Here is a 144179-nt window from a genome sequence, read left to right on the forward strand (position 1 = left end):
TATACCGATTGAAGTATTAAACGGGGATCTTTTTCCATCTATCATAAACTAGCATTTATTTGGTAAATTGATGAAAAAGGAATGGAAATAGGACCATTAGCTTTAACGTATATGCACTAAAACGGACAAATTAGTTGCACTACATCGTTTGTGCATGAGAATGCATGCGGTTCGAAGGTTCCTCCAGTCCCAACGGCAATATAGTATTATGTTGAAAAATAATTGTTATAAAATTGACGATGGGTCATGGAAATGTATAATACACGAATGTTTAACTCTATTTAGTGTCCTGGTGGGTGTTTGAGTATACCTTTAGCTGATCCATGTTTAAAGCAGAAGCAACTATTTGTAACTTTTTTTTTTCATGTTAATAATTACATACATAAGGTGCTGCTCAATGCTAAGCCAAACACGCAATTACACAAACAAAATATTTTAGCAAAAAATGTTTTTCCATCAATAACTTTTTTTAAAATGTTGGCCTCCTCAATAATGGATTAAGTTCATGCATGAAGCAGATTAATGTTAATATGTTATCTAGTCCAGAGGTTTCACCCTAGGTCCAACTCCTTATCAAAAGGATTGCAGGATAACTCTAATTTCCATGCAACTTCTCCCTAGACTCTGGGTGAGGGCTGAGGTGGCAGACACTGATAAAAACATCATCCTTGTTTAACAGTCACGGGTTACAACCGTTTACTTTATAATTTCCATGTTGTATCTATCTTTTGGGCTTGAACATTTTTTTCTCTAATTTCTCGATCATAAACTAGGGTCAGAGCAGTTGGAGCTCGGAGCTATGCAAGAGCTTAAAATTGCCCGTGCTATAACTACTCATTCCCTTTTTGCGACCAGCGAATTTGAAGAGACTCTGATCCTTAAAAGAATCTGATATTATTGAAAACATAAGGCAACAAATTCAATATGAACAATATACATGAATAAACGCAATATATGTAAGTACACGCATGGTCAATTCATATCCGAAGGGTCCTAAACAACCATAAAACGGTCGTCTCAGTGATCTGAAGCAAAATGTGATAAACAACATTCATAAACTGTACCAGCAAAAGCCATAAAACAAACACAACATATCAATATGACCTATTGGGTTTGGAAGATGATGAGGTTTTGGATTTTGCAAAATCAACAAGATCCTTGAAAAGGGCATCTTCTGGCTTCTGTTGTTTGGTTGGGGAGGATGAATTCAGGGAGAGATTTTGAGTTTGTCCCACCAAGCTGTCAGACGAGGAATTGGATCCACTACTTGAATGAGATGCACCTTGTTGTTCAAAAAACTGTTGTCTCTGATTATACTTTGAAGGTGGGGGCGGAATGATGCCAGGAGATTGAGCGTCCCAGGGAGCTGCAGGCAGACCCTCTGAAGATTTGTCCACAGAAGATGGTTGTTCATCATACACAGGCTGGCTGCTCAAAATTGGAGATGAGGTACTCATGGCATGAGGACGAGAGGAAGACAGAGATGGAATAGTTGATGAGGTTGGATTAGGGCTAGAATGAAGGGGAGCTGCAATTGAAGTGGGTTCTGAGTTTTCAGGAGATCCTTCTGTCTTGTATGTATCACCACTGAGATAGTCAACCATGCCAGTGCCAGAGTAGACTGGCTTCTTTGATGCTGGTGGTGGGGGAATGAGTGGGTTTATCCTCCCAGGTTCTGCCTTGTCATAGGCTGGTTTCCGATTCGGCGCCTGAGTATCACGTGATGACCTGAAATCATGGTATTTAAATGTTTATGAAACTGAAAATAAAGAGAAAAGGACAACGGTATTAGAGGATCTCTTTTCACAGTTACTGGGAATAATGGATATATATCAACTATATAGGGTATCATATCAATTATCAAATGAAAATATGTCAAGCCTTTGACTCCCGCCCTCCCTCCCCTACCCCATTGCCCACTAAAAAAGATGAAGCAACTATAACCAGGATTTAATGTTCGCCAGAACTTTCGGGGTTCACCTATGGGCTAGTTGAGCAAAATCGTCCTCTGATTCATCATCTTCATGGTTTACATTTACAAGTGGCAGAACTGAAGTTTCTGCTTCTCTAGCACCAGAATCAGCAGTTCCTTTCACAATGTCATCATGTCGACTGAGTACTCGCTGAAGGCTGTCATTCAGTGCCAATCCCTGACCCAAAAGCTGCTCATCCCTGAAAGTGAACCATTACAGTCACTCTTTGTAATTGCACAAAGAGACTTGGTAACTAAAGGAGAGAAAAAGAAACTTACGTAGTATTGTTCACAAGAAGCATGACACGCTTTTGGTACGAACGGCATTGGTCAACAAGATCAACAATCACTTCCTCCTTCACACCCTGACATATTTTGTCCAGAATATTAAGAAACAAATGAATAATGACAACTTGTCATGACATTTTTGCACTGAGCTAAAAAGTTAATATCAAGACAAGCAAAAGCATCAAGTTTGAATTATATCTTTGTTCTGCACTTGCAAGGAATGTTTTCATGGACCCAATCATGTTCTGAACTCTAATGCCCCAAAAAATTTCATGGTTAGCTACTCTTGAACCTCAGCTAAATACAATGTGTATTCAGAACATCAAGGTAAGCAAGAGTTAACAAATTATGACTTAAATTTAGAAAAGGAGAAGGGTTTAACAATCACTGATCCATTCAAAGTTATGAATGTACCCTGACTGATTTTTCATTCTTCTAGATGATAAATTATGCTTGATTTTTGTACAATGACTAGATAATAAGTAACTTGATCTTGGGCCCACTAAGTTTTGTAAATCATGAATGATCTTGATATTGGAACTGGAAATTTGATATCTTGTGACCAAAGATTATAGCATGAAGGAAAAATAACTAGAAAACCTTGGAGTCACACAAAAACATATAGGAGTCTCACCCAAAGATGACACATTTCAGCAGTGCCAGGGTTGGGGCATACTTCTTAAAGTAATCAGAATATTACTAATTCTCACAACCTGCTTACTTCAATTTGCTATATGGGATGAATTCCATAGTACCACACAACAACTAGCAGAATATGAAAAGATGGATGTGGAAATACAGCAATTTCAAAGCTCAAACTAATACTTCATAAACAAGAATAAACAGAGGTTCCAGAATGAAGCCAGCAGAAAAAGAATGAGAAATAGTAATAATATACCTCACGGTCTTTAGGATTCAAGGCGCTAAGCATTTCCATCAATACATCAGCTAGTCCTTGAGCATTTTGAATCTCTAGCAAACTGCTTATAAGCAAATCAAGTTAGAGAAAGATAAAACAAACACCAACATTTTTTTTCCCATGAAAAATGACTTATTAAGATAAAGAAGAGGAGGGGAGGGGGGGCTCCTAGAACAACCAAAAATAGAACAAAGAGAGCAATAGTTCAGAAGAGCTTCAAAATTCTCCTAGTAAATATGTAAGAAAGGGTTTGCTAAAAAATAACACCACCAGCATATGCCAGAGAGGAACATATATACCATTATAGTTCAACCCATGAACCAAAAAAAATCACATGCCTTAAGAATTAGGATGGTAAACCTTTTTGTGGTTAGATCCTATTTTGCATTGATTGTATAAAGCTTTGTTCCAAAATATCATGTTACGAATATACATAAGTGTTCAAAGGGAGAATCTCATAACTATGGAGGAAATGACACATTGACACCATAATTAATCAAATATAAGACAAAAGTATGCTTGTAAAAAAATATGAGAAATTCCATTTTTTCATATTTTAAACCACAAGTATGCTCCATATTTAAATGGGTAGGAAAACTTAAAATTAGAAATAAGAAATTCAAGAATTGGCATATAATTGTAAACAGTGTTTGATAAAATCAAATAGACATGATTAACTTCTTTGTATTTACAGCAGACAATTTACAATAAACAACACATCATAATCATTAAAATAAAATTATACGCGGAAAAATTACAAGCAAATGTATAAGAGGCAGAGATGGTCCAATGTTGAGATGGAACAATTTCCGAAACGGATAACAAGCTAAATAAAATTTATAAATTTCACCATGGTATAGCAGTCATTGACAGCATAACTGCTGGCCACACAGCATCATTATTAACAGTGTGAGTGTGTGGGATAGGGTAGCTATGAACAAATTTTCAAATACCCTGTCAACTTGTTATTTTTTATCATTTTTTCCAAGCATGAATGAAGTTCATTGCAATTGGAATTGAGCAGATTTCTACCAATGGTGAACTACCTTAAAATATACATCCAAGTTATATAAAGCAGGGAACTTGTGCAAAAATGCATAAATTCAAAATTAAGAAACCAACAATTTACATTATTCCTTATTATGATAAATAAACTGTTAATTTCCTTACACAATTTAAAATATATAATAACACCATTTACTAACCCCACCCCACACAACAAAAATAAGGATCAGAATATTAAGAATGTGATAAAGTTCAAAGAGCACCTAAGGTCAGATGCATCTGACTGAAGAGAAGCCTGAATAGTAGCATCATCATATTCTGCAGCAGAATGAATAATTGGCTGAGTTTGAGCGGGAGTGAAGAATGGTACACTATTCTCATCCCGTGGTGGAAATTCAACTCCAGCAGACTGTTAATTATCAAAAACATTACATTAGCTCTAAGTCAAAAAGCATCAACTTAATGATATATTAGTTTAGAACAATGAGTTTGATATGCTATTGGTGTGCATAATGATATACTAGATTTGAACATTAATTTTTTATATACTACTAATTAGGCTTAATTGCACTTTTTGTCAACCATCTTTCACATTATCATGAATTTTGCCACCCAACTTTTGAAATGTCGCGCGTTTTGCCACTTAACTCTTTTTTTGCACATTTTGCCACCCAAGACAACTTTCAAATCCGCACATTTTGTCCCCTATGTTATAATTAGGCTTTTTTTTTTTGAAATTGGGTGGCAAAATGCACGGAATTTTGAAAGTCCGGTGGCAAAATGTGCAAAAAAAAGTTAGGTGACAAAATGTGTGGAATTTTAAAAGTTGGGTGGCTAAATGTGTGAAATCTTAAAAGTTGGTGGCAAAATTTGCAAAAACATGAAAGATGAGTGGAAAAAAGTGCAAATCAGCCAATTAATTATCAGTGTACAAGTGTTTGAGAGAGTGGGATTTCCAAGATTGGATACTGAAGAGTCAACAATGCAAGCACTGTTGGATGCAGCTCATGTAACAATATAGCACATTAACCCAGTTAATAAAAATACCACAAAAAACAATGATGACCTCAAGCTAATTTGACCCTGAAATAAAACAACTATAATAATCTGTTGCAGACAGGCAGGAAAAATTAGCATGACTCTAGTAGGAAAAGCATTTCACATTTGTCACAGTACAAATGTACAGAAACAGAACTGTTCACGCATAACGTTTAACAGACAATTATTGCTTGCAAAGCATAAATTAATCTCAGAAAGTAATATCTAGATGCACATGAGCTCACCTTCAATTCATTATATGCTGCATAGTATTGAGGATAAACTCCATAGCCCCCAAAAGCTTCTTGCCATGTATCAATTAAAATCAGTATTTTTTCCCTCACATTTAAATCCGGCTGTACAATCAGATCAAAAGAAGGCAGCAATGGATAAGAAAGTCTTCCACTTCCAAATACAGTTACAGAAGGAAGATTAAAAATGAAATATAAAGTGGCAAAACCAATAAATACCTTCTTCTTTACTATCTTAACCATTTCATGTAAGATATCTCGCTCAACGATCTGCTGAAATACACTTTCACCACAATTTTTACTAAGGGTCTCCAGTACCTAGATCAAATACAAAGCACCCATGTCAGGTAATCATTGCTTTTTGTAACCATCTGTACAAATATATGGATAAGATTTTTTTTTAAAAGTATTCTGCACCTAATCTCTTTTTATCATGGCAAAATAAAAACTTATAAGGTACGACCATGAGGATTTTTGCATAACATACCTTTAAAAATGTAATGATTTGTAATAAGTAATAACTGATAACACATATTTAATACATTATATCCAAGTACATGAAATATTCAACAATTATTGAAAATTAAAAGAAAAAAAAAATACTGACAAAAAGAGCCAGAAGCTGTATTTTTGGATTTTTACTGCCCAAACGCTTCTTGAGTATCTTCAAAGCATCCTTGGCTTGCCTGAAAATTTAATTAGTTATAACAGAAGATCAGGAACAACTTAATTAAGGAATATCCATGAGAAATCAACATAAGGATCAATTGAATCAATAACATACTTGAGATCCAAAACTAAAATGCAAGATCAAATTCAAAAGCAGCTTAATTTCACATCTGGTGCTCCTGTTTTCATCAAATTTTGGTTTTAGTTCCCCCTAGTTTTGAATGAAACAACATAATGTCCACAATTTCAAATTGATACAATTGAATTTATCGTCTATTGTTGACATGGATTTATCCATATTCAAGTGCACTTTTTTGCTGTGGCATATGACAGCAAAAGAGTGTCACATCAATAGCAAAATGATATAAGGTAACTAAATTGCATCAATTTGAAAACTAGGGGGGCAATATTATTCCAATGTAAAATAAACAGGCCAAAATCAACACTGGTGAAATTAAAGTTAGGTAGGTGTAATTAAGCCATCAAAATACAACTAAATTAACTGATTCTCAGAATTAAGACAGCCTACCGTTGTCTTCTATGTGATAAGAACTTAAAGTTTCCAACTTAACAATCCTTCAAAAATTAAAACCTACATTTTTATTGGTTCAGTTATATTTGTGATACACTAATAGTGGTCCCGCTGATCCCCTTTTCAAGAATTTCAATGAAACCGAACAATTGGCAGTCGCTTTATGAGAAAGAAAAGGGCTAGCAGCAGTTAAGATAGCCATTTTATTCAAAAATAGTTCAGTCCATAACATAAACACACGGCAAGTCAAAACTTGAGAAAACAATAAATGATGTAGTGATGTCCAGATGCACAATAAATGTTGACTCTGTCAAATACAATAGGCCAGGCAGTTTTCTTGTTCACACTATCTAGACAGCACAGAACACTGAAAGAGTGCAAGATAAAACTTACCCTCCCACCTTTTACCAACATATAAGAGGGTAAAAGAAGTACCAAAGACGTCTTTATTTTCTAAAACAAAAACAGGAAATTAACATCTTTGGGATGCAAGATCACCGATGAACATACTGAACTACAGTAGAAGCAGTTTTGGTATAAAACCAACCAAATAAGAATCCAGTTTAGTTCAGTTTGATTTGAAAAATAAATTTCCTATCATGTATGATTGTATTCATACAGCAGACCACTGACTCTCCAAGCAAAGCGCTAGAGATTTCCGCAGCGATTAGTGATTAAGAGAAACAAAGCGAGAGACGAGAACAATACCCAGGGTCCATATTAATGATATCACACAAGTCTATGTTGATTGCCCAGTCTGGACCAATGAGCATATCACTAGTTGCTCTCTCAGCACAAGCAGCTGCGTTGTTAGCCATCTTTCTCCACCTCCAGTGAATCAAGTCCCACTATTTTCAACCTTTCTGCAAACCCAATGTAACAATATCAATAAAGCCCTTTCGAAATCGTAGAGTGCATCGTACCAAATATCATTAACACTAATCTGATCAGTGATCTAGAATTCAAAAAGCCCAGTTCATTCCGTCAATTCAATAGGTGGTTAATAAAAACAAAAAAACAGACTCAAGAAAGAAAGAATGCAACATAATCAGCATCAAAATTGAGCAATTGACAGCAGAGAAACTCAATCTACAAGTTGATCGAAATCCAGAAGTGTCAAATAAACCCTATGGGGAAGTAAAAGGCTGAATCGTGCAGAAGGAGGGAAAAGGCAAAATCATAATCACGCCAAATCAAAGAACTAAGTTGGAAACATGACGCAAGAGAAGAGAAATCGAAAGAAATAGATTAAGGATTGTATTGCAGAGATCGAAGGAACCAAGTGAAGTGTTGACAAAGACAACAAAACCCAGTCATAGATTAAGTATAGAGAGGTTAGAGAAACGTTACCTGCGTGTGTGGCAAATCAGAATGAGAATAGAAGAAGAATTGAGAATGAGAAACAGAAATGAATTTGGGATTCCAACACAACGCAAGACCCACTCCACGCTTTTGCTTTGTCACTGCCCGCTACTCTTTTCGTCTATCAATTTATATTATTTGTTATTTTCAATGTCGACAGGTTATAGACGTCCTAACTATGAGCAAGACAATTTCTTTTTTTTTTTTTAATTTCAGATAGGAATATTCTAGACGATAAAAGTCTTATTAGCTACATATTTTCAAATGTGAAGTGTTGGCAACATATTTTCATACAACCATTTAAACAAGGGTAGGCAAAATAAAATTGTTTCTGCTTTATCCTTATTCATTAAAATATGAAGTGAAGCTAATTGTTTAATAGTATTTGGTGAGGTTTCCTAGTTTGACTTTGGTGGAGAATGAAAGAAACGCATCTAACCAAGTCATAAGCGCGTTTTTCTTTCGTTTATTTGTCTCTGTTCGTCGTGTTCGATTGGATTGGCTTGGAATCACGGGGTGGCATTTGAATTTGGAAGGGTCAATGAGAATTGTACTTGTTGGCTCGGAATTTTATCATGCAAGAAAAAACTCTGCTGTCAACGGTGGAGATTGACTAATCAACCTTGTAGTCAAATCTTTCTTTTAAAGGCACGTAAGAACATTCACATCGACATGGAAAAAAAAGAAGAAGAAGAAGAAGAAGCAAATATTAATGAATACTTCATATTATTGGATTAAAACATATAGTTATTTTTTTAATATACTTGTTATCATGTGTTTATTCAATATTCTTTTGCTGATAAAAAATCAATATTCTTTTATTTTTTAATTTTGTAACAATTTTTTATAATATACTGTACTTTTTTTTTGCCGACAATATACTGCACATTGAATCATTGATGAAGCTTGCACGCGCGGTTACTAATATAGTTAATATAAATTATATCAAATAATTATTCAATAAAATAGTAGATTATTCTTCACGAATGTTATTCCACGAATCCATTCACACTGGTCAAATCGAATGCACTGTTTTTTCTTTTTGTTTTTTTTTTTTTTAAGAAACAAGATATGCTTTGTTTAAGAAAAAGTAGAAACTAAGGTAATTTTGTAGGTTGTTTAGTAGTTAAATATTTAGAGTACACCTTAATTAGTTTCCATGCATTGAGAAATAGATCAGTACACAATAATATTAAATATTATATTTATTGAATCTAATATATAACTAATTTTATACTCACAAACATATGTATTTAATATATTAAATAATATTAATATATGTATTTAATTAATATTTAATGTTGGATTTATTTCCAGCCAAGAATTTCTTTCTATAAACAATAATTGACATCCAATAAATTGTAGAATTTCTTTATCTTTGAATAAAATAAAATAAAATCAGTGACGGGAACGTTTATTACATTTCTTTATTTTTATCGTTTGAAATAAAAATAACAATTTTAATGTAAAATCAATAAATATTTTTTTAGAAGTTCCTATTAGTTAAATAATTATTTATTAAAATTTAATTATTTAAATGCATTCTTTAACAGATTTTTCTATCCATCCCTAAGTCAAATGTATCTCTTACCTTTTGTTTTTATATGTAGGAATAAAAGAAAAATATTAAAAAATTAATAATATTTGTATATTTGATTCAACCACCTGAATTAGAGTATTAGTTCCATCTCTTACCTAATCCTCATAGCATGTAGGTTGATTTATTTATTTATTTCCACAGAAGAACGCTCATTATGTTCTTCAGGATGATTTTACGTCTACCACCCTCAAGCTAGCTAATAGGGAAGAAGAATACCACCCAATACAACGTCTCAACATGAACTGTTGGACAGTCCATAAGATTGACATAACAGCCACGTGCGTATGCTCATATTTAGATTTGTTATCAATTATAGTCACGTATGCGCCTGAATAATGTAAGAGATATATGAGGACATATTTCTCATTTTCTCACTCTAGCTAATTCATTTCTCTTTGAATATGAGTTTGAAATTTTATCCTCAAAAAATAATAAAATAAACAAAACAGTTTGTTTGGTCTACCTATACGTACTAGATATTACATGAATGAAGAAAAGTGGGACACGTGCATACCGTTCTAGAAAAACCATTTTAGCAAAATAGAATTCCTGATGGACAAATAACTACGTTTTATTTATGAGATGATGCATAAGTAAAACCACTTTGAAATTTTTATAGGTTGGTGATAGTGATTCAGGTTTTGTTGCAGGAACCAACCTCAATTTAGGGTGATAATACTAATGGAGCGGAATCAACATCAAAGGCCAACAATTACTTATGGACATTTGGGGATCATCTCCAACAAACACATGAAAATGAGAGCAAAAGAAGTAAGCGGATTTGGCAGACAAGGACATTTAAAGGCCGAAGGTGGCTAATATGTTGTTTGCACTATGAACATTTTACATGGACAGATTTAGATAGCCCAGGTCAATGTCATTTCATAATGGTAATTGCTATATCCACTTCCCCTATATTCTAATACACTCCCCTTTCTCAATTTTTTCCCCAACTACCCTTCCAAAATATTTACACCCCCTCCCCCTCCCGTGAAACTCATTCACCCCCTATTTGCAGCAAACAACAATGGGATTCTTGCTTCCTTCTATGATTGGTTAGTCTCTGACTTCTCATTAGCTTCCTAGCGAGAGGTTCACTTGTGACGATGTAAACGACGATGTACTAGTTTGTTGGAGACTCACTTGGGCGAGTTTAGGAAACATTTCCAATAGTTTTGTCTTTCTGGCGACTAGTGGTAGTGCCATGTGTGTTTTCAGCATTTTCGACGAGTTAAAATGTTGGGGCGACCTGTGTTCGTTTTTGAATCCTCCACTAGATTATGTTCAATTGGGGATAATCATTTATGTTGTGTGAAGATGGATGTTGGGGTGATTTGAATTCCTTAGTGATCCCAGAAAGGTAATGGCTTTATGGCTATTGCTTCTTCAAATTTCACCGCATGCGGGATTAGGGAAGATGATCTTCTTCTAGATTGTTTGGTTGGTCAATGCTTCTAAACCTGATTTTGATCCTCCTTTGCCTCGACTCTACAAAGCTAGTTTGTGTGCGGTTGATGAGTTTGCTTTCAATGTGAATGTGCTTAATAAGCTAGTTTTGACAAGCTTGTGTGTTAGAGAGGATTTGAGGATTTGTTTGCCTTATGGATCAAATGGTTCCAAAGGGTTCTTCTTGTCTAGTGAATGTACTAGGAATGCTGATGGAGTTTGCATTGCTTGTTCTTTTTATCATAACAGTTCTTGTTTTGGTGTTTGTGTACTTTTTTCACTACAAAAGGATTTATATTAATATTAAGTGAGGTGATAACTGCTAAATATGAGTTATTTTTTATAATAAAAATATAATGAAAATAATCTTAAAAATATTTATTTAGCAATTGTTTATGCTTAATTGTTAAGAAATGATGTTTTTCTCATTCATGGTTTGCAAATATGAAAATGAGGGATTAAAAACCAAAAAGATGTAGAAAATAACAAAAATATGAAAAAGGTCATGCCTAAGACGCGTTCAGCGCGTAGCACACGCCCAACACGAATACAGGCATTGGCGCTGAGCGAGAAGAGACGCGCTAAGCACGAAAACACGCACTGGCTCTAAGCGAGAAGAGTCGCGCTAAGCGTGAAAATAGGCACACGCAATAAGCGAGCATCATAGGCTTAGCGCGAGTACGCAGATCCATGTTCACTCCAGCAACTATAAAAAGGGAGTCAAGCTAAGGAAAGGGGACACACCAAGTCTCAGAACACTCTAATACACACCTAAAGCCTAAAAACTCTCCCTTAGAAAATTCTTTCTTCTCTTCCATTATTTTATATTTCCTTTTTCCATCCCTTCTCCTCCATCAGTTTCTATACCCCTTTTCAAGTGTAAGACCCCTTATGGTTATGAGAGGTTAAACCATTAGTTAGGGCTTGACATGCCTAAAAAACCAAAAAATGTATTGTATGCTTCATATCTATCAATGCAAACAGGTGTTTTCTTTCCTATTGTCCTTTCTTACTTTAATTTCATATATCATTTATCCTTGCATCATCTTTAGGGGTTAGGTGTTCGATAGAGGATAATCCTTAATAGAAATACAAGGAAGGTCTTATATGCATCAATCTTGGGGATTAGTCGCTCAAAAGAGGATAATTTCTAATAGAACTAAAAGGAAGATGTATCTTAATAAAATCATTGTTAGACATAGAGTGATTGTAGTATGCCCATGCATCAAAGCAAACATCTAGAATTAGAACTTCATGTATTTTATCTATTGAGTCTTTGCAAAGACATTTGGGAGATGAATATGTAAAATAGGATTGTCATTGTGAGATATCAGTGACAAGTATTCTAATAAATGTGGGTAGGAAAAATTCACCTAATTGGTAGAGAAAAATATAAAATAATACATCTTAGGCATATAACGTATGCTAGGTCCTAACATTCCCATTTCATTAAATTTCCTATTATTTCCTTTGTCTTCTATTAATAACTATTATTCTCTTGTTCTCACCTTTTATACCTCATCTCATCTTCCATTTTTTTATAAATTGGAGATTATTCAACACAAGTACAAAACAAAATTCATGAGAAAATCGACACTTAAACTTCCGAGTTTTTACTACTTGAATATTTTGATACACTTGTTAAACGGTCAACACGAGGATTGTGCTTGTTACAAGAAGTGCCAAAGCCAACCATGTAACTACTTCATGGAGTTGGTACCAAAATACTAGTACTCCTTTACATTTGTATTGATTCTACAACATTATAAGGAACAATGGTATCAACAATATTCCATAGTACTCGAGCATGCTTCCAAGTGTCCTTGTGGTCCTTATTTCTCACCTCTTTCCTAGTTGTAAACCCGATAGGGCTACCTAAATTGGACCAAACAATCAATTTTGCGGGTCAATACACCATACGTAAAGTGAGCAATCAAACCCTTTTATATTTCCACAACACCAGCACCATGACCTAAATATGAGTTCATCCATAACCATTCTTGAACTACAACTAGCACCATTGAATTTATGTCATTTTGGTGCTTCCAAATCGTCCAAATTTGATGTTGTTCTGGTGTTTGTGGACTTCATTCATCAACAGAGTTGCATTTGCATTGACATTGACATCATTTGCATAAATGAGCAGTGCTTGAGTGTGATTGCTTAAGAGGGGGGTGTACATTTTTTAATTATATCGGAGAAGAAAGAGGGGTGGTCATATAGTGGGAGTGAATGAATATAGCAACTGCCTTCATAATTTAGGCAATAGTAAAGGCAATTAGATGGCCCAAAATGATTCATACACTTAATAGTTGATTTTTTTTATTAGACATGATGATATATTTATAAACATTTTAAAAAAGTATCGTTTGAAAATAAGAATTATCTTAAGGCTTATTTAGTTTTAAATTATTCTTATTTTTATTTAACTAATAATTATATAATTATAATTTTTTATTTTATTTCTTTTAAATATTTTTACAGTGAATGGTGACATAACATGTAAGCTTTTTCTTATCTATTTAATGCGTTTTTTTCTTTTTTACATTTTGCTAATATAGTGCAAATTTTACAAAATTTCTAAATAGCGTAGGTGGTAATATGAAAATGCGTTTCATCAAATTGGGTTCCTACTAGTGAAATATAACCATTTTTTAGTAGTATTTAGATAAATCTTATACAATGAATACCATTTATTTTTCTTATGTTTATTTTACATAATAAGATCTACTTGGTTTATTTTACATAATAAGATCCACTTGATTCTTGACTTGTACATTTGTTTCCTGCAAAATTATGGAGCATAGAAGCCTATGTTACTAAAATCTAGAAGAGTCCCCTTCCAGCATCAATACATCATTCTGTGAATTATGTGAAATCGGCGTTAGTTGATCATAAATATTCCGCAGTCGTCATACGTGTTTTTTTTATTAATAAAGAAAGCTAGTCATGAATAATATTTTTGAAAAGTTATTTTTGGTCGAATTCAATCACATTATTCACATTAAAATAAAATTATTGCTGTCATTCTAACTATTTTCATTCAATAAAATAATTTGAGTGGATGGCTATACTTTTTTCTCGTTCATAAGTAATTTTATATATTCAACTAGTAAGTTTTCTTACACTATACGAGTATTTCTAAATTTAAATAAAATTTTATAAATAAAAATAAATTGAAGAGATAATATTTATAAAAAAAATTACATTTTTTTATTAAAATAAGACACATAATATTTATTGAAATAATATGTCAATTTAAAATTTAAAAATAAAAGATAAATTGAGATTGATTAAGATTACAATAATTTTAAAAATCTTTATTTTGTCCAAATACCATCACATAACATGTTAAATTCATGCTCTCCTAGATCACTCAGAAATCTATAACTTAAGGTAACAACTATTTCAACTGTGGGATCCTTCATCCAAGCCATCATAAAAAGTTTCCAAATGCAGGTTCATATTCATCTGAGGGTATAGATACAAAATCGAAACTTGGTACACCTTCTATTGGCATGCTTGTATTTGCCTTATCATGTCTGAAAATCAGAAAAACTTAATTACATGAAGCACTGTGACATTTATACAGATTTCATCATCCTCACAATACATGTTTTTCGAGATTCCTAGTTGAATGTGCATTCATCATTCATAAAAAGTTACATGGTACTAGGTTGTTATCAAATGACTCGCGGTAAAACTTGTGAGGAGTTTATGAAGATCATAAAGCTTCTAAGGATCATGAACATGTGTAGTTCTCAGAGCACTGTGTTGTTTCATCAGAAGCATCTCTTACTTTTTTTGTGTTCGACTTTTGGGTCTGCGGATGAAAGGCCAGCAACGCTTACCACTGTTCTCACGCCTGCATCACATCCAAAAATTAATTAGTATTTGGTAGGTACTTGGTAGGTCAAGTTTTACTATCTATGTTATTGTTTACAAACAATGTAGTCACTAGTATTACTCAATTTTCTACGCAATTTCCCTTATTCAAAGTATACACATAATTCCTTGCTTAATCAGATTAGTATTGGAGGAAAATAATCGCAACTAGTAGCTTAGAAACAAGGCCTAGTTGTTGCCCCCTTTACTTTCTTTGCCCAACAACCTGAACACTGAACAGTACAGCATCACCTCTTTTAACCGTGACACAGTCACAGATTGCCAGTTGCACAACGAGGATACGATGTTAAAGCAAGTTCAAATGACTCAACCTGACAACCAACCTGTGCTCGTTGCCACTTTTCTTTGAGCGTTGAACTTTTTTCCTTTTTTGACTTTTTAAGTTATCAACATATTGGACATAATGCAACAAATATCGAGACAGCATGATATTTTTTCAAGGTTCAAGCACATAAATTTCCTAAGAAATAGGTAAATTTGAAAGGATAAATCACTGAATGTTCTGGTCTGAGTTGTTACAAGAACCAAACAACCAGGGGGAAAATCTACATACAATGTTCAATTTGCAGCAAGAAACTATAGCTATGAATAGCTTTTATTTTATTCAATCAGCCACAAACTAAAATTTTCAATCTCCAGGAACATTTCTGTTTAGTTTTTGGACAAAAAGACACAATTTCTTAAATACTTTTAGTCTTGTTCTACAATTTGCATTACAGGTCAACATAGATTATGTTAAAATGGAATTTTGATTAGAGAATCACATCAAAAGCACCTCTATAAAGAACTCGGTTTAAATTTTGTCCTTAGATTTTTTAGTTCATGTACTTTGCAATTAATAGCTATCTGATCATAACTCAAACCAAAGTTCCCCCAAATAAATTCTCCATTTAGGAAGAGCACACCATTAATTACTTGATTTCTCTCCACCATTTCATTTCAACACATATAAAGAAAAGAAAATTGCATTTTTAATTTCAACTGGTTGGAATGAAGTTGGAACATACCTGCTGTTACTCCTGCTACTGCTGCTATTGCTACTACTGCTACCGGAGCTCTTCCCACTCTCACTATTGATACTTGATTCACCACTATCACTCTCTTTACACGCCAAAGGACTCTTCTTCCACCACTCCTTATCAACAACACCACCACCCTTTGCTGATCCATCAGAAGGTTTAGGGGTAACTCTCGAACTACTACTATTCCCCAAGGACTCATTTTTCTTTTTCATCTTCTTCTTCTTGTCCTTTGATCCAAAAGGAAAAGGAAGACCCATTTTGAGGTAGAACCCTCCACGATCAATGTTCCCGTTCCTCTTCACCTGTGCCATCTTATTATTATTATCAACCTTTCTACTTTTTTCTCTCTTCATGTACACGCTGCTCAAGTTTTTTCTCTCTTCCACCACATTTTTCTCTTGTCTAGTAGCATCAACAACCCTGTGGTGCTCCACGAGGTCCTTCAAAGAGAGCTCGTAGTTGGACTCTGGCATGTTCTTCACCATCTCCATGAGCTCCCTCTGCCCACTCACTATGGCTTGCGTCCTCGACGTCGGCGAGAGGCTACGGAGGTTGTTCTTGCGGCGTGCGGGGCTCGTTGTCCACATGGGAGGTGAACATATTCCGGAATCATCAACCTCTACCTCCTCGAAAGCTGGTTTCGAAGGCCACAAACCGGAACTGTTCGTAGCTTCCCATGTGTGAGGTTTGTGTGGTGCTGCGTCGTACAATTCAAAAGAATTGGTGGGGTGGTGTGTTCTTGGATCAAGCATGGCGATGGTTCTTTGTTCACTCTGTTTCTTGTTCTGTTTCAAAACAGAGGAGGGTGCTATGTTCTCTGTTTCTTGTTCTGTTTTTTATTTTTAGGAAAAGATGTATATATGTGTTTGAAAACAGAGGAGGGTGCAGAGTTATGTAATGTGTTGAAGGACGTCAGAGTTTGGCTCAAACGGTGGGGTGATGCTATTAATTTCTTGGTGACAAAGATTTTAAATGAGAGGCAGAGAGAGAAAGAAAGAATTAAGAGCGTTCCAAAAGTCAAGGGATTCTAGATGGGGAAGATATATGGTAGATTTGTAGGCAGTTCCTTTCACATTTCTCTGTTTTTTATTTTATTAAATCAAAATATTCTAATAACAAAGTTATGAGACTAATCTTTTAATCATAAAGATCGAAATTTTTTTATATGTACCATTAAAAGATTAAACTCTTATCAGCATACTTAAAAATTCGAATCATTTATTTATCAATTATATTAAACATAATTGGTTTTATGCTTTTTTTTTATTGTGCTTTGCATTGCCTCCTGTTTTTTTCTCTTTACTTTCGTGGAACCAAAAGTCTGTCATATCTCCATCCTAATCCTTTTCATTTCAACTCCCGGAATTGCTAACAACTTTCTATTTTAAATTTCATGTGCACCCTCTCATAATTTTAGGAAATTATTCTCATATCATGTTTTTAGGGTGTGATTATTTAAACTTTGAACAATGATTTTTAGGTGATAAGAAAAACTGATTTTCTTTTAAAGATTTTACGGTACGAAGAAGCTGTTGAACTCATTTGTTTCTCATAAAAAAAAAAATTTGAAATTTTTTGAATATGTTGTTTAAATTTATTTTTAAAAATGAAAGTTTAAAAAATTCTATAATATTAAAAAAACTATTTTGAATAACTTTCATTAAAGACTAAAATTATAACATACTTTAAAAAAAATATTTTAACCAAACAAAAATCAACTTTTAATATATTTCTACTCCTATTATAAATCTGAATCCACTCATTGAATAAGATGGTTTTTATGAGTCATTCCTCAACAAAAAGTATTTTTAGGATTTTTTTTTTTACCTTTTCATGTAAAAAAAATACCTTTTCAAAAATCTTAAATAAACGTCTCCCTAATAAATCTAAAGTTGTTCCATCGGGTGAGCTTACCTAACTTCATACCAGAATTCTACAATAAGATTCACCATTTAGCAAGTGGAAGTAGCAGATATTCCACAACACATCCCTATTTTGAAATGAACCTGACAATTGTCCCACCACATATGACTTAGTTATCATCACGTCCTCTATAAACCACATATAACTACTAGATTGGAAATATATACATTTATCAGTGGTAGTAACTTACAAGAAGACAGATTTCACTAATATTTCTATTTTCTAGATAGAGTACACCCAATGAAGTTCATTTTTTTTTACCTAGGAGAGGTCTAAGAGTATTAGAGTCAACCATCTAAGAATTTCCCAACTTAAAGTCTTAAACCATTGACAATGAAAGATATATAACACATAAATTGAATCAAACCAATCATTTAAAAAAGAAAGATTGAAAAGCCTATTAGATTTAAAGGCACTGCCCTCATTATGTAGGGACTTCATTTCAATACATTCGGCTCCTATGGGTGTGAGTGTGACCTTTTCATGTCTGCCCTCTTTTTTTTTCTTTTTTTTTATCACAAGCTTATGCCGATGCAATTATAGGAAAGGCCACTCATACTTAATGTTCGTTTTGTTTTATATAAGAACCGGGAACTTGGAATTATTTATTTCTTCATTACAAGTATTAAATGCCACGGCATATCTAAAACAGCTTCATAGACCCACATAGGAGCAGCACTAAAATGTGGAGTGAATTAATTAGCTATCATGAATCATCATAGTCATCTTAATTTATCTTTCTTTCCAATGCATCAACAGATAATCATAGCTACCTTCCCCATTACGAATTTCTGTTCAAGGATCATTATCTGCTTATCATTTTGATTGTTAACAAATTAATATTGAATGTTTCCCAAGCAACGTGGTAGTAGCTCATACAATCATGGATGTGTAGCTGCAGAGAGATGGGTAGTTGGTATATGTAAAAATCAGTTCTTATAGAGTGAGTGTTAATCAAACTCCCCAACACATATATCATTGCTTTGACAAAGGAAATATATATCCACAATTTAAGGTTCTTATAGCTTTTAAAACACCATTGGTTGGTTGGTTGGGTGAGGCTTATTTGATCCTTAGTCAAGTTTTAGATTTTAATTAAGACTTCCAATTTTTATTCGAATAATGGTCCTTAAAATGTCACCCACTAAGCCACTAACCCTACGAATAGATAATTGGATAAAATTTGTCAATGAATATTAAATAATAAAAATAGGAAAAAAAGATAAGCAATATTTTATTTGAAACTAAAACCACAAATAAACATAATATTAAAATATTAAATAATTTAAGAGTAAAAAAAAAAAGAGGGGGAAGCCACTGTGTAAGTCCGTCCTTAAAAACATGTCACATTAAATGGACTGTACCATACAACAAACATTACGTACTTCTATATACTACTGGAAACTGATTATATGTAGAAGCACATGCTGCTGTGTCAAAAATAGAGAAGCTTGAAGTAGCTACAAGGTCATCTCATTCGTCAATTATTGGAGTTTTTTGTCTTCGTTGTGTAGCGCTGCTTTTAACGTTGCTAAAATATTGTGGCCAGTAGCCGTTGTCTGTTTCTGCGTATCAGTGGCTCTACCTGAAAGCGAAAGATATGATATTTAACTCCTTTTGTTTAATGGCGTTGAGAGATTTTGTTGAAAACAAACATTGACAAATACATCATAATTATTAATATATGTTTCCTCTCTCTTTTTCATTAATTACATTATGTCATCTAACTCTCATTGCTCCAACGAGCAAATCCTATATATTGATCCTATGATCATTTTCGCCAAATCTTTGGACCCTACAGTACAGCTCCATTACAGATTATTGAACAATTAAGTCCTCCATCATCACTTAAACTTTACTTTCTTTCTCTTCTTCTTCTTCTTTCTCATTATTTTAATAAAAAGCAAACCTTGAATAACTGCTTAAATATTTTTTTTTTAAAAAAAACAGGTACTTACTAGAAACGTTTTGATAAAAACAAACGTTGTCAATGTAGAACGCCGTACGTTGGATATCTTCTAAAAAATAATAATAGAAAATAAAATAAATTATATTATTTTCATGAATCAAAATCAAGTTATGCACAGAAAAACTAAATGAGAGATTTAAAAAAATAGAAGCATATAAGTTATAATAAAAAAATATATTTCATTTTATTTTATTTCTTTATCAATACTTGTTGAGCATTTATTCAAACAGACACGGTCCCAGGTACTATTTATAACAAGTACTTGAGAAAATGAGTACTTATAATTATTACTATTAGCAGCAGCAGCAGCATTTGGCCCTCCCTTGCAATTTGCAATCACCATGCTGCTAGGGTTTACAAGCAACACTCATTTTATTTGAAAAGAGGTTAGAGAACCACCATGCACCAACTCCAAGCCGTAGTTGTGAACTTTTGTGATGATGGTTGCTGCGAGTACCTATTGGTTTCTGCTCATTAACGTGAACTCATATTTGTGCGACTTCAACCACAAGCCCAATTCACCAAATGCATTTTTTATTTATATTTCGAGTTTCTTTCGACAATTATAAACATTTTTTAAAAAACAATTATAAACATTTATTTGGCATCCTTTTGGTGCAAAAATTTAGTTTCTATGATGAGATCAAGGATGAGTTTTTTTTGTTCTAATTCTTTCTTTTTACTAAGAGTAATTTTTTTCGTTAACTTGTTTTGGGGGAAAAAGAGGAGAAAATCAAATCGATATTGTCTTGGATGTGAAAATATACTAAAAATCTTAATCAAATCAAAATAAACTAATTAAATAAAGAAAAAACATGTTAGCTTTAATATGAAATGATGATATTTTGATAATAATTGACGATAATGACGGAGTTCGAACATTTTTTTTTTGAAGAGATCAAATATAAAAGTTAAATTAAATTATATTTTGATTAATATATTAAATTTAACCAACAAAAAATTATAATAATTTATCACATATCATAAAACTAAAGTTATATAAATCAAACAGAGAAAAAGAAATAAGATTATAAAGTTGTAACTGAAGAAAAGATATTTACTTTTAAAATTTATGATAGCAAACCCATTAGGTTGATTAGTGGTGGGGTTGAAGAAGATGCATGAGAACTTAAGTTTGGTCTTAATTGTTATCATTATACACAACAAAATATTTATTGTAACAATTTTAATTATATAAAATATTTATTATATTTAGATATCATATTTAAAGTTTTAAAAGCAAAATTGACCCTTAACTTTTTAACAATGAAATAATATTATTTTAAATTTTTATTAAATGTTTAAGAAAAATAGAGACCTTAAAAATTATTGGAAATTATGATTGCATACATTTTTAGAATTCTATTTATATAGAGAGAAAGTAAGATGTAAGATGTAATAAAAAGGAAAGAGAAAAGAAAATAGATTAAAAAAATAAAAGAACTATAAGAAATAAAATTGTATAAAATCATTATAGAATTGTATATATATATTTTTTATAGAGGTGAATTTATATATATATATATATATATATATATATATATATTTGTGTGTATTTCTTTTAGAGATATACAAATTGAATAATAGACTATAGCATAAAAATAAATTGGATAAAAACATGATATATATTTTCAAAAAAATTTAAAATTATATTACTTATATAATACAGTATAGTAAAATATATCATTTTTAATTAATTACATATTTATTTTTTATGTAGTGTATATTTATATTTTTGAATATTTAGTTATAAAGGACTTTATTTACAGTTTCATCTTGACCCATAAAATCTAACGACTGGCCAATTTATATTACGTCAAATCAATTAGAAGAGTTTAGAATATATATATATATATATATATATATACAGAGACCCAAACAGCCATTTTTTATGAGCACCAGCAGCCCCCGCCTCCCCCCGCAGCCAAGAATTTATCAATGCTTTGCAAAGCTGCCGGCTAATAATATTTGACTTTGCTGATATTCTTTCCTTCTTTTTTTCTTGTTATTTTTCAATGATATTTTTAATTAGTATCAGCACTGACGACATTCTTTTTCTTGAGAAGACGCGTGCAGATGATATATACCTTACTTGTTGCATTAAGGATATTCACTTTTACTTTGAAATGACATGCATGCACGTGTGTATGACTGTTGAGTAAAACATATATATTTTGTGGTAGCGGCATCTTATAGCTGTTTCTTCTCCTAGCTACGTACTATATTATATAATTTATAGAGACCGGTTATTAGCATTGTGTATTATATATTCTTCCATTTTCCCGCTTTCTAGAAGTGACAACTGGTTCCTCATGACTTCACAGTTCACACATTCTGTGTTATAGCCTGTTGGAAAGAAAATTTAAAAAAAAAAACTTAAAATCTTCTTCGTTGACTTTATGAATGTGGATAGTTATCTTACGTGTGTCTCAGGATACATATATAGATCAATAAAAGAGAACGTGAGATAGACTACCACCGGGTTAATTAATTACTAGGGATCGAGAATAAATTCACAAAAAATAATGTTATGCATGCATCTCTTTCATTCATCAAATTGTATGTTTTTTGAGCTACAGCCAACAAACAGAACCAAACAATGATCAAGAAATCTAGCACCTATATATAATACTAAACAAATAAAACCTCTAGAGAAATATGATGCAACTCATCTAGAAGACTAGAAGTCTATTTATTCCAAGTCAAAACGTCCTTATTATTAATTTTTATAAATTGAAGGCAAAAAAAGTCATGAAACTCGTGGAAGTCATGAGAGACAAGAAAAACTCAATAGTTTGCAGAAGTGATAGAAAACTCAAAGAGAAAGAGATATAAAGAATAATGTTTCTCTATTGTGTTATTAATGATAATTGCAGTACAAGCTTATATACAATGATTAGTTGCTAACTGAATTGGGACACCTAACTAACTTTTAGTTGAAGCTAACCAACTACTCTCTAACACTAGCTAACCAACTAACTGTGTTTAGTTAACATAACTAGCTAGTGGTTAAGTACAATCTGTATATGCTAAGATCCCCCCTCAAGTTGAGGAATGAATGTCAATCATTCCCAGCTTGGAATGAAGAAAATGGAATGCACCTGGAGAAAAAGCTTTGGTGATGATGTCTGTTAATTGGTTGGCAGAAGAAATAGGAAGCAACTTGATAAGACCAGAGAGTAACTTTTCGCAGACAATATGACAATCAATCTCAATATATTTTATTCTTTCATGAAAAACAGGGTTGGCAACTATATGTAATGTTGATCTATTATCACAAAATAACAATGTTTGTTGCTAAAAAGGAATCCGAAGATCTTGAAGTAAAAAGGTTAACCACTGTAGTTCTCAAGTGACACTGGCAAAGGCTCTATATTCAACTTTAGAGGAGCTTCGAGAAACAATAGCTTACTTCTTGGATTTCCAAGAGATAAGAGAGGAACCAAGGTAAACTGAATATCCAGTGATGGATTTGTGAGTATCAATGCATCCAGCCCAATTAGAATCACCAACAGCTTTATTGTGTTATTAGCAAAAAAAAAGGCCTTAACCAGGAACAACCTTAAGGTACCTCAAAATTTTGAGTGCAACTTACTGATGAGCATCACTGGGGCTGGATACAAACTAGCTTAAATGTTGGATTGCAAAGGTTATGTCAGGTGGTCTAGTATTGGTAAGATAAATCAATCTTCCAATGAGTCTTCGAAAAGAAGATGCCTCTGATTCAGAAAGGGAAGTGCCAGATTGTTGATGTAGTATTTTACAGTAATCTATTGGAGTGGAGACAAGTTTTGAGCCAATTATATATGCATAATTAAGAATATCTAGTGTGTATTTTCTCTGACAAATACTAAAACCAGCAATACTGCGAGCAACTACAAATCCAAGGAAGAATTTAAGGTTGCCAAGATCCTTGATCTCAAAGGTAACATCTAGCTACATAGTGATGTGTTTGATTTCAGCAAGATCATTTCCAGAAAGGACTATGCCATCAACATAAACAACTAGAACAGTGATAGATGAACCTTGATGCATAGTAAAGAGAGAATAATCTGAAACAGATTGGTGATAGCCCTGTGAAATAAGAAAAGTAGACAATCTGGCATACCATTGTCTACTGGCCTGTTTAAGGTCATAGAGAGACCTTTGCAGCCGGCATACTTGGCCTGGTTTGGAAGCTTTCATTCTAGGGGGGAGCACCATATAGACTTCTTCATTGAGATCACCATGCAAAAATGCATTGTTAACATCTAGTTGCTTAAGGTGCCAATTTTGAGTTGCAGCTATGGCTAATAGTATTCTGACAATGGTGATCTTTGCAACTGGAGAAAGTGTCCAAGTAGTCTTGACCCTCAACTTGAGTATAGCCTTAAAATTTGATATGAGGGAGACAATTTATCATATGATAAAACAGAAGAGGGGGGATTTCTTATACCTGAAGAATGAGAGGTCATAGTTGATGCAAACTTGGTTTGGAAGTCAAAAAACCTTTTTGGTCTTGACTTTGGTCTATCAGATCTACGAAGTTGAGGTTGGTTCTCTACTGAAGATGATGTGTCATGAGTTGAAACATCAGATTCAACAGATGCAAAATGGGAAATAGATGATTCAGACTCACTATGAACTGACGTGGGAGGTTGTAATGGAGCAGGAGAATTATCATGGTAAATGAAAGGAGGATGTGATAAAAGATGAAGATCTGTAGTGACACTAGAATCATCAAAGTATGGAAAATAATCTTCATAAAAAACAACATTTCTAGAAATTTCAATGGCTCTAGTCTTAAGATTGAAGGTTATATAACCCTTTTTATGAGGTTTAAATCCAAGAAAGACACATGGTAAAGCTCTTGGGTCAAGTTTCTTTCTGTTTGATGTAATGGTACTGGTGCAACAAAGACAACCAAATACATGAAGTAAATTGATATCATAGGACTCATTATACAATCTTTGATATGGTGAATCATTAGCAAGAAAAGGTGTAGGTAAATAGTTAATAAGAATGACAACATGTAAAAGAGCATAAGACCAAAAAATAGATGATAAATTGGATTGAAAAAGAAGGGATCAGGTTATATTTAGCAAATACTGGTGCTTTCTTTCAACAATACCATTTTGTTGAGGAGTCTCAACATATGATGTTTAGTGCACAATACCAGTAGTAGCATAGAATTGATGCATGATAAATTCTGTTCCATTGTCCGACCTAATTATTTTCACTTTGGTTTCAAACTATCTCTCAACAAAAGCAACAAAAGTTTTCAACTGTTTTTGAGTTTCAGTTGTTGAGGTCATGGGAAAAACCCAAACAAATCTTGAAAAATCATCTACAATGGTTAAAAAATATTTGTGACCATGAATAGAAGTTACTAAGCAGGGCCCCCAAATATCAACATGTAGCAAAGAAAAAGGAGTGGAGGCATGAGAAGTACTCAAAGAGAGACAATTTTCTTTGTTTAGTCATATGACAAGTTTCACATACAAAATATTTAACAAAATTCAAGATAGAATAATGTTTCTGCATAATTTGCAACCTCTCATGAGAGGGGTGGCCTAATCTGAAATGTCATACATTTATGGACATTTTATTACAAGGGTGAGGTTTATTACAAGTGGAAATGGACTAAAAGACAATATTCACAAAACTGACACAAGTCATAGACCTTGATGGAATCTTCAATTTGTAAAGTCCATCCTTTGCATCAACTATACCACTCATCTTCTTGGTGATTATGTCTTGTATTAGACATTTGTCAACAGAAAAAATTAGTTGGCAACGAAGAAACGAAGCAAGCTTGGATATAGAGACCAAGTTGAAAGTAAAGTGTGGCAGATATAAGACATCATAGGGAAACAAGGAATTAGTAAGTTGTATTGTTCCTGAAAAAGTGGTTGTGGTTTGTTGGCCATTTGGAAGTTTAACTACAATGGGAATAATTTCTCTGTAGGATGCAAAATATTTCAAGGATGAAATGACATGATCAATGGCACCAGAATCAAAGATCCATGTCACTTGATCATGCTTGCTAACAACACAAAATAAGGGTAAAACATTACCTATAATGCAATGAGCTTTAGAAGAAAGTGTACCAAGTTGATTCATGTGATGAGAACCATTGTTTGAAGTTGAAGGCTACTATTGCAATAGATTTAGCAGAGTTTGATACTACTATGAAGTAAGCTTCAAGTCATTGGTTTGAGTTTCATGTGCTTGTTTATCAGTATTCTCAGAAGTGTTTACCTCTGTAACTATATTATTAATTGTAGCTCCTTGTGGTTTGTAGAATCAATGGCCAGGAGGGTAGCCATGTTTCCTATAACACTATTCAACAATGTGACCAGTGATATTGCAGTAGGTACATACTTTACCATTATTGAAATTGCCTCTGCCTGCAGAACTCCCTCTGCCAAAAGAGCCACAAGTGCTTGCTCTACCTCCTCTATTATTTGAAAAGTTTGTAGGATATCCATGTTTCTTAAAAAAATTCTCTACAATGTGATTATCCCTACTACAATAACTACAAGATACACTAGATCCTGAAGTTGAATTGGCTGCATTAATCATGCTCATATTTTCTAACAAGTTTGTTATACAAATTGTCTTTGTTGCTGAACTGCATAAGAAAATTCTTTAGCTATGGTAGGTAAAGGATCCATCATGAGAATGTTTGATCTAACATTGTTGTATTGGTCATTTAATCCTCTCAAAAATTGCATCACATGATCTTGCTTTTTTTCCTTTCCATTACACTAGTGAGAGCATCACAGGAACATTTTGGTGTGCATGTGCACATAGGATCAAGCCTGTAGCTTTCTAACTCGTCCCAAATCATGCACAATTTTGTAAAGTGATCAGTAATAGAATTGTCACCTTGCTTGATTGAGGCCATGTCTTGCTTCAATTATGAGATTCTCAACAAATCCCCTTGCAAATATCATGACTTCAAATCTTTCCATATATCATGAGCATTGTCCATCCACAATATACTCTGTAGTATTGAAGGTGAAACTGAGTGTACAAGCCATGACACAACCATATTGTTGCACCTTTTCCAAGTTGAATGAAGGTAATACGGGCTATGCACATAAGATGCTTGATCTTGAACCTGTGTTGCACTCATGATGAACACAATAGGATATGCGAAACAACACTAGTTGAAAATCATGAAAACGAAGAAGAAGGAAGATAGATCGAGTTGTACAACAAAGCTCTTCAGTTGAAGAGCTCTGATACCATCATGAAACTCGTGGAAGCCATAAGAGGCAAGAAAAGCTCAATATTTTGCAGAAGGAGTAACAAAAAACTCAAAGAGAAAGAGATGAAGAATATGATTCTCTCTATTGTGTTATTAATGATCATTGCAGTACAAGCTTATATACAATGATTAGTTGCTAACTGAATTAGGACAACTAACTAACTTTGAGTTGAAGCTAACCAACTACTCTCTAACACTAACTAACCAACTAACTATGTTTAGTTAACATAACTAGCTAGTGGTTAAGTACAATTTGTATATGCTAAGAAAGAGACAAATTGTATTCCCTACTGAGTGGCGTAAACTGCCAGCGGCCAAATTCTGCGGAATTATTTGTTGTGGTAATTTGGATTTGTTACTTCACAATCACAACTATGTATATGTCGTATGCTTTTCATTCTAACTCTGTTGTTTTTTTTGCTGAATTTTCCAACTGTGTTGTGTTCCACGTGAATGATGTGTTTTTTATTATTATTCATGGTTATGGTTCATTTATATATTATATTACTTTTATGGCACCCTTGCTCTATTTAAATATTTACTATTTAGGATTAGATGCTCGGTTCAGAGCGAAAAGAAGTAGAGGAAATTAGTTAATTATTTTAAGTAATTAGTTTTTTTAAAAAATTAATGATATGAATAAAATAGAAATGTTATATAATTTTTAAGTTATTTTTAGAAATTTTAATATCAAATTATTAAAGTAACCATTGATTTCCTTTTTTCTCTATTTCTTCTTTCCAAAGGTAGATTATATTAATAAACTCATCATTATTTGTTTTGTCCAAAATTCATCAAAGTAACGCTCAGCTTGATATATCATGATGTAGATTTGGGCCCAACCATTTGCCTGGCTCAAAAACTATCCCAATTAAGCCGATTGTTTATGAGGTCACTCGCTCTCTCGACCCACCCACACACATATCCTTAAAAAAGAATTTTTCTTATGAAAAACTATAAGAGGAAGGGATAATGAAAAACTAAACAATGAAAGAGATAATAATCCTCACTTTTTCTCTCCGGTGCTCTTCCTTCCTTCCTTCCTAATTTCATAAAAACAAACAGCCTAAAAGAGGAAGAGGTGAAGCAATTCATCAATGTAGATTATTTCATAATAAGAGGTTTGCTGTATTATGAGATTACTAAGCAATTTTTTGTATAAGTAAATAGTTTTCTTAACAAATGTACTTACCACACTTTGAAGTATTGATTCTCAATATTTTGTTTTTCATTTATATATATATATTCCTTAACATTGGATTCAAATGACAGAGCTTGAGCACCAATTCACCAAAGGAAAGAAAGCTTGTTCTGCAATTTGGGATTTGAACTCTGATGCTATAGCTGGTTTGGAAACTGCAAGTATAGACTGTGATGAAATAATGTGGTAGGAAATGCAAATGATAGTGTGTCTTGACAGTTGGCACGCCGAAGCATGATTGTTACCTCAACCAAAATTACTCAATTAGGGGAGGGCTACATCTAACTATACAGTTGGATTCTCAGCAAAATATTTATGTGGAAAGTTGGTTTAATAGGATACTTTTGCTTATTTTGGGGGTGTTTTCATTTGGTCAATTTTGTAGCACGTTCAATGGTTAATATATATGCCTTGAAAAATAAATATTGTACTCAACAAATTCCCTTCTCCTCTCTTCCTTTCCAAGCGGCCAAGGAGGCACCCCCTCCCCTAGGGACCATTTATTTTTTCTTTTCCTCAACCACTTGTAATATTTCTACTATTCAATTCATTATACTCCGTATTAACGATTTGCTAAAAAGAATATATGTGGAATTCTGAACACTTGGTTTTGTTTATATTTATTAGCCTCACGCAATGTCTTTTTAATAATGCAAAAAAATCCCCAAAAGATACAACATATTATTTTGCGATAAACTCAGGTGACAAGAATTGACAGAGAAAATAATTTGTTAACTAATATCACAGAGAAAAGAGAGAAGATGAAAACAGAACAGAAGAGAGCCAGAGAGCTAATATGTTTCACGAATCATGGTAAGAGCATGAGAGAGGGACATATATTGTTTTAGAAAAAGAAAATGGAAGTCTATTTTTTATTATTGGAAAAAATTTGCCCAACTAAAACCTTAAATAGATTAAGTTAAAACATCAGAAAATAAAGGTTAGACTAACTTAAAACTTATCCCAAAAAAACTGTATATAAAATAAAACTATTTTTAGTATTCCTTGTTTAATCAATGTGCGATATTTAGAAATTGCACAACACGTTCAACCCGTTAAGTTATAGGTAACCAAAGTGTATAGATAGAGAAATAAGGAGGTGAAAATGGTCACAGAATGTGTATGTGGTTCATTGGTATGGTATTGCATGGCCTGGCACGATTGCTTCAATCCTGGTCTTCCATTCGTGAAGGGAGGCAACTCCACGTGGCATTCCTTATAACCGGCATCCTAAACTCCTCCGTCGCCGTGGCAAATCGGCTTCTCCAGCTATACTCACGCTGCGGCCATCTCCACGATGCGTCCCACTTGTTCGACGAAATGCCCCAAACAAACTCTTTCTCTTGGAACTCCCTCGTCCAAGCCCACCTCAACTCAGGACACACCCACAATGCCCTCCACTTGTTCAATGCCATGCCTCGCAACACCCACTTCTCGTGGAACATGGTCGTTTCCGCGTTTGCCAAGTCCGGACACGTCCTACTAGCCCACTCTCTCTTCAATGACATGCCCTCAAAGAACAACCTTGTCTGGAATTCCATAATTCACAGTTATTCCTGACATGGGCATCCCAGGAAAGCGCTGTTCCTCTTCAAGAGCATGAACTCGGACCCTTCACAAGAAGTGCACCGTGATGCCTTTGTGCTGGCCACTTTTCTTGGCGCTTGTGCTGACTTGCTGGCTCTCGACTGTGGGAAGCAAGTCCATGCTCATGTTTTCGTTGATGGCATGGGGTTGGAGCTTGACAGGGTCTTGTGCAGCTCGCTGATTAACTTGTATGGGAAGTATGGTGATTTGGATAGTGCTGCTCGCGTTGAGAGTTTTGTGAGGGATGTGGACGAGTTCTCTTTGTCAGCTTTGATATCTGGTTATGCCAATGCCGGCAGAATGAGGGAGGCGAGAAGGGTTTTTGATAGTAAGGTTGATCCATGTTCTGTGCTATGGAATTCGATTATTTCAGGTTGTGTGTCCAATGGTGAGGAGATGGAAGCGGTGAATCTTTTCAGTGCAATGCTTAGGGATGGTGTTCGGGGAGATGCGTCTACTGTTGCTAATATTTTGAGTGTAGCCAGTGGTTTGCTTGTTGTTGAACTTGTTAAGCAAATCCATGTGTGCTTGTAAAGCTGGGGTGACTCATGATATAGTGGTTGCTAGTGCTCTGCTTGATGCCTACTCCAAATGTCAAAGCCCTTGTGAAGCTTGCAAGCTGTTTAGTGAGCTCAAAGATTATGATACCATTTTGCTTAATACTATGATCACTGTGTATTCTAATTGTGGAAGGATTGAAGATGCTAAGTTGATTTTTAGTAAAACCTTAATTTCATGGAATTCAATTCTAGTTGGCCTAACACAGAATGCATGTCTAAATGAAGCGTTGGATGTTTTTTGTTAGATGAATAAGCTGGACTTAAAAATGGACAAGTTTAGCTTTGCCAGTGTTATCAGTGCTTGTGGCAGCAAATCATCCCTTGAACTTGGTGAGCAGGTATTTGGTAATGCTATCACCATTGTGCCTGAATCTGACCCAGATAATTTCTATCTCCCTTGTCGATTTTTACCGTAAATATAGTTTTGTTGAGATAGGGCAAAAAGTTTTTGATGGAAAATACTGTAGTATCTAACTTTTTAGTAGACTTAAATGATCTACGCACTAGTTCAAAATGACTTTAAATCAAAAAAATAAGATGAATAATTTTTGCAGATAAAGCAAAAAATAAGTAAATAAGTTGGTTTATAAAATCCGTAAATCAAACCCATATAACTCGATTTTATTTTTTTTTTGCAAATTAACCCTATGTAGATCAAGAATTAAGAATTAAGTGGAGCAAAATTCAATTGTTCTAGGTTACGTGAATTAAGATTGTAGAAGATTCGTTTCCTCTTGTTCTTTTTTTTTTTAATTACTAGCGTGTGTTTTTATGAAAAGAAAATAAAAATTGTTGTAGAAAATATTTTAAATTTAAATTACTTAACAAATGGGCATAGGCTACGGTGGACTACTTTACTTTGTAAGTGGTCCATTATACACTTTTATTAACTCACCCTCAGAGATTAATCAATCAAGGTGCACAGTTTTAATATACATCATTTCTTACTGAAACTTCTCCCATTTTCTTCTTCTTTGTACTCTTCATCCCTCTCCCACAGCCTTCCATGGCCACTCTGCCGTTCTCCACCAGACATCACTCCCCCCCCCCCCCCCCCCGCCCCCCTCTTTTCTCAGTTTCTTCTTTGGAAGGAAAATAATATATATAGTAAGAAAGGGGATTACAAAAAGGTATAGTAAGACACTATACTCCATATGTGAAGCCTCCCAAGAATCATTATCCCAAAAAAAACCCTCTCTACAAAAAGCACCAAAGGCTACTCCCACTGTCCCTCCCTTCATGAACACAGTAAAGGATTAGTACACCATGTTGAGTAAAAAGTGCCCGACTTGGTGCCATTTTTGTACAGAAGCCATTGCCAAGATACATTTTTAATCCTAGCAATTATGTTTCGCATCACCACTGGCTCCCCTCTGAAGATCTTATTGTTTCTTGCTAACCATATATTCCAGCAAGTGGCATGCCAAAAAAGGTGTTTCATCCTGCGAGCCTTGAAGCTTCTAGCCATAGAAACAATTTGCGTATATAGCTGTTTGATATTCTGTGGACAAACAAAATCAATTCCCAGCCATTTGAAAATTTATTTCCAAATGCTTTCTGCAGTGGGGCAATGCAGGAATAGATGATTAAAATCCTCTATAGCACCTTGGCAGAAAGTGCATGATTGTTGTAGTTGCTGGAAAACAATACCACGTTTAGATAATTGCTCACAAGTTGGTAATCGGTTCAGCATCGAATTTGCCCATAATTATCAGATCAATCTCAAAATCCAAAATAACTCGACATGAATCAGCCAAGAAATTATACGCTGATGCCACCGAAAACAAGCCAGAAGGTTCGAGACTCCATATCCATTTATCTGTAGAATAAATCTGCGGTCTCACATTTTGAATAGTCTCCCAAAGTTCATAGATATCGCTTTTGTGGAAATTGACTCGCATGTCGGACATCATCTCGAAGCTCCTGAATATTGCCTTCAAAGCCCACAGATTAGCCATATCTGGATCTCCCACAATAATTGAATCATCTGCGTAGTGTAGCAGGGAGAACTGTACATTTTCTGCCACTTTAAAATCTTTAAAAAAACCCAATTCAGAGGCTCTGATAAACAAGCCTGCAAGGCCTTCTGCCACCACCAGGAATAGGAATGGAGCAAGGGAAGGCGCTGCCGGACGACGAAAGGTGGGAATGATGGCTACGGAGACGCCGTCGGAAGCGTCGGAAGAGGGGAGAGGAGGGAGATAAAGCGAGCGGAGAAAAGGGGTGGGACAGTGATGCCGCCGTCGGTTATCATCTCCGACGACAACGCACGGTGGGCAGCGGCGGAGGATGGGAGAGAGGGGGTGGAGAGCACGGAGAAGAGGAAAATGGGAGAAGTTTCAGTGGGGAGGGGTATACTAATACTGTACACCTTGATTAATCATAGGGTGAGTTAATAATGTTTACACGGAAGCAATGGCCTAACAAATGTATATAATACAAATATGTTTAAATACTTGTAATTTAATATGGTTTATTTTTTGTTTTTGTAAAAAAAAAATTTTTAAGTTCGTAAAATGTGCTTTTTTATTTTTGATCTTTTAACTTTAAATTACTTAACAAATCTATCTAATCTAATACAAATAATAACCGAAAATAAATAGACAAGAGGAATGATAGAAGTTTTCTTTTAAGGACTGTTAAAACAGTCTAATATATCTGAATTTTATCTCATTAATTATTGTGATTACATAAGAATTAGAACAGTTGGTAAATTACATTATTCTTGCATAGTATGTACTATTATTAATAATTATTAAGGATGAGTTTGATTCGCTGAAAAATAAAAGATTAGATATTATACAAATATTTATTTAATTTTTGATATTTTGATTTAAAAAATGATCGAAGGACAATATAAAATAAAGAATGATGAATTGAATAAAAAATTTTATCATCGATGAGGACGGTCTTAGGTGCTGGCATTGGACACCGAGGATCATATGAAATGTTGTTTTTTCTCTTCTTACTCATTAATATTTCTTTATTTCAATTGTTAATTTATTCAAATATTTTTATCGTCAATTTTTTTTCTTTTATTATACTTCTTCTTCTTTTTTTACCAACTCCAACAAAATTGTGTGTTTTTAATAAATCAAACGCACCATAACAATTACAAGAGTTACTACGGTCATTATGTTCATTAAATGTGTTAAAGGAGGATTATATAATAACTATGGTTGCTCTCCTCTATTCTATTCCGTGTAGCTTGTGACTTGTGTGCCAAATTAATAGAACCTCCTCTATTCTATTCTGTCTAATTTTCTAACAATAACACCTTGACCTAGAGCTTGTGGTATGATGGTATCAATATCAAGAAGGGTTGGAGCCGTACCCTTAAATTTGATGAAGCGTGTGATTCACTGTTTAATTTTGGAGTGCCTTCGATAGCTCTCAAATGTGCCTGTGGCTTGTAGTTGTGGGCGTGGCATTAGCATTTGCATGTACCCATTATTGAAGCAAGCGCAAGGTCCTTACCCTTCTCTTTCATGTTGCTCTCTCCTCCTAAACCACTGTTTATCTCAAAAATCCCTTAACTGTGTCAAAATCGTGCATGCCCACTTCCTCAAATTGGGACTTAACACCTACACATATTTGGGTAATCGCTGCCTCGACCTTTACTCTGAGTTCGGCCACATTAACGATGCACTGAAGGTGTTTGATGATATTTCCCACAAGAACTCCACTTCCTGGAACATTTGCCTAAAAGGGTTGCTCAAAAGTGGCCAGCCTGGCAAGGCCTGCCACATGTTTGATGCGATGCCTGTTAGAGATGTCGTTTCTTGGAATTCCATGATTTCGGGTTATGCTTCCTGTGGGTATTTAAGTCATGCCTTGGAGCTTTTTGTTGAAATGCAAGGCACCGGTGTGAGACCAAGTGGGTTTACTTTCTCCATTTTGATGTCACTCGTGTCAAGTTCCCCTCATGCTAAGCAGATTCACTGTAGGATGATCAGAAGTGGCGTGGATTTGGATAATGTAGTGCTTGGGAATTCGTTAATAAATATTTATGGGAAGCTTGGTCTTGTTGAATATGCTTTTGGTGTGATTATGATTATGAAGCAGTTTGATGTTATATCTTGGAACTCTTTGATCTGGGCCTGTCATAGTGCTGGACACCATGAGTTGGCATTAGAGCAGTTCTATCGGATGAGAGGTGCTGAGTTGTTACCTGATCAGTTTACGTGTTCAGTGTTGATGAGTGTCTGTTCTAACTTGCGAGACTTGGACAAGGGTAAGCAGGTTTTTGCCTTTTGTTTCAAGATGGGATTTATTTATAATAGCATTGTATCCAGTGCTGCTATTGACCTCTTTTCCAAATGCAACAGATTGGAGGATTCTGTCCGGCTATTTAAGAAACAAGATCAATGGGATTCACCTCTATGCAATTCCATGATTTCAAGTTTTGCTAGACACGATTTAGGGGAAAATGCTTTGCAACTTTTTGTGCTGACCTTGAGGAAGAATATCAGGCCAACAGAATACATGGTTAGCTCTCTCCTGAGTTCTGTTTCGATTTTCTTACCAGTTGAAGTGGGTAATCAAATCCATTCTTTGGTTCCTAAATTGGGTTTTGAGTCAGATGCAGTTGTTGCCAATTCACTTGTCGATATGTATGCTAAATTTGGGTTTATTGGTGATGCCTTGAATATCTTCAATGAAATGAAAATAAAAGATTTGGTATCATGGAACACTATAATGATGGGACTGACTTACTATGGCAGAGTGTCTTTGACCATGGACCTCTTCAGGGAATTATTGACTAGAGAAGGCATACTACCAGATCGAATAACACTTACTGCAGTTCTACTAGCATGCAACTATGGGTTATTGGTTGATGAAGGAATCAAAATATTTTCCTCAATGGAGATGGAATTCGGAGTAAAACCCGGAGAAGAACATTATGCATGTGTTGTGGAGATGTTGAGTAAAGCTGGTAAGCTCAAAGAAGCCATTGATATCATAGAAACAATGCCGTGTAGAACTACCTCTGACATTTGGAGGTCAATTCTTTCTGCATGTGCAATTTATGGAGACTTGCAAATTATAGAAGGAGTTGCAAAGAAAATAATGGATAGGGAATCACAGACATCCTTACCTTACTTGGTGTTGGCTCAAGCATATCAAATGAGGGGTAGATGGGATTCCATGGTTCGAATGAGGAAGGCTGTGGAAAATAGAGGTACTAAAGAGTTCATTGGACACAGTTGGATTGGAATAAGAAATAATGTGTACACTTTTGCGTCAAATCAATTACAGCATTATGGTGGCAAGGATCTATATCTGGTGTTGAATTTACTTGTCTGGGAGATGGAGACTGAAGGTTATGTCTAAAAATTTACTTGTATAGACCAAAAAAAAAGGAAAGAAAGTTGTAGCAGTTGGCAAGGAATATGAATGCTGAATTGAAGTGAGTTATAAACTAGACTGATAGTGCTAGGGGAGGGGGGAAGGAGGCAGAAAAAATATATAATTTAGCGGTTGCAATCTACAAATTATATCAATTCTTTATATTAGTTCTCAAGAAATTATTTGATTGTATCTACTATCTACCCTGAAAGAAATTATTAATGACACGATACATTTTTCTTCATTGTTGATACATCTCAGATCAGAATAGGTATAGTTTCAATATAATGTAATGTTGACTCGTTTTAAAGTAGATCAACAACAAATGATAGAATTTCTCATCATTTATGAAATAAATAGATGATATATTGAGGATTAAATAATGACTATATCAATTATTAAGAAAATGCATAAAATCAGTAAAACTTCCTTCTTTTTTTGTCTCTCCATGCATTCACCTCTCTGTCTCACGTCTTCGCCCATCATTGATTTTGGCTCATCCAGAAATATGATTTGGAGCAGAAAATTAGGGGCACATAGAGTTACCTTTCTACTGGGACAATCCTACGTTTTCCGGAAGAGCAAAGAGTGAGAATCATCTTTTGAATAACCCGCAATAAGGATCAATCCGGAAGGTGGCAACTCAATTTTTTGGTATCTTTACCATATTAAATTGTGTGGATAAACTATAAAGTTCTGTAATAACTAATAAATATGAATGGAACACTTTGGTGGCAACCATGCCTCCAAAATATCCTTAGGTAACAGAAGGATGGAGCAACCGCTTTCATGCAACACTGATATAGGCGGCATTCAACTTCTCACCATCTACGCTTTCAATAACAACAAATTAATAAAGCCAATTTAATAGGGATGATAAAAAGAGCAAAGCTAGTGCATGCTTTTTCAAAGGACATGTTTATCTGATCGTATTTCCGTAAAATTAGTATAACGCAAAACGGTAACCTTTGGAAGGAAATGAATTCAGTTTCACCCTTGATAACAACAAGGTTCCATTTGACAACCATGTGTTCTGTAGCACCCAAAAGATCAGGGAAAAATAGTCCACTTGACAAGCTCTTATCCTGTGCATAAAATTACATCCAAATTGTGTCACTAATAAATCATCATTTTAGTTTACTGTTGTTCGATATTTTTTTATTCTTTTTATTTAGTGCATTTTACATTTAATTTTTTCTTACTCATCTTTTTTAATAATGAAGTATGGGTGTGGTTTTTTCCCCATTCCAAAGTCTAAATTGTTTTTTTTTTTACTGAAAGTCTTATTTGTTGTTGTAATAATCATAGTGATGGAGATTTTAACAATTTTGATAAATGAAACAGGTAAATGTAACTAACCTAGCTAGACGTTAAACACAATTATTATGCAATTGGGTGACATCTATAATTGTAGATAAAATCTTGATATTTTTATCTACAATTATTGTTGCCAAATCACAATTTGAAACAATTTAACTGACAAGTAATTGTAACAAACACATATAGTCCTGTCCACACTTATTTGTAATAAATATCAATCAGTTGATAAATTCAACAGTAACACCCATTTCACATGCCATGTACTCTCACTTTCATTAATACAGATAGACCCACAACAAAACCACAAAAGAGATTAATCCAATCCAAAATCTGAACACGTAAGGAGCTACAATTTTTTTACAAAAACAAAGCAAAACTCCACATAATTTGGAAGTCAATATTGGCAATAGATGCCGGGTCAAGATGGTAATCCTGTTACCAGTTTCCTCATAGAGCTCCTCCATCGGCTTAGATACCCACGTGGATGAGGACATGAGGGGGCCCCACTCAAACCACCACCTCCCAGACAAGGTCTCCGTCTCTCTCACCCTTCCAGCTAAAGTGTTCTAAAAACAAAAACACTGATAATGTTTTTTAAAAATAATTTCACCCAAGTGACAAAACTCATTGTCAAGTAATATTTTTCTTTTGATTTTAGAGACAAAAAAATATATTTTTTTAAAATAATAAACAAGCAGGTCCATATTTTCTGATAAGAATAACAAATTATATTAATTTTAAGGAAAAAAAAAACATTTGATTCAATCACGATTTTCTTGATTCATCATTCAATCAACTTTATTTAAAAATAATTTGTACTACAATCAACTGGTCTAAGATTTTACATAAGAATAATCTTTCCATCTAGTGACTCCAGATCTAAATGTTCTCCGTAACACATCAATCCGTTCAGTCAAGATAGAATCTTTTTTATTTTCCATTTCAGCGTGTTCCTTTTCCATCAATAGCTCCAGATCGTCAAAATGTTTAACCTTCTGTAGCATTTTGTCAATCTAGATAACAAATAAGCAAAGAAAAAATAGTTAATCCCTCAAATGGATACCTGAACCAGAGAAATTCAGCAAGAGCTAGGAGTTGGAAGATGTAAAAAATCATGAACTAGGACCTGTGCTTCAATTATAGTTGCTACTAAATGTTCAATCTCTCTGTCTTCCTGGTCTGCCAACAACTTTGCTCGTGCAGCAGCAGCTCCAAGAGCAGTTGCAGTGGCAGCTCTTACACGCAGTGTCAAAGGTATTTCTGAAAGGGCAAGCTCAGATTAAAGGTGACATAAAGCAATACTCCATACACAATGTTTATCCACAAATATATATTAACAAACGATGCCCAAATATATATTTATTAGTGCAGTCCTTTTACCTATTCCCTTTTTCTCAATAGTTTTCCACATCATACTCAAGTTTTATAGTTCATTTTAATTAAGCAATCCTTGCCCTAAAATGGGTTGCTCGAAAAATCAAATAGGGAGACAATTTAAAGAAAAACTGGAAAGAGATAGAAAAGGAGCAGAATGCTCACTAGCTATGAAGGATCTCTCATAGCTCAAGCTTAGTGAAGGAAAACAAAATAGCATCATAATCCCATGTAACTCACACTTTCCCTTTTACATCAGATTCACCTTCTACGTCCTCTAACTAACTCTCAAAATCACATACTCCTTAACTTGGTGCTTTCTAACCAGTTTTTGGTGCTTTAGGCCTATGCAAATATACTTGCAGAAAGCCTTGGTTTTGACTTAGCTAATTGAGGAACATACCTTCTAGGAAATCAATCCAATCAAAATCCCTAAAATGCACTATCACAAGGTACTGGCTCAAACATTCATTTAACAAGGAACATGAAATCACCATTGAGTAATCATTGCCCTCCATAAGATGGTTTCCTAATTCAATGTCCAACTAATTAAACAACCTAACTTTACTGACAAATTAATCTAGTATTGTAAGTATTGAGAAGTGTAACGTGCAAAACAGCAGAAGTTATGAAGAAAAATGACGGACAAGATCACCATCATCATCATTATTTGTATAACTTGCATTTGAAGGAGCCAATAATTTTTTTTTCATGTATCTAGGAAACTAGACAAGTTTCGGGGGATGCAAATTTACTTAAAAATTATAGGATTTGTCAAAAGAATATCATCTTAATGTACACATACAATAGAAAATACCTGATAGAGAGGACCTCTCCATCTCTAAACCTTCTTCACCGTCAACATCAAATATCTCCCTTGGACACAAATCCTCATCACAAAGAGCTGAAACAGCCGCATCAGCTGCAGCAGCTGTGATATGAGGGTCAACCACATTAGAGATCAGTCCCACCTAATTCAAAACACCATGTCATACCAAGAGAGGTGAAAGCAAATAACTTTTGTGTTATTTTCCCTGGTCAATCAATATATACTAGAGATGTAACAGCAAAAGAAGCATCTGCACAGTGTGCACAGGCATGAGCCTTTCACAAAATATAGATACGTTATACCTAAGATAACCGTACAGCACGTCATAAAAAAGGGAAATGCAGCCAGATTTGAAAAATTATAACTTATAATCATAACAAAGGAAAAAAAATTCAAGATTATCTCTTACCTGATTCATTAGCGAACTGCTGGAATCTGAAAGGGAAGCAACACGCTGTCTTTTTGAAGGACTTTCCTTCACAGCATCTCCGTTCTGCTCATTTTCATTTGTAAACTCAGGAGATTGGTCCTTTGTCTTTGAAATCTCTTGGTTATCAGATGAAGATGATTGAACTTGTTTTGCATTGTTCACGATGCCATTAGCATCGTTAATGTTAACATTTCTGTGAGCAGGGCCCAACATGAGCTCCCCAAAGGGCAGCTCAATGAGTTTCGAGATACAATCAAGTTTGGTCTTGGTTTGAACACTTTGAGCAACAAGTTCCCAATCATCGCCATGCTTCAAAACAGATTCTAGAAGGAGAAGAGTTTCTGCCTCAGTCCAGACAGTGTCATGCTTACCACTATTTTCACTTGACTCACTCAATACAAAATCCTCCGTGGACCTTTTCTCCCCGTAATTCCCGCTTTTGAAACAATTAATACAAATAATGAAATTATCCTGCCATGATATATAAAGAATAGAATAACTACCAATAATACTAGTTTCAGAAATATACGCTTAAGTGGCCGAAAAAAGTCAGATAAATCTCCCCTATAAATATAACTTCAAACATGTTCTGTGACCATAGGGACATTAAATGAAATCAATAGACTCCATTTTTCCAGCAGATGAATAGATTATATGTGTTCCAAAATAATGTCAAAGATATGGCTTTACTAATTGTAATGCGAGGTAGAAAAAATTATACTCAATCCAGAGTATGTGAAATGAAAAATTATCATGCAATCATCCAAATCCCTCCCATATTCACTTCTATGAGCATTAAGTTCATCCTCTTCCCTCCCCTTCCAACCCCTATTATGCATACCAAGTAATATTTGTTTATCCGTAAGAATTAAAGACAGTACAAATGATTTACAATACTCATGCACCCTGCTTAACCAACGGAGCTAATAGACCGCCTTGGTACATACCAAATAACGTGATAGCACATAAAAATTAAAAAGCGTATTTTTTTTATAAAAAAAAAAAAAAAACCTGTGTACATCGGTAATGTCCAGAACCACATTTGTGACCGCAAAGGCCACAGTTGCCCTCTTTCTGCCTAATCAAATCACCATAAACATCAGAGTACGACGCCAGCGGCGGCAATTTGAGAGAAGCCCCACTCGCATTCACCCCACTCTTCCCATTGCGAGGCAACAACATAGGCTTCAACGAATTCGGCGTCGCCGCGACACGAATCCCACCAGGGGCGCCTTCCTCGAGACGAACCTTGCGATGCTCCTCCTCCTCCTCCGCTGCGTCCGCACCGGAAGAAGGTTGCGCGGTGCCGTAGTTGATCAGACCCCAATGCTCCAAGAGGAGGAAGGCCTTGTGCAGGAACGTGACGTCGCCGACCAGCGACTTGCGCACCTCGGTGAAGGTGAGCCTCCTCGAGGGCTCTTCCCTGTACTTGTTGATGATGAAGTCTCGGTACTCTTTGTATATCTTAGGGGTTCGCGTTATTGAGTTTCCGTCGAAGTATTCCTTGAACGCTGTTCTCTCCGTTTCGTGGATTTCTTCCCACGCGAACCATCCTGCCAAAACGACGCCGCTTAGTTCAAACCAAATTAGGGTTCACAGAAAGAGAGAGAGAGAGAATGGTGAGTGCTTACTTACTTGAAGAGCTTGGGATGGTGTAGAGTTCGAGTTCGAAATCTGAATTAGGGTCTTTCGTCACTTCCATCATGTACTTCTCCCGCGTCGTTGGAAATTGAAATTACCAGGGACCGTCTAGGTTTTGTTCCGAATCACACAGATAACTGAATAAGATTATTTTTCTTTTCTTGTTTTTGTTTAGTTATTGGGCCATCTCGGTCAGCCTGACCTTTAGGCTATTTCCAACCTCTATTTTTCTACGTTCACGCCCTATAACTGTATTTTTTTTTTGACAAAAAATACTCTTGATAGAAACAAGTTTCCATTGGTTAAACTCTTTATTTATTTAAACTCTTTTTTGTAAATACTAGAATTACCTTTACCAAAGACAATGTTACTTTAGTTAAATAAAATTATTATGGGTGTTGAAACTCATCTTTGAACATTTAACATAAATTACATATTAAAAACTCCAACTCAAAACTATTGGTTGAGCTAAAACACTTTATATCATTTAATATACGGACTCAATGGATATTTACTAAAGAAAGAAAGTAACCTACATCAATTTGATTCAAACTATTATGTCATGTAAACAATTTTGCTAAAAAAATTGACAACAAACTAATTTACAAAAACCAAAATTGCTAAATTTTATAAATATAAAGGATCAAATTTGCAATAAATTATTTTCAAGGAACCAAAATTATACAACGGTGAAACTATAAGGATCAAAAGTGAATTTAAAATTAAATGATAATATAATAAATAATTTTCCATTTTAGAAAGCTAAAAAGGAAAAAAATAATTAAATTATAATGTTAGGCGAACGCCAACCTTGGTTGTCATATTTCCATTCTTTATCCCATGTTAATCATACAAAATTCACATTATTTGACAATATAAAAATTTATCCAATAATAATAAAATATTAGAAAAAATGTGCCAATCAATTATTTAGCTTTAATTTTCGTCCGAAATAATAGTAGAAGATAACAACAATCTGGAATCCTACGTGGTCCCACGACAAGGATAACATCTTGAAAGGTTTTATTTGAAACTTTTAGCCACCTTCGTCTCATCATGCCCATGCCAATCCCCCACGAAAGACAATAAGTACGTGTGATGTGGTGAGTGGAACTTGGACATCTAGCCCCTCCTCCCACCATTATAACTCTTTCCTTCTTTGGCCCATTTGCTTCTAGTTCTAGCCCCTTCCTTTGTTAACTCTTTTGTTTATTCAGAAGAATGGCATCCTGGTTATTGGGAAGGTCGAGTAGGATCTTGATTCATCAACATCACCACCTTCACAAAAAGTACTTGCCTTTCTTGTTAGGACCATTTCTTAACCATAATAATAGCTCTTGTTCCTCTTTTCCATCAACTGAACCATTTAGGTGCCGTGATGCATTTCCGGGTAAGAACTCATCACCCACCCTCTTCCGATTCTCGCGTCATGAATCAACCAAAGCTGAGGCACAATTGGAATTGGAGCAAGATGTTGCCACCGAGGATGAGCCTAATCAGGTACGTGATTACTATGAGCCAAAGCGATACTTTTTTATGATTAATTTGTTTTCTTTTATAGACAATTCTATCTAAGACATGGGTTAGAGCACTTCTCGATCTTTTAAGTGGAGACTTAAATCTGGATTAGCTATTTTCCCGGGAATTATATGATTCTCCATGTTTTCTGGGAATTAAAAAAAATGATTCATCATTAAGAATTTTTAATAAATTTTTTAAGAATCAAAAGATTTATGTGATATTTTATTAGTAATTTTAATTATTTATTACATTAAATAATTTAATAAAAGTAAAATGAAGTTTTTATTATTGTAAAACAAAAATTTAATTTGGAAAAGTAAGATATGCACCCTTGTACGGGGATTTTTTTTTTGTGAAAATGTGAATTAAAAAGAACTCGCATGGATTATAGTTTTCAAGAAATATATTTTAAAAAAATGTGTATCAAATGTGAAAAATTAAGTTCTCCAAATTAAAATTAATAGGAAAGTGAAAATTGCTGGCCTGCCAATGTCCTCCTTAGAATTTTATTCTACTAGACCCAATCCGTCGGTAGCGTTAATTAAACTAAACCATAATTAACAAGTTATCATTACAAGTTGGTTGGGTTAAGAGTCTATGAGACCCTTAAATTGATGGATCAATTCTTTAAGGTCGTTAATAATTAGCAATTTTTCACTTCAAATGAATATATATAACAAATCATTAAATAACAGTATACTCACCTTTAATTTAATACATGTTTAATTTAGATTTAAGTTGGGCATCCACACATCTATACAAGTTCATGTGAATTTATTGAGTATGGTGTAAGTGTTGTAAACCTCCTACTATTATGTTTAATTTTTCCAGATAAAAATAAATAAATTTATGTCAAAATTTTATAATAAGAGAAAATAAATTATGTATTTATAATATAAAATTATTTTATATTACTATATAATCATAAATTATCATGTATATTAAGCTTATTAAATTTTACAATAAATATTTTAAAAATTATATTAATGATGATTTATAATTAGATGATAATATAAAATTATTTTATATGCATCAACTTTAAACTTTTATAAAAATTAAAAAAATCTTATACTTTTCTTTTAATTTAAAATTTGTGTTTTTCTTCCTAACAAATCATGATGGTGTTTGAGTGATCATTTATATAATTAATTTTTGATTAAAATTGACTTTAAATAAATGACTTTTTAAAAATGTTTTTTATTTTAAAAAAGAGCTAGTAATAATTTGAGTATAATTTTTTAATCTGATATAAGCTATATAAAATTATTTTAACTTTTTAAAATCAATTTTAAATATAAAATTAATTTCTTAACGTAAAATTAAATATGTAAAGTTACATTAGTTAGTGTTTTAAAGTAATTTTAGATAAATCAACGTGAATGACGTACTAAATGCAGCCAAGGGGCGATCTGGTTGAACGGCTAATTATGGAATACAGATGAGGATCACAACTTGTGTATTTGATTTCATTTATTGTCTTTATAATCCATTGTACGGACATGATTAATGACTTGATGTTGATTTCACGTGTAAATCAAGACTCCTTCTGAACGTACGGTGGAAAAGGAAATTTAACTTTTTTCAGAAATTGCAAATTAAAAACGTTATTGGCACGATTGGATGAGAGGAAGCACGTTTGGATTAAAAAAAAACGAAAATAAGAACAATAAAATATTTTTCTTTTATTTGATAAGAGATAAAATAAAAGAAATGATTTTTATTAATAAAAATTAATTTTATTTCTTTTATTTTTATTCTATTTATTTATTTATTTTCTCTCTAACTTTTTTTTGTCTAACCTATCATAATATAAATTTTTATATTTAGTATGAATCTATTTTATATTATGAATTAGAAAACATAATTTTAAAGAATGATTTTTTTAATTAAACATTTATATATGTTTTTTCTCTCTCTATTTTAGATGTGTATTTCACATAATTTCCATAGTATTAAGTAAATTTTTTCTCTCTCGATCATTTCAAACTATAATTTTTATCTTCATATGTATACTTAACTTTTTTAACTGCTTATAGTTTAATGAGTAATAAAAAAATTTAATGAACGTGTATTATTAAAAAATTATACATTATTTATTTAGAAATTATCTTTGATTTAATTTTAATACAATTATAATAAAATTATTATATAAAATAATTTAAATATGAGTGTACATACAGAAGATAAAAATTACACGCTTGTAGGCAGCGATTCGTTTCGGGGTGAACCAACGGGTCCTTTTACAGAACCTGTAGATCTGTGGAAGTTTTTATTATATTTTTTTTATTACATCTTTACAATCTTCCTTTCCTTATCCAAGTAGAAAAGAAATATAAACCCCCATTAATTAATTAATTTATCATTCCACTGCCAGTTTCTTTCTGTAAATATTTTATTTTTGATTGATAAAGCAACGCATTATTTTAATCAAAACATAACTCGTGATACAAATTAAATTATGTTTTAAAGTATTATATTAAAAGGTTCACACGTGATAATACCTACTCCAAGGTATTATCCTTTCCCACTTCACTTTTTTTTTATAGTTTTAAACTAGTTCCTTACTATTACAAATTAATAAAAATACTAGATTAGAGTTTTAAAATATTTTGGTATGACTTTTTTTGACCGGATGCAACCTGGCTGGCGATAAGCATATATAAGCCATAAGCTGGAGTGATCTAAAACCTTGCAAATTGTCAAACTAAACTATCAAAATTATTAACGTCATTTATAATGAATATTTATTTATTTATTTCACCAAAAAATAATGAATCTCTATTTATTTAAATAAATAAATTTTAATATAAATTAACAAAATAAATCATTTATACTTTATATAAATAAGAAAACAAATGTGAATGATCCGAATAGTTTGAAGTGTACCTAACTATAAAACTAGGGTTGAATTAGCAGCGTGCTAGTTTGAAGTATACCTAATACCTGTCTGATTATATGCGGTGTGTATTTGACATAGACACGCAATGTGAAATCTCCAATAATATATGGTTATGAATATCATATTTTTCAACTTTTCATTATCATACATAATCAACTAAAGACAATAGTAATACTTACCTAAAGTATTTTTGTCTTTAAAATAATAAAGTAGAGACATTTAAGCTATTAATTTAATTTAAAATATTCCATAATCTTAACCTACTACTTCATTTAAAAAAGAAAAAACAAACCCACTACTAAATCTTAATGATGAATATACAGTGAGTTCTTCTTGGGGAGGTCTTCGAGAAACTAAAAAGGATTCATTCCCAAATTCTTCCAATGGGTTAATGTTACCTTATTCCATGAGATTATTTAATTTTTCTTCTCACCGTGTCAGGTCATTGATTTTCCTGGAGGGAAAGTGGGATTTACTTCTGAAATGAGATTCATTTCTGAGTCTCCTGAGAAAAGGGTGCCCTGTTATCGTGTTCTTGATGACAATGGTGAGATCGTTAAATACAGCAACTATGTACAGGTATCTCACTACAGCACTGTTAGTAACCAAAACTTGATTTTAGCGCTGAAGTAAGTAATGTATTAATGTTATATTTTTCTAAAGAAGGTATTAGATAAAAAAAAAAAAAAGAAAAAAAGAAGTAAATGTGCATAATATTCTAAAAGAGAAAAAAGGAAAACCGATAATTTGTTATTAGATTATAGTGTAAAGTTATTTAACATATATTGGCGGTGTATAACTATTAAACTCATTTTTAAAATGATAACATAAAATTGTTCGAACAATTTTTATTTTACAAGTAAAAAATTAGTAGAAAGATTTTATGTAAGGATGTAGAATTAATTTTTGTGATATAATGCACGAAACACATCACATGGGAACTTTATTAGTTAACTACCTATGGAGAATAATTGAACAGGTTAGCAAGGAAATGGGTGTGAAGATGTATTCTGACATGGTCACTCTTCAAACTATGGACAACATATTCTATGAAGTGCAGAGGCAAGGTAGAATTTCCTTCTACCTCACCCAAATGGGGGAAGAAGCAGTTAACATTGCATCTGCTGCTGCACTTGCTCCTGATGATATAATATTGCCTCAGGTTTGCCTACAATAGCACCTGGTCATGCATGTTCATTAGCCAGACACTTCAAATTCCCTTATGCTTCTATTAAAATTCAACTCCTTTTTATTTATTTATTATTATTATTATTGTGGATCTCTAATGACAAAACAGAAAAATTGAAAGTCCAAAATATTTCAGCTTCATGTAGCCTAACTTTTTCTTCACTGATAAATGAGCAAAATGAAAAGAAAAATAATGTAGCAATATATTCTCCAAAACACTGTTCCAAACTGGCACAAACTTTTTTTTACAGATCTGGCACGGACTTAATGAGAAGAAAACAGAAAATTTTGTGACTCTTCTCTTTTAATGAGCTCAACTTATGATTATGTAATTTTCTATAAACCTTAATCAATTATACAAAATGTGCTACAAAGAACATGTCACTAGGGAGAAATTATTACATAATTTAAAACACGGTCATGAGTCTTTTTTTTTTTTCGGAAGGAATGGTTGGCTAATTTTTATATGATACATAACTGAGTTTTACAACTTATCAATTATGTGTCATGTGAAGATTATCCGGAACCATAGTAGTAGTCTAGTAGTCTCAGAACATGTAATAATTTAGTTGTTAGCATCCACAAATGAACAAATCTATCTCCAGCTGATAGTTCTGATTTTTATAACACTCGCATACATGTTTGTTGATGATGAAAATGTGCATCGTGTTTTCACTGACAGTACCGGGAGCCTGGAGTTCTATTGTGGCGTGGTTTTACACTGCAACAATTTGTTCATCAATGCTTTGGAAACACACATGATTTTGGAAAAGGCAGGCAGATGCCAATACATTATGGGTCTAACCAGCACAATTACTTCACAGTGTCATCCCCCATTGCGTAAGACATACATGCCATAGCTAGAACAGGCTTAAATCATTGTAACTAATAATTAGACTGTTAATTGGTGACATGCTCTCTGAACAAGTTATTGTTGTTTGGCAAGAAATTCAGAACACAACTTCCTCAAGCTGTTGGAGCTGCTTATTCCCTTAAAATGGATGGGAAAAGTGCATGTGCAGTCACTTTTTGTGGGGATGGTGCCACCAGTGAGGTTAGTGGTGATAAACTATCTCTCTTAATTAACTAGTATAAAATGGAACACAATGATGCTTATTGCTATTATCTGACAACATCAAACATTGCAGGGAGATTTTCATGCTGCTATGAATTTTGCAGCAGTAATGGAGGCCCCTGTTGTTTTTATCTGTCGTAATAATGGATGGGCAATCAGTACACCTGTGGAAGACCAATTTCGAAGTACTCTTTCATTTCATTGTTTTTTGTCACACTCTTATTCTTTTAGAAAAAATATTTTACTCCCTCCATACCCTTTTTGATATCTGATTAAGCTTTAGACACTATTTGGATAAACTTCTCGGTAAGTACTTTAGAAGTTAAAATTAGCTTATAAGTTGAAGTTATTTATTAACTTATGAAGAAACTTAATTCATTTTACCTTATTATTTTTTTCTTCTATAAATATTTATTCAGAAGTTTATCCCGTGTACTCTTTATTTGATCAAATCTATCAAGTTTTAAGTCTATTAGAAGTCCTAAAAACATATGTTAATTTTTCCTGTTTGGTTAGGTGATGGTATTGTAGTTAAGGGTAAAGCTTATGGCATCTGGAGCATCAGAGTAGATGGAAATGATGCTCTTGCTGTTTATAGTGCAGTTCACACTGCTAGAGAAATCGCTATAAAAGAAAAAAGGCCAGTTTTAATTGAGGTGCATCGAGCTCCCTTCATGCTAAGATGATCATTGTTTGATACCACATCATTTTAGTGTTCACCAATCTTATGCTAATTGTTATATAACCTTCAGGCTCTCACTTATAGAGTTGGACATCACTCTACATCTGATGATTCAACTAAGTACCGGGGAACTGATGAGATTGAATATTGGAAGATGGCAAGGAATCCAGTGAATAGGTTCAAAAGATGGGTAGAAAGGAATGGTTGGTGGAGTGACAAGGATGAATTGGAGCTTAGAAGCAGTGTCAGGAAGCAGGTAAATTATTTAGCATATTGCAATTTAGTCCATCTTTGTACGCACATGACACACCAACTTGTTCAGTTGTTCTGACATTTTGTTTTTGGATTTTTGTTGCTTTTCTACAGTTAATGCATGCGATTCAGGTGGCAGAGAAAGCACAAAAACCTCCACTTCAGGACTTATTTAATGATGTCTATGACCAAATACCATCAAACCTTCAGGAGCAAGAGAGACTAATTAGAAAAACCATCGAGAAGCATCCCAAAGACTACCCTTCTGATGTTCCTTTGTAGATATTGCCAATTCAAACAAGAAATTGTACTAAATCTTACAATCAAAATATAAAATAAAGGGATTGGATGCCCTGTTCTTATCTTTTATTTTGATCCTTTCTATGCTATTCACCATTAAACTAGTTCCACAAAAATCTTACCTACAAGTAACATTTCAATGTAACATTTAGCCCTTGGAATCAAGTTTGAAACCAAAAAAACTTGAAACAAGATAAGTTCACAGATCAATAAAAAATGCACATACTATTCCCATTAAAGATATACTTATCATTCATCAAGAAGCTGATAAACTTGGGTAGTACATGCGCAGATTAGTCATTTTTGTTCCATAAAAAAGATCGGCTATACAATGCGATGTTTTTGTAATGTATCCTCAACAAGTGTATTAGGTGATTTCAAATACTAATTAAAATGGTAAGAGATCCAATTTCACTTTTAAAATGAAGGGTGGTTCACAATTTCACAAGCACAATTGTAATAAAAATTATACAAAACGATAATTTCCTAATTAATAGAGTATGTAATTTTGTTTTTATATTTACTGAGTATAGAAATTAAACTCCAAGAATAATCCAAGTATCTGGTGCTCAATTTAGGCACCCTGGCCTTTGAATATGCACAAAATACTGCTCCGTAGTCTGTATTGCCTACAAATATAAAAATGCAATTATTGTAGCAGGGCCTACCAATGCAAAGTATTGCTCAAACGGATAAAGCTAATTTTTTTTTTATTTGTTTGATACTCGTTCATGTTTGTTGTTTTTCTGACCTGAATGAATATTGTTAAGTGGGTCAACGCTAAAGAAAGAGAAGGGAATATGGAATAGTTTAAATAAAGCTGAGAAATGACATATTCAAATAGTAGTACGTAATTTACAAGTGAAGAAAGAAGAGAATCTAGAATCTTGAAAAAGCATGTCCGAGCGCAACAGTAACCAAAAGCTGTCTTCAAGTTCCTCGTACTCTTCCCCATGTTGGCACTTTCCAAGGCGGCATAGTATCGATCCTTCTATTCATGTTCTCTATCCGAATATCCTCAGCATATTATCTTGGTGTTAAGGTTGTCTCAACCCTCACATTGAGAGAAAGAAGACCAATGTTGCTGTTTTTGGACTAGACAAGGGGAAGTGCATGCTTCTGTCCTTGATTCATTGGACGATCGTTTCTCACTCTCCATTGCAACTTTTCACGTTATTATGTATAACCCCATTTCATGTCAACGTTCAAGGTTTAACATTGGATCGAGCATAGAATAATTGATATTTGAGTATGAATAAGGATCATAGCCCTCCAGCTTCTGCATCTTACGTGGTGGTTGCATGTGATGCCACTAGGGACCGCACTGAACACGAGATCAAACTCGTTGTTGATCATGTTCGGGCCAGGCGTGTCTTTCTCTCTTCTGGTGACAAGTTGCTTGTGCTATGTGTCTTGCATAAGGTGTCTCACCCTAGTAAGTGTTATTACTTTTGCACATTCTTTGATCATTTTGAATGATATTATCTTATTTTACTTATTCTATCAAATGTTGATCTGCATCTGCTTCAGCATCAGTTTGTGTATAGAAGGAAAGTTAGTAATATAGAAATTTAGATTGCATGACTAATCTGTTCCTCCTTTTGGATTGACAGTGGGGTACCAGACATTAGCATGTCCCGAGTCTTTTGCTGGAACCAACTTTCGTGCAATGGAGGATGAAGTCAAGAAGAAAGTTGATGCATATGCAACTGAGCTTTTGTCAAGTTATGAAGATTTTGAAAGTGAAGGGGTAAATTATTTAAGTTCTACAGACCTTTGTAATTACTCTTAGCAAATGCATGCCTAGTAATTGTGCAGATAAGAACATATATTAGTAACTCCTCAATTGATTTTAATAAAGGATGGGACTCTTGCCCATAAATACAACAGACAAATAACTTGAGTCTTTTAAGTATATGTCAACCATTTGATTTCTGATTATGTGAATAGAACTGTACATGAGGAGAAAAAAAATTCTCTTTAACTGATATTTTATTTTTTTCAAGACATTAGTCTGATGACTTCCTATCGTGAGAATTTTTGTTGTAAAAAAAAAAAAAAAAAAGAATGAAACTCTTAAAAGTTATGTCATACACTTATCTAATATGGTCTGCGTCGGGTTCTCTCATGAATACGTATCGGGTAGTATCAAAATATTTTCCCAAAAAAAAACAAAAAAATTGGATACGTTATAATTAAATACGTACTATTTGGGTATCATCGAGTTTGTACTTCAATTTTGATAAATAAAAACAATATCCGTTAGTGGAAAAAAAATTGGGATTTTTCCTTGGATCCTACGTCGCTGTTGTATACGTGTTCCTATTTGTGTATGGTGAAGACCAGCGACCAACCGCGAGACTCGATGTTCTCGACCTCTCAAATTTGTCATTGTGAGTGTTGAGTTTAACTCATTCCAATTCTGTTATTGTGAATCATCTGAAGACTAATGAGATTTATTTTAAGGGATTAACTTCAATGAAATTGCTATCTTTCTCTTGATGAACTCTAAATTTAGAGGCAATTCTGATCGACAAAGAAATGACAAGATTGAAAATGTGATATCATAATTATGTTTAAGTGTTATTTCTTAAAATCTTCAGCAAAAAAAATGTTTCGGTGTGTTATAATATTGATTGTTGAACATCTACTCATTATAATTTTTTTTCATGTTCAAAGAATTTAATCTTTTATGTTATAAGTTATATTTATTTGTGTCTTTTTTATCATTTATATAATTTACTCATGTTTATATATAATTTTATAATTTTTATTTATGTATATTTTTTAAAATTTAGGTATCCATATTCTTTTTTTAAAAAAAAATCCCATTACCTATATCTAGTACCGATTAAGTATCCGTATCTATGCAATGTAGGTGCCTGTAAATAACTAAAGGTAAATGATAATCATCATTAAGCTATTGGTTAAAAAATTAAATAAAGAAAGATTTTTTAAGTGCTATTATTATATTTTCTAAGTAATAACTGCATGTTAATGTGCAGGTCAGTATCGAAGTTAAAGTCACCGCGGGATTTCCAATTAAACATGTTGTTTTACAAGAGGTTACAAACTATAATGCATCTTGGGTAATACTTGACAGGTATTAGTATTACTAACTCTCAGCTTGTGAATAATATAACCATTATTTCTTGCATGTGACACATGATTAATTTCCATTAGTTAATTAGTCGTCTAATGAGGATATTACCAAATTAATTTGTCTTATCTAAATGTGAAAATTGACATAGTAGTGGATAAGTTTATAAATGAAGACTAGAATTGTGAGATGAAATCTCACATAAAAATGAGAAGTTGAACATTACGAGAATAAAATCTATAATTTTTTTACCAATTAAAGTGTAGTGTGAGTTTATTTGTGTGATTGTTGATAATTTTTTGGTGAAAATCTGTCTAATGATTAGCGTCCTCGATCGGTTTCTCAACACAAACTTTGTTTCAATTTTGGTTGTCAAATAATAAAATTTCATTTTTCTTAGTTTTCTATTTATTTTCTTCTAATGGTTTTCAACTTTATTGGGTAAATTTGAACAGACATCTTCGGCGCGACCTGAGGTACCACCTTAACAAGATGCCATGCAAGGTTGCATTGGTTAAAGATGACTTGTCTCTGGATATCTGGAGATCTCATTATGTACATGAGACAAAGATCACTGAAACAAAATGTGTATATTCTTTGTCAAAGTTTGTGTCGCTAGCAGATTGTCATAGTGTTGAAGACATTGAGCATTCTATTATCTCTTGCAAAAGCTATCCCCATTCTATATTTTCTTCTGATGGCTCTAGTACGATTAGGAGCTATACAAAGCAGTCATCATATGGTAACAGGTCACGGGAGAACAGTTCCTTATCAGATTTTGGATCTTCTTCTAAGCAAGAAAGAACAGGTCAGCAAGCCTGTTTAATTAATTTTTTTTAAGCTGTACTTAGTTACACTTCAGCCTGTCTTATATATAAATCTTAGGATTTCTGCATCCAAGATTTTCTTGTAGTGGTATTCAATCACTGTGTTTGGAAATGAACATTTATCACTAGCTTCTCTGGAAAATATCAACATATAATATGCATGATTCTCCTTCCTTCTTGTGGAATATTATAATATGTTGTTTGGTCGCTTGGGGTGGTGTGGAATGGAGTGGCATGGAGTGATATGACATAGAATGAAATAAAAGTACCATACCATTGTTTGGATGTTCTATGATAGAATGTAATATAGATTCCATTCTATTGCTGAGAAATGTTAGAATGATAAATAATAAATTAATTGCATCTCATTCCATCTCATACCCCTTAAATTGGAAGAAAAATAGAAGTATCAGTTCAAAATTGAGATTTTTTTGGCTATCATAATATTAAATGTCTCGGCAGTTTCTGATTTCCTGTAAAGTTGGTTAAGAGCTGCTTTTATTTCATAATAGTTAATTGGACACAATGATCCAAACACTTTCCAATAGTCTGAAGTTTAAATATTAGCCCGATAGACTATGTTTGGTCTTTTAACAGAATCATAGGGAAAGTAGTGTTGATTTGAAACAAGCAATTGGACACACTTCTCATTCACAGAATGCCTTTTCCTTTCTGTGCTTCTTTTGTATATACTAGAGACTAACTCAAATACTTCTAGATTGGTGCATTTTGAAAAAATTTGTAAGGGAATCCAGTATTCAAGTTAGTTCTTTCTAATAAATAAGAGTTTTAACTGTCATGCAGGACTAAACATCAAAGGAGAATGTAGGCTCATTACTTCTCAGATTGACCAAAAGCAAAACCAAAGTGGCTTTCTGCCAAAACATTCAGATGCACCGCTTCTTTGTACTGGCTGTGGGACAAGAACTGAGTTGTCTATCAAGGAGTCAATGAAGTTCAGCTACTCTGACATACAAAATGCAACAAATGATTTTTCAAAGGATAACTTATTAGGTGAAGGTGGATATGGTCACGTATATAAGGGTGTGCTTAAAGATGGACAACAAATTGCAGCAAAGGTAAGGAAACAAGAAAGTTCACAAGGATTTTCAGAATTTCATTCTGAGGTGTACGTCTTAAGTTTTGCTCGACACAAGAACATAGTGATGCTGTTGGGCTATTGTTGCAAAGAAAATAAAAACATCCTGATTTATGAATTTATTTGCAACAAGTCTCTCCATTGGCATTTATTTGGTAAGTTGCCAATAGAATTATTGTGATGTTGTATCTTATGCTTGGAGTCTCGAAAATTATGTTTTATATCCACCAAGGTTTATTTTTTGTGAATCTGTGAAAACATTTTTGTAGAAAATAATGAAGCTGTTCTTGAGTGGCACCAAAGGTATGCCATTGCCGTTGGGACTGCAAAGGGATTGCGTTTTCTACATGAGGAATGCCGTGGTGGTCCTATTATTCATCGGGACATGCGACCAAGCAATATCCTTCTCACCCATGATTTTGTTCCCATGGTAAGGTAGCACAAGTTAAGGTTCATGGATAGTGTATGAAACAGTTTTGGTTTGACAACATTCACATTACTCAGCGTATGTTTGGTTTACTATTACTAGTACAAAAGTACTTTTGCAAATTTCAGTACATAATCGTGCGTTCCAATGATTAAGAAGAAAAATTTGTTGCTTCTAAAGTAAAAATACTTTGATCTCTCTGTTGAAGTAAAAATACTTTTGAGCTCTCACAACTTTAATCCAAACATGTACTTCACATCTTTTATCATATTTCTTAGAGGCTTCTTTTTGTGAACACATTTCCTTTACACATGCAACCCAGGTACCCAATTGTTGACAACAGGTAATGTGAGCTTTCAATTAAGTGATGTGTGTTATAAATGCAGCTAGGTGACTTTGGTCTTGCCAAATGGAAGACTGGTGATGATACTCTACAAACAAGGATAATGGGAACATTAGGGTGAGGATTTGTTCAAGATTTTTATTACTAATTAACTAGCCAGATACTTTGGAGTTCCAAACTTAAAAGTATAGCTAAAATAAACAATTTTAGTTTTTTCTATTGACTTATTGTAGATACCTTGCTCCTGAGTATGCTGAAGACGGAATTGTTTCTGTGGGAACAGATGTGTATTCTTATGGCATTATTCTGCTACAATTGATATCAGGGCGCCAGGTTGGCAATTCCAACAATCCAGAACAACAACAACAACAATCTCTCCGACAATGGGTATCTTCAATTGTTTATGTCTTTAAGATATTTTCAAAACTCTTCCATGTCCATAGAAATTAAGAAAAAAATGATTATTATTATAACATGACTGACCTTGATATATAATGTTACATGTGGAAACATTTAGGCTGAGCCAATGATAAAGAATTTGGCTTTACATGAACTGATTGATACTCATCTAGGGGAATCATATGACACGCATGAACTCTACCTCATGGCTAAAGCAGCATACTTCTGTGTACAAAGGAAACCTGAGATGCGTCCATCAATGGGAGAGGTAGTTTATTGGATCCTTACTTTTACTTCATTTTTATTTGGCTAAAATTTAATTTTCATCTGTCATTGTTTTTTTTCTATTTGGTGTCATAATTTAACAAAGTTAAATAAATCCTTTAATTTAACTCTGTAAAAAAAAATTATACTAACAATGCTAATTTTAAATGACATGATAAATAGTTATGTGACGTAGTATTTTTTTATGGTTTATCATGTGTCACTAAGTTAATCAAATTAATCTAATAAACTATTATAACTAACTTGGTCTAACATATTGCAGAAACACTTTAAGAGAATAAAATCAAATAAGATATATCAAAATTATATTTATTTTTTATGTTGACAAATATATATTGCATTCCTTTCTATGTAGTTAGTGCAAATTACAATTAATAGTTGCATGTTCTTCAGGTTGTGCGACTTCTTGAGGGAGAAAGTAGCCATTTCCACTCCTTGGAAGATCAATTTGTAACTAATTATAATTTATAACGGTTAAGGTTTCATTGGCTCAGTATGTGTGTTGTAGTCATTTTCTTCTTTGTGTGTGTGTCCTTTCTGCTTTGGTTTCTCCCTTTTTTTTTTTCGTGCTTGGGAGATTATTTAGTTTGTATAAATGGATGGCTTACATATGCACGTCGGTTTGCTCTTATAAATGCCTTTTATGTTATCCTGATGGAATGGATGCGAATTGCGTACTTACATTTTTCGTGCTTCTTTTCCTTCAATTAAAAAATGAGACCCGGTAAAAAAAAAATGGAACATTTTTTCAACGTGTCATTTTTTTATATTGAGAGATAGGAGAAGATAGTTAGGTAATCTCCATACCAAGAAAAATTTTCTTATCCAATGGGTTTCCAGTTGACAGCATACACATTGAACTTGTAGAAAAGATCTGATGAGGTTGATTTTTATATAATATATTTTTGAATGAAAAAAAAAAATAGTGTAATTAAGTTTTAAATAAAAAAATTAATCTCATAATCACGGATCGATATTAGTAAAAATATCTTATAGTTTTACCGGAGAAGAAAAAAAAGTATTAGTAAAAATATCTTATAGTTTCACTGGAGAAGAAAAAACATCTTAATTATAGTAGTTAAAAAATACTTTCCGGTCCTTAAATATGTTATCTCCTTAATTATGGGGATCATGAAATTATAAATAATAATATTATGGGTAAATTATATGGAGACAAAAATATGACCTCTCTAGGGCAGATACGTTTTAAGATTTATGTTAGTCTATCAAAATTTAATTAAACATTTCGTGCAATATAATTTTTTCGATAAAGTAAAAATTTATTATTCTAGGAGTTGAACCCTTTATAGAATATATTGAACTAATAGTAAGGTATGTGCTTTCTATACATGTTTTATTTTTATTAAAGAATAAGACAACTGTTATTCCTTTATTTACTGTTAATATAAAAAAATTGAGTCATTTTAAAGTCATATTTTAAGCGATAAATACCATTCTAATGCACCTAAATTGCGTTTTACAGGTATTTTGGTTCAATTGTGTTAATTTCTTTTCGGCAAAACATCCTCATCCGGGTACCACCCATCCTATAGCTTGGAATGGCAAAAAGAATTGGATTTTGGACAGTGTTGGCTTAGTGGAAATTGCAAACGAGTGTCAAAGTTGACTCAAAAGTTACTAACATTTGGGAATATTTGTGGATTCACGGAACATCATCTATTTGGATTGGTGGCGTAAGATGCTACTCTAGAAACTTGAATTAAGTACCCCAAGCACCAAGCCCAACTATGACTCTTCTGAGGAGCCCCCAACAAGGGGGACAAAAAATAAACATTGCCTTCACTTGTGTGTGTATAAGCCAAGAATGTATCTAAGACTTGTATATAACATCTAACTAATTTATTCTCACCGAATTTGCTCATTTTGATGTAAAGTATACTTTCAGTCACAACTCTATTTTTAAGCTGGGAAGGAAACTCTAAATTTTGATTGAAAGAGTTAAATGCTAAATCACTTGTATGAATAACTTTGAAATTAATTTGATTTATTATGTTGAATAAAAAATGTGTACTTTTTAATACATAAATGTAGAAGTCTATTAAATTGACGTAGAAGGTGAATTTAGTTGAAACCAACTAATAAAAAAGAAAAACACACATAGTTTTAGCATTAATTGTAAGCAGTAAGAATCAAATTAGTATTGAATGAAAATATTTTCTAAATTTTGTTTTTAACATGTGATATAATTGCGTATATTACAATGGCTTTACTGACCCTTACGTGTAGGAATAAAAAATATTTTTTTTATTAAAAATGTACTATTTAATGTTACTAATGTATTAAATATCATAATTTTTAATAAAATTATTAATTTTATTAATTTTTAATCAAATTTTTTAAAGATTTAGATAAATTATGTCCATGATGTATTTTTTTATATTTTCACCTAATAATAAATTTCTATGTAATTAAACATAAATTCAGAGCATATCTGAAGTATTTTAAATTGATGAACAATAAAAATTTACAGCATATCAAAATTAAACTGTATTCTTAAAATAAATAAGAAAATTGTAATTACAATAACGTCAGTCATTGTATAGTTTTGTACAATCAGACAAGGTCAATTGGTAGCCAATCCTAAAAGTGGAGTAAGTAGCTATCATGCTCTCATGCCAAATTAGTTTTCTTGGAGAGAATTTTGGCCTTGCCTTATCTTATTAATATTCAAGAGTGTATTTGGTACGATATTTAAATTAATTGATAATTTATTTGATTAGATTAAAAGTATTTGATAAACTAGCTTCTTCACTAGCTTATGACTTATAATTAATTTGTTATTTTTTTTACATATTTATCATTATTAATATTTTAATATAAGTTCTTTTTTACATTAGGTTTAAATCAATCTCTTTTTACCTCCCTGTGAAAGAAAAAAAAAAACTTTCTTTGTCCTCATCTCGTGGCCAGAGCCTAATAATTGATGTTAATTAGTGTCATCCAGTGCCATTATTAACTTTCAATTAACAGCTTTTCAATTTCAAACTAATTAATTAATTAGTTTTCCCCAAACATATGTAGAGCACGTTTGTTTCTCAAGTGGAGAGGATCAAACTTACGGTAGGTATCCCAAATTCAGTCTGGATATATGTTTGGGAAACAAAAAATGTAATTTCTTCTCTTACGTTTAGCTGCAACACATTTATTTTTAAAGCAACGTTTCGGTTGCCCTTACGTTATGGTAATAAGGATCATTTTTATCCTTACTTCTCCACCTTTACTTGTATAGCATCAACACACATCTCTCTTGTTTATAACTTAATTTGAAGGTATAATTTTAGGTAAAAAATTATGAAGAATATTAATATTAATTATCACTCTTTATATTTAAATCCACCTTACTGTAAGTCTTCAATCCAAGACCTCAAATATTTTAAAAGATAAAATTAATGATCATGTTGATAATCATGTTAACGAAGATTCATCCAAGATTACAAGATTGTCAATGTGATCTCTTCAAGATAAATTGATATTATTTGAGATTCAGTCATAGATTAAATTATTGAGCATTTATAATCTAATTAGTTATACACTTTATGTTTTAAAATTGTATTAGTATATATTTGGTGTTTTTTTATTGTTATGCATTTAAATTTGGACCATTTAAAATACAATTATTTTAATTTAAATAATATATCATTTGAATATTAGTGTTGTTTGAATTATATTATTTATTCATGAAATTATTTAATATTGTACTTTTCCAATTTTTACTGATTTATTTAATGTTTTTAACAATATATTACTACTTCATATTTAATAATAAGACATTAATGAATTTTGTATCCTTTTCAGTAATTATATATGTAAAAGTACTTTTTCATTAGTATCAAACAAATTTCATTTCACCAAACATACTTTTGAATATAAAAGCATCCAAATATAAATCCGATTATATAAACTTGATTTTTTTTATCAAACTTAAGTTTCAAACATATTTGTAATTTAAACTTTAAGTTAATCAACTTTAATCCAAACATGGATGTGGAAAGTTAGGTCCTACCCTCCTTTTTTTTCTTACTTTTAAAAAATCAATAATATTTTTTGATTAATTAATAGTTATCACGTAAGTTAGACAAATCCAAATCCATTTGGGGACAATCATTTTCGAAAATGCATGTGCATTCTACATAAGTTGGACTAATGAACAGTGTCCTTGGAGAATAGACCGAACAGTACTTAACACAAGTTGCGCATAAATAGAAAAAGGAATCATTGCGGTTTTGTCTTACTCCACGTATCAAAATCCGGTGGGAGATTCTCTAGATAGCGACGCACTTCTGCTTCATGCCGTGAGCCATTAGAAGTGTCTCTTCTTTTTTCCTCCTTGTCCCTCATTTGTACCCTTGATAACGACCTCATGCATGAACAAATCATGCTCGCTCAGACAAAATAAAACTCCCAAATATAATTTAATTGCCTTAGCTTAACAAAAAAGTCCATCATCAAGAGTGTTTAAACAATCACACTAGTTACCAAGGAAAATCAATTCAATTGGTTAAATTAGGTACGCAAATTATTATAAATTTTTTATTATCTATCATTTTTTATGGATTAAAAAGAACAACACTGATCAACACAGTTTAATATTAAGTTGAATCAATTAAAACTCAAGATTTTGATTGATAATTCTACTCTCAATGGAACGCTCGATTGTTACGGTGAAGACCTTGCTGATTGATATAAATATATTAAAGAGGATTTAAAGTTAATTGATCAAGTGATTTATTATAAATTTTTTGTCTTTGATTTCGAATGATAATTGTTAGTGAGCTTGAACTCAAATCAACCCCTTCCTAAACTTTAATTATTTTTCTTCTAACAAAATAACTGTTGCTAATTAATAAAGCTAGTTTGTTTTATAAAAAATATATATATATATATATTATGCTACCCTACGCTTTATCTACTCGGATATTAATGTTTGGGTCCGACCATGAAATTACTAGCTAAGCCAATGGATGGAAAGTGTTCCCGGGAATGAGGAGCAAGCACATAACAACGTAGCGAGATTATAGGAGAGCCATAGGGTTATTAGATTAGATACGTTATGAATTTTCAAAACACGTTGCTTTTCTCATGTCATACATAATTTAGCCTTCGAATTAAGAAACTTGTACCACTAATGCCTTTATTCAGCAAAAAAAAAAAAAAAAAAGTCTCTGATGCCTTTACTAGATTTGTTCAATGCGCTATATATGTGTATGAGTGTATCCCATCAAATATTCATTTTAGAACAGTCAATTAATCAGATCAATTTTTTTAATCAGCAATGATAAGTATACAAAAAGTCTCATAGTGTCAGAGTATACAAAATGTTCAATGCGCTATGTGTATGAGTGTATCGCCATCAAATATTATATTTAGAAAATGCACTAGAAGTGATATAAGTATACAAAAAGTCTCATAGTCTCAGAGTGAATTAATCAGATCAATGAATATTAAGATGAGTAAATATAATATATCTTTTTTATTGAAAAATATCAATTGTTAATTTTTGTTATTGATGAAAAATCAACACACAATCTCTCCCAACTATTTTTTCTTCTCCCTTCAACCACACCAAGTCAATCTTATATGTTATTAGTCCAAGATATGAGTAAGTTTTTGAACTTTGAAACAAATTGGTATAATCGCAATCCAATTCTTAACTGGAACATATATGATATATGCATGTATATATAATTCATTCGGTTGTAGTAGATGAAAGGAAAATTATTTATGCATTATACAAATTTGGAACAATTAGTAGTGTGACCATGTTTCTAGAATAACATTTAATATTTATGCTAGTCAAGTTGAAGAGAGAATAGGGAAGAGAGAGAGAGAGAGGAGTGGGGTTGGTCATAGTTGAATGATACGGGATCTATAGCCACTGGGAGCTCTTGAAAGTTGAAAGTGAGATATTTCATCTTCAACTTCAATTCCTTTGTCAGCCTCTTTATATGTCGTCCACTTACCACTGTCATTGCTTTTGTGGTCTCCTTTACAGAGAGTATTTATGGGCTGATCATGATTCATGAATGAATGAACTTGAATTCAACTTGATACGATGCAGGATTGTTTTGTTTGACAAAAATAACTTATAATTGTTAAGTGAGTTAAAAGTTGAAGAATTACTCTTTAATTTAAAGCTGAAAATTGTCAACTTATAATTAAATTAAAAAATAAATTAATCTTCAATGTTGTCTCCGAAATATTTTCTTCTCTCTTAATTGGTTTTTAAACTAATAGTATATTGATATATAATTAAAAACAAAAAAAATAATTATATATTTGAATAAAAAATAAATTATCGCATAATTCAGTATGTCAAATAAGCATTTAAAAAGGAGTATTTTTTAAAAAAATTATTAAGTCAAAATAAGTTTAAGATATGTATGTCTACGACTACACACCAATATACCGATGTTGTCATACTATTTGGCACCCAAATATGTTAGGTCGGTTGAAAGTAACTTTAGCCAAGATCGATTAGAAATAATCTTAATCGAGGTAAGTAAAAAGTAACTTTAGTCAAGATCGACCAAAAATAATTATAACTAAAGTTGATTGAAAATAGTTCTAACCGATGACGGTCAAAATTATCTTTAACCAAGGTCGTCTGAAAATAATTCTAGCTGATGTTGATCAAAAACCAATCTTGATTAAGGTTAGTAAAAAATAACCTTAGTCGAGGTTGACAAAAAAACAACCCCAATTGAAGTCAGTCAAAAACAACCCAAACCTAGGCTGGCAAAATGAACAAGTCGAGCTGGCCTGACTCGACCCATCGAACCACACATTAAAAGTGGGTCAACCTAGGTCCAATCCATATTCTTTCAGGTTAGAATTTCTTAGTCCCAATCCAATCCTATGTCGGGCTATCAGACTTATTCAGGTCAATTTAGAAATTAATACAAAAAAGTTAAAAAATTGATTATATATATATATATATTCAAAGCCAAAAAATTATTTATTATGCATATATTTTACCTAACAAGTATTGGCAAAGTCATTTAAATTATGTTTAATGAATACTCAAATTAATAATATTATTTTGGGGTTATCACTTTTTGTGGACACTTATTTTATGTTTAATGAATATTAAATTAGAAATTATATTAATAAGTTACTATATTTTATTTAATATTTATTATATATTACTAATCGGGCTAGTTTGATCGGAGTCCATTTGACCAGTTGGGATAAATGAGTTGAACAAAAAAAGACTTATTTTTATTTGGGCTTACTTTTTTAAAGTCCAGCTTGATCCTAATTACGGGTCAATTGGGTTGACCCATCAAACCAGGTTCATTTTGCAAGCCCTACCTAGACTAAGATGGGTCAAAATTATCCCTAATTAAGGTTGACCAAAAATCATTTTAACTAAGGTCACCAAAATTAACCATAAACAAAATCGAAAAAAAGTCATGATTGAGAAAATAACTTTAATTAAGATCAACAAAAAATAACCTTAGTCAAGGTCAATCAAATTAAAAATACTATATCTTTTGGATAGTTGAAAAAATCATTTTTAAAAAATTAGACTTGTGAAAGTAACCATGTCTTATATTAAGTGGGATTTTGTGGGTTGGGAGACTTGTAGGGTCCCTCGTTAAGTGAACTCTAATACCCCTATTAAGGTCATAATGAAGGGCCAATTGGACTAACAATAAGGTTTGAGGTAAAATTGAAGTTTTATAAATATATTTGATTTAGATAATAAAAATAATTTTTTTAAAAAAAATTAGAATAAGATGTAGGATGTGTCAATTTTACACAATACCCACACAATTTTTTTTTTCTTTTTCCCTCCCCTTCCTTCAATCAAATGCAACATGAATTTTTTTCTCTATTTTTTGTTCAAAAATAAATTGCAAGTAACTAGGGTGATGTAGGATACATTTTCACAGATCTTCATTAATTTTTTAATGTTGAGCCGAGAAATTAATATCGTGTGTAAATGCAATTTTTTTATTCTCAAAACTACTATGCAAGAAAACGAAAGGTTTATTTCACGTAATTAAGGTTTTGCAGAAAAGCAGCTTTCAGATTAAGGATTTCATTCATAGTAAATCACATAAAGGAGACAGCACAGAAAGCACTTTGTATGTTTTGTTCAAATATTATATTCATATAATAAAATTATATAGTACTACTATTTACATAATTCCTTTTATTTTCATTGGCAAGCATTATTGTGATTACTTATATATAAATATAAAATTTAACAAATGGATAAAGTTCAATTTGTTAAACAGGTCGTCGTGAGTATTGTAACTTGTAAAATTTATTGTATTGTTTTTTATTCTTATAAATAAATATAAAATTTATCTTTGCTGCTAGAGTGTAGTTTAATGGTCATTTCACAGAATGACTGTAGTGTAGCGGCAAATTTCCTCAAAGGGGGTGCTTTTACAAAATATTTCCCTAAAGGGAGTCTTTTCCAAAAATATTACATGAGGGAGCTCTTTTCTACGTACTTTGCATGGATAATATAGCAAACCGCCACTCCTAATGGCGAGTTTGCTGGGAAAACGCCACGTGGCACGGAAAACGCCACTACGAGTGGCGAGTTACCCAGTTGCAGGCCTAAAGGGGAGTTGCAACTGCAACTTGCGATTTGAGTGCAAGTTGCAACTCCCATTGGCAACTCCCATTTGTTTTATAATTAAATTAGTTTTATATTTTATTTTGTAGTTTCCAGTAAAATAATTTGTATGATAATTTTTTTTAAGTAATTATTAATTAAAACTAAATGTCAGCTTTCAAGTAATTTTTTTAAATACATACATAAATTTAAATAAATTACCAATTTATTTTCCGATAAACAAAGTTCAAAGCTAAAACAAATGTCACAAATCTTCTTGATTAATTTTAATATAAAAAATAAAACTCTATTCAAACTTATGTTTTCTTCGTTGAGTTATATTTGAAAGGAGAAAAAGATTTTAAACTTTTCATAGAGTTATTCTAATTTTGCGGTTATCATTCCCATTGGCAATTTAGGGCAGTATAAATACATACTCAAATATCAATTTTTCTCATGCTGTTTCCATTGTATTTTTGGGATTTTTTAAATACATACATAAATTAGAGTTTAAAATAACTCTACGAAAAGTTTAAAATCCTTTTCTCCTTTCAAATATAACTCAACGAAGAAAACAGAAGTTTGAAAAGAGTTTTATTTTTTATATTAAAATTAATCAATAAGATTTGTGACATTTGTTTTAGCTTTGAACTTTGTTTATCGGAAAATAAATTGATAATTTATTTAAATTTATGTATGTATTTAAAAAAATTACTTGGAAGCTGACATTTAGTTTTAATTAATAATTACTTAAAAAAAATTATCATACAAATTATTTTACTGGAAACTACAAAATAAAATATAAAACTAATTTAATTATAAAACAAATGGGAGTTGCCAATGGGAGTTGCAACTTGCACTCAAATCGCAAGTTGCAGTTGCAACTCCCCTTTAGGCCTGCAGCTGGGTAACTCGTCACTCGTAGTGGCGTTTTCCGTGCCACGTGGCGTTTTCCGTGCAAACTCGCCACTAGGAGTGGCGGTTTGCTATATTATCCATGCAAAGTACGCAGAAAAGAGTCCCCTCATGTAATATTTTTGGAAAGAATCTCCTTTAGAGAAATATTTTGTAAAAGCACCCCCTTTGAAGAAATTTGCCTAGTGTAACCTACCAGATGTTACGTCGATCCGAGGAATACGACAACACCCAACATAACTGGTACAGCTATACACCGTAACGCGCTCTGGAAATACTTTTCTCACGCGACTGTTAGAAGCAAGAAAAATGACTGGCTTTTTTTTTTTTGCAAAATTAGAATACTTTCATTATTTTGTTTAAAAAATTAATAAAGTAATATACTTTACAAAATTTTACATGGAAGGTGACTTTCTGAAAGTTGATTTTGGTTTTTGTTAAATCAATTTGTGGTGGTTTTAATAAGAAATTATTAAGTAGTCTTATCTAATAAGTTTTTCAATTAAAAAAAATTAAAAACTAATAAAAATATGTTCTTGAACATAGTTATAGTATGCATTTTTTTTGGTAATAAGAGAAATGTTAATACACTTTTTAATATATTATTTTGAACACTACTGATTGATTTTTTTTGGTCATGATTGAAATCTATTAGAAGTCTATTACTCATGATTTTCATCTCTTATTTAATGAGTATTATTCATGATTTTATAATTTTTAAAATATTTAATCAATAAAAATAAATCTATTATTAACACTCCTCATATAATAATATTCTCATTCTCTCAATTACATGTTAATATTGATACCTTCGATCATATTTATAAAAAATAAGTTGTGGCATAAAATCTAATAAAACTTATTTCTTATAAATAGTAGCAAGGTAATATTTAATTTCTCTCATTCATTCAGAAGTGTGATTCACCCACTAACCTTGTGTACTTGTCACTAATAAAAACAGTAATTTTTAATCATCTCAAACTGCCATATAATTTATAATTAAAAATAATCTTATATTATAATTTGAACTATTTATTATAAATCTAAAATATAATTTATATATCCAAAAAATATTTATTTATAATGAACTTTAACTATAATATAACTTATTTTTTAAAAATATTTATTTATTATGAATTTTAATTATTAAAAAATATTTATTTTATACACTATAGTGCACAAACTACAAATAAATTATTATGTGAGACATTTTAACATAATTACATATCCAAATTATCCAAACTAGAAATTAAAATTATTGATTAAGTTAAAATAATTTTGTATCAACTGATTTCCATGAAAATGGATTTTGTATTTTTATTTTATTTTATTAGTTTCCATCGATTTACTAATGATAAATCTATGTCGAAATACTTTATTATCATCTTTTAATAGCAAGATCTTTCTTCAAATATAATTATTTATTATTATTGATATTTAATGGGCTCCCACTTCCCAGCACCTCTGGTCACACGCCACTTCGAAGCCTTTCCATGTGCTTCGTTCGAGTTATTATTTTGGGCAGAGAGAGAGAGAGAAAGAAGAGAGATTTGAATTGAGTGGTATTCCAACGTCGAAAGCAGAGAGGAGAAACAATAAGGTTTCTCCTAAAGTGCTCTGTTTTGTTTTCTCTCTCTCTGTCTATATGTGACTCCGCCCTCAACACTCTGACCTGTGGTGTCCCTCATGTGACAATTCGGGAGCTGCAAGGTTTCGGTCTTGGGTTGGAATATTGGGAGAACCCCTCCTTCGAAAAATCAAGGTGTGTATTCTTATGTATGTGTTTCTTTCTCCAACTTCCATGTGAATTGTGTTATCTAAGGAAGCAGTGTTTGAGTCGAATTAGCTACTCACACACTTAACATACAATGAATTACTATTTCTCTTCCTCTAATTAGCCTCTTGACCAGTTTTTATCCATATTTGTCGTTGATTTCAGTGACTCCTCTTCGTATTTTTTCTTTTCTCTGTGTTTTGGAAAAGAAAAAAAAAGGTTGTTTTTTTCGGTGGCCAAGTTCGGGTGATAAACATGCGGGGTTAAGATTTCTATTGGGATATGGCGGCTGTAGTTGCGGTGCGTCGCCGTTTTCAGTTGACAATAAAATAGTTTTTCTATTCCCAAAGTCAAGTGAAAAAAAAAAACAAAAAAAAATAATTATCTTTTGTTCTTGTTCCTAGTCCATCATCTTACATTGGAAAGCCACTACTACATGCCCACCAAATACTGTTACTCGGGTGTGTTGCTGTAAAGCTCTGTTCGTCGAGTAAAATATGCCAAAATGAATCAGTGGATACAGGACATCGATTTGAGAGCTTGTGGTTTGTGTGTTTCATTCTCTGCAACTTTTGTTTGTTCAAACAAAAACCTTTATATATATATATATATATATATATATATATATATATATATATTTAGTTAGTTTCTGTCTTAATGAGGATGCGAACTTATAACTTTTTTTCCCTTCAGTGAAACTCTCATTTCATCTATCAAATTAATCTTATAATTTTTTTTTTTACAAATAAAACTTACCTGCAGTTATTTATAGTGTTAATTTTTTAATCAAAATTAAAATTCTATATCAGTAACCTTTTAATGTGTACCTTTATGAGTTTAATTGTTCTATATATCTATAAACTAATTTATATTATTATTTAATCATAAATTATTTTAAAAATTAATAAATTTATCATAATGATGTCATAATTGAATAACTTTTATACTGTAATGCACAACTATTCTTCTCTACCTTATCTTTATTATGTATATTTTTAAGGTAAAATTCTAATTTTAATTGAAGAGCAAAATTAACAGTACTTCAGAACTATATGGTCCTTTATTTTATTTCATTTAACCGTTCCTTTTTTGTAAACATAAATTGAAAATAATGTTTAGCACTGGGCATAAATTTTCAATAGCTTGCAAATTGTGGCATATATGACATTTTATGCTTAATTTGAATGTTGCTTTCGTTTGTATATTGGAAAGGTTAAGCATCATGTGGTTTGCATTGTTTCTATCCATGTTTGAAAGTAGATCACTCACTTGGGTATTGCCCAAGTAGTAACTTGCATAGCTTTGTCCAAACTCGCCCCGGTCCCAACTAATTCTTGCCAGGGGAAGCTAATATTTTCACCCCACACCATGTACAATAAATAACTCTCAACGGCATAGATAAAAATGGAAAAAAAAAACCCTTCTTTACGTCATCCTTTATCTATTTGTTTTTCTTTTGAAAAAAGTGTAGAAAATTGTCTCAACCTGTTATATTCTTAATTAAATTTATATACATTTTTTTTCTAATTTTAGAAGATGTCGCTGGTTAGAGTCATGGTCAAGTTGGATTGCGGGGACCTTTATAGATTTTGAGATAATTTTAGATAATACGGTGATGGCAATTTGGCATGGACGTACCTAGTGTGATGATTGTAATAAAAATTAGTATTCTGGTTGGAATTGGAATCGAATCTTTATGTCACATTCAAATGGTTTTTGCTTTTTTGGCTTGAGAATCTATTGTGTTTACTCACCCAAGCGTGTGCTGCCTTTTTACAACTCCGTGGCGTGGCATAGTTTCAGTCTCAATTCCTTCGGGCTGTTATCACACAATTGGCCTGAGATTGTCTCTTCGCCAAATCAAATTCTAATTTCGTTTGAATCTCCATCTCAAAGTAACACATATCACGAAACTGGTAAATCAATTGACACAGATTGTTTGAGTTTAATTAGAAATCTCAAATTTAAATCTTGAGTATGTAGAATTGCGTTAAAAAATTAGAGAGAATTTTGTCATTCATAATAACAAAATTACTTCTGATAGAAAATACCTTATGATCTAAAAAAGAAAAGTAATACATTCCAATTTTATGTGTCTTTTTTTAAGAGTGAGCTAGGTTGTTGTAAAGATTAAGCTAAATTATAGTAAGACTTTATTTGGTTTCGTTTTTTACTTAATTACTCATTTGTTCCTGCCCCAGCACATATTATTCTTTTTCTTAATGAAGGTTGGTGGAATGGAATGATTCTCGAATGAAATGAAACTGTATCAATTGGAAGAAAAAAATATGATGAGAAAGCTAATCCGAAATAACCAAATTAATGATGAAGTTTGTAAAGTAAAATGCTTTTTTGGCTGTGCTCATCAAAAGAAAAAGTGAAATCCTTTTGGTGATGCCGTGATTCTCCAGGCATTCTTCTTGTTGACCCTTTATTCTTATCTCCTTCTGCCATCTTTTGCTAATCCACTGCACATGGAACAGTCAGCATTTACCTTATTCCTAAAATCATGTTCAAAGGTCAAGAGAAGGAGCATGCAGAATCGTAGATTCTGTAGTAAGGACTAGACTAAGGAGGGATGCCTGAAGTAGTGAGTGACTGAAGCATTTTACTGGACACTTGCTCCCGTACTAAGTTTGACACCCACAACATAAGAGAGAGAGTTTCAATCAGATATAAGAATCAAGAATATGCACTAGGGCAACAATGTTGTCTATTATATTGGAAGATCTTTGACCAAAACCAAAAGAAACACAAAACTTAACTTACGAGTCACCTTACCCAAACTAGAATCTTTGTTACTGACTTATAAAAGAAAAATGTAAATATAGAAATAACAGAATTGGACCCATTTTTCCTATAACACACATTGTTACCGCTATGTGAACATTTATCTTGAGTAATGCTACTTATCACTGCACCAAAGTCAAAAACTATATAGTTCTGTTATTGCTAACTAGTCGTTGCTGGGCTGAGGTAAAGTATGGCTGTGAAATTAAACTATTAAATCACTGAATTTTTCACATTCATGCAGGAAAACGAAGAAGCTCGTTGATTGGAGAAGTTGGTTTAATGGCTAAAGTTTGTTGGCCATATTTTGATCCTGAGTATGAGAACTTCAGCAATAGAATGAACCCTCCAAGGTTTGCTATTTTATTCTCTGGAACTACAAGTTTGTTTTTAAACGGTTTGCAAATTAAGTAGCCTCTTTTTAACTAAAGGAAAGGGATCACTAATCATAATCATAGTAAAATCAATTTTAGAGTTGATTTTCATGGATATTTAATCGTTTCCCTAAGTATATGTACCCAAATGAAAAATTCCCTGAATGTCAGTCAACTGTATTAACTCAACCTTACTAAACAAGAATGGAGCAAGATATGAATTTTAAAAAGTTGCTTTAATTCCTCACTTACCCTTGTTATAAAAAAGATGTAATCAACTCAATCCCAAGTGTAGTAAAGGGCTCAACAGTAACACCTTGTACAATTGGGGTTTATAATGGGACTTTCTTGAATCCTGAAAGAAATGACTCGTTGACAGTGAACTCTGTTTACACTTCGCAGGGTCTCTGTGGACAATGCTAGTTGCCATGATTGTACACTGATTAAGGTATAATTTCTCAAAATAATACATTATGACTTTTTCTTTTTTCCCCACAATCTCCTTGTGAGTTGTGGTTTGTGTTTTTGCATTGAGTTTCTTAGCAAGCCCAGCTTATGTGGTGTTTTAAGTTTTTTCAACTTAGAGCTTTGATTTTTAATTATTTTCAAATTATATTAGATTTCATTAGGCCTCAGAGATCAATCTAAAGTCAAAAGTTCAGTCAAACTTGATCACACTTTAGGATCATGATCAATCCACCAAGGATCATACCACTTTCTGGATAGCCTGTGGTTTGTCTCATTGACAGCCTTTCCAGAAACCTCTTTTTAAGTTCACGAGGAGAAGTACTTACAAATTCAATGTGAAAACTAAACAGATAAAACTGTTGTTAAAATTTTATCCACTTTATGCTAAAAGGTTTCTTTGTTCCTTGCAAGTGTTGTGCACCATAGGGATACCGACTTCATTGTCATCATATCATCATTTTTAATAGTTCTTGAAAGAATCATTTAGTTGGAGACTAGTAAATGCAATATGTAACTGTAATGTTATCCTCTACTAATGAATTTATATCGTGACCCCCCAAAAATTACAGATTGATAGTGTTAACAAACCTGGAATTCTGCTGGAAGTTGTGCAAATCTTGACAGACCTTGACTTCGTAATTACCAAAGCTTACATATCTTCTGATGGGGGTTGGTTTATGGATGGTATGTTTGTGACTGAATTGATCTTTTATTTGAAATGCATTAATAAGTAATAACTACACTGATGTGTCCTGTTCATACTTGTTATTGGCCTAATTAAATGTGGGTGCTATGAACTTTCTCTCCATTACTGTCATTTTTCCTCTCAACTATATGAATGTATCCATGAGAGTATGAAGTGTTTTACCCTCTTTCTTGTGTCTTTCCATCTGTGATAGCCAACTCCACCCGCTGAGAAAAGGTTTGGTTTTTGTATTTTATTGTTGTCTTTGCATTTGAGTTCATGGACAGCAAACGTGTACGTGTGTCTTACAGTTGATCCAAAATTGTCAAGAAAATGAGTTTGACATGAGATTTAGATAACCAATATTTATTCTCTCTCTCTCAAACACACACACATTCATGCTCACATGTGCCTGAACACTCCCTAACTTGTTCACCTAATGAAATACAGTATTTCATGTCACGGACCAGCAAGGAAAAAAGATAACAGATAGCAAAACCATCGACCTCATTGAAAAGGTATACATCCTTCTTTCTCTAACACATTTATCTGATATATTATTATATTAAATATGGTAACTATCTAACCACAATGTGAAAGAGTTAAAAAGTTAAAATGATTGATGAAAAATTGAAATATATATAAATAAACTTAATAAGGGAGAAATCTTTGAAAAATGATTTTTATCTGTCTCAAAGAAACCAGGCATGATTGAGAGTTCCTATTTTTCGTAATGTCAAAAACTATGATAGTTGTATAAATCAGGCACATAATAGTGATACTACTCATAAATGTAGAAAAAAGAAGTAAGAAACCAGTGATCAGATACCCTTACTACCAGCTCACCCTACCATTCCCTTGACTGCGTAGCAGTATAATAATGCATAACAACTACTGAGAGCTACTTTTTAACAGTTTTTCTTACAATAGGCTCTAGGACCAAAGAGCAAGAGCACAGAAGGGGTGAAAAATTGGCCGAGCAAACACGTTGGAGTGCATTCTGTTGGTGATTATACAGCCATTGAGCTAATTGGCAGAGACCGCCCAGGTCTCTTGTCTGAGATTTCGGCTGTTCTTGCCAACCTCCATTTTAATGTTTTTGCAGCAGAAGTTTGGACTCATAACAGGCGAATTGCTTGCGTTCTTTATGTCAATGATGCAACAAACCAAGTTGCGGATGATCCAAAAAGATTATCTCTTATGGAGGAGCAGCTCAACAACATCTTACGTGGATGTGATGGTGAGAAAGTAGCCAGGACCAGTTTCTCCATGGGTTCCACCCATATGGATCGGCGGCTTCACCAAATGTTGTTCGCTGATCGGGATTATGAAAGTTATGCAGTAGCAAGAGAAGTTGATAGTCCTCCCTCTTTAAGGCCAAGAATCACAATAGAACGTTGTGAGGAAAAAGGGTACTCAGTGGTCAGTGTCAAGTGCAAAGATAGGGCAAAACTCATGTTTGACATTGTTTGCACTCTTACTGATATGCAATATGTTGTTTTCCATGCCACAGTATCATCAGATGGCCCTTATGCATTGCAGGTATGTTACATTGATATTGTATTCTGTATGTTAATTTATGAATCATGTAAGGAAGAAATAGAATAATGTTTTATAGGGAATAGGAATATCTTGATCCGTGTATCCATCTTTTCTTTATTTGGTTTTACACTAATTATGTTTATTGAATCCATATGTACGTCTAAATTTGCTTCAATTTGATTGGTACAAGATGTTTAAAGCATGTATTTGTAAGAAATGACATAGCTGAAACATATTTGAACTTGGATTAATTTACTTAATTAGAAGGAGTGAGATCCAATTGAGAAATGTGAACTAAAAAGTTAGTTGATGTTGTACTTTTAGGAGTATTTTATTCGACATATGGATGGATGCACGCTTGATACACAAGGAGAGAAAGAAAGGGTCATCCAATGCATTGAAGCTGCTATTCGAAGAAGAGTAAGCGAGGTAACTTTCAGATTTGAATTAATTTCTATATGCTTATTTAACTATTGTAAAAAAAAAAAAAAGAAGACGGATGAAGTTCTGATTCTCAAATCTTAGCTCTGAGCAAGGATTTTGGTTTAGTTTGAAAGTTTTCCTGTAATCTTTAGTGACTTCATGATTTCCGGTATAAGTTTTGCTACTATTCTACTTAATATGTAGTGTATGTGATTCTGCAAGAGAAAGTTTTCTGAATTTAACAGAATTATTACATTTTTGCATCTGCGGCTATCTACTTGTATTGCTGCAATGGTACAGCAAATGCATGTGGCTACTCAGATTGTATCTGACCATCATATCCAATAGTGACAATGATGGTCATTTGTCTTCAACAGAGCTTAAGAATCTATAAGCTCCATATATTATCATCTACATCCCTATATCTTAAAAGCACACATTTCCAGATGAAGGACAAGTTATTTTTTTATATACGTTCTTTTCTTTGATATTCAAATTAAGCTTATGACAAATCAAAATATAAGTAATAAGTTGTGCATGCAAATTATCGTGAGTTTAATTTTAATATACGATCAGACAATCAGTTAGAAATTATTGTATATATGACTTTTAAAGTAATTATTATAAAAATAAATAATCTTATCGTACATAATAATAATCTATGACTACATAATATAAACATTAGGCAGATGTTAACCCCTTAGTATCTTAAGGACCCTGACTAAAGAAATAAAAGAAAAAATGATATTATGGGATGTGGAAAAATGTGTTCTATACCTTCTAAATGGGTTCTTATATGATTTTCAATAAAATGTTTTTTTTTAATGGTTTATCTAGTGTCCTAAGTTAGTAAGACTCAAAACATTATACTCGGTACATTGTAAAAACCTTTTACAGATCAATATTTAAATTATTTTTGATCTTATTCTTAATTGTCATTTTCTTCATAATCTGAATTAATTTCCAAGGAATAGACAATATTTGAAGTCTTATATTGATTGTGGACACAACAGGGTGTGAGCCTTGAGCTGTGTGCAAAGGATAGAGTGGGGTTGCTGTCAGAAGTAACAAGGATTCTACGAGAGAATGGGTTGTCAGTGTGTAGGGCAGGTGTATCAACAAGAGGGGAGCAAGCACTGAATGTGTTCTACGTGAGGGATGCATCAGGGAACCCTGTGGACATGAAAACTATGGAAGCACTTTGTAAAGAAATAGGTAAAACAATGATGGTGGATGTCAAGAGAGTGCCAAGCAATACCAAAGCACCTGAGACTCGAGGATGGGCTAAAACTAGTTTCTTCTTTGGTAACTTGTTGGAAAGGTTCTTGACCTAATAATAATCATGCATAGTAAAAGGCACATGATTATGTACAGAAGAATAAAGTTGTTTGTGTCTCAACTCTCAAACATGGACTTTGACTTATTAATTGTTAGTATCAGAACAATGCTTCACAAATATTACGACCTTCCACACTTCCCCATCTTTCATTTATCCTGTTTTAATTCTCTGCCCCCATTACCCTTCTCCAATCATGAATTTTTTGGTTTGTCACCTAACCAATAGAGAGCGAATGTTAATTTTAACTTTTTTTATTTGTATAAAAGTAATCGAAGATAAATATTAGCATTTATAACTACTTAACACATGTTAAACTAACTCAATTAGACTCATTGTTATTTTAACATTTTTATACCTTGATATATCATTAAATAGATATTGTTTTTTCTTTTTTATAGATTAAATAGGTCTTGTTAAACCAATTAAATACCACCATGGACGGATACACAGGAGGAGCGCAGCCAGGGATTTTAGTCCCCCTTCTCCATCAAATCAACTTCTTTTAATTATTTATATAATTTTTTTGAAAAAATATTATTAATAATATATATAACAACAATTAATAATAATATTCTATTTCCAATAAAAATAAAAATAAATAATATATGCTGATTGATTAGTATATAATAATATATATTTAATTGATAATATATATTACTTCTATTAAAAATAAAATAATATACTGCTTAATAAATCTGATAATTAATTCCACTAATTATATATTAATCTTTTTAATGCTAAATAAAATACTAATTTTTTAATAATATATATTACCACTAATTATAATCTAACTCAGAGATATATATGCATATTAATATATCTTATTTTTAAATGAATTTCCATCAATTGATATAAGCTAACTATATTTTATGTATTATTATAAATCACATTTATCTATTTATATATTTAATTATTAACATTATATTATTATATTACAAACATATTTATATGTATATGTAATTATTATGAAATTTGATGACTTTTTTTATTTTAATTATGAGTGTTGTTTGATTGTTATTGTACCTACCAGATAAAAAAGTCTTTTAAAATTTGAAAAAAATCATACAAGTTATAAACACATGTATTTCATTCTCGTATAATTTGAAATACAAAATTGTTTTAATTTTATAAAAATTATTATCAGCCTCATATTTAGTACAAGTTTTGAAATACAAATTTTTAAGTATGGTTGACTTTCAAGATTACAAAATACTTATATTTACTTTATTTCTTATTGTTTCTGTAGTGAAGAAAAGTGTGTGTATGATATTGTTATTGGGACTTGGGATGGAAGATACTATTTATACGGTAACTATCTAAGCTTAATATCTATTGGGTAACTACAAAGTCTCACGTCAGACGAATTAAAGACAAGCAAATGTATACTGTAAGGATAGAAGAACTGAATCTAATGAGTTCAAATCTTTTGGATGATACATCATCCATTTTTCACATACATCCAGCCAAATCCACACTTTTTTTTTTTTTTAATTATTAGTTTTGCTTCATATTTTTAACAATACTCTTGGGAATGATTCTTATTAGGTTTGTGTTATGAGCAGAAATTCTATTCTATGATTCTTAGAATTCGAGGACTTAGACACGTCTAGAAAAGGAAAGATTAAGGAGATGAATTTTCTAATTATATTCCTTATCCATTAGAATTACATATCCTTATATATATAAATGTTTTACTGCATATTTTAGAGACAAATTCTATCAGATTTTGACATTATATGTCTGGGAGGAATTTGGACATTGCGCTAACATGGAGACAGCTCCTAACACCACAGAGAATTGGTGGATTCTGCTTCTAGAATGTTGGTGCACCACTGCCAGCTCAGCTTCACCTTATTTTCTTCTTCATTTACTTCTGTAGTGCTTGCTGTGCTTTGGTCCCTAAACAGTCTCCCTGTCATATTTTAAGAAAGAGTAAAAAAGTATTCACTAACTCGTGAATTTCACTAAAAAATGTATTGAAAAAAGTTAGAGAAACTATATTTAATTTTATTACAATTAATCTTTTAAATGCTATTCTTTTTGTAAATAGACATTTTGAACTTTAATATTATTTAAACCATCTCTCTTTTTTTTTTTCTTTGCAAATAGACACATTGAAGTATTGAACTTTAATTACATTTCAATTAATTCTCAAACTTTATCTTTTTACAAATGGCTCTTTTTGTTAAGTTAGACTTAAATTATTATCAGAAAAGGAATCCCAAATATTTATTTATCTTAAATTTCAATCATTCATTGATTTTCTTTTGCTACAATTTATATTTCCATATAATAAACTAAAATAAATAAATATGAATTTATAAAATTAAAAAATAAAATAATAAAAATTATTTATCAACCCAATTCAACATAAAATATTCTTACAAAAATGATAAATTTTAAGAATTAATTGAGATAAAACTAAAATTTAGGTATCTGTGTGTGTAAAAAGATGTATAGTTTTTTATCATAAAGCAAAAGATGCATAGTTTAAAGATCAATTGAGACAAAATGAAGTCTAAAGCATTTATTTGTAAGAAAAATAAAGTTCAGGATTAATTATAAGGAAATAAAAATTTAGAATGTCTATTTATAAAAGAGAGAGAATAAAATTTAAGAAAGTTGAGTACTCATTCCTTTGATTAAGTTGGACTGGATCGGACATCAAGACCCCTGTTGGGCTACTAAGGAAAAGGGCCCTCTTTGAAATGGCTAATGACGCAGCCCAACACGATAGCAAGTAGATGAAATGGGTGGGAGATTTTCTTCCTGCACTGTTCACATTTCTTGTACACCCAACATAATTTTAAAAATTCAACCTTACCCCTTTTTACTTCCTCTTCTTTGTTCCTTCCTTTTTTGTTTTCTTCTTACACCATTCACTTGCCGGTTTTTTTGGCTAAGCTTCTCCTTCTATATTGTAGTTGGTTTCATCAAGGTGTATTGTCGCAATGGTTCATTCGCAGTTTGCATTGAGTTTGTGGTGGGTGTTGTTGTGCAACGGTAGAGGAGGTTAGTTTTTTTCATCTGCAACTACAATTTGTACCCTATAGATTTCAATCTGTATAACTTATACGGATTGTCAATTCGTATGGCCTATACAATTTGTCAATCTGTACAAGTTCAATACATAGAAAAAAACACAGAGAATGACAGCGAACCTCACAACGGCTCATGGCAGCAATAACAAGACGATGGTGGATACCAACAAGGAGCACATACGGATTGATGAAGATGAACCACTAATTAATGAAGATCAAGTACGGATTGAAGAGAAGAGGATGAGAGAATTTGAGAAAAGAAATGGTGTTGAATGAATGGTGTGAAAGGACAGACGAATTCCCAATCCGTATTTCACCTTTTAAGTGTGGATGAATGAGGGATAAAATTAGTTTTTCACTTCGTATGTTGGGTGCAGAAGAAATTGTGATGGGTGTAGCAAGAAAACCCCAATGGGTGGTTATCTCTTAGGCCTCTTTCCTAAAAAAAAAAAAAAACTCTTAGGCCACTAACCTCGTTGTAGGCCATATAAATCATTAGAGAGGTAGATTTCGGCCATGATTTTACTCCTTTTTATTTTTAGTCTATAACTTCTCCTGCATCAATTGCAACTTAGGTTTTACTTATATTGGTTGGAGGATGGGTCGGGTGAGTGAGTTTCACATACATCATAGCCCAGCGCTTTTATTTTTTTAATTATGAAATTCTAATTTCAAAAGAGAATTTTGAAACTTAAAAAGAATATTTAAAAATCTTTCTAAAAAGTTAGTACTGATTCAAAAAAGAAAATTTAATATATGTTGGAATTAAAAAGTGTTCCGTTAATAAATAAAGTGTTATGAGAAAGAGAACAGCAGGGAAGGGCATTGATACAAGCAATTAATAGACCTCAAAGATATGTTGACCAACAGAGAACCTTAAAAAGTACTATCAGAAAACTGAGACGGAGAGAGAGGGGGGGAAAACCATGAAAATGATTTCAAATGGAATATATTCAATTTTAACAAAATACTCATATACTTTACATAGGGTCACAAAGGGTGCCAATGTAAAGAAAATGTAAAAGTTATGGGGTTTTGTGTAGGATGAAAAAAGAGGAAGTGTATGTGTTATTAGTAAAAATCTTAGGAGATTATTGTAATTTGTTCTAATTATTATAATATATTTGATTTGAATGTTAGCACATATTTTAAATATTTAGAGACTTTAAAATGTATATTTTAAATTTTTAGTGTCATAACGGTATGATATTATGTTTCTTTATTATTATTTAATAGATTTTATTATTATTAAATTGAATCGGGTCTTAAAAACATACATAAAGAAACACATGCAAAAATAGATTTTGGTTACTGTAAGCTACCTACGTGTTACGTCCCAATTCTGGTTTGAAAGTTGAAACGCAAGCAAAGACAGGGTAACGGTAAGCGGTTAAAGTTGTTGCGTGTACGAAGTAAGATAAGATATGGCACGTCAAGTAATTAGAAAAAAAAAACTGTATTAATGATAGTTTATGGGTTCTTTGTTTTCTTTACTTCCTCCCTTCCCAGACCACAGTATGATGCGATGCAAGTTTCTTAACGTTTCCTTTCTCAATTTTCTAATGACAGAAACATGGGCAATTCCAGATGCTTAGTTTCTATATTTGATTACATGAAAATATTTATTGAAAGATGTTAATTTTTTTAAAAGTTATTTTTAACATTTTAAGATATTTCTTAAGTTCAACAAAAAAAAAAGAAAGTTATATATATATATATATTCTGATTAATGGAAATTAAAGAAAGTTTATACATATATAGAGAGAGGGAATGATCTAATTTTTCCGAGAGTTAATCTTCCATCCATTCTCACCATTCATCCACTTAAAATTTAGTGATTGCAATAAGTAATTAAAAATTAATAGTTAGTCAGAAAAGATCAATTTATAACAAAAGTAACTCTAAATTATTCTTAATCTCATCATTTATTTTCTTGGAATCCAACAAATAAAACTAGCAACTTTTTAGAATCATTAGATTTCAAAAATGAATAATAATGATAATAACTTTAAAAAATTACTCTTTATACATACGGCGGGACGGAAGAAGGAAATGAATTTTTTTTCTTCATATGTTTAGAAGAGAAAAATAAAAATAAAATATGAATAATTATATATATATGTTATTGAAAAGGAAATAAAAAATTAACTTTTCCCTTTATATTATTTTCTCTTAAATTTTGATTTCAATTTTTTCTAGTCTTTAATTAATTTTCTTCCCTCTGTTCCAAACGTAACCTACTATTCTTAATTGCAAACTCATCACAACAATATTCCACAACTGTACGGGTGACAAAACCTATACGCTCTAATTTGATTATACTCTTTTTATCTAAAAAATGATTATACTTTTCTTCAAGAATAAAATTGATTATACTTAGCTCAATATGTAAGTTATGTACTGTATATATTCAATGAATTTAATAAATAAAAAAAATTAACTATGCATTGTTTTATGATTATGATATATTAATATCTCAATTAATAACGTTATTAAATAATTTTGTTTTAACTATTACATTATTTTAAATTAATGAAATTAAACCATCGTGTTATTCAAGAAGTAGTCGGGCAATATTGATCAACGTCGGAAACATTTTTGAAAGAAATATTTTATTTTTATTAATAATTATAAAAATGCATTTCTGTATACTTTTAAAGTTTGGCAAAGTAAATAAAAAATGATTTTATATAAAAATTTAAAATAATGAATAAAAAAATGAAATTTTTATAAGAAAATGAGTCCTTGAATGATTGAATATATGAATGATTATCTTCCTGAATTTGTACTTGAGATAGCTAGCTAGTGTGTTTTCTTCCACCTCAAACATAACCTAACTTCTTGCCTTTTTTATACAATGTACTCAGACGAAAACCCATGCTAGATGCACTGCGTATGTAGACATTCCTTCTTGGCTTCTCTTGCAAAGGAATTCATGGTTTTCCTTTGCTCAACCCTCAAAGGCTTGTTTTGAATGAAGATAAGGTTAAAAATGCATGGATTAATTAAAGCTAACTAGGCACTTAAGACAAATTTGCCGAAAGCTGCACTCATACTCAGCAATAATAATACCTGACACTCCACTTGTTCGTTCTCGATCCAAGCTTTAATTAATTTGGATATGCGTTTAGAATATTTGCTAGCATATGTGAAATAAAATAATATAAAGCTATTATTTCATTATTTAGGTATTGTGTTAATAATGTACTGAAAAAAATATCATATACTGTAATTTGAAAAGAATGTAATGAACTGCAATTTTCAAGTTTCATTTATTTTATCTTTTTTTTAATAATATAAGTAATAAAAATATTATTTTATTTCATTTTATTTCGTTACATATCTTTTCATTAGTCCAAACAATTTAATTCATCAACTATAATGCTATATCAGAGAGAATTGAAGCAAAAAGAGAATTGAAGTAACTATATTCAAACTTTAATGTAATATAATCATTACAATTTGTTGGGTAATATCTATTTTAGCGTGCATATATAAACACATTACATGATATTTTGCACTTATAATTATTGTTTTTTTAATGTAATTATTCTACAATCTTATAATTTATGAATATTATAATATTACAAATTCTCATCCAAACAAATACAAATATGTTTTAAGACCATTAAATTAAGGGAATAATGATTTATCCTGCTTCTTTCAGTATTTAAAACTATTGTTATAAGAAAATTTTTGGAAAGGAAAAAAATGGAGAAAAAGAAGAATCAAAATAACAATAAAAAGAAATAGCATAAAGGAGTGATTTGCACCGGCACAAAGCACAATCCTACCTAACAAAATTGTTTGTGAGCTCCTGACCGAAAAACTGTCTTACTATCTAGATCTTGGACTAATTACAAACAATAGTTGAATCACAAGCACAAACAAATGTTCTTGTTCATATCATCATTGAGGATACCAACAAAAAGGAATGTATTACAGGAGCCAAAGCTTTATCTGTGAATGCAAATATATATGGACAAGACAAAGTCACTCAAAAAGGTACGGTTACAAAACTTATCACAATAAGAATAAGAATAAAAATAATATCCATGTGTTCTTGCTTCTAACCCCACCTTCAAGAAAAGAAAAAATGTTGTGTGTGAAAATCCATGACATTATGCACCATAGTGCAGGAATCAAGTGATGAGAAATGACAATCAACTTAAGCTTAGGACTAACATAGTTAAAGGAGATGACATAATTGTTACAATCATTTCTCAGGTCCATGTTATAATCAATGTGAACAAATGGATAGTAGGCTACCAAGAACTTTTGTGTTGATAGAAATGTTTTTACCTTACTTTTGTAAGACATGGACAAGAACAAGTCCATCTTGGTGATTCTTGGACTTCTAACCCCATCTTGATGATCCCCAATTTTTTAGAAAATATTTTTTAATACATTACCTTCTAAACAATATATGGATGATGAGACCATAATAAATATAAAAGCACAAAAAAGAATAATAGAAATAAGATTGCATTAAATAGATAATGAAAAAGAATTATATTACAAGAGTTTGGCCTATCAGCTCCCAACAAAGGAGGTTTAGCTTTTCATTGTCATGAAAAACTTTACATTTTAGGGATTGATGTAGATAGAAAAAGAGGGATGAATAGAGGAAGAGAATGAAATAATAGACATAGATATATGGTTTTCCCTATTTGAGATACTCAAACTTATGATCTAGTTATTAGAGAGCTCTGAGTCTTTATGTCCGGGTGTGTAGGGATTGATATCTTTCTCCTTTGCTTCTTATTCCTTTTATAGGATTAATGTAGCTTAATTTTCATGCGACTTTGTGTTTAACACGGACTTTCGCGCCAAACGCGTCTTTGGGTTTCTTCGTAGACCTTCTTCACGCTAAGCGTGACTTGCGCGCTGAACGAGCTGTCTCAGTCTTCAACTTTTTCTTCAAGTTTTTGCATCAATTTTTCTCTAAAACACTTTAAATCTTCTTCTCTTAACTTCTGCTAATAAAAAATTACAAAGATATTAATTTCTTTATTATTTTATTAACGATATAGTAAAGAAATTACAATCATTTTTAGTCAAAATTGACTATTAAATTAACTCAAATTTTGTAGCTATAATTAATATTAACTATATTTTTTAATAATTATTCTTAGAATAGTAATAAAAAAATAACGTATGTCAATAGTTAATTAATACAGATTTAAATATGTTTGAGATCTTGATATATATTTTATTTTTGTTTTGAGTTTTTAATAGTTTTTTCATTTTTATAAGTCTTTGTTATATTAAAATTTTTTATTTTATGTTTTTATTGTTGAGTGATGATATGATATTATCTTAATGAGTAATTATGAGAATTCAAAATAAAATTTTTAATATATCAACGTGTTATAATAATGAAAAAAATTTAAAACAAAAATCTAACATACATCCAAAAATAATTTAAGCCATTAATATATGATTAAGATGATTTGATCGATGAATGCCCTCATTTTAGGTACACGTCGAACGTCTCCAAACCCATACATTTCTACAACGACAACTTGATTAACCTCCAGCAAAGCAGAGATAAGTCTTTAACACAAAACAAATTACGTCAAATCAATTCTTTTTCATAAAGGTTACCGAGACGCTACCTCCAAGTTCCCAACTAAGCTGTCGTAGACACTTCCATGCCAAATTAAAATGCCCACACGACTTGTTTTTGGTAATGAAATGCCCACACGAATGAACAAGCTATAATGTTCTTTTTTAAAATTGACATTCAAATAATGTTTCATGTACTTATTAATAATTTAATCAGCTGCTTAATAATTAAATTTTGCGTCTTCCATATTTTAGCTATTTTTCAAGATTCTTTAGAAGTTGGTGTCTTCTAATAGATAACAACGCAAAAATTAAAACAATATTTTCTTAAAAAAAATCAACTACTCGTGCCATTAAGTTGGAAATTCTGTAGACCCTTATATTCAGGTGCTTCCAAGACATGTTCTATGATTATTTTCAAAGGAGGAAAAAGAATCTAGCCTGACACAAAAAATATTTATGATAATATATGGCCGTTATAGAAAAAAATATCTGATAATAAATTTATAACTTTACCATAACAAGCGTATGGTTTTTTTTTTCTTTTTGTTTTTTATTTTTATTTTGGGGCACCCCGATATATTCTATTAAAGACGAGCTAAATCCATCACACAGCCAATTTAAGAAACCATCGACATGGAACTGATGTTGAAGTTGAAGACACGTATTGACATAATAACCACTCTATAGTCTATACCGTTTGTGAACATGATTACAGATAATTAATTGGTTAACTAATAATTAGAGGGGTGACCTCCATCACGGAGTGTAATTGCAATTTGCAGCCCTCAGATGTGACCTTGCTTCCATTTTTGATAAGGAGTTGATTGATATTTGATAGTACTCATAAATCATAATAATAATAGCACTGGCTAAGTTCTAAATAATTTGCAATCAATAGTTGTGGGATCAGAATCACTAAACGATTGAAGACACATAAAATAAAACCAAATTAAGGAAATTGCGTTACAGCCAGCAAATACTGCCCTTTATTTGGGGGGTTTCTACTTTCTCTCCGCATGCTCGGCCTTTTCTGCTTTTCGGGGCGGTTTCGGTTTTTCACAAACACAAACTTGTACTCCCATTATAGAAACATCATTATTCTTATTTTTATTCGTTGAATTTACATAGAATTATACGTATTATATTTTCAACTTAAATTTAAACACACGCATAATCTTATCAACTTTCTATTTTTTATATTTCAACAATCACTAATTTCTATTGAGAGTCCAAGTAACATACTACTTTACTTATTTTAACATATTTTTTTATTGGTTAAATTTAATCAAAATTTTATAGTCTTTAAAAATAAGACAAAAAGTCTGACCGCTCTATTTAATTTTTTGCAAACACGCACCTATGACCAACCAATTATTGATTCTCTCATTTTATTTTCTCATTTCAAAGAAACGGATAAAAATAATAAGAGGCCATGAAACAATTGATTCACTAGTACAAAATTGTTTTAATAATTGCATCAAAATAGTTTTTCCTTACTTAAATAAGATTGTCATTGTCTTGGCAAAAGATATATGTGTTGCAAAAAAAAAATAATAATAAAAGAAATTGAAATTCCTTTTTTTTTTCTTTGCTGGTCTCTCCGGTGCTGACCTCCATTTTGATCAAAGTAGAGTGGAGTACTTTACTTGGGACCCACTTAACCCGTCGTTGCCGCATTGATCATACGTACACGTGGCAGCCTAACGTTGCTTGCCTCTTTCTCTCGCTCTTCCTTTCCTCCTTTTTTAGAGCTTCTCCTCCCACACTCAATTTCAGGGAAGCACAACCAAGCTTCTCTGTTAAAAAAAAATTAGGCGTCTAAAGGGCCAAAGGTATTGCCTTTGTTCCTCTCTCATCGCATTCATAGTCATGTAGTAGTATTTTTGTTTTCTGTTTTCTGTTTTCATGTCTTTGATCACAATAACTTTTTTATTTTATTTTAATTTCCCCCAGTTTCGTTTCTGATTGTTTTTTCTTTCTTCCGTTCCCCCTTTATGATTTTATTTTTCGGTTTTAATATCATGTATGCCAAATTTCAATAAAAAAAAGGACCTTTTCGGATATCATTCCTGTGAATTGATCTTCCTGTTGAGCCTGTAGTGCAAAGTTTGAAACTTTCAGCCAAGTCTTAATCATGTAATTGAGAAACAAGTGACGGGTATTTATGTAATGTGCTGAATCCCTCTAATAAGATTATGCTCTTTATTTTATTTTATTTTATAATTGTATTTATCTTTCTGTTGTTTCCTTTGCAAATTGCCTTTGGGGGACCTTGTATTTTTCTTGGTTTGTGACTTTGTGGTGATTATCGTCTTGCTACAAGCTTTATTTTTCGATACCTTAAATCTAGGGATTCTCTATGGCCTTATCCTTTGTTTATTTTTTACTTTTGTGACAGCTTAGAAAGTTGAAGCTTTTTTTGTTGAGGTGAAAGTGAAATGGTTGGCAAGGATAATCTGAGGGCTGAGGACTTGAACTTGTGCTTTAAGAAGCTTATGATGGTGGCCGGGAGTGGGAACAGTGAGAAAGGGGTGAACTTGAAGGTTGGGGTGATCACCGAGTGGAAGGATATTCCTGTGGAGCTTCTGATGCAAATTCTGTCCCTTGTGGATGATCAGACGGTGATCATAGCTTCTGGAGTTTGTCGTGGATGGAGAGATGCTATTTACTTTGGCCTTGCTCGTTTATCACTCTCATGGTATATTGTTTTCTCTCTTGATGTCTTGAGGATCCTTTTCTGTTTCTCTCCAATTGGGGATTTTGTTATGGTGGGAGTTTTCTTTGTTCTTTTTGCTTGTTTGTGTGAGTTGATTTTGCTATGCTGTAATTTGTGATACTTGTGCTGTTTTTCTTTTTCTTGCTTTTATCATGATTTCTTTGTTCCATTTTGCTTGGCAGGGGACTCAGCTGAATTGGTGAATCCCTGAGTTTGATGGCATATTTTTAGTTGTTTAAGAATGAGCTGGGATTTTCTGTTCAGAATGTGATGTAATATATATGGGGTCAAATAAGGGTTTTTAACTTGCTAAGTCGATTTAAGAGGTGTCTTATGGGTTACTTGCTGTGGGGCTGTTCAAATCTTTAATTTTTCTTTGCCAAGGTGTTCTCGTGACTGAACTGTTAAGCTCTCTAATCTATTTCTTTCTCCCCTTGATAAATTAAAAGATGCAAAAGTTGTGTATGTCTTCTTCTGCTGATTTTTTAACATGAAAATCTTGAGGTTTTTTTAAATTCTAATGTTCCTTGCATAAGTATAACATGGCTAACCGGTTTTTACTTTTAAGTCACTTTGGTATAATGACTTTTTGTTAGGTAAGTAAAATCTATTTCTTAAAATTCCTTCATTTGCCTCCATTATTTGGCATCTGGTCAGAATATCTTGATAAAAGTAGTGGTTTTACAGAATATACTTATTTTGATCCAGTGGCATGAAGTGTTTGTAATTATTCTGCGTTGGTAAAGGAACTGATATTTAAAGTGCTTGTAGTTATTGTGGAGTTTATTTTTTTGAAGTCATGGAATGTACTAATAACAGGTTTTTGTTATTCATCTCTCTTCAGGTGTAGCAAGAACATGAATAACTTGGTCCTATCTCTTGTTCCTAAATTCGCAAAACTGCAAACTCTAATCCTCCGTCAAGACAAGCCTCAACTAGAGGATAATGCTGTTGAGACTATTGCAAAATGCTGTCATGAACTGCAGATCCTGGACCTCAGCAAAAGTTTCAAGCTAACTGATCGTTCACTCTATGAGCTCGCCCTTGGTTGTCGCGATCTTACAAAACTCAACATCAGCGGGTGTTCAGCATTTAGTGACAATGCTCTGGCTTACCTTGCCAGCTTCTGCAGAAAACTGAAAGTTCTAAATCTTTGTGGATGTGTTAGAGCTGCATCCGATACTGCATTACAGGTATGAATGATTGTGGTATATTAGTTGGTTTCATAAACATAGAAGAATTAAGATGGCTTTGAATTATATTCATAACCCATTGAGTAATTCAAATGCAGGCTATTGGACAATACTGCAATCAGCTACAATCTTTGAACCTTGGATGGTGTGATAATGTTGGCGATGTTGGAGTGACTACTTTAGCATATGGGTGTCCTGATCTTAGGATAGTTGACTTGTGTGGCTGTGTCCGTATAACAGGTATTTTCTTCAAAATTTCACTAGTTCATTTTTCAGTGACCTTTTACAATATCTGATTTTCATGATATTACCAAACGACATAGAAAGCCCCTCAGAAGGTGTTTAGACATGCAATTGAACCAGTACTTAGAATAAATCTTACAAACTAACAAGACAGAAACATGTGAGTTAGAAAAACTCATGCAAGAACAAAATTTGAAATGAGGTCCATCTGTTAGGAAAGACAAATAGGAAATATCCACTTTTTAATACAAAGTTTTTCACAGTTTGAAAATCTATATTCTCTTGGTCCTTGTAGCTCTTGCTTTATGAAAATTATAAAAGCTCCTCCATTTGGTTTTAACTTTTAACACTTTCTTTTGTTTAATGATGAGTACACTTTTAACATTGATGTTGATATTGCAGATGACAGTGTGATTGCTTTGGCGACTAGATGCCCCCATCTGAGGTCCCTAGGACTGTACTACTGCAAGAACATCACAGATAGAGCAATGTATTCCTTGGCACACAGCAAGGTGAACAACAGGATGTGGGGAACTGTGAAAGGAGGAGGAAATGATGAAGATGGTTTAAGGACTTTGAACATTAGCCAATGCACTGCACTCACCCCATCTGCTGTTCAAGCTGTTTGTGACTCATTCCCTTCTCTCCACACATGCTCAGGGAGGCACTCACTCATCATGAGTGGCTGCCTCAACTTGACATCAGTGCATTGTGCCTGTGCTGTCCATGCGCACCGTGCATTCACCACTTTCCCTTATCCTGCCCATTAAGAAGCTCATGCTTTTGATGTTGAACACACTTCGAGGATGTGCCCCTTGAAAGGGCTCAGAGAAGTGAAAGAAGTGAAATCCACCCCCCTTGTAGATGTATGCCTGCATAAGAGAGACTTGAATCTAGCTGATTATGTACATCTTTTCTTCAACTTTATGTCTTAAACTCGGTTTGCTTTAATCCCCGAATTGTGTAAGCTCGAGACATTTTGGATGCTAAAACTGGCTTGTTCCTAGTAAGCTATTTTGAGTTTATGGAAAGACATGGACTTTTAAATTTGCATGGTTTTATGGAAGTATATGCAAATTTTGGTATATCTTGTGTCGTTGGCATCACTTCAATTCCAGAAAACATAGGTGGAATTTGCATTTGACTAAAGTCCAGATAAATTTTTCAATAAGTAGTATTTTATAGGAAGAAAAGAAGTAAAATGATTCAACTTTTGGATTTCAAGAAGTTAAAATTAATTTTACATTTCAGCTTTTAGGAAAAATAATGATGAGAGTTTTAAAAAAAGGCTAGGATATTGATTTTAATTTATGAAAGATTTTTGTTTTTAATTTTTTTATCCTTTAATTTTCTTTTATAAACAAGTTGAAGAAAAGAAAGTCATGTCTGTGGAAAAGTGTAAGGATGACTGTTTTTGAACTGTACTACTGATTACATTCCATGTACATTATGAAAAAACCTTACATTTTTGCATAAAGTCATAATTTAGTAAGTAAGCTATATAAGTTTATGGAAAGACATGGACTTTTAAATTTCTCTGTTTTTTATGGAAGTATATATATGCACATGGTATGTAACAGTACTACAGTAGGTCTACAAGTCACAGAAAATTAACTTAAAATGAGAAGGAATAAGGTTGACTGTTTTATGAACTGTTATGCAGTATGCCTACAACTCATGGAAAATGAACTTAAAAGTAAGGAAGGTAAATTTAAGTCATACATAGTTAATTAAAATTTAATAAGATGGCTTAAAAAGTCATGTATATCAGTAATCTACAATCAGACATACAGAAAACTCTTTCAATTAAAGACAAAACATGAGATGATTCACTGTTTGCGGCATTTTGTTTATTGTATATCTATCGGTAAAATGTTGAAAATTTAGGGCTTATTGTTTTAATTTTAATAAATCAGAGTCCCTTCTGCACAGCAGTGCAGCACAGCAGTGCAGCACAGCTTCAGAATGTTGATGGTTAACCATCCAACTGTGCTCTGCACAGACAATCACAGTAAAAAGTAAAAAATAAGAAAAAGAGAGCCGGTGAGACAGAGCAGGTGAAGTAAAAATCAATAAAAATAACTTTGCATGAGAAAGCAACACATGTAAACGAAGTGGAGGCGGGACATATTTTAATTATTTTCCTTTATGTAGTGAGTAGTGACCAAACCAAAATAAAACAAACAATACTAATTGTTAATCATTTTAAAAATATTTTAATTAAAATGGTTGATTTAGAAATTACATTTATAAAAAAGTTTCACAAATAAATTAATTTATGTAAGAACAAATAAATGTTGAAGGTAACTTGGAGAGATGTTGAAATCTCTATCTATTTTAGACTCATATTTTGCTATAATTTGTTATACAAGATTGTATCTAAAATTCTGGCTAACCGCATAGTCCCAGTGCTTGAGACTATTACTGGGGAAACTCAAACTGCTTTCATTAAGAACAGAAAGATGATGGACAACATCTTCCTAGTTCAAGAGATTTTGCGCAAATATGCCCGGAAAAGATCCTCTCCGAGATGCCTCCTGAAAATTGACTTGCATAAAGCTTATGATTTCATTTCCTGGGAATTCTTGGATTGGATGCTTAAGTCCATTGGCTTCCCAGTCCAGTTCTGTACTTGGATCATGGAATGTGTTTCTTCCACTTCCTTTAGTGTGGCAGTCAATGGATCCATTTATGGTCACTTCAAAGGGCAGCGGAGTCTTAGACAAGGGGATCCTCTCTCCCCTTATCTGTTTGTGCTCTGTTTGGAGTACTTTTCCAGAGATATGAGCAGCCTCAAGGAAGATGCCAATTTTAAATTTCATCTCAACTGTGCAAGTATTCAGTTATCTCATTTGGCTTTTGCAGATGATATTATGCTTCTATCTAGAGGAGATATCCCTTCTGTGTCAACTATGTTTGCCAAGCTTCAGCACTTCTATAGGGTTTCAGGGCTTTCCATCAGCTCTGATAAATCTGCCATATACTCAGCCGGTATTAGGCCTCATGAGCTTTCTCATATTCAGCAGCTTACTGGATTTAGCTTGGGTGACTTCCCTTTCAGATACTTGGGTGTTCCCCTTTTATCATCTAGATTAAATGTATGTCATTATGCTCCCTTGCTTTCCAAGATTACTGGTCTGATTCAGGGATGGAGCAAAAAGTCTTTATCTTATGCAGGTAAGTTAGAGTTGATCAGAGCGGTTATTCAAGGAATTGTGAATTTCTGGATGGGGATTTTTACTTTGCCGCAATCTGTTCTGGACCGGATCAACGCTTCGTGCCGTAATTTTCTGTGGAGCAAAGCGGATATTGGCAAAAACAAGTCCTTGGTTGCTTGGTTAGTAGTTTGTTCTCCGAAAAAAGAAGGGGGTTTAGGCCTTTTTAATCTCAAGGACTGGAACCTTGCGTTTCTTTCCCGTATCCTGTGGGACTTTCATTGTAAGAAAGATTCTCTATGGGTTCGGTGGGTTCACCATTACTATTTCAGAGGGAGCGATGTGTGGAATTACAATACTTCTTCATCAGATTCAGTTTTGATAAAGAAAATCATTCAAATAAGGGACTTATTATCTCTAAAGAGCTAAATACGGAAGAGGACAAAAAAAGGATTCAATCTTGGAGCACCAATGAACAATTGCTTGTTGACAAAGTCTATGAATACATTAGAGGTGTCAAGCCTACTGTTAGTTGGTGTTTTGTTATATGGAACCCAGCAATCCCCCCTAAGATGTCTTTCATTTTGTGGCTTGCTAAAAGGAATCGGCTGCTTACTCTTGACAAAGTTGTTTTTTTGAACAAGGGTTCCCTCTGCCCTTTATGTTCAAATGAGTCTGAGTCAAATGCTCATTTATTCTTTTCTTGCAGGAAATCTCTCTAAGTTTGGGCTCACATTCGTGATTTGGCTCTTTTTCGCAGACGTTTCACTTCTTTACAGCGTATTACTGACTCTTTAATTAGGGACAGATCCACATCAGGTGTTTAAGGAAAATTACGTTGTCTGACTATAACAATTACAGTCTACTGCATTTGGCTGTCTAGGAACAAGCTGATTTTTAAAGATTATCAATTTTCTGTCATAGAGATTATTAGCCAGATTAAGTTTCTTATGTATAGACAAGCGCACCTGTTGCATTTGTTTTAGCATCTTGATATAAGTCTTCTTGTATTAGGGAGACTTTTGATTTTCTTTAACGGCGGGATATGCGTTTATTATTGTATCATTTTGGGTTTAATATAATTTACATTTTTTTTCAAAAAAAAAAAGAATTTGTTTTAATGGTTTCAAGTAATTGTTTCCATCTAACCATCTCTACAAATTATCTGGTGACGTACACACTTGTTTAGAGGGTTTTTTTTTAAGATGTCCTGTATTACTTACGAAATGTTATTTGGATTTTATGTCATTCTTTTTTTTCTACATATAATTATAAAGGAGTATTCCCCATTAACCACTAATAATTCTTTAATTTCGTAAGCGCTAAACACTAATAAGTGGGTTTGCACCTTTCAACTAGATTTTTTCTATATGCAAGTATCGATATTGATCAGTAGAATTGTCCAAATATGGAAATTGTTCTGCAAATTATTCAAATTTATTAATTCAGTTACATCAATATTGATCAGTAGAATTGATCCTAACATATATTGAGAAATCTAGATATTTTCTTTGGATGACCGACTAATTTGGCGCTCTTTCGTAAACTATTTATGAAAGTGAGACTGTTTTGAAACTAACATAATCACTGACATATGGTTGTTTTAAACTGTTAGCCATCATTTTTGGGAGTCACAAGAAGCCGCCATAAATTGCTATGACCAGTATTACGACAATGTTGTGACCACCATTTTCTACCGGTCTCCAAATATTAGTGGTCACTTAATTATTGGCAACTTTTTCAGTTTGTCAGAAAATCACTGCAAAACAACCCTTTACTGGTGATTAATTTTAAAATAATTTCGTTTTGGTAAATAAATTTTAAAAGCTAGAAATTGGTCAATCACCCTATTTTCTTCATATTTTAAACGTTAGGCCTGTTTACATTCAAGTTGATCTAATTTAGAACAACTAACATTGAAGTGTATAGTAGAAGCACTAAAAGAATATTGAGGAAGATGTGGATAAACAATATTTGATTTTTGAGGAGATATGGCGCATCAAAATACCAAGTAGGGTGGCGTTTCTCTTTTAATTTGGAAAGCATTGAAGGATAGACTACCTACGGAGGACAACTTGAAGAAAAGAAATATCATTGTGGAAGATTTCGATTTGGTTTGTCCGCTTTGTCTTCATCAAAAGGAGTCTCTCAATTACTATATTTTCATTCATTGTGATGTCACTTCGTTGGTTTGAAACGAATGCTATAAGTGATTGTTTCCAAACTTTGCGGTCGTTGCGCCGGATTCACCTGAGGGCCACTATTGGATGCACTCGGTTATTGGTAGATCATCTGCCGAATGTCATATTTGGAAGGTAATATGGTGAGCTATTATATTCTGGATTTGGAGGGAAAAAAATAAATGCATCTTTGGCCAACATGCAGCAGATTGGAAAACTATTGTGTATGATATTAATTTTCTGGTTTGGTCTTGGCTAAGCTCATTGTCTTCAGCTTTCGGATTCTCCTAGGTGCAGTGGTGTTGAAATACTTCGGCTTGCCTCATCAGCTCTTAGAGAAGACATTGGATTTTGGTTTTGGTAACTGTTATTCTTTGGTGGGGTGCTGAATTTCCTGCCGTGTGGGTACTAGTGATTACAAAAAGCTTGTTTTGGTTAGTTATATATAGCTTTGTGATGCTTCTTTGTTAGATTATATTTATACTGGTTGTGGTGTTAATATAGGCTAACTGAACTACTGGAAGTTGGCTTTGATGTTTGTTATTGGGTACCACTGGTACCATTCTGTTTTAACTAAATATAATCGTATTTGCTGATTTTTTTTTTATAAAAAAAACACTAAAAGAATATTGTTTTTTGCTACAACTGATTTCGCTTTTTTTTTCGAACATAAAAAATAAAATCATATATATATATATATATATATATATATATATATAAATTAATTATCAAATTTATCATAAATGGACAAAATTAAAAATATACAAGTAATGTAAATTTCTTAAAAAATTACATAATTTATTTTTATGATTACATGATATTAAATATTAATAATTTATATATAATTGTATTATTTACCTGTTCACTTCCATGCAAAAATGATCTTCTTTCTAAGTATGTCCTCTCTCTCCCTCTTCGTTCTCTCTGGGGAATGTATTTTGTTAATTAGAGTTTTTTTTTTTTTTTATCCAAGAGTGTTTAGAATAAATATTATTGACTATTAGATTTCATATGAATAATCAAGAATAAAATAAATGAGTCATGTGAGAGTGTTTTTTTTTTTTAAAAAAAAAATTTACGTAATTTTTTTGTGTGATCACATATCATAAAATCTAAACTATATTCATATGTAATTGAATGAGACACCCGTACACAGATGGCATGCATATCTATACACACTTCTACCCAAATGGCATATCTATGCATCTCCTACGGACACAAATGGCATATTATATCCATGCCACGAATATGAAGGTTAATTCATTTATATAAGATTTATGACATACTGTTGATTTACTTTAAATGGTTGGTCGTAACGTTTTGTGTAAAGTTCAGTATGATAATCAGGGCATTTATACAGTGATTTTTAAAAGGAGGAAAAATACGAATTCTGCCTGCGTGTTCTCACTGTTGATCTAATCGGTAATTCATCAACTTTGATGCCTGAATCGGTGAATCCTTAAACCTTTGTTTACTTTCATGCAATTTGTTGGCCACCCGTACTCATAAAGTAATAAAGGAAAAATATAGTAACCGTCTAACCGATAGCATTTACTCAAAAGAATGAAAAAAAAAGCTAAAGCCCCATGACGTTAGATAGGCATTTTTGGATATTTCTAACTTTGTTTAATTGCTTTCAAACCTACGTGTCTGTCTTTGAGAACAGGATAGCATGCAGACCGCAATGTGGGATTACTAAACTATACAAGGTGGGATGCAATCCCTAAATGACGCAAAACTTTTACATGCAAACCGTTAGGATAATCTTTTTCACCCTTCAGTTCACACAGTGATGTTTTGGTCTTCTAGCTAGATTTTCCATTCCGACACACATTCTCAGTAAAGCTATTTTTACAGTATTCATTAATTAAACATTTATTATAATTATTATTTTTATTTTTTTCAAAATTTAATAATCTTACTACATTTATGTATACGTGATGGTCAATGTATGTAAATTAATAATATTATTCTTTTATTTATTACATTATTTATTTTATTATATTTTTATCTCTTTCTTTTATAAAATATTCAACACATACATTATAAAATTAATGTTACTCTTTTTTATATGATTATGTTAATGAATATATTAAAAAAATATTGATTATCAAATTAATAAATTAATAATTTTTAAAATACAGTCAAAGTATATTAATAATGTTTTTTAATTTTATATTTAATCAATATTATAAGGATGTTTATTAATATTTTTCTTTTAAAATAAACAAAATTGTCGATAAATAATTTTAAAATATTAGTTATGACCACCTAAGGCGCAAACAAATCAAACACAAGATTGTTTCAACTCAACTAATGTATAATTTAAGTTTTAAATATACAACTGTATCAAATATTTAGAGAAAAAATATTGTAAATATTGTTTATAGTAATTTTTTCTAACTAGAGAAGGCTATTTTTCTGTAAAAAAATACTTGTGGCTTTGTATAAAAAATATTAATTTTCAAATTAAAAATAATTATCTTTACCAAAAGAAATAACATTAAATTATTTCTATTGTAATTTTAATGTGCATTTAATATGATTTTTAATAAAAAAAAAAACAATTTATATACACCAATACTACTTGCTGACACTCAAGGTTGCGGTTGGAAGCGAGGCTTTGTTTTTGTATTGAATATATCAATAAGAGAAACAATACTTATACATACAACAAATTTACAGTCAAAGAGAAAAAAAAGAGTTTGAAATATAATAAATGATGTAACTAAGAAAGTGATATGCATATATTAATTTATATAATATAGTTTTTTATATTTGTTTTCATCCTGTCATTTAATAAATTTTAAATTTCTCTCTCTTTGGTCGTAAATTTTTCTTATTTCTTCCTAAATATATTTCTTTCTCTTTTTTTTTTATTTCTTTCTAAATATGCTTATACTTAGTTCATGTATATCATTTAATATCTCCTTAAAAAATGATATGCATACATTGACTAATTGTAAATATATTTAGGAAGAAATAATAAAAAGGAGATAAAAATATTAGTATATAAATATAATTTATAAAATTAACATTTTTATACTTTCATTTAGTAATGATCACTTGTTTAAAAAAATAGTAATGATCACTAAAATTCGATTCTTAGTTGTATATATATTAGGTTTGGATTGAACTTATCAATAAAGTTGACAATTAATTAGCTAGGTTTATTAACTATAATAATTACTGTAAAAAAATGTTCTAATTAAAATTTGATTTTTTGTTGTACATATTGAAAATATTTTATTGAGAGACAAGAAAATTTATCTCAGTTAATACTTTAACATTGTAAAAAATTTCAAAAAATCCCAACTGAATTAAATTATTCAACGTCGACTTAAATTTGGTTAGGAAATTAAGTTTATATTTACATTTAATTTGTTAATTTTGAGAAATAATATATTTTAAAAAATTAGGCATATATTTATATGTATTATTTTTAAATACTAAAAATAAAATAAAAAAATTTAAAAAGGCTTTGAACTGGGTAAAAAATGCACAACAGAATACTTGAATGAAAATTATAATGTTTCTTTATTTTTCACACAATTTCATCTAATCAATCGAATTAAATATTTTTATTTATTTTTAAAAAACAAAATAGTTTATTATACCACAATCATTTTATTACCCAAAAGATCTATTATCATTTACTGTGTCTTATTTAGAACGCATATCACGAGATTTTTCTCATTAATTCACGTAAAGACTAATTAATAGTGATAACTTTATTTAACTTTATACCCTAATCAATAGAGTAAACATTAAACGTAATCAATAGGGAGTAAACATCAAACTATTTGATGGTTAAATGAAGTGAAAATAATATACTTTTTAATATATATTCTTTGTTAGTTATTACTTCCACCATTTTTAATGAAAAGTGGCGTTTTAACATAAAATAAAAAAATTATATTAATTAAGGGATGTTTTAGAATTTCAAGAAAACACTAGTTTTATTTTATTTTATTTTAATTTTTTTCCAAATACATGGATATATAATCAGTGTGATGGTTTTTAGTATTATGTACATAAAAGCTTTAAATTATTAATAAAAATAATTTAGTAAAATTGTTTCATTCATAAATTTATTTATTTACTTTCTTAATTCTTAAGAAAAATCTTAAATTAACTCGGGTGAGTTGGTGTAATTTTTTGTCCAGCTAGGAAGAAACTTAAGAATGGCTAGCTAACAAATAAATTTGTTGTAAATAATCCAAAACTAAAAACTAATAGCCGTTATAACCTGTAAATGTAATGAAATTTTTTGCTCTGAAGGCCCGAAAACTAAATTGCTTTTATGGGCTCTAGACGTATATTTAGTTCTCTCCTGCTGTATAAATGCTGACAATAACAAAAAAAAGCTATTTTTGACCAAAAGTAATTGAACTAATTAATTCTATTGCTTTTATTGAATTTACTATATATTTGCATTGACTGATGTTTGTTGACCAAAAATATACAGAATGAGAGTAAAAAAAAAAAGAGGAATAGGTTCATGACTCTCTGGCTGGTGAGTTGGCAACTCAACAAAAATTGTATTACCAAACAAGCAAAGTTATGAATAGCCAAGCTTATAAAAACAGCACCCCAGCAAAGAGAAGAGAAGAAAACCACCAAAGACTCTGCATTACCAATTTGAAATCAAAACCAAAACCAAAACCATGGAAATTGAAGTTCCTGTTGTGATTGTGGGTGCAGGCCCTGCTGGCCTAGCAACCGCTGCATGCCTTAACAAATATTCCATCCCTAACGTTGTTTTGGAAAGAGATGATTGCCATGCATCTCTTTGGAGGAAAAGGGCTTATGACCGCTTGAAACTTCACTTAGGCAAAGATTTTTGCAACCTCCCTCACATGCCATTTCCGCCTGATTTTCCCACCTTTGTCCCTAGGGTTGACTTTTTACGCTACTTGGACAACTATGTCACCCGTTTTAAAATTTCCATCCGGTACAACCGGAATGTGGAATCTGCTTCTATGGATGAACAAAACAATGGGAAATGGAGGGTTGTTGTCAAGGACACAACAACAAATGCTGATGAGGTTTACGTGGCAAACTATCTGGTGGTTGCAACTGGGGAGAATAGTGAAGGGTATGTGCCCCAGATTGAAGGGCTTGAAGGATTTGAAGGGAAACACATGCATTGCAGCGAGTACCTGAATGGAAGAGACTTGTATGGCAAACATGTCCTTGTTGTTGGCTGTGGCAATTCTGGCATGGAGATCGCTTATGATCTCTCAAATTGGGGTGCAAATACCTCTATTGTTGTTAGAGGCCCTGTAAGTCTTTTTTTCCCCTCTCTACATGCCCTTTACGTGGATTCTTCTTATTACAAGACAAGATTTATAAAAAGTTGTCTAAATTAATCTTTAAAATTGTAAAGGATGATGCTTTTTTAGTCCAACAGGAGACTAAAATTTATTTATTTTTACAAAAAATTAAGATGGGTATTTTTGCTTTGAAATTATTTTAATCATAATTTTGTGAATAAATAAATGAGAATCGCTTCGAACAATATTGTATACCATGTTAGTCTTAAATAAATAAATTAGGTTTTCCTTCAACAGGATTGTTTCTGAAAGATCGAAAAGATCTATGAGAAATAAAAATTAAATAAATAAAAAATAAAATTATATACCATGCATTTGTTTATGTATGTTCAAGACTAAAATATTTAAAAAAAATTCAAATGGATAGCTTTGAAGATGTTTTAATAATTATTTTGAGAAAAAAATGAAAATGATTTCGAACATGATTGTTTTCGAAAGAAAAGATTGGTGAAAAACAAAAAAATAAATAAATGAAAAAAAAATTATACCATGTTATTTGTTTTTGTATGGTTGAGACTAATTTTAAAAATAAATAAATTAAGATGGATATTTTTGCTTTGAAATTATTTTAATGGTAATTGTGTGAATAAACAAATTAATGAAAATTATGTTTGCCATCTATTTCTTTTCCTTTGTTATAAAAAGTTTAGGTGAGTTAAAAAAACTCACCATAATCAGAGTAAGTCTCATGCTTCAAATAAGTCTTACGGAATTTTATAGATCTAAATTTCATGTATCTCTCTTTGTATAGGTTCATTATTTTACCAAAGAAATGGTGTACGTGGGAATGTCCTTGCTGAAATACTTCAAAATAGAGAAGGTGGACAAGCTTATGTTGCTCATGAGCAAACTGAAGTATGGAGACATGTCCAATTACGGCTTGATCAGGCCAAAGGATGGACCCTTCTTTCTGAAGAAAAAGGGTGGAACTACCCCTACCATAGATGTGGGTTGTGTTAGTAGGATTAAGAAAGGCGAAGTGAAGGTATTATATGTCTGAAAACACCGTTTACTTCATATTAGTTCCTTAAATTATTGATTTGGTTTGTCACTTTTTGTATTCAGGTTTTCCCAGCTATTTCAAGCATTAAAGAGGACAAGTTGATTGAGTTTGAGGATGGACAAAATGGTCAATTTGATGTCATCATCTTTGCTACTGGATACAATAGCACTGTGCTGAAGTGGCTTAAGGTTGCATCATAACATATATTTTAAATAGGAACATGATTATTTTTGTCCCAATAAGTTGAATTGTTGATTTTAGAATGTGCCTGAGACATGCCCTAATTAACTATTGTTTGTGTGACTTTGTTGTGTCCATACAGGATTACAGAGGGCTGTTCAATGAGAATGGAATGCCAAAACCAGATTTTCCAAATCACTGGAAGGGAGAGAATGGTATCTACTGCGCTGGATTTTCAAGAAGGGGATTAGATGGCATTGCTTTTGATGCCAAGCGTATTGCTGCTGACATAAAAAAGACCGTGAATATAAAGAACTTACCCAGTGAAGAGGACAACTTTGCTTCCTTCAAACTCTTAGAAAAATAAGTACACACACAAAACTAAAAAAAATGCCGTAGTGTATGGTTATAGTAATTAGTTTTTACGTTTGTGTGTGGTTAAGTAATGAGTTCTTAGAATAAAAGACATGACACCTGAAGTACTTTCCCCTGTCGGTGGATTTTGAGTGTGTGGTTCAGTTATGAACCATGGGATTACATGACCCATATATGTTTTTTTTTTTGTTTTTTTATTTGGTGTTCAGCTATATATGTCTCGTTCTAAATAAAAGAAAGAAATATACCGAATGTATAAGCTGATAAGTTATAATATATTTACAGTTTTTTTTTTTTGTATTTCTGTGCCTGCTTTTTACTGCTACTTGCTAAAATTTCTTCTTATTCTTATAGATAAGACAGTTTAATAAAATTATACCACCAGGCATATATACACAATTATTTACATTGTCAAGTTGCTAATCTTTTTCTTAAATGACTTATGACGACTGGTTTCTACGTGTACATATCTACCTTATATTTGCTCCAGCTGGTGGTAAGCTAAAACAGTTAAATGGAATGACACTAAGTACTAAATTTACAATTTAAGAAAGTAAATGCAGACGCAAGAAAATCTTTACATTTATCCCAATAACATTGTTTTTGTGGGAAAAATATCCTTCACCTCTAAAACCAGTTCAAAATTTCTAAACATTGTTTTTAATAGCCATAACTTTTTTGCCTTTACTTCCTCAATACTCAATAGTGTCATCAGAATTTGAATCCATCCATTTCCTAGCTATTTCAAGACAGCTTCTCAAACTGCATACGCTAAACCCCTCGATCGGCAACAACTTCATCAACATATAATTGCTCTTTAAATACCGAGAGTAAGAACAATATCAAAATCCAACCATTCATAGAAGCAATAGCACCCCACCGTAAATGCATACCTAGAATTAAAATTATGACCTGATGATGTGATTGGCAAAAAAACACAACAATTGTTGTCGTTCATGTATCATATGCTTTAATTTCCTTAATTACGTACACTAAGTTCTATTTTTAAAATTTGAAGAGATGAATTAGTTAAGTACTCTACCATTTCGAATATAAGAAAAATAAAAAAATTATTTTTATGTTTATAAAGAAAATTAGTTAAACATCAAATGAGTATATTATAAAATTAATGTTATTCTTTTTTTATATGATTATGTTAATGAGTATGTATTAAAAAATATTGATAATTAAATTAATAAATAAATATTTTTTAAAATACAGTCAAAGTACGTTAATAATAATAGTTTTTTTAATTTTATATTTGATAAATATTAATTATAAGGATATATATATATATATATATATATATATATATATATATATATATATATATATATATATATATATATATATATATATATATATATATGAAAATGTTAATAAATACTTTTAAATATTATTTATTACCACCGATTGAATGCAGAGATAAATTAATTGTATTAAGTTGTAGACTTAAATACACAACTGTATTAAATATTTAGAGAGAAAGTTTTAAATGACCTATTCATTCAAAATTGACCAGAAAATACTTCAAATAATAGATTGACACTTTTAAAATACTTTTTATGTCCTTATATACAAGATAAAATTACCTAATTCATTAAAAAAAAACTTTAACTTGGTTGATAATAATGAATTTATCTTAAATTTATAATTTTTTTAAAAAATTATTATTGTCATTAATCATTATTTCTCTTTTAATGGTTTATCAATACACACTCTTTCTTCTTTTAATGAAAAGGATTTTTAGTCTAAAAAGAGTTAATACAAAAATATTATATATCGAATCTTATAAAAAAATAAACATTATTTTAAATTTGAATCTTATAAATAAGAATAAAGTATATTATAAACACTACTAAATCAATTGCAAGAGAGTTTTTTTTACAAAATTTCAACTTTGACAAGTGAATTTAACCCAAACATTCTTTCACAAGTCTCCAATTATTTATATCTATCAAAGGTTACAATTATACAAATAAATTCTCACAATTAACTTAATTATACTTACACCACACTGTATAAGCACCGGTCCAATCCACTATTTATACCCCTAATTAGGTATTTAGGGTTGAGTTTTTATAATGACAATTAGACAAGAAGATTCAATTTGAAAAAAGTTCAAGACCCAATTAAAAGAAAAGTTTAAATACCGAGTTAAAAATTTGGTAAAAGGATTAGATCCGTAAAATAATCAAACTTTTTTCTATTGCTACTTGGTCAAATTTCTTTTTGTTTTTTTTAAGAAAAATTAAATTGAGTTCGACGGTTTACTCATTCTTTTTTTTGCTGCAGGTTTACTCCAATTCTTATTCTTACATATAACAGAGTTTAATACGACCACGCATATATACACAAGTATATTTACCTTTTCAAGCCACTAACCTTTTCTTAAATAGTCTATGACGACTGGTTTCTACGTGTACATATCTACCTTATATTAGCTCCAGCCGGTGGTAAGCGAAGAAAGTTAAATGGGATGACACTAATTTGCAATTTAAGAAAGTGGATGCAGCCGCAAGAAAATATTCTACCACATTTATCCCAAAAAAGATTGTTAATTTTGTGGGAAATAACCTTCACCTCTAAATTCATTTCAAAATACTGTAGGAAATAAAGTAAAGAGATAATACTTTTGGATTCGGGGCCTTGAAGAAAGAAATAAAGTAGATCAAATTAAAGAGATGACTAATTTTAGCAAATCTACTCTGCTATCTAGAGTGATATGTTTATTATTCCACGATAATAATATACTTTTTACAACATCGATCCAGTGGTTGTCAATTAGTAGTCTTTATTTGGTCTGCCCTGATAAGTAATCAAGGATACATTTAAAAATTGACGAATCCACCTTACAATTTAGAGCTTTTGAAGCCTCAATCAACCATGAACCACCCATCAACAATGTTTACACCCACCGAACAACTTTTGTGAAAATTAACCTTTTAACCATATACAAGCTCAATTAATCAAAAGACAATTTTAATAGCCCAAATATGACCAGCATTTATCACCAATTATGAGAATGTCATTAGCAAACTAAAGATTTGAGATATTTAATTAAGCTCTACTTAATTTCCCAGAAAATCTTTAAAAAGGCCATTATTTACAATTTTTTCCAGCATGCATGGCATTCAAATCTCTAATATCCATTCCCTTCATTATGCTTCAAAACCCATTTGTTCCGTTACACCTATTAAATACTATCAACTTACTAAATCTAACCGGAGCAAAATAATTATTCTATTACTATTATTATCATTCTATCAATACTAAGAAAAAAGATAAAATAACAACTCATATATTTTCGTTGATGATAATAACCACATAAGAGATACAATATATAGCCTAGTGATTTGTCAATGATAATCATACAAATATCTTCATTTAATTAACAGACGTCCTAATGTTAAATAAAGGCATTTGTATGATTGTTGTTCACTTTTATATTATTAAATGAGAGATACAATATATAACCTAGTGATTTTCAGTAACAACATAAAGCTTGGCTGCATACAGACGTCCATAATTAGCTGGATTTCACTACATTTACATATTTATTCTCTTATACTTTGTATATATGTACTTATACACATATTGTGTGTATATTTCTTATGGCACCCAGAAATCAGTAAACTACAGAATATATAGATATATGCGCAATGCTTTATATTTGGCCATTAGACATGGTAATCCAGCTGAACATCTTTAGTCTTCAAAGGCTCATAGCACTCATACACTTCCGAGTGATATGACAGAGCAGACTTGTCAACAATCTCGCAGTGCTAGGACTTGCAAACAAAATACATCACAGTTTGGATAACAAGCATTAGCAAGAACATATGAGACAGCAGCAAGAAAAACACACTGTTCTGTCCATCGACCCCAAACCGAACCCCTTCCATCCGTTGACGACCACCATCGAGAACAAGAACTGTACAAGAAAGAACAAAAAGTTGAGCTTCATAACAATCATTACCGACAAACCCATCTTCCCCTTTATCAAATCCTTGCTCTTCATCATGGCTTCATTCCCATAAGAGTCTTCTAACACTGTCGTAACACTCGCTAATAGCCACACCACGGTGAGATACACCGACCCTACTAAATATAATATCGCTAAGACCGATAAAATTGCACCACCACCATTTCTTACACCAATTGTAAGGGCTCAAATGCCTAGAACCAGCACTTCGATGACGTTGTAAGCGAAGAAAGCTACAACGGTGCATAAAAATGTTACCATGAGCCTCTTCCATAGCTTAGGGACAACGCTTAGGACCTTCTTGAAGGTTACTTCTTTGCCGGTGTAGAAGGAAGCGACGGTGTAAACGATTGCGGAGGTGGAGAGGAGGGAGAAGATGAGAAGGGAAACGAAGTAAAGGAGTTTGAAGAGAAAGAAAGTGGCCCAATCGGAAGAGAAGGTGTCAAGGAGCTTTTGGTGTTGGGGTGTGCCGGGTAGGGTTTCGGTTAAGTCCTTTGCGTCGTGTGTGATTTTTCCGAAGAGGAGATCGGATACTTGGATGTGGATGAGGAAGATGAAGGAGAGAGGAAGGTTTAGGGTGAATGTGATCTGTGTGAGATCTTCCTCCCCGAAAATATGAGCTTTTAGGATTCTTTGTAGATGCCTAAGAACCCAAGAAACTGCATCTTTTCTTGTTCTATTGTGTCCATGTTTTTTATGTTTATGGTTAATTTGGAGAGGTGGAATGGGTAAGGATTTAGGGACGAGTGTCTATGAAGTTCCAAGGTGGTGTTTGTTTTATAGTGGCAGAAGATATCAATATTCAATATGCCAAACAACTATATATATGAACTGTGATTTACTCATTTACCAATTGATCATTAAGTTGGACCAAGTCCAAGACTTGTATTTGGCAAGAGGTTAGGTTATTTTTTAAATAAAATTTTGGGTTAAATGAAATGAATAGGTGTTGGAAAAAAATATGTTCCACTTTCAATGGATTCATTTAGATTGACTTAGATTGACTTGGAATTAATCTAAATTATTGTGCCTTTTAAGTTTAAAAGTTTAAATGGGAAGAAACTTCATTGGATTGGACTTCTAGCCATGTTTAATAAATTACATGTTGCATTGGTTCAAATTCAATGGATATTTTTCTTTGAGCAATGTGCCATATCCCCTACGAAAAGATTTTGCACCAAAGCACAAGGATACAAAATCAACAAATAAAGAAACACAACCATTAAAAGGGGAGAGTGCAATGAAAATCTAAACCATTCTCCAATCATAATAGCAGAAAACATTTAACTTTAGTACAGAGTTGGATTTCATACCATTAATCAATTTCCTTTTTCTTTTGCTATAGCAGCTAATATTTTTAATTTAAGGAGAAATATTTTTTTCTTTTATTTTTAATTTGATTTGGCAAATAATTCCTTTGCACGACATTTATATGATTGAGAGAAACATTAACTTTATCAACAACAAAAACAACTATTGACATAAATGATAACTTGTATCTCTTAATTAAATGATTTAACATTCAAATCTTATTAATCCTTAAATATGAAATAAATCGTGTTGAAAGAAACATCTATTATATATACACTGAAGATCTCCAATAAAAATTTATCATTACTTTCAGCAGGGACAACTTTCTACCAATATTATAGTTAAAAAAAGAAGTGAAATATTAACTTTAATTAATTAATCCGTTAATTAATTAAGTATATACACACAATTATAGAGACAAATTCTTTCAATGCCTATTTTTAATTCACAATATTTGGCCTGAAAACGTTACCTAAGGAAAATTAAGCTATCACTTTCTCCTTTTTTTTCTTCAACCAAGTTATCACTTAAACCAACACACGTTAGTGTTTCGGAAAATAAATATTCAATATTAATTTTTTTTAATCTTTGTTGATACCTGTTATCAAACAAAAAAACTTTTACAAACAGCTAATATATAAATTATTGAAATTTCAAATTTTTTTCAATTATACTTGTTTATTCTGACCACAACATTATTAAATGAGAATTTCTTTGTTGATAAGAAAGTTGTATTTTTTTAATTCATGAAAAAGCGTTACAATTTTTTTAGCTTTTACAAATTCTTACATAATTATTATACTTTTTAAAACGTATTTCATTTATATATATATAATAGTTTAACAAAAATATGAATTCAATGACTGCATATAAAAAAAAGGTAGACTTAGAAATCAGGATTAGGCAACATGTACACAGTTGAATCTATTATAATAACGAGACTGAATTCCATCCACTACGCTATATATATTGCTTTAGTTTTAATTTTTTCAATCTAATGTTAGTTTCTTTTTTATAACAAAGTAAAATAGTAATAATATCAAATTTTATAATAAGTTCCTTTTCATTTCTAAGCGTTGATAGAATAATTAGTTTCCGCAAAGCAAGGACTTTGGTTTATTCATGAAAAAATTAGGACAGCGAACCAAAGACGACGCAAAGTGCCAAACTAAGGCGAAGGTTAGGAGTAAGTACAAGAATAGTTCTGCTGATTCCAACACCAAACTAAGGTCCCGTTGTTTACGAACTCATTCTTCAAAGTCTCAATAAAGGACAATACTTCCCTCTCAGACAATTAATTATCATTTTAAAAATGACTATATATGAAAATATAAATAAAGTATGTTTTCGATCCTTTATTTTCTTTTTCTTTTACCAATTAGATTTCACATCGTTCCGAATTAATTTGTTCCTTTTCTTGACATTCTCCCTCTTTATTTCCTTATTATTGAATTATAGCTAATTAGAGGATATAGTCATAGAATATATTTTTATTTATTTATTTTAATATACTTGCGTTGGCAGGAAATGATGCAAGCTTCAGATTAGAATTTTATACCAAATATTCGAAGCTCTTATCTCTAACACATGCAACGACTTTTACCTTGTCTAGCATAAAGAATTATTTTCTTCCACTTCTCTGCACGCCACGCTCACGTGGATATATATATATATATATACTTGATTACTACATATCGTTGCAACTTGCTGTCTCTAATTAATATCTAAACATATCTCGACGTACGGATTGTTTTCTCACTTTATGATAACAATTTCTTTGCTTAAAAAAATAACAATTTCTATAAAAATTTCTTTTTATCACTTGCTGTGTATATATAGGCAGGCCTTCATACCTAATTTGTACTTCTATGATCAAAATATATTTATATATAAAGCTTTTTTAAGTTATGCTGCTTACTTTCTTAAAATTTATTCCAATCACTTACAATATTATAAACTGAGCAACTAACCACCCATCATTCAGCTCTCTCACTACTACAAATAAGGTATTCTACATCGGTTATTGAAGCCATTTTACATCGGTTTTCAACCGTCGTTGTAGCGGACGACGTAAAAAGAGAAAACCTTTTCTACGACGGTCGTAAGTGACCGTCTTAGAATGTTAAACATTCTACATCGGTCGTCTCAGAACCGATGTAGAATGCATTTTTTTTTTATTTTTTTAGTTCTCCAACAATGATTTTGAAAGTTCACCTTCCACAGGCTTGGCCTCACCATCAGCAATACTGTAGGCACAAGGCCCAAGCATCCACATGCACCTAAAACACCAAGTTAGTAAAATTAAACGGCATTTATAATTTCTACCTTACAGACCACAAAGCAAACTGCATCAAGTTCAATAATTAGTATTATCTCCAATATTCTAGAAGGAATGGCTTGATCAATACCTAGTTGTTCAACAGGAAAGTAACCTTTTTTCCTCATATTTCCAATGTCATGCTTGGGTCTGTGCTTACTAATGGTAGGCAAGTCCTTTGCATTCTCAAGAAATTTGAAACCTCCAAGGCTACAGCTTGTACTCACTTACAGTTTAGATAGATGCACAAGGTTACAATTAACATCATCAAGGATAAATTACTAACATCTTTTTTTTGTCTGTAAATTAATAACATTGTTAAAGAGATCACCTACAAGTACAAAGTGAGACAAAAAGTGCCAACATATATTAAACAAAATGCATAAGGCAAAAAAAGTGTTCACTTATTATTAGCATTTCACAAATTCCATTTGTTCTAAGCCAGGTTAATAACTTCTAGTTCCTGTTTAAGGTAGGTCATAAGTCACTAATTTAATAAACATGAATTACATGCATCATAAAGTCATATTTTAACCTGTTATGTGCATCAAACCTAGTCAAAAGTTACTTTCTAACTTGTTGTATTAAAAGAATTCATATAAATTATAGAGATGTCCAAAGTAGATGATTCCAAAACACTTTTAAAGCTAAGAATTAAATTTTTAAGCGGTAAAAATAACTTTAATAAATTCAATATAGGTAGTTCAGATAGCGACTTTGACTACAAATATGTTATAAGGCAGATTTCAACATCAATACACAACATATTCCTTTCTCACATCAAGGATAATTATGAATTCACCTAGGACACATGAAGGATAGGTCACAATGCATAAACATCACACCTCTTATTAGTATTTCCTATTAGATTCACAATAATCACGCAACACACAAATTTAAGTGATCAAATTCATCACATACATATTTGACATAAAAAATATATCTAACTTCAATTCTATTATAATCTACATAGCAAAAAATATAATTTTCGTTGTGTATTTTGAGTGTTGACACAATAAAAATTAGTTTTCATAACATTAGTGAATGAGGATTGAGGAGGAATGAAATTCTTTGATGGGCCAAGGTTGCTCTGGCCCATTTTGATATCTTAAACTCACGCCCGATTAGTATACTGCTCCTATAAACTAATTCCTAAAAAATAAATACACCTACAATTAGTTTTATTTAATTAATTATATAAAATTAATTATAAAAATATAATTACTTTTATAGAAATTATTATTTCAAGTAATTTATTTTTATTCATTCATAACCGGTTATATAATTGGTTTTAAATAAGAGACCTCTATGATAGCAAGGTATAAGGAAAGAAAGGAAAGTATGAAGGCATACCAAATCCACCAGTGCTCACAAAGCCTAGGCCATACATCTGTTCATGTGTTCATATTGTTAAAAATGTCAATTTAGGCATAAGTGCTTCTTTGCTGCCCCTCTAATACGTGCTAGCTCAACTGCACAATACTATGACCAATACCTTGGTCAATTATTAGTGCCTTCTATCATGATCAATGCATGTTAGCTATGATAAACTAGGCATTGGTTCGTTAACCAGCTTGTCACTCCCATACATGCAAATAACAGTTTCAACTAATTATATCATATAGAGAGTAAAAAAAAAAATATTGTTTAAGCTCCTTTGAATTTATATTTATTAATTATTTTTCCATGACTTGATAGGAACACAGTAATTCCTTAAATCTGAACGGGACAAGGAAAACCTCCAAATAAGAGACTATATATATTTTCAATATAAAAAGACTTATTTTCAATTTCTTATAATAAAAAATACAACGAAGAGACTATATATAATATAAATTTTGTATTAAATATAAAATTGTCTTCAATATTTAGACAAAGACTTTAGTTTTACCTGGATGATCTGTAATGTTGCATCAAATTTCTGGCTGATAATGGCAATAGAGCATGGCGTAAAATGACTACCTGGATGCAAATTTCTACAAGAATTTAGATTAAGATCATTGAGTTGTGGGCAGTTTAAATACAAGGCTTGCATGTTAATTCAAAAAAGGAAATTCCAAATATTAGAAGCATGAGAAAAAAACATGCTCAACAAACTTGTTTAGTCAAATAAAACTTACATCCAAGCAATATTAGAATTTCATAAAATAAAATAAAAACAAAAACCCAACAACCAGAAATCCTTGAGAATTCTACCTCAGATTCTTCCAAATGTTCATCTGCCAAAGATTTGAAGCAACTTAACTCTTGTCCAACTAACTTTCGCAGGAAAGTCAGATTCCATTGGTCTGGCAGCTGGAAAGCCTGTAGTGAGAGACTTGTCTAATAAAGCTTTGACAATGTCAAGTGTTTCCTTTTAAATCAACTTGATGCAACTTTTTATTATATATTAATATGGAGTACATGTAAGAGCCACTAGGTTGGGCACATGCTGATCCTACATGGACTTCTCAACAAATCTAGGCTCTAGCTTGCAAAAACTCAGGACATGGAGGTACTTGATAATTTCATCTGTTAATGTTTAAACTCAAACAACAGGTTCTTATCTTGGATTGAAACAGAAGCTTCAGAAGCTAGACACTGTCAACAGGTTTATTAAAAAGATCATTATAATGAAAACTCAAAAAATTCTATGCAGTACCACTTTTATTTGCCTTTTTCCTCTCTTTCCATGGTCTTCTAGATGTCCACTCCTTGAACACATCCACTCTTCCTTCCAACCCAGACTCACCTGCTCAGTACTTGATTGAAAGAAAACATTTCAAAAGCAGGAAATATCAATAAATAAATGATATTAAATTTGCAGCATAACATTTCAGACTAGACCATTTCTACAACAACATAAACTCCAATTACATGATTTGTAGTCAGAACAAAATCCACTAGGAATAACTGAAAATGCTAATAAATTAAGTTCAAAGCTGTTCTTTCAACTAAAAAAAACAACATCCTGCAAAAAATAAAAGAAAATGAAAAATCATCATTGAAACATAGTCATTTTATACGTTTTATTCCTGAAGTAAAGCAATCTAAATCTCACTCATTTGTTTTTCAACAATAAGAAGATAGAGAATACAAGCATGAGTGGGTAAAAAAAGAAATATGTACCAGGAGTAGCACACAGGTCGAGAACATGATCCCCAGGTATTTAAAGCCATAACTACAGCTCCAAAAGCTGCATCAATTCCATATATCTGACATATGAAAAATCCATCAATACCTGAGTTTTAAATAAAATTTGTAGCAACCAAACTACTTGGTTAATCTATGAAAAGCCAAACTAATATTCCATGACCAGTTACCTTCCCTTCTCGGTATGCCCTAGAACCAGCAATTTGAACGTGAGGTGGAAGAAAGTAAAATCCCAGTAACCACTCTAATTTTTCGAGTTTGCATTTCACCTCTGCTTAAACCTCTTCAATACATGATTCGAAACCGGGTTTCAACCTTTGAAGGCTCAATAAGAAGAAAAATAAGTTTCAAATTAAAAGGCATGAAGTGAAGCAAGGAGATTGAGAAAATGGTGAAAAATTGGAATTACCGAATGTATCGTGGGGTGGAATCAATAGCAGTGTAAATGGAAGGGTCGAGCCCGTTGGTCTCCAGGAACTGAAGGAAAGCGTCCGGTAGTGGCGCCTTTGTCGCGTGTTCTTCTTCCATGGAAAGCTCAAGTCAGGTTCGGTGGTAAGAAGGTGGAGAAAATGTAATGGGAAGAGGAGAGAAGAGGAATAGACGCGTGAGGAGAGAAGAGGAGCAGCTAGTGAGTGGAGAGAGGAATAGACGCCGTGGAAAGAAGAGGAACAGACACGTGGGGTTAAAAATTAAAATGGCCCGGATTCAAAGACGGTTTTGGGAAACCGCCTTTGAAATATTCACAATATTTATGCAATTGCCATCGTTATACGTACTAAGACGTTTTTCTATGACCGTAGTAAATATAATGTCGTAAAAAAGGGTTTTTCCAGTAGTGTCTGATCGTTAAAAAAAAAAATTGGGCTTTCTGACGTTTTGAATGTTTGTCTTTCTGGCCTTGTTATTCATCCACCAAGGTTTTTTAGCTTAAATATATTATGTTTATGTGAATATGTCAATTTTTTTTATAATTATTATCATTTTTTGTTTTTATATGTTTTTTCAATTTATTTTGGTCTCTTTTGTGATATGTTAATTGTTAGCAACATGTTTTACATCTCTATAAATATAGTATTTTTTTTTATTACAACTTGTTTTATTTTTATGTTTCTGCTGTAAAATATAACAATTTTGTTTCCTTATTCCCCAATTTTGTTTTAAATGTTATTACATTCCTGCAAAATGTAGCGATTTCTCTTTTTAATATAATCGTTACAGTGATATAGGAATCGAATCAAATCAAGTGTTCATGAATATTATATTCACATGGAATTAAAAAAATGGCTACCTGGATGGAACTCATCAAAAGACAAGTCAAAGCCTGTTTTCTGTACCCTATGGAGTGCAAATATATCGTTTTTATATTTACAACTAAATAAAACTCCAATTTAAAATGGAGAACTTTTAAATACAGATTGAATTTGTATTAGTTAATAGGTTTAATTATATTTTTAATCTCTAAAATTTGAGGTATATTCATTTTTTATCCTCCAAATTAAAACAATAATTTCAACCCTTAAATTAAAAAAAAATATTTTTAATCTCTAAAATTAGACAATTTTAACGGAAATTGTGAAAAGTAGTAATCTGACACCTCCAACATTTGACATATGTTTATTTTTTAGTGTCACGTTACCATTTTTGTTAACCTCGTCCTTCAATACCTATTTTTCTTTTAAAAATTTAAGAAACTAAAATATAATTTTTTTTTAACTTAAGGAGCTAAAACTGAATAAATTTTTATTTTAATGAATAAAAATATAATTAAGTCTAATTAATATTAATATATTAATACAAAAATGTGTTGCTGGTTGCTACAACTTGCCAATCTGTGTAGTTTGAAAGTCCAAAATTGAAACCAGGTCAGGTGGTACCTATTACTACTTAGGAAAGAGACCAAGTCAGACTTTTCAGAAATATATATGCTAAACTAAACCAGCCTGCTTAATACCGCAAATGATAAAAAAATATCACAAGTAATTAACAAACTGGGGCGTGAATAAAAACTACAAGAATTTATTAACACGTAGCGCAAAAGCAAATTAAGGCACATGCTGCAGATAACTAATCCTGTGTATTCAGCACTCTGACATATATATCTGATTGATTTAATTTCAAACATTGGAACATATTTCTTATGACACCTAGAAACTATAGCAGATAGATATGCACATAATTTTGCTATATCTATCAAACATGGCACTCTTCCATCTGAACATCTTTAGCCTTCAAAGGCTCATACTCACCATGATACACTTCAAGGTGATCCGACAAAGCAGATTTGTCAATATTCTGATGGTGGTAGGACTTGCAAACGAAATAGAGCACGGTTTGTATAACAAGTTGGAAAAGGTACAACTGAGAGAACAGCACCAAACACACCACCCCATAAATCGTTCTATCCACAGACCCCAACTTCCACCCTTGTACCACCGTTTTCTTGAACAGAAACTGTATCAACCCAAAAGAAATCACGAGCTTCAAGAATATGAGTACGGTCAACCCTATTCTCCCTTTTATCAACTCGTTGGTCTTCATCATTGCTCTTACCCCGCACGTGTCTTCCTCCAACACGGTCACCACACTCGCCAGTTGCCAAACCACCGTTAAGTACACAAACCCCGCGAAATACAACATCCCCAACACAACCAAAACCACAACCCCACCATTCCTTAGTCCTATTGCAAGTGCCCATATAACGAAAACAACGAGTGTCATAACGTTGTACGCGAAAAACGCCACAAAGGTGCATAAAAAAGTTACCATGAGTCTTTTCCATACTTTGGGAACAACGTTCATGACTTTGGAGAAGGTGACTTCTCGTGAAGTGTAGATTGAGGCCACGGTGTAGACCGCTGCTGAGGTGGATAAGAGGGAGAAGACGAGGAGGAAGGTGAAGTAGAGGAGCTTGAAGAGAATGAAAATGGCCCATTCGGAAGAGAGCATGTTGGTGAGGTTGTGGTATTGGGGCGTGTCTTGTGGGGTTTCCATCATTTGTTGGGTGTTGTGGAGGATTTTTCCGAAGAGGATGTTGGAGACTTCGATGTGGATGAGAAAGATGAAGGAGAGAGGGAGGATTAGGGTTAAGGTGATCTTGTTGAAGACCTTGCTCCATGCGAATATGATCTTGTAGGATTCTCTGTAGACGCCGTAGAGCCCCATGAACTGCATCTCTTCTTGTTCTGTGTCCATGAATACGATGATATGATGCTCTCTTTTTCTTCAATCAATGGAGTTTTTGGTTTATGGTTTTGTGTGGTGGGGAAGCTGATATGGTTTGAGAATATATGATGAGATTGGTTTGCAAAGAGAATCAGCCAAAGGCTGGAATTAGACTCGGTTGATCTTTTCTGCCCCCTAAATAATTTATCCTAAACTAGCTACCCCCACGTTAGAGTTGAATGTGATATTCAAAACTAAAGTCAACTGTTATAATTTCTTGTTTTCTTTTATTCGATATAATGATTAATGATTACCATATTCAATAAAAAAAAACCCATTTTTTCTTTCTACAAAGCAACACGTATCTTACTCCACTACCGTCAATTATTTTGGAATTAAATAAAATTGTTATAGAAAACAATTTTTTATTTATTTAAGACACTATCCTACATACCTAAATTCCAACATGAGATTATTAATTAAATAAACAATTACAGAAAGTTGATTCATATAGTTAGTGGTGAAAAAAAATCTTATCTATAAAATTCAAAATAGAATAAATAAAAATCTGAACAGAAAACAATGAAAATTTTTATTGGATAGTATATTCTAACTTTTGAAAAGTTATATATTCAACCTATTTTAAATTGAAGTTATACCCATGATATGTTTTTATTTATAAATATATTATGTTACTCATATTTATATTTTATTTTTTATATATTTATAAAACTATCACATAACATATATTTGTTTATGAAGTTATGTAAATTTATTTTTAACAACCTATATTTGAAGAGACCATAGAAGAGTTATAATATTCTTAACATCAAATATGTTAGGTAATCAATATTTTCACAAATAAAATTGCTTACACTCAAAAGGATGTGAGAACATAACTAGAAAAAATAATAACAAATACAAACTTAACGTGGTTTGACACCTCTTGTTTACATTCACGAAACCGACTCTCAAAAAGTGTTTCACTATCTTGAAATTGATTACAAAACTTACCTCAAATAGTGTATTAGTCTACAAACTCGAATATTCCACTAAATGGTTACAAGAAATGATAACACTCTCATACCAAAACATTTTCATTTCAACAAAGACTTTGTTTCATAATTTCTTTTCCCACATACTTTCTCTTCATATGTTGTGTTTTTCTATTAATTCTTTTTTTTATTTATAGTAATATTGTCATCAACTATAATAAATAAGCTCTCTTGAAAGTTGAAAAAAAAATAACTTCTAATGTATCCATTCAATTTCTAATGCATCCATTCAATTAAGGTTCATCGATTTAAATGTAATCTTTCACTTTACATTTAAGTCATTTAAACCTTTAGAGATAAAAATTTAATATCTAATGCACATGTACCTTAAAATTTTATATAGGAGGGATATAAATAAATCGGGGTACACAAAGACGTATGCAAATAAATTGGGCTATACAAAACCATAGACATATAACATGAATCGTAAATAATAAGCAACACGTTACATAATTAACTTTTCCGTCAAAATTTCATAACGATCTATAGGTACTGCACCCATACAAACTCACTCTATACAACCCTCTCTCTCTCTCGATTACGAGCAGGCTCTTCTCACCCTCTAGTGATCACACCATAACCACTTTCGGATGCAAGTATAAGGGTGTGAGGACAATTACCTCCACAGGAATTATTTATTTATTTATATGTATAGTAAAAAATAAATTTTGCTCCAATAAAAAAACAAGTATTATGATTCCCATAAGATATTTTTAAAAAAATAAAAGAAATAGAAAAAACTAAAGAGAATAAATTAATACTAATTTTAGTATTTTATCTTTTTAATTATTTTACAATATTGATAATGAAAAATCATACAACAGTTCAAAGATGACAATACGTACAAAATAATTGTAGTTTATAAAAATTAAAGTATTTTAAATTTCTTTTGTCATGACATGTATTTTGTAAATTTCTTGAAAGTCTATGCATAATTTGATGCCTATTTTGAAAATAACTAAAGAATTAATAAGCTCTCAAAATATTTTAATTACTGGTATACTCGATAAATTTTGTATTTTTTAATATGATAATTAGTTTTTCTTAACCTATAACCTTAAGCCGCCGGGTAACAGTTTTTTAATCTCGTTTGCTCTTACAATTGAATTAATAGACGTCTTAATTAAACCGTGTGCACCTTTGCAGGGAACTAGTATTTGTGGAATTATTTTTGGAGGCTGTTCAATGAAGACGCGTCTTTGAGAAGCAAACATGACAGATGCATTTGCCAAGCATGGTGAGATTAGATGGAGTTTTTTTTTTTTGTTGTTGTTGAAGAAGAAGTGGTTATATGGTGTTAATTAAGATGTATGTTTTATGTTTAATTAAGCGGCTAGCTAGCTGTTTTCTTAATATATATATTTTTGTCGAATATCTGGCTTTTATAGTGTAGTTCACTTCTTAAAACGAAAATCGTTGATTCCACTTTCCAGAAGAAAAAAAAAATAGCTGGATTTTGTCCTCAAAGGGCGATGAAGACCAAGTTAATTATTATATATTTGCATGATCGTTAACGTCTAAGCCAAGCCGAGGCGAAGACTACGAATAAGAATAATTTTCAATAAATTATATCGCTTTGGTTTTGTCCTTCAAATCACCATCAACGACGAAACGTTCTGCCCTTCTTGCAAAGCTTCTTTTTCTTTGACAATTACTAGTGACAACCTTTCAAGTCCTTGACAAAGAATTGAGAGCAATTGCTTGCTTTTTACGCTTCATTAATACCGTTCTTTGTTTGCATAAAAGCTCACACACATATAATAATAAAGTATAAATTATATTGTAATTACAAACTACTTTCATTTTTCAGGAATAAAAAACTTCTCATAAAACTTATATTAAAAACTACTTTTATAATAATTATTTAAAATTATATTTATGGTGATTTTTAATTGATTAAGGGGGTATAAATTGTATATTGATCATTATAGAAATTAAACTTATTTTCTTAAACTTAAAAAATATATTTTATGACGCATTTTATAAATCTCGTTTTTATAGTTTTCTGAAAAAAAAATATCAAATTGACAAACTTTTGTTATTCTAAAATTAGTTATTATTTACTTTACTGAATGTGCATCTTTTTTTTCTTTGGAAAATGCAAAAAAACCGATTCAAGATTATGACATATTACTATATTAGTCCCTGGCTCTAGTATTACACAAATAAATATGTTTTCATTTCGAGCTAGTAGTACATTCTTATCCTTAAGGATTTTTTTTCGACATTTTTTTATTAATTAAAATTGATCGAAAATAAAAAATTACTAATGAAAATCATTAAATAAGGAGTGAAATTAAAAAAATTTAATAAATTTTAGTCAATAATAAAAATCTAGTAGAAAAAATATGTTAGATAAAGTCTTTTCAACATTTTTCATTCTATATAGAAATAATAAGAAATTAATTGGTTCCATTAATTGATTGACAAAGATGATATTATATATAACTAAGATTGTACAACTTGTTATACCTGGAAAACAAAAAAAATTGATTGGTTAATTGCAATAGTAGAAAATAAATTTTAACATGTCACATCAACGTATATGTCGTATTCTAATGTTATTTATCATGTTAATATGTTAGTGTTATATTATCAATGGCATCAATATATTAATTAAACTAAGGTCGTCACTAAATGTCATGTAAGCATATTTCATTGAGAAATTGATGATAGCTAGTGTAATAGATGGATTAAAATTCTAAATAAAAAGTGCTATGAAAGTCAATTGATTGATTGATAATATAAAAGTTTGCACTAACAATATATGAAACTATAAATAAAATGTGGTAATGAATGAATTAATGGTGTAAATATTTTATTATTATTATTCAATCATGAAATATTATGTGTGATTAAATTATTGGTTTTTTTATTATAATTTATTTTAATTAAAAATCATGTTTAAATTGATTTTCAACTAATTAATAATCTATCAAAACTAAAATAAGACTTTAATTTTGATACATATATTATTAGTATAAAAAAGTTATTTTATATTATTAGCTAATTAAAATTTACTTTAAGTCTAACTTTTTGGTCATTATCATTTAGAAAAGGGAGAAACTTTCTATGTTCATTCATAACTTAGGTTGTCACTTCCTCCACCCAAAAATTTCTTCCTTCACCTTTTTTTGGCTTTTGGATTGAACGATTCCAAATGTAAAATTACATTCTGGATTTTATATCCTTTTGCTTCCAGAATGGCCAATCCAAAAGATAAAAGAAAACATTCCAGAAAGATGCGGGAAGCAATATTGAGGTGCAGGAAGTAATAGCCCTAATTTATTTGGGCCTGTGTGAACCCAAAAGTATGAGCCTGTCTAGGGAATTGCTATGTGCACCATTCGTTTTGCTGCTACATCCAGCACAATTTATGTAATTCTCATATTGTCATTCTGTAATTGGTTTACGAATTCATAATCCGTAAACCAATTATGGATCAACAATCCGTATGTAATCCGTTAACCAATTACATATTAGTCCAATCCATATGTGGCCTATACGTTTTTTTTAAAAAAAATTCAAAAATATGTTTTAATTAATAGTTCAAGTAGAAACTGAACTGGTGACTTATAAGTTATTAGCACAATGCTCTAATCAACTGAACTAATAGGCCAATTATATTATAAAATAATTAATGTCGCTATATATAACACTAAATTCCTATTTTATATTTAATGTACATGTAAGTTTATATAATAAATTTTGTGACAATTAATTTTGATCGAATAATTAATTTTTTTACATATATGAATTGTAAATGAAATCTATGATTTTTATTTAAATTATATATATATATATATATATACATTATTAAATCAAAATTAATTGTAATAAGATCAAAAAATACATTAGTAGATTTATGTTAATAATGTATTATTTTACATATATAAATTTTTATTAAACCTATGATTTTTATTTACAATTTATATTAAAATAATTAATTATTATATCAAAATTAATTGTCACAAAATTTATTATGTAAATTTACATGTGTATTAAATATACATTAAAAATTTTAATATTATATATAGTGACATTAATTATTTTATAACATAATTCGTCTATTAACTTAATTGATTAGAGCATTGTGCTAATAACTCAAAAGTCATAGGTTTGATTTCTACTTGAACTATTAATTTTAAATTAATTTGTAAAACATATTTTTGAAAAAAATTATAAAAAAAAACGTATGGACCACATACGGATTGGGCTGATCCGTAATTGGCTTATAAATTTGCATATGTTGAACTGGGTGTATAAGCAAATTGAATAGTGCGCATAGCAATTCCTGCCTCGCCTCTGTGGTATCTTTTCACTTCCGGCCTTGACCCGCCAAAATAGCTTATCATACAGACACTGGTTAGGGTCCAGGTAGTCATAATTTTTGAACCCCAAAAACAAATTTGCCTTTGTAAAAAAAATACAAAACATTGCCAATTGTTTATTGTCTATACGATGTATGTTAAACAATCATCTCGTGCACTTGCATCAGTTGCATGCATTAAATTTTGTGTTTAGCTGAATGTTTATAAATTAATTTTAGACTCATTTAATTTTATAAAATCAATTTTACAAAAAAAAAAAAGGTTTGACGTCAAGTGTTTTATGTTTAAAAAATTTAAATGAAAACAATTTTATCAAATATTAGTGTGGAATTTTTAATTCAACACAAGTCCTTTCTAGTAAAATCGCGTTTAAGTGCATTTTTCTATATGTAAAACAACTTTTTTTTTTTCTCTAAACATATGCAAACACCAAATTAACTTTAAATCAATGTTCTAGAACATTGAACCACCAGGAAAGGCACTGGTTCAAGGACCAATTATTCAATCGGGATTAAACTGATTTTAATAAAATATGTATATTTTAATATAATATTTTGATAATATTAAACAAAAGAAAATAACATAATATGCATAAATTGATAATAATAAAAAATAAAATTCACTTAAAAGTATCATAATGTCGTTTTGAAAGTTTTTTTTAATTTTTTTTTTAACGAAACCGATTAGCCCACCAAATTTTAAGCCCATTCAAGAATAGATCGATTTTTAAGAAGTATTGAATCCAACATGGGACTAGTTCTCAGTCGAACCAGCGGGTCCAACTCAGGTTTCAAAATCATACCGTAAATCAATATTAACTTTGATAAAATAAGATTATTTCTTAATTATCAATTGTAAATATATGGCTTAACGACAAATACTCGCACTAATATGAATCATCGAAAAAATGGCAAGTTTGAAGTTGAGAAAACTATTATGCACACACACTGTATTATATAATTTATGCACAAGATAAATTTTATTTGTTTATGTATTTATAAAATAATTTTAATTTAATGTGCTAAACTAATGAAAATTAAAAAATATTTGATATTCTAAACGAGTCTTTAATTACAATTTTGTCATGCTAACCGTTTACTTGCCTTTTCTTTTTTTATATTATTTGCTCTCCCATCTAGAACATGCCAAGGTAAAATATTAATTCATCGGCAACAATTCATAGTGCTTAATGATCATTTCTTTCAAAACAAGAAACTGATCTTGAGCATATACTAGAAAGTAAAGATGAATATTTGGACTAATTAATCGATTATGATATCTGATGTCATTCAATTAGTATTTGTGAGTATGGTTCATGTTTCTTATAAGAAATTCAAACCATATTATGTCACACGTGATGGATAATTGGGTAAAGGGTAGATATATGATCACTTGTAACAACTTCGAATTATAATAAATTAATAATCGTCCATATAAGATTAATTTAACTCCTCAGAGCTAGCTCCAACCAAATTTTTTTGGCATCATCCTTTTATGAGTGGATCAATGTAGAAAATTTAATTTATTGAAGGCAACAAATTCAGTAATACAACCACACACTGTGACACCGAGACACTAGATACAGATAATTGGCTCAGACTTGAATAATTTCAAAATATGCAGATCCAATGTCTAATAAGAAGAGCCCGTGACTAATGGACCATTATCATACTCCCACCACACAACACATACCAAATACAGGAACAATTGATCTACCAAGCCAGCTCACTCCCACTTGCTTCACAAACTATAGTAATTAATATATATAACAGCTTCATATAAAAAAAAGACTACATACAATATCACACACTAACATTTACTAATGCTAGTTAATTGACCATTAACTTAACAGTTACTTCATTTCAAGAAGTATTGAGCACTACTAGTATATCACAGCGCATTAATGGCAACTTTCATCCCAGATTCGCAGTGACCAGGGTAGTTACATATGAAGTAGTTCTGCCCTCTTGCTAGTTTGATTTGGTCCTTCCCTGAACTGAACACTTTAGCACCCCCTGGTGTCTTGCAGCTGTTGTATCCACTTCTGTCCACAGCAACCACATTGTGGGTCGTTGAGTCATAGTTGAAGACTGCAACAACAATAACCACATTGAGAAAATTAACAAAATGACACATGATGAAGAGTATCAACAATAACACACTTTCTCTATCATATTCTTTATTTATTAAAAACTATGAAATCACAAGTAAAACTCGATAAATATAAAAGTTAGACCTACAAAAAAAAATATGTTAAAAAATGTATTATTAATATTTCTCAATGTTCCATGCAAGGAGTTAGATACTGATTAAATTTAATTAGTTATGAGATATGAAATTGATAAGTGATTGAAAAATAATTAAGGAAAAAAGAAGGAGAGAGAAATCGTGAATTTGAATTCTTTAAGTAATATTTGTAACAAAACTAATAAATGAAAATGATGATAAAAAAATAATTAAATTTACTTACTTAGGATATCACCAGCTCTGAATCTTTTTCCATTGGGCCAAGCATTAGTGTTGAAGGTCCATCCCCCAGGTCCTCCAACGGAGTAAGTTGCTGCGTTAGCACGTTCCAAAAGGCACAGTAGTGAAACCACAGTGACCACAATAGGCAAAGATGCACTGCCTCTTCCCTGAGACATTCTGGTATAGTGCAGCCCTTAACAAGTAGCGAATTTTGGTTGTGTTGGGTTGCAAGGTTGAGGCTTATCCCTTTAATAATGGAATTGGTTGTGTCGCATTATGGGGCCTTAGGATTGTTTTATATATAAATGGGGACACAGGTTAGAGACAGATCGATGGCTTTTCTTTAATAATTAAGGTCAATTCAATAATTAGTTTGTTAAAGATGGATGCAACTACGAGGCACCTCATGATAACTGCCATGCCACCTTCGACATTTTAACTGTTCAATTGTATGATGAGGTGGGGTCTAAATAAGTAGCAACTTAGTCTATTCTGTGCCTTGCGATTTTTATTTATATAAATTCAATTTTAACAATTTAATAGCAATCTTGATACGACAGCTTACACTACCTTCAGTAGTCCCCTAGCTAATACAGTAAAAATTTAATTATATTGTCAAGGGTTCAATTTTTTTTTATCAAAATTTTATTGAAAAAAAAGTAAAACTTACTTCAATCATCTTTAAAGCTCAAAAGAAATTAGCCCTTCGACTATCAATTTTGAATTTTTATGCAAATCATAAAAAAAATCATTCATCAACATCAATAAAATTAGTTAATTTAATTAATAATATCATTAATTTTAATTTTATTCTCAAATTTTCCATAAAAATAAATTATATAACTAGAGGATACAGTTAATGACCTTATTCGTAATTCAATAAATAATTTCTTTAACTAATGGATTGACTTATATTATTAATAGTACAATAAATATGTTCACTTTCATAAAAAATTATTTTTCTCCATTTCTATATATAAGACTCAATTAACTAATTCATCAAGATTAAGAGAAATAATTAATTTAGTTAATAACAATAAATTTATCTTAAATTTATAATTTTTTAAAAATTATTCTTATCATTAATATTTATCTCTTTTCTAATGGTTTATTAATATATTTTTTTTCTTTTTTTGAACATATTTATAGTTTATAAATAATTAATGCAAATAATATTACAAATTTTGTCTCATAAAATAAATAAACATCATTTTAAATTTAAGTCTTATAAATAAAAACAGATCAATAGACTTTCTAATGAATTAATTAAAAGTATAAAAAATATTAATAATTAATACATTTAAAAGTTTTTTCTTTGTTGAGGCGGAGCTAAATAGTGTGAAATAAACTAGAAATTTCTATAGAAATAAACTCAATAAGAGTCGGCCAACTAGTACAACGACAGAAAACCAGTAGTTAAAAGTGAGTCTATGTTTCTTAGACAAAAAAAATGGTCCCATGTAAATAATTAATTATTTAAATAAAAAATAACAGTTTAGTGCATATAAGCAAGTGAATAATTTTTGTCAAAAGAAGAAGAAGCAAGTCAGTAATTATCCTGAACGAGACAAAACTAACAGTGTCATGTGAATGGCTAGGGTAGGTGTTGTGTGTGGTGGGGAATCACCAGTACCCCAGAAAAGATCAACATAAATTTAATTGGAAAATTAGTCGCGTGAATTTTGGGGGCTTAACGGAGGAGATTTTGCCAAGCTTTTTAGCCTTTTAGACAGGAGGGAGATTATGGCAAAGATTTAGATAGGAAGAAATGATTAAAGCAATATAATTAAAGTAGGGAATGGCAATGTTGACTGATGAAGTTGCTGTAACACACCCGTGAAGCTTTGATTGGACAGCACTTGTGCCAACCTCTTATATATCTATCCTTGTCGATCTCTTTGACACTATTGAACTGTGGGAACATTTGAAGGAGATAATACTTCCAAGTCTAGACTCTAGACTATAGGATGAGTAGTTATTTGTTCTTTCATGTTAACATGCCCTTTTAGACTTCTAGAAAGACCTTAACAAATTATTTTAACTTTTAATAGTATTTTTTTATCTGACAATATTAGTTGTTAGTTTTATTATAAATGTTAATAAGATCGATTTGAACTCAAGATTTATTATTTATCTTTTTTTCCTTTAACCTTCAAATTAATTTTATAATTCTTTAACTTTTAATAGTTAATTTTAACATTGATATTTAAAATTTTATCTAACCATATTTAAAATAAATAAACCCTCAGCACTCAATAGGCATAGCTTCATAATATAGGACATTCATCAATCACCATAAATGCATAAACTCGAATGGCACCTCAACACTGGAAAATATAAATAATTATAACATTTATTTTAAATTAAATACTATTCAAATTAAATTAATTAATAAATTAAAAGCTCAGAAAGTATTGTTGTAATTTGTTCATTAATTAATTACACACAACGTCGTAGGTTTCATTCTTTTTAAATTTAAGTATCATTAGTTATAAAATAATAAATTTGAAAGGTATAATCACTTTTAATATATATATATATATATATATATATATATATATATATATATATATGTATGTATATATATACTTCTTTTATAAGCAATTCTATTTACCATTAAAACTAACCAGATCAGCTACTGTATTAGACGGCTTTGGTTGTCAAACTAATCAAGTATGTGCAGGAGTTTTCTAAATTGGAAATTTTGGAGAAGTCAATACATTCCTGCTTTCTCCAACGCCATATTACTTTTCTTATTTTCTATACATGATTTTTGTAACTAATCGTAAATAGACACATGTTATATTAGACAATTATCAGCAGGTGATTTTACATTATTTAAATATTCTATTGAGGATCTCGAGCAGCCACCCTCTAATATGTAAATAAAACATAAAAGGTTATGTTGGGCAAATATAAAAAGCTTGGTAAAGAAATTGTTTTAATAGTTTCTAGCATTTTGTTAGTAATTTTTAGTATTTTTTAAAATGCAGTAATATTTTTTAAAATGTTAATTTTTAATTTTTTATATTTATTTTTAATTTTTAAGATATTTATTTAATTTTTTATTATTCTTTTTAAATATGTTACTTATGTTATTTAATATTTTTTAATTATTTTAATAAATAATTTTATCAAATACTTATCAATGTAAGAGAGCTTTTAATTATCGATAACTTTTGAACTTGTAGGTAAATATATTTTGATTGATAAATATACAAATGCCCGTATTTAACGGTCATCATTTCAATTTACGTTCATCTAGCTAGTCTTTGGGAGGAAAAAAAGATACTTTGGAACAAAGAAAGAGATCCTTTCATAGAAAAATTAAAAGCAAGTGTGGAACAAGACCACTGAAGCCAATCAAGGCATTGCTGTAATGCTGCTAATTGAGAGAGACCACTCCCTTTCTATTGGCCCTCTTATTCATTTCTTCATCTCTTTTTCTTTGTTCTTTACTCTCTTTTTTTGTCCATCATTAATGACTGCAAGTATCTCTCAAGTTATTGAATTAGAGATTAATCATGTTTATGATTTATGGATGTTGTTACTTCAACAAAATTTTACACATGATAAAAATTAAATACAAATTTTTTTATTAAATAAATTATTAAATACAAATTTTTTTATTAAATAAATTATTTTTACTCATGTAAATATAATAAAATTTTACACTATTAGACTAACCTTTTCCTTCGCTTTACTTATATATACATGATTATGATCAGCCATCTAAATGGAAATTAGACATGGGTGATGTGGGCGGTGGTGGTACCCGAGTGCTTTCGGTTAGGTCACAATTTCGTTAGTTAGTGTTAATTAATTATATATATTAGTTCTTTAACTATGTCAAAAGGCAAGAAATACACATCGATATTGGATGAGAAAATGAAAGAAATTAGATCATACTTTATATGGAGAGAAACTGGCCGGTGGCTATAAAAATTGACACCCCCTCTTGCCCAATTAAGTCAAATATCAGCGAATAATATAAATAAATCAGAAATTTAATTAATTCTTATGTTATCAATATAGTTTTGCTATTTTAAACAGGAGATATGAAAATGAAAATAATCCTATATATATATATATATATATATATATATATATATATATATATATATATATATATATATATATATTCACTCTTTAGTGTGTTTGCAAATTACTACTGTATGTGTCATGCGCAATGCATTTTTAAATTCAAGATATTAAAAATGAATTTAAAAATATTCAAAAGAAAAAGGTTTGACATTATAGAAAACTATCTAAAATTAATTAAGTAAAGTCATTTCTCCTGGTGGGGATTCAAATTTAATTCACTACCTTGGGAGAAGTTAGCTCCTTTCACTATACTCAACTCTTGTTAATTAATTTTGCTATTTGTAAGTGTTATCAATATGCTAATTGAAGCAAACAAAATAGGTTTCTCCTATATCTTTATAGAAGAGCCAATATAAAGTTGGTTTTTTCTTCTTTGAAATCAGAGATCATAACACTGATTTTTAAAGTTAAAGTTAGGGATTTACTTTACAGATAAAACTAAAGATCTATCAATATTGACTGAAAAATTAATATTTGAGATTTAAATATATAATTACGTACATATATAGTTTAATATTTGTGCGTATTATATATTTAACTAAAATTTTAATTTTTAATTTCTCAATCAATAATTCTAATTACTTACTTTAGTAAATCATAAGATAAGAAGATTTTTAATTAAAAAAATTGGTTACTTATAATAAGGTATTAGTGTTTACCAAATAATTATTAATAGTAAATATAAATGTACAATAATAATCAGCATAAAAAAATTTACAATAATAATTGGTTTAAACTTAGTTTTTCAAATTGGATCAATAATAAAGAGATGTAAGTTTGATAATTTTATCGTCACTATCGAATAAAAACAAAAACAAAAGTAGCTAAGGGCAACCTTTCACTAACAATTAGTATTAATATATTATAAATAAGCAGTAAAAGGAAAATATTCAAGAGGATAAGCTAAAGTGGAATGCTTGCTTTATTCTATTTAGTTCCATAAAGTCAGTACAACTTTTTTATAGTGGATGAAAAAGATAATTAACCGTAAAGATAAATAAATAGTAGGAGTTTATATCCGTGCTTCTTATTATATATATCCTCGTGGAATTGAACTGATCATTTTGTAGCCTGAAAGTGAAAATATCTCTCCCGGGTCAAGATGTAGAACACTACTTCATTCTATATATATAGTATTTGACTGTAAAATAAAAATAAAAAACAAAAAAAAAACTTATCGTGCTAGTCTCATGATGATAAGACTATTACAAAATGATTGTTCTCAAAGTGAAAGAAAAAAAATTCTTATCGACAATCAAATGAATTTAAAGTATATTATAATTTGAGTATGCTAAATTAAAAATAAACATATCTTTTTCAATTTTTTTTACAATTTTTTAAAGTCTTGTAAGATTGAAGATTGCCTATGTTTCCAAATTGACAGATTCTTAGCGCAAATCAACAATACAATTTTCTATCCACTCTCTTATCATTCTTCTTCTTCTTATTATTATTATACTATTACTACTACTATTATTATTATTACACTTTTATAATTCTACCCCCAAAACCTATAGCTACATATGTCAAAAATAGTGGCTATGACTAGAAGCTGTTTAATTTTTTTCTTGGTGAAACTATGACTAGAAGCTACAATGCAACGAATGCTGCAATTTGAAGAAAAACATTAATACTATATATTCTATATATTAATTATAGGTTAAACCAGAAGGAAAAGCGGGGATTGGGAATTACAAGAGTGTACATGTGTGGCACTTGATTTTGATGGAGAATTCTACTTGACTCATACATAGAAAGCAATCTTTTGCTATTTAATTTTGTACTTGCCAACTGCCGACACTAGCTATTTTAAACGTTAACAGAAAATTTAGAGGTTTTTTAGTTTATTTTGTTCTAGAAGAATGACACACTTTGTATGCAAGAAAAAATATTTTAAAATTAAGTGGAGATTGATTTAAGGAAAAATTTGGGAGAAAATAATAGAAATGTGAAAAGCTTAAGGATTAAAAATTAATCTTAAAAAATATTATCTAATAAATTTTTGCCACGTTACTTAATAAATTTATGAGTTATTTAATTTGTTATTAAATTCATTGAATAATGTACTAGCATATCATTTAATAATAAATTTAAATGTTTTTAATCGTTAAGAATATAATTGAAATTGATATTAATTTCATAAAAAATATTAATTAATAATTATTAATTCATAAATTTTATTTTTTAAATGTGGTCGTTGTCATTATTTAGATAGTAAAGTAACATGCATTTAGTCATGTTACTGTGTTACATCAACAACCACACTAAGGTGACAAGTAACATAGAATGTCTAGATGTATATTACATTATTAGTAAATGGTAATGAAAAAAAAATTAAAAAATTAAAAACTATTTTTTAAAATAAAACTAAATTTAGCTATATTTAAAGGAACTAAAAATATTTTATAATAATAATATACATTTTTTTGGCATCATTATAAAAAAAATAATTTATTATGTCACATTTTCTAATTCTAGTTAATTTAATAAAAATAGAATTTAAATTAACAAGGATTTTGTTAGGCATAAGAATAAATTCAATTTGATTTAAAGTTGAAGTATTTTACTTGTTGATGTCATTGTAAATATTTTTCTGAATATTTTTTAATAGTAATATATGAAAACTATATTTTCTTAACATTATTTTTTGGCGTACTATAACAATAATGAGATTTAAAATAGAATTTTCTGCAGAATCGGATTCTTGTATTCTGATGTTTTAACACAGCTTGGGTTAAAACTGTTGACACTAATAAAATGCTATTTTTGCCGATAAAAAAATAGAATCTCATGCAAACTACCTAAAATTTCCATTATTAAGTTAACCCTAGTTAGTTTTTAAACACTATTTAAGCATCTTAGTCACCAAGTGATTTGAGAGCTTGATAATATATCAATTATTGCTAATATTTTAGCTTGTATATTATACAAAAATATTTTTTATATAATTAAAATCACAATAAATAAATTTATTAATATATTAATGATATTATAATTAAAATTCATCTATCATTTATTTATATACAATACAAAATATATTCATTTTATTTTTTTTACAAGATGTTCATTTTATGCATATATACATTGAGTGTTTTGATTTGCTTATTATGCAATTAATCCATGGCGCGAGGGAATGGAAATTACAGTTACCATACAAAGAAATTAATAACATTAATTAAACCGCGTAAAATTTATGTGCAACTTAAAAGTTGTTTAGTTTGTTATATTTTTGGTTAAATGGTATTCTTTTCTCTCCTAAATTTTCAAATTCATGATTTTGATTTCTTGAATTAAAAATTTTTAATTGTAATATTTTGTCCTCTAGTTTTATAAATTAATAATTTTAGTCTTATGATAGATTATTAGAGATATTAAACTAATTATAAATTAAATAAAAATTATTAATCATTAAGAGGAGAATTAAGATTATTAATAATTTTTTATTAAATTGTTAATAATTAATCATTTTAATTAATTTATAATTAACTTAATAACTCAATTAATCAGAATTATTTATTAATAATCTATTAAGTGGATCAAAATTATCAATTTATAAAATTAAAGAGACCAAATATTACATTTATATTCTAGAAAACTAAAATCATAAATTTAAAAAACTAACGACGAAAATTGTAATTTAGCTTATATTTTCTAAAAGCTATCATGGTTTCATTTACTGGCTCTACATTTTAGTTTCAAGCTTTCTAATATAAGTTTTTCTTTATTATCTTAATTTTCATAGTGCTATTTTGGTATGGGCATAAGGTTTATTGACATTAGCGAGGATGTTTATTGTTTATTTTGTTAATAGCAGTATAGCACACTGGAACCATTTACATACTATGTTTCCTTTTGCACAAATTTAATTGTGAAATAGATGCCCAAGTCCATCAATTGCTTGAATGTTTAATTGGCACTAAAGAAAAAACTTATTGACATATTTTCAAATATATGGTTTTAATAATTAACTTTTTAACAGCACACCCATTGCAAACATCTTGTATACATTATTCATGGTATATAGGAGGGAATTATAAGATTAGTTGTGTGATAAAAAATAAAAGAAAAATCACGAATTTAATTCTTCTATTAATAAAAAATTAATATTTATCAATTAAAAAATAAAAAAATCATGACGTATAACATATACGTACCTTTCTAATTTTCACACCCCTCTTTACATTTTATTGGCTATGTCCAAATATGACAGTTATGACGTCATTGTTTGATTTCAGTGACCATTTTACGTCAGAAGTAATATGTCAAGAATAGAAGAAGAAGAAAAAATATTTGGGTGGTTGCAAGTTCGCAGGGTATATATATCTAAGCCACTTAGCTGTCAACCAAATCCTGTTTTGAGAAGTATTCATAATTATTTATTTATTTATTTATTCTTACAAATTAGTTAAATTCATAGGTAGCGATTTATTTGTTCACTTCATATGAAAAAAAACGAAGGTAAAATGCATTACATTTTTAACCAACTGGAATCATAAATAATACTTAAGTCATGTCTTGGTATTCGAGGATAAAAACAGACAGTAAAATGAGGGATATAAGAACTCTAGTGTAATAATATGATGGATAAGATTTTCTTACGAAAATATTAAGGATTTTGTGTCAATTTTTTAAGAGAAATTTGATAAAAATAAAATAAAAAAGAAGTATTACTAAATATGTACCAAATTTATGCTTTTGAACTAATTTATATGTATCACTTAAATATTGTTAGGAAAATTAATACTTTTAAAATCAAATTACCTTCTAAAAATTAGTCCAGCATACTAATTAAATAACTGTACACAGTATCAATAATAATTTTTTGGCTATGAATTAACAAACGAATTTAATAACTTTTCGTATGACAATTAGCTAGGTAGAAGTCACTAGCTCCCAATAAGGATCAATTAAAAAAAAAAAAACACTTTGGGTCGCAATTTATATATATATTCTTAAATCTATCTCTGTTATGAATTAATTTTCAACTAATTAAACATTATTGCGTGTTTGTAAATCATAATAGTAAATAGACAACAAAACAACTCATAAAAAATGAAATGATAATTTTGAAAGCTCAAGCATGCATTCTGCAATACTAAGAAAACAAGTTAATGTGATATCGTTTAAAATCATTCAGTGATTATAATTAACCTAACCGTACCCAAGTGGTTCTCATAAAAATAAATAACTACAAATATAGCATCAAAAACAGCTATTCTATACCATATTTAATCTCATTTACGAACTTACTTTCCTAATATGAGATTCTACAGCAAACACAAGTAGAAATAACTAATATTCTGGCATCATCATCAATCTCGAGAATTGTTGAGCAAGGAAGAATTAATGCATGTATTGTATTCATTAAGAAGTTACACCTACGTACACTTGATCACAATCTTCCAATTAGTAACATATATATGCTAATATGGCATAAAAGATAGCTATATCTGGCACCACTTTTATTTCTTAGTGGGAGCTTAGAATCGAAGTTGCCATTACATATATACATACAAGATATTTCAGTGATCAATGTCTGCAAATTTTCAATACCTTATATATGCACTTACTATATATTCATACAGCTCCAAACTCCAAGCCACGCGCAGCAAACGTGTATCTCACACAAATCATTCACTACCCTTAATCAGATCCTCAGCACTCAAAGCTTTATCCCTCAGACGGGGACAAGAAGATAAAATTAAAGTTATGAACAAAAAAAAAAAGTTGGAAAATTTTCACTCTAAACACAACCTGATGAAACGTTGAAAGGCTTCATAATCACGATAGCCTTAAATGCAAAACTAAACTAGAATTGCTATTTGCTAAACGCCAGAATTAATCCATAATGGAAGAGTGAAAACTAGAAAGCTAATCAAACTACATATCATATAATTAAGTACCATAATACGTTGTTAAATAATTAAACCCTTGATTGGTCATTAGACACCCACACCAAGAAAATCAATGAAAGGAACTTCCTTGGGCTTGATATTATTGGTCTCATCTTCATTTGTTTGTTGTTGATCTTTCTCCGTGGATGCCTTCAACTTGGTGAATGTGGATGATGAGTTTGTATTATTATCACAGAAACTCATCAAGTCCTTCTTTATCCTTCCATCATGATCAGAAGAACCAAGGAAAGTACTAATTAAAGGACTTGTTGGAACAACCCTCTTGTAGTTGGGAAGAGAGAATGCAGGATTTGGATAAATTCTGTAAAGAAAAGATCTATCTGAGCTTCTGGAACATTCCGAGAGATAAACACTAGAAGAACAAGAAGTGTTATTGAAATTGTCTCTCGCTCCTTTGGTGGTGGTGGTTGGCACAGAACCAAAATTCCAAGACGCCAGAGAATTACTAGAGGGAGTATCTGACACTATCCTATGATTATTATTATTACTATCATCCTTATTTTTATCGAGGCTTCGAAAGTCGAAGAATATTCCATTCTCTAACCCAAATCTCGTACTAAACAACATGTCTTGATGATGAGATTGTGGTGTTGTTCTTTTTTCGAGGAACGTGTTGTTGGAATCGTTGTAAACGTCTTGGAAGCTTCTCTTCCCACATAACTTGGACTGTTCCCTTTGCTTTCTCGCCATTATAACGTGCCAGTGATTCTTCACAGCATTATCGGTTCGACCGGGGAAAAGCCTCGCTATGAGTGCCCACTTGTTCCCGTGAATGCGATGTGCCGCGAGTAGCCTCTCTTCTTCCTCTTCCGTGAATGGCCTTCTGTTGATTCTCGGGTCCAGCTGATTGAACCACCTTAATCTGCAACTTTTCCCTAAGGAACCAAAACATGAATCGCATGATTAAGGTTTCGTTAATCAAGACACAGAGACATGCATGATTTTCATGTTAGATATAAGGTGAATTAGATGGTTAAAGAATGAAAGTCGTGATTTCAATTCATCCCATTAATGAAAATTAATATTTTTTTATAAAAAATAAAAATGCATGATTTTTATGAAAAGAATTAATTAACAAATCTATATAAAGTGCTTAAGGAATTAATCAAGTTGGGTGCAATAGTATTAATTCTAGCTAATTAATAATAAACCCCTGAATTAGATCTTCTACGTACTATTAATTCCACTAAGATTTTTAATTAACAAGGTGGATATTAAGTTTCCAATGATTAATCCAACTTAATTAATTTGATTATATATATGTATGAGATTGATATGCATTAATTTATATGTACCTGATCTTCCTTGGAGCTTTTCAGCGATTGAATTCCAGTTTTGGGCACCATATTGTTCAACAAGTTGTCTAAGCTTTTCATCCTCAGCGGGTCTCCAGTGGCCACGAGGGCAAGTCTTGGTGTCTTCACCAGCTGAAGAATCCTCCATGAAATGATGAAGAAGAGAGGGGTACTGTTACTGTGGATGCAGGCGATAATATTATTATGCTGAAGCGAGAAATCTTGAACATCAAGCACACAAAAGAGAAGTCTCGAACAAGATATATAAGGAAGTGGAGGGAGGAGAGGGGTTGGTTTAGGGTTGTGGATGGTAAGTCACTTTTGTTGTCTTCACACGACAGATTGTGCCCTCTCTACATGTACTTAAATAGAGACCTTATATTATATGTCATTGGCCATTCAACTTCTCCTTCAAATTCCTCTTTATCTTCACAAGAAAAAAAAAACAAAACATAACAAAATAAACTATACACTTATTATAAAACAATTTATTACATTATTATTTAATTACATTTTAATATTAACGTGGGTGATAAATTTATTAATTTCTATCATAATAATTTTAAAAATTATATTAATGATGATTTTTTGTTAGTTGATGATATACTTTTTTTTACATCGATAGTGTATTGCTATTAACTATAAAAAAAAAAAAAAAAAAATCCTATTGCCGTTCCTTTTCAAATTCCTTCAATTATTATATAAACCATCGCACCACGTTAATAATCAAATCCACTTCGTTTGGTTACCGTATAGTTTTTATTAAAGGGACGTCTCTCCTTGATCGAAGACTGTTGTGGTTGATTTCCCACATCAGGTAATTGCGACCTTGATAAAATGAAGCAGTTTCTAAGCAATATCGATGGATAAAGTTGTTGGAGGATTATCAATCTTAAAAAATTATTATTTTGCAAAATATAATCCTTCCAAAGACATTCTTTCTATAATTAATGGTGGTACAAACAACATGTGATGTGTATAGCTTTTTATGTGTTTCTTGTTTGTACAGGATAGGGTAGCACATTTGTGTATGTATCTTTGATTTTGTGCTTATGCTAAAAAAAATAATATTGCAATTGTAGTTGAAACGATACAAAGAAGAATCTTAGTAATTGGGGGATAGTATTCACCTATATTTTCTTGTGAAACTAGAAGCAACAAGATGGATTGAGATAGTCAAGATCGAACAAATTAAATTTGATTTGGGTTTAAATTTGTATCTATATTAAATATTCCTTTTTTTTTCTCATTATACATAAGTCCTAAACTTTTTAAATGACCTAAGTTCCTTGTGGGTTAACATTATTTGTGTTGGGGAATTGAGGGAAGTAAACACCAAGGGAACTTGACATCACACTTTAACTCAAAATCTTGAGGCTTTCTTCACCCACGGGACACGTCACCTAGACCTACCGCCAAGAAAACTTTCGATACAAGAGATCCCCATATTAGATCCATTGTTGTCATCTTACTCGTCTTGAACTAGTCACCAAGTCAAACCATCGGCTCAAATACCAATTGTTGGGAAATTCGAGGGGAGTAAACACCGGGAAGATTTACACCAATGAGTCATGAGCAACCACACAAGGGAACTTGACACCATACTTTAACACAAAACCTTAAGGCTCAGGTTTATGGGTCTTCTCCTCACTTATATGGTGTTCCACTTTTTCACTTCTAGTTGATGTGAGACTTCACCTCACACTTGTACTTAGAGGTGAGTAAGCGGGTTGGCCCACCCCGCGTAAGGCCTGCCTGCATAAGCCCGCATTGGCAACGGACCGAGTCAGCCCACCCCGCATTCTTACACGGACCAAATAAATTGGTCCCCCCCGCCCTACGGACCCCGCGGGTCAAACGGGCCGATCCGCGGGTCTAGTTTTAAAAGAATTTTAATTTTAATAAAAATATAACACAATCAAATTAAGTTCAATACAAATGTAAATAAAATCTTAACAATTAATCAATTACATCAATAAAATAAATGTCTTAACCAGGACGGACCAAAAAATATGACATAATTATGGATCGTTTAAAAAAATTGATCTGTTACCCGTGATCCCACGAATCAGTCCATGAACCTGGACTCGTTTAGTCCTCCTACTTGTACTCCAACAATTTGTTCCAAAAATTTACTTTATCAGCAACTTTAATTCAAATTTTACTCATCTTTCTTCACGATTAATTGTACATGTACAAAGGGTTGCTCTTACTAAACTTATTGGTAATGCACATCGTGTCGTATAAAAACATTAAAGCTAGGTTTGTGAATTGGAATTCAAATATTGGAGAGAAAAAAATGGATGAGGTATCCCAGGAACACAATTTGGGAGCTGGGGGTTGCTTATGCTCATTTCAAGTATTGCAGCAATTTTAGTTCAAAAAAAAATTTCAAATTTTTTTGAGTTGGTTCAAGCAAATTTTTCACTGTTAGGTTTCGAAAACTAATTAATACGAACTTCTTGTAACCTCAGTAAATTAACTTTTAATTTGTACCATTTTATGAACGAGAATAATCAAAAGTGGACAGATTAGCACCTATTTTCATGTGTCCATTAATTCTCTTTCTGCATCTTGCAAAGTACAGCCACAAATGGAAAGAATATGTTTCCATTTTTTTCAGTTGAAGAGAGGACTTATAATTAAAGTAGTCCAGGAAATTAAAAACGCACGTGAAGCCCAAAGGAAAAGAAGAAGAAGAAAAAATGGAGTGGAATGCATAGCGTAGTTAATTTAAATCCACGCATATGATTCCTTATAATTATCTATAAAATACTTATAATGGGTTACGACAGTCTATTAATCGTTTCAAATCCAAATAGCTAACTTGTAGAGATAGATCAAATTAATCTCCATGTGATGTAAGATTGTTTGAAAAAATTGTGATAGCAAAATAAACGAGGTTTACTAGTTTAACGATACTCTAATTGGTTATAACAAAAAGATTAAGCAAACCTGGTAAACAGGACCTCAATTTTATGAAAATTTGTCTGTTATTAATGAATGGTCATTTTTATGGCCATGAGAGAGTCAGAGAGCTGTCAAAATCAGTTTAATATTAATCTTAAGGATTAATTCAAATGCCGTGTAAGTATAGCATCAAGAAAAGTACTTCCAAACAGTCTGCCTTAGTTTTTCATTCTTCAATTCCATGCAGATGACAAGTCAAATAAAACATTGAAACACATAGTGAAGTAACTATTATTCTAATGTGTTTCTTAACCGATTGAGATTTCATACCCCACGAAATCAAACACTTATCTTCCCATCAAAATAGGAATACAGTTTGTCCGTAAACATCAACATATATGTTGTTGATGACTGTAAAATTACCTTACAGTTCATTGGATATTTAATGAACATCTAATAGTAATTGGTAGGTCTACCCATCCAACAGTTGAATCGCATCTTTAAAATCAAATTGTCTTCCTTTCTTATAATTGAACTAGCTAAGCTATACTGAAATATGAACGAGCTGAGATGGAGCTTTGATAGCAACATAGATTTCATTTCAAACACTAAGGAATTAATTCAACACTCAAAGGATGATAGTATACATGCACCTATTGGGGGTTGGGCTAGCTATTGAATGATTAAGTTCACTTTCATTATTTTTTATTTGTTTAGTTAATCCTGTTGGGTTTGATTTTTGAAAAGTTGATTAATTAACTTACTTTTCGAGGGATGTTCGCACTACAATTTGATTCTGATTTAAAAAAAACATTTGAAAATATAAAAATAATACATTGTTTAGTTTGATTTGATATGTAATATTAAATCTAAATCAAATCAAATTGATTTTTTTTTTTTTGCGTACAATATATGGATTTGATAATTTAAAAAATAATAATTTATTTTTATGACTTTGAAAATTATTTATAATTTAATAAGTAACAAATTAAATAATTAAATTGACACAATATAAAATTTAATGATTGATTGAGTCATTATCAACCCTTCAAAATTATAAGGAATATAATAGCAAAAAATCAAACATATTACCAATTAAAGAAAAAACATCTTATAAAAAAAAAGTACATTACAAATAATTTACTTTTAACTAGTTATGTATATTATTAGTGTTATAAACTTATTATCTAACATAATCAAAATAAGTCTAATACATATAGAATAACATTTATACACTATAGTTATCAAAATTGAGTTTTGTTTTGTCTCGGGAGCTCAACAAAATTAAAGCACACTTCAAGATTTAAAAAATACTTATAAAATTATTTATAGATTATTCATCAACAATATTTTCATTTTGGTAATGAGAAGTAAACATATATCTTGTAAGATATGAGTTTGTTTTTTATCAATTGAATCAATATTTATTGACTTAAAATTGAGTTTTGACTTATTTTATAATAATAAGTTTTAAAAAAATACCATAAGTATAATATGTGGATTTATTTTGTTTGATTTAGTTTCCACGTACTAGAACCAAAATCTGAATCAAACTAAAATAAAAATAAATCTTTTTTTGATTTTCAGTCTAATTGATTTGTATTTTTTAAAAAGGTTAGAAGTTAAAAATAATTTGCTAAATTGTGATATATCCACTTTAAAAAAAACGCAAATATACTACCCCTCCCCCAAAACAAGAAAGATTCTATAGTTAGTGTAAACTATGGATATGCATTATTGACAATTTTTGTTCCTAGAGATACAACACATTTTGTTACTATTTTTATAATTGGGACATACACAAAATAAAAAGGAGAAAATATAAGATAAAAGAGCCAGTAAAATAATATGAGATAACAGAAGAATGATTTATAGAAAGGTATTCAAAAAGTGTAAATGCAAAAATGATATAATGTTCATCCACGATAAAAATAAAAATAAAACTATTCTTGGACCTGTTTGGTATGGAAACAGCTGATTTTGACGAATAAACATGGTAACTGTAAAGGGCAAATTAATATTGAACAGAAATCCTAGCTCTTTTTTTTTTACACAATAAAAATCCTAGCTAGAAGCAATTATTTTCTAGAAAAGTCTTAGAAAAGATTTTGGTCTTCCTCTGTCATTATTAAGAATTGAAATGCTGCACATAACTAACTGGTGTAATAGCTTATCCCCGCGGTCACAGGTAAGACTAAGTCCAGTCATAATGTATTAATCCTACCAACTTAATTCATAATCATAAATTAATCCTTTTTGTAGCCTTACATTTGTACGCAACTTTTCATGAAGATCATACTGTGTCAAAGCAAAAAAAAAAAAAAAAATTGACCCAATAGCATTCTTGCATACCACCTGAAGACTCTTCAATTCAAACATTTTATTGGTGCATGCAATAAATCATAAATATATAATTTGTTATTGTTATTTTTCGTTGGAGGAGTCTTAAATATAGTCATATTTTGGCTGCCCACCAAGATAATTATCAAACTAATTGCACATGTAAAGATGACCCGTCTAAATTAATGGGTTATGGACTATTACATAGCTAAGCAAAGTTTCAATAAAGAAGAAACTTGCAATATTTAAGTTGAGGTAGTCTCTCAAATTTGAAAATGACTGCAACAGAACCCTTGAAGGGTTAACTATGATGGATGAAATGCAATCTTAAACAACCAAAAAAAGGGGCGGGGTTAATTAATTAAAGATAACAAGACAAAGCTTAGATACCCAAAATAACCTTAATTAATACCTTACTCCTGTTTTGTATATTTATTTCATATCGTAGTGATGATTTAACAGATATAGTATATATCTGTTAGCTGGCATCAGCCGTATATATCAAATTATCAACTTCAAAACAAGGGGAGCCAACTTTGAGAATTGGCTTCATTCCAATTAATTTACACTGCAAAAGTTGATTGTTATATCGTACAATATTGCTATGCTAGGTATTAGTTATAACCTACAACTTTATAACACAACTAGAATAATCCGACAAGCATTCAATCAAATAAACTTTATGGTTGAATGTTGTAAATGTCGTGTTAATAAGGTAGAACGTACTATCGATCGTGTTGTAAAAGTAACTTTGTGCGGTTGTGCCCGAGGTCATATTTCAGAGAAGTTGTTTGTTAAAGGAATCATAAGAATTGAGGTAACAACATTGTTGTGTACCTGTCATGAATTGTTTTATCAATATATTATATTATATATCTTAATTGTTGCTTGATTCAAAGCAAAATATGTGTATGTTCCACAACAACAGAGAAATAGACCGTTAAAATGATGGTACTAGTACTCCATTCTATCTCTTTTTTCCATGAGTGTGTGGGGGAAGCACGAATAGAAGGGTTTGAAATAGCTTTCAAAGAGTGAATGCAAACTTGCACAGGGAAACATCCATTTCCTTCAACTGTCTTTATATGAAAACCATAACATACACCTTTTTCCCTCTCACTCACCTTTCCCACGTAACCTAAGCAACCCACCATTTTCATCATCATAACCCACACCGTATTTAAGTTGACATCAACAGTCCCTCATGAAAATCCTCAACAAACTACTTTGACTATTCCCATCCCACTCTTTTTTGTACGCGTAGATAGTACATATATACCTCTCTCTCTCTCTCTCTCTATATATATATATATAGACACATTTTTGTGCAGCTTGCTCACCCTGACTCTCCTTAGCCTACCCTTTTTGTCATTCTCAATAAATATATTCTGTTACAACCACGCTAGCTTCATTTAATTCAAATGTTGCAAAATAGTATTCCTAAGTTCAGCACTCCTCCCATTGAACTTTTCACAAACTGAAGAAGGAAGAGTGAGAAAAAATAACATGGAATAAAATACAGAAATAAATCAAATCAAATTCTTAACTATACCAATCTTCTAACAATCTCTAATCATATTTTTCACCATTAAAAGCATAAATAAATTGATGCAAAATTATTTTAATTTAATCATTAATCTAAAATGGAAGTCTTCAGTATACAAATATTTTTGTTCGTATAATAATCTCATTCTACTTCTTGAATAAGATTATCTCATAGAAGATACATGAAATCCGGCCCGATAAAAAAAAATTCATATTTCCCCTTTTTTTTATCTATCTAGATATTTTGTACATGCTTATCTGGTAGGGATTGCATGAAAAATAGTTGGGTGAGTCTAATTTATTCCTGCAGTCATAGATGGTAATTCAACAGGTTCACATAACACTTTGACGTGTAATTAATCCGACAAGGGTGAAGTAACCCATAAGAATGTATTTGTGTGATGGACTTCAGTTTCTTGCACTCGTAGGCATACATACAATATATACAAATTAATCTAGTCTGAATTCTAATTAACTAGTATAGTATATATTATTATAATTATTGAGTGTGCAATATTTATTTGATTATATTATAGGCCCACTGAGGTACGGTTCGTTGGCAAATGAGTGGCTTTGTTTGTTTGTTTGTTTCTTGTGTCGTAGTTTCAGCCAAAAGCGACATCCCCATTCTGCGCTTGTGATATATCTCCAAAGTGGTATAGTTAGTGGCTCCAGAAAATGACACTTCACCTAACTACACACAGCTGCCCTGTTCTGTTCGTTGTCCGGTTTTACTTTATCAACGCTTAAATTCCTTCTACTAATTATGAACCAATGTTTAGTCCAACATGCCTTTAGTCAATTTCCTCACACAACATGTGTGCAACTTCAAGAATGTGGGCTTTCATTACCAACTAGAAAGCCCATAAACAAAACCCACACCAATTAAAATTCAGCACAAAGGTTATGCCGCTCCTTTTCTATATTGTGTTAATTAGAACAACCTGCCAAAAAAATAAACCCATTTAATTGTAGTTTAGCACGTTTTAATTAAAGCTATGTTATTTTTACTCATTTTTCATAATATTTCTTTGTGCAATATATCATACATCTTATCTTGCAATTCTATTCTATCTCTTTTATAACTATCTCTTTCTTTAACTATAAAAGAAGTTATATAAAACTAGCGAAGATTTTTTTCTTCTTTTAGTTATCTGTTCTCTGTTTGGAACCTAATCCAAATTATGTGGCCCTGTCCTTTAAAACGTGATGGGATGCTCAAATGAAAGTCGGTGAACATTTGTACTATTTGCCGTCATTATGTTTAACTAAGGATACCACTTTAAATAAACCATTTTTTAGTGTTGGTTAATTGGTTACTAAAAACAGATCATGTGACTAGTTATGTACACCAGGCATGCTTAATGCCTTTTCTTGTTGTCAATTTGCCATATTGCAAAATTATTTTAATTTGTACAATTAAATTGTACTGCTATTTTTTTAAAAAAAATATCAGAGGTAAAAGATAAAAAATGTAAGATAAATAAATCATTAAGAACATAAATAAATCAATTGATATAGGGAGTTATTTCAACTTAACAAATAATTTTATATTTAAATTTTTGATACAATTGTGTTAAATACGTCAATAGTAAGTAATTCTACTTAGATCAAGCAAGATTATTTCTTGTAAAAAAAAATATGTGTGATATCTAAAAGATAGATGATGTAATAAAAAAATAGTATTGTAAAAACTATTATATCAATAATATAACTTTAAAATAGTTAGTATCAGGTTATTATTGTATATTAATACATAAAATGACATCTTACCTACCGGTACTTAGAACCCATTAAGGAACGCAAATTAAAACATGGTTCCATACTAACATCATTAATCTATACAAACTGTCCTTGAGATAGTGATAAATATTAGATGTATGCATACATATACTACTTAATCAACCTCCCACTTTCTATTTTCCACGCCAACTGATGCCGCTGATCTCACATTGATTGCTTCTGCCGAGTCATGTGTCTGTCTAATCATTTTCGGTAAATTGGCGCAGATGGAGAAATTAAGGACCGGTGATGAGTGTTAACAAATTAAATGGGAGAAGTCTGTGTAGTGCAACAGAATCATATGTAAAAGCAGCATAGGTTTTTAAATAGTGTGAGATTTACCTATTTTCTGTCAAATCAAGAAAGTGTAGTTGTTTAAAGAATTTGTTTTTAATTGTAAGATCCTTGCAATATTTATTAATAGCTGCCTGTCACTATTTCATGTTAATTTCATAACAAAATTTTGACCTATACTTTTATTGGCTTCCCAACCACGAAAACGATATTTTAAAAAACAGCAGGCTTTTTTTTTAAGTGCCAAAATTGAAGAGGAAACGAAGAGTATAAATCATAATAATACCTGCATAGACTTTATTCTAACAATGTTTTCATGATATTATAAAGTGAACTAATGATTTTTTAGAAAAGTTACAGTGATTCGTTGGCGGAGCTTTCCCTTCATTATAACACGTGTACGCTAACAGACACCACGAGAGAGAAAGAGGAAAAAAAATATAAATAGAATAGAATATGAAATGAAATGATAAGAAAGGAGAAATAAAAAGAAAAAATAAATGTCAAATAAACATCAATACTACTCTCTTTTATTATCATTCCCTTCATTTGTCATGCTTTGGCTGCTCCTTTTGTTTTTTTTTCTATGGTGGCAGGGCTGTAGTCGTGTACGTTTTTAATTTGGCGGCAGACATCCGATTTCTATCCTTATAATTTGAATTTTATGTAGATTACTTTTAAATCCGTATCTATAATCTTTTGGATAAATCTGATGAAGAGTTTGTGGTTTGATTTTATTAATTAAAGATAAAGATGTATCCTGTTCCAAAGCAGCATCGATTGAATTTTAGTTTTCTCATTTAAAATTAATGATCGCATGTTTTGGCCATACATAATCGCAAGGATTTTAGCTTAGATTAGCTGGGCAAAGTTACAGATGTTAGAGGTGTAATAAAAAATCCAGGACTAGGAAAAAAAAAACTGTTTGAGCCAAAATATTATCTGGACACCCTAAATTTAATCCGAAAGACAAAGACATAGTACGTGTTTAAGTTAATATATCTTATTTGAAAACACTTTTTTAATATCTTTTTAAAATATAAACAAATGTTTTTCCTAACAAATTTCTCCTAAAACAACAAAAAGCTTTTGTGAAAAAAATCCTGGTTATGCAATGCTAATATACTTTTTCCTATATTATAGCCCACAATGATAATATATATGATTACAATTAATCAACAAAAAAATGAATTCTGGAAGATTTTTCAGCTGATGGTGCAAATTAAATGGGAAGAAAACTCTTCACTACAAAACCAATTTTCTACTTTTTGCCTTAAGGACAAGGCTATTGCTTGTGGGGATGGTATAGAACTCAAATTCAAATGACCCAAAGATCTGGTGGCAAATATGAGCCTCAAGAAACTTTCCATTTGAAAGATTTATTACAAAAAGAGGTGTAGGAGATAGAATCTGTCTTGTGACAGATTTATATGAGCAATTATTTTATGTGTAATATGATTGTACACAGCGATCAAGTTTAGTTATGTGTATTTTATGTTTGATGTGGTGATAGATAGTTATTAGGTTCAGTTATGTATTTTTAGAAGTAGTTAGTGTATGTCTAGTCTAATTGTGGGCAGTTATTAAATTCTATGTCAGTAATTATTATGTAATATTTGTATAGAAAATAGCCTGTAGTAAAGGAGTGGCGATCGAGAGGAGTGTATCTCAGAAGATTTTTGGACAAAGTTATTCTCTGTAGGAGTTGTTACACCTCTAGGATAGCTTCTACTATAATTTTCTATTCAATTAGTGTGTTAATCATCTCATTATAACACACGTAGAACTAAAACAAGAACACCTATGCTATACATATCGTGTCTTGTATTCTAAGGCCGGATTGAAGGGGGTCGATGTAGATCATCAAGTCTTTATACATTTCCTTTGGGTAGAAGTTCATATACACTATATATAATTAAGGCTCAACCTCAAAAGGTACCTTCTACTGAAACTATAATATCTTATGCTCCATTAAGATTGTTATATATAGAGAGTAAAAACAAATAACATAAAATTAATTATGTAAAAAAAAAACAGATTTGCTTTTTTTCCAAAAAAATGATTTTAGTCTTTTTGGAACATTTGTGTCCATTGGTTCAAGGGTCTTTCACTATACACAATTGATCTATTAGGGTGATGTATCTTAGAAGAGGAATTCATCATATTTCAAGTACTAGAGTAAGGGCATTTTCTTTATTAGAGTGCTTTACGTACTTCAACTTAGCCTTTTTTACACTTATCTTTAAAATTGCTTTATTTTCATTCTGAAATATCATTGCTACCTTGCGTTGGTTATTTGATGATTGATTGTTATTCTCCATTCTGTTTCTCTAATAAGATATAAACCCAATTCAATACTAGTCCTCGGTCCATAAGGGCTTCCAAATCTTCCTCTTGGGCTTTAATGTTTTTACCGAATCATCAGATGGGCTATTGCTTTCTGCACTCCCATGTTACTTCCTGCTGTAATATTTTTTAATCTTCGGAAGGA

General features: G+C 31.2%; 12 protein-coding genes, 1 long non-coding RNA gene and 2 pseudogenes across 26 annotated transcripts; 7 read left to right on the forward strand and 8 right to left on the reverse strand.

The window, feature by feature from the left end:
• Positions 1-918: 918 nt before the first annotated feature.
• Positions 919-8330, reverse strand: LOC100795713 (TOM1-like protein 4). 2 transcript variants are annotated; one of them, XM_003526613.5, is made up of 10 exons: positions 8025-8325; positions 7383-7537; positions 6081-6159; positions 5693-5791; positions 5468-5578; positions 4448-4593; positions 3159-3240; positions 2252-2337; positions 1981-2172; positions 919-1728 (listed from the first exon to the last, which is right to left on the reverse strand). In XM_003526613.5, the coding sequence occupies exons 2-10, from the start codon at positions 7490-7492 to the stop codon at positions 1095-1097; spliced, it is 1539 nt and encodes a 512-aa protein (XP_003526661.1). In that variant the 5' UTR covers positions 7493-7537; positions 8025-8325; the 3' UTR covers positions 919-1094. The 2 variants fall into 2 exon arrangements, with proteins under 2 accessions (XP_003526661.1, XP_040872340.1); XM_041016406.1 differs by having other exon boundaries at positions 5468-5791; positions 8025-8330.
• Positions 8331-14387: 6057 nt separating this feature from the next.
• On the reverse strand, positions 14388-17034 carry LOC100796235 (uncharacterized). Of its 2 annotated transcripts, none has more exons than XM_003526614.5 (2): positions 15996-17034; positions 14388-14947 (listed from the first exon to the last, which is right to left on the reverse strand). In XM_003526614.5, the coding sequence occupies exons 1-2, from the start codon at positions 16760-16762 to the stop codon at positions 14878-14880; spliced, it is 837 nt and encodes a 278-aa protein (XP_003526662.1). In that variant the 5' UTR covers positions 16763-17034; the 3' UTR covers positions 14388-14877. The 2 variants fall into 2 exon arrangements, with proteins under 2 accessions (XP_003526662.1, XP_040872341.1); XM_041016407.1 differs by having other exon boundaries at positions 14388-14950; positions 16008-17033.
• An 11991-nt stretch (positions 17035-29025) lies between these two features.
• Positions 29026-30979, forward strand: LOC100799594 (putative pentatricopeptide repeat-containing protein At1g77010, mitochondrial; annotated as a pseudogene).
• A 2399-nt stretch (positions 30980-33378) lies between these two features.
• Positions 33379-35930, forward strand: LOC102663822 (pentatricopeptide repeat-containing protein At1g43980, mitochondrial). Its single transcript, XM_006581541.4, has one exon. The coding sequence runs from the start codon at positions 33947-33949 to the stop codon at positions 35837-35839; it is 1893 nt and encodes a 630-aa protein (XP_006581604.1). The 5' UTR covers positions 33379-33946; the 3' UTR covers positions 35840-35930.
• A 1550-nt stretch (positions 35931-37480) lies between these two features.
• On the reverse strand, positions 37481-41597 carry LOC100800135 (SWI/SNF complex subunit SWI3A). Its single transcript, XM_003527913.4, has 6 exons — positions 41443-41597; positions 40819-41360; positions 39787-40278; positions 39366-39519; positions 38301-38434; positions 37481-38187 (listed from the first exon to the last, which is right to left on the reverse strand). The coding sequence occupies exons 1-6, from the start codon at positions 41510-41512 to the stop codon at positions 38008-38010; spliced, it is 1572 nt and encodes a 523-aa protein (XP_003527961.2). The 5' UTR covers positions 41513-41597; the 3' UTR covers positions 37481-38007.
• An 854-nt stretch (positions 41598-42451) lies between these two features.
• On the forward strand, positions 42452-49427 carry LOC100796766 (2-oxoisovalerate dehydrogenase subunit alpha 2, mitochondrial). Its single transcript, XM_003526615.5, has 9 exons — positions 42452-42948; positions 46310-46447; positions 46848-47030; positions 47739-47896; positions 48011-48110; positions 48205-48316; positions 48648-48787; positions 48884-49069; positions 49180-49427. The coding sequence occupies exons 1-9, from the start codon at positions 42670-42672 to the stop codon at positions 49345-49347; spliced, it is 1464 nt and encodes a 487-aa protein (XP_003526663.1). The 5' UTR covers positions 42452-42669; the 3' UTR covers positions 49348-49427.
• Positions 49428-50616: 1189 nt separating this feature from the next.
• Positions 50617-64475, forward strand: LOC100800663 (serine/threonine-protein kinase PBL27). Its single transcript, XM_041016090.1, has 11 exons — positions 50617-50800; positions 50979-51115; positions 52371-52468; positions 52921-53273; positions 54097-54546; positions 54661-54821; positions 55205-55278; positions 55395-55494; positions 55679-55828; positions 56239-56295; positions 64350-64475. The coding sequence occupies exons 1-11, from the start codon at positions 50617-50619 to the stop codon at positions 64473-64475; spliced, it is 1890 nt and encodes a 629-aa protein (XP_040872024.1).
• Positions 64476-66809: 2334 nt separating this feature from the next.
• On the forward strand, positions 66810-74865 carry LOC100797293 (ACT domain-containing protein ACR3). 9 transcript variants are annotated; one of them, XM_041016409.1, is made up of 10 exons: positions 66810-67129; positions 67293-67427; positions 67532-67672; positions 70162-70270; positions 70694-70739; positions 71329-71443; positions 71895-71962; positions 72375-72986; positions 73311-73415; positions 74423-74865. In XM_041016409.1, exons 3-10 carry the CDS (start codon positions 67633-67635, stop codon positions 74741-74743), a joined length of 1416 nt encoding a protein of 471 aa, XP_040872343.1. In that variant the 5' UTR covers positions 66810-67129; positions 67293-67427; positions 67532-67632; the 3' UTR covers positions 74744-74865. The 9 variants fall into 9 exon arrangements, with proteins under 9 accessions (XP_040872343.1, XP_014631846.1, XP_040872342.1 ...); XM_014776360.3 differs by having other exon boundaries at positions 66810-67115; XM_041016408.1 differs by having other exon boundaries at positions 66810-67115; positions 67293-67672.
• Positions 74866-84892: 10027 nt separating this feature from the next.
• On the forward strand, positions 84893-88559 carry LOC100797840 (F-box protein SKP2A). 3 transcript variants are annotated; one of them, XM_003526617.5, is made up of 5 exons: positions 84893-85192; positions 85759-86058; positions 86921-87269; positions 87368-87509; positions 87915-88559. In XM_003526617.5, the coding sequence occupies exons 2-5, from the start codon at positions 85799-85801 to the stop codon at positions 88280-88282; spliced, it is 1119 nt and encodes a 372-aa protein (XP_003526665.1). In that variant the 5' UTR covers positions 84893-85192; positions 85759-85798; the 3' UTR covers positions 88283-88559. The 3 variants fall into 3 exon arrangements, with proteins under 3 accessions (XP_003526665.1, XP_006581607.1, XP_040872347.1); XM_006581544.4 differs by having other exon boundaries at positions 84986-85192; positions 85764-86058; XM_041016413.1 differs by lacking the exon at positions 84893-85192 and adding an exon at positions 85200-85526.
• Positions 88560-97473: 8914 nt separating this feature from the next.
• Positions 97474-100231, forward strand: LOC100801203 (probable indole-3-pyruvate monooxygenase YUCCA11). The gene is made up of 4 exons (XM_003527915.5): positions 97474-98132; positions 98935-99168; positions 99249-99374; positions 99509-100231. Exons 1-4 carry the CDS (start codon positions 97515-97517, stop codon positions 99731-99733), a joined length of 1203 nt encoding a protein of 400 aa, XP_003527963.1. The 5' UTR covers positions 97474-97514; the 3' UTR covers positions 99734-100231.
• A 2839-nt stretch (positions 100232-103070) lies between these two features.
• Positions 103071-104500, reverse strand: LOC100801748 (uncharacterized; annotated as a pseudogene).
• Positions 104501-109437: 4937 nt separating this feature from the next.
• On the reverse strand, positions 109438-111717 carry LOC121175048 (uncharacterized). 2 transcript variants are annotated; one of them, XR_005891989.1, is made up of 4 exons: positions 110896-111717; positions 110463-110801; positions 109996-110095; positions 109438-109658 (listed from the first exon to the last, which is right to left on the reverse strand). It is a non-coding gene; the product is annotated as an uncharacterized lncRNA (long non-coding RNA). The 2 variants fall into 2 exon arrangements; XR_005891988.1 differs by having other exon boundaries at positions 109996-110801.
• Positions 111718-112482: 765 nt separating this feature from the next.
• LOC100798371 (uncharacterized) lies at positions 112483-113853 on the reverse strand. The gene has a single exon (NM_001317598.2). It carries the CDS (start codon positions 113676-113678, stop codon positions 112677-112679), a length of 1002 nt encoding a protein of 333 aa, NP_001304527.2. The 5' UTR covers positions 113679-113853; the 3' UTR covers positions 112483-112676.
• A 6663-nt stretch (positions 113854-120516) lies between these two features.
• On the reverse strand, positions 120517-121771 carry LOC100305588 (putative plantacyanin). The gene is made up of 2 exons (NM_001250602.2): positions 121505-121771; positions 120517-121124 (listed from the first exon to the last, which is right to left on the reverse strand). The coding sequence occupies exons 1-2, from the start codon at positions 121677-121679 to the stop codon at positions 120925-120927; spliced, it is 375 nt and encodes a 124-aa protein (NP_001237531.1). The 5' UTR covers positions 121680-121771; the 3' UTR covers positions 120517-120924.
• Positions 121772-130931: 9160 nt separating this feature from the next.
• Positions 130932-133173, reverse strand: LOC100802283 (transcription factor LAF1). Its single transcript, XM_003527916.5, has 2 exons — positions 132818-133173; positions 130932-132397 (listed from the first exon to the last, which is right to left on the reverse strand). The coding sequence occupies exons 1-2, from the start codon at positions 132963-132965 to the stop codon at positions 131550-131552; spliced, it is 996 nt and encodes a 331-aa protein (XP_003527964.1). The 5' UTR covers positions 132966-133173; the 3' UTR covers positions 130932-131549.
• Between the last annotated feature and the right edge of the window lie 11006 nt (positions 133174-144179).

This window comes from Glycine max, chromosome 6, assembly GCF_000004515.6.
Source record: "Glycine max cultivar Williams 82 chromosome 6, Glycine_max_v4.0, whole genome shotgun sequence".
NCBI classification, from domain to species: Eukaryota; Viridiplantae; Streptophyta; class Magnoliopsida; order Fabales; family Fabaceae; genus Glycine; species Glycine max.

Excerpts from the sequence above, each read along its gene's own strand:
- LOC100795713 (XM_041016406.1), bottom strand. The coding sequence starts at position 7,492 with ATGGCTAACAACGCAGCTGCTTGTGCTGAGAGAGCAACTAGTGATATG. Across the intron at positions 6,160-7,382 it reads ATCATTAATATGGACCCTGG|GCAAGCCAAGGATGCTTTGA; the intron begins GTATTGTTCTCG and ends TTAAATTTTCAG. Across the intron at positions 3,241-4,447 it reads TCAGATGCATCTGACCTTAG|TTTGCTAGAGATTCAAAATG; the intron begins GTGCTCTTTGAA and ends GCTTATAAGCAG.
- LOC100796235 (XM_003526614.5), bottom strand. The coding sequence starts at position 16,762 with ATGCTTGATCCAAGAACACACCACCCCACCAATTCTTTTGAATTGTAC. Across the intron at positions 14,948-15,995 it reads AGTAGCAGGAGTAACAGCAG|GCGTGAGAACAGTGGTAAGC; the intron begins GTATGTTCCAAC and ends GATGTGATGCAG.
- LOC102663822 (XM_006581541.4), top strand. The coding sequence starts at position 33,947 with ATGTACCCATTATTGAAGCAAGCGCAAGGTCCTTACCCTTCTCTTTCA.
- LOC100800135 (XM_003527913.4), bottom strand. The coding sequence starts at position 41,512 with ATGATGGAAGTGACGAAAGACCCTAATTCAGATTTCGAACTCGAACTC. Across the intron at positions 41,361-41,442 it reads CACCATCCCAAGCTCTTCAA|GATGGTTCGCGTGGGAAGAA; the intron begins GTAAGTAAGCAC and ends TCGTTTTGGCAG. Across the intron at positions 40,279-40,818 it reads GACATTACCGATGTACACAG|GATAATTTCATTATTTGTAT; the intron begins GTTTTTTTTTTT and ends ATATCATGGCAG.
- LOC100796766 (XM_003526615.5), top strand. The coding sequence starts at position 42,670 with ATGGCATCCTGGTTATTGGGAAGGTCGAGTAGGATCTTGATTCATCAA. Across the intron at positions 48,788-48,883 it reads AAAGGCCAGTTTTAATTGAG|GCTCTCACTTATAGAGTTGG; the intron begins GTGCATCGAGCT and ends TATAACCTTCAG. Across the intron at positions 49,070-49,179 it reads GAAGCAGTGTCAGGAAGCAG|TTAATGCATGCGATTCAGGT; the intron begins GTAAATTATTTA and ends GCTTTTCTACAG.
- LOC100800663 (XM_041016090.1), top strand. The coding sequence starts at position 50,617 with ATGAATAAGGATCATAGCCCTCCAGCTTCTGCATCTTACGTGGTGGTT. Across the intron at positions 54,822-55,204 it reads CCCATGATTTTGTTCCCATG|CTAGGTGACTTTGGTCTTGC; the intron begins GTAAGGTAGCAC and ends TTATAAATGCAG. Across the intron at positions 56,296-64,349 it reads ACTCCTTGGAAGATCAATTT|CAAACCGCCACTCCTAATGG; the intron begins GTAACTAATTAT and ends TGGATAATATAG.
- LOC100797293 (XM_014776359.3), top strand. The coding sequence starts at position 68,824 with ATGTCACATTCAAATGGTTTTTGCTTTTTTGGCTTGAGAATCTATTGT. Across the intron at positions 70,271-70,693 it reads AATAGAATGAACCCTCCAAG|GGTCTCTGTGGACAATGCTA; the intron begins GTTTGCTATTTT and ends TACACTTCGCAG. Across the intron at positions 71,444-71,894 it reads TGGGGGTTGGTTTATGGATG|TATTTCATGTCACGGACCAG; the intron begins GTATGTTTGTGA and ends AATGAAATACAG.
- LOC100797840 (XM_003526617.5), top strand. The coding sequence starts at position 85,799 with ATGGTTGGCAAGGATAATCTGAGGGCTGAGGACTTGAACTTGTGCTTT. Across the intron at positions 86,059-86,920 it reads GCTCGTTTATCACTCTCATG|GTGTAGCAAGAACATGAATA; the intron begins GTATATTGTTTT and ends ATCTCTCTTCAG. Across the intron at positions 87,270-87,367 it reads CATCCGATACTGCATTACAG|GCTATTGGACAATACTGCAA; the intron begins GTATGAATGATT and ends ATTCAAATGCAG.
- LOC100801203 (XM_003527915.5), top strand. The coding sequence starts at position 97,515 with ATGGAAATTGAAGTTCCTGTTGTGATTGTGGGTGCAGGCCCTGCTGGC. Across the intron at positions 98,133-98,934 it reads CTATTGTTGTTAGAGGCCCT|GTTCATTATTTTACCAAAGA; the intron begins GTAAGTCTTTTT and ends CTCTTTGTATAG. Across the intron at positions 99,375-99,508 it reads CTGTGCTGAAGTGGCTTAAG|GATTACAGAGGGCTGTTCAA; the intron begins GTTGCATCATAA and ends GTGTCCATACAG.
- LOC100798371 (NM_001317598.2), bottom strand. The coding sequence starts at position 113,678 with ATGGACACAGAACAAGAAGAGATGCAGTTCATGGGGCTCTACGGCGTC.
- LOC100305588 (NM_001250602.2), bottom strand. The coding sequence starts at position 121,679 with ATGTCTCAGGGAAGAGGCAGTGCATCTTTGCCTATTGTGGTCACTGTG. Across the intron at positions 121,125-121,504 it reads CAGAGCTGGTGATATCCTAA|TCTTCAACTATGACTCAACG; the intron begins GTAAGTAAATTT and ends TTGTTGTTGCAG.
- LOC100802283 (XM_003527916.5), bottom strand. The coding sequence starts at position 132,965 with ATGGAGGATTCTTCAGCTGGTGAAGACACCAAGACTTGCCCTCGTGGC. Across the intron at positions 132,398-132,817 it reads AAAGCTCCAAGGAAGATCAG|GGAAAAGTTGCAGATTAAGG; the intron begins GTACATATAAAT and ends TTGGTTCCTTAG.